The 144,179-nt window shown below is 44.1% G+C and overlaps 1 protein-coding gene across 1 annotated transcript; it reads left to right on the top strand.

Annotated features, from left to right (window-relative positions):
* The first annotated feature begins 30,901 nt into the window (after positions 1-30,901).
* On the top strand, positions 30,902-98,320 carry PLPBP (pyridoxal phosphate binding protein). Its single transcript, XM_069213454.1, has 8 exons — positions 30,902-31,036; positions 55,300-55,407; positions 60,972-61,007; positions 61,697-61,772; positions 65,455-65,589; positions 70,735-70,877; positions 85,327-85,425; positions 97,800-98,320. The coding sequence occupies exons 1-8, from the start codon at positions 30,947-30,949 to the stop codon at positions 97,935-97,937; spliced, it is 825 nt and encodes a 274-aa protein (XP_069069555.1). The 5' UTR covers positions 30,902-30,946; the 3' UTR covers positions 97,938-98,320.
* The last annotated feature ends 45,859 nt before the right edge of the window (positions 98,321-144,179 follow it).

Raw genomic sequence — 144,179 nt, 5'->3', positions numbered from 1 at the left:
CGTCGCTTCCAGAACGAGGTCATAGCAGCACTTGCAGTGTAGGTCCTCTCCTGTCGAAGGTCAGGTATCGAGTGATTGAATAGATAGAAAATGGCGGTGACGTCCGCGGCGGTGACGTCCGCGGCGGAGCGTATCATCAACGCCGGCGCACTTGTTCATTGGCTCCTGGGACCCATAGGGTCCAATGTTAACCAATGCTGCATTGCGCCGCGGTCTACCACCGCCTACCGCGACGGTGTGCAACGCCAGCGCAGTTACCTCACAATACCATTGTCCCAGTTTAGAGGTCAGGCAGCCGCCATTTCAGGGGCCCACATGGCTTCATTTACATCTGCGTCACACATAGCTAGGCCTACACTCAACACACATACAGGAATGGTTTTGTGTTTGGTGTCGTGTTCTGTGTATCTGTGGGTACATACCTGGAAATTTGATGACTATGTGGTCGCTGTTGTCCTTCCTAGGCACCGTCAGCTGGGACAATTGAGAAGATGGCGGAATCCTCCGGTGTACCGACCGCTGGTGGACCTGTTGACAATGGAGGAGCGACATTTAATCATCACCTACAGGTTTGACCGTGCCACTATCCAGGAACTATGTACCCAGTTGGAGCCTGACCGGATATCACCAATCCGCCATCCCACTGGAATCCCCCCTGACGTTCAGGTGCTGTCAGTGCTCCATTTCCTTGCAAGTGGGTCTTTTCAGACAACAGTGGCCATGGCATCCCAGCCTATGTTTTCCAACGTGTTGTCCAGAGTGTTGGGTGCCCTGTTGAAACGCGTGAGGAGCTACATCATTTTCCCTGAGGTGGAGGATTTGCCTACAGTAAAAGGTGACTTCTATGCTCTTGGACACATCCCCAACATCATAGGTGCTACTGATGGGACCCATGTAGCTCTGGTCCCCCCCCACAGGAGTGAACAGGTGTACAGGAACCGGAAGAGTTATCATTCGATGAATGTACAGATGGTATGATTGGCAGACCAGTACATCTCCCAGGTAAATGCTATGTTCCCTAGCTCAGTGCATGACGCATACATCCTGCGCAATAGCAGCGTCCCTTATATGATGGGTCAACTCCAGAGGCACCGTGTGTGGCTATTAGGGGGCTCTGGTTACCCCAACCTGTCCTGGCTACTGACCCCAGTGAGGAATCCCAGGACCAGGGCAGAGGAACGCTACAATGAGGCCCATAGGCGGACTAGGAGGGTGATCGAACGCACCTTCGGCCTCCTGAAGGCCAGATTCAGGTGCCTCCATATGACAGGTGGTTCCCTATTCTACTCACCGAAGAAGGTGTGCCAGATCATCATCGCCTGCTCGATGCTTCACAATCTTGCTTTGCGACGCCAGGTGCCTTTTCTGCAGGAGGATGGTCCAGATGACGGTGTTGTGGAAGCCGTGGAGCCTGTGGACAGTGATGAGGAGGAAGCTGAGGAAGAAGACAACGACAACAGGGAGTCAGTCATACAGCAATATTTCCAGTGACACACAGGTGAGAACATTTTCATTTTTACCATTACATTCACTGTCACACGTCTTCCTCTATCATGTGTGTAATTTCATAGCAAAATTTGGTAACTGAGTTGTACCTTTCCATTACGGTTTCACAGGTGTGGTTACCAACATGTGTCATCTGCTTGCATCCTTCAAGGACTTGTGATGTGTGACATAGGTATGTTGGCTTTACAACTAGAAACGCATTTTGACACTGTCATTGATAATACATTTTACCAAATCACAGACTGACTCCAGATTTTTTGGTGGTTCAAGGGTGTTTATTGAAGTGCTCAAAAATGGAGGAGGGTTGTACTATGGTGATGGGGGACGGTGGAGGAATGTCCATGGCAGAGTCCAGTCCATTGGTCACACAGGTACACTGGCCATATGGGCAAAGGAAGTGGAGCTGGGGCAGTTATAGTATGGACAGGGTAACAAAGTGGGACAGTGGGAGGACGATCAGGGTGGTCTCATTTCCTGGCGGGGGTCTTGCCATCTTGCTCTGTCCTGTTCCTGGATCTCAGGGACCGCCTGCGTGGTGGTTGTCCGTCTGCAGGGGGTGGGGTGCTGGTGTGGTGGTCCTGTGGCAGGGCGTCCTGTCCACTAGCGCCGGCGGAGGTGGTGGGCAGTTCATCGTCCATGCTAGTGTCATGGGCCCCTTGGAGTGCCACGGTGTCCCTCAAGGTCTGCTGTATGTCCTTCAGCACCCCTACGATGGTGCCCAGGGCTGAGCTGATGGTCCTGAGCTCCTCCCTGAACCCCAAATACTGTTCCTCCTGCATGCGCTGGGTGTCCTGAAACTTGGCCAGGACCGTCGCCATCGTCTCCTGGGAGTGGTGGTATGCTCCCATGATGGAGGATAGGGCCTCGTGGAGAGTGGGTTCCCTTGGCCTGTCCGCCCCCTGTCGCACAGCAGCCCTCCCAGTTCCCCTGTGTTCCTGTGCCTCCGTCCCCTGGACCGTGTGCCCACTACCACTGCCTCCAGGTCCCTGTTGTTGTTGGGGTGGTGGGTTATCCTGGGTTCCCTGTAGTGGTGGACACACCGCTGATTGACGTGTCCTAGGTAGGGAGGTATGGGCCCGCAGGGTGGGTGCTGTGCTGGTGTTACCAGAGGGTGGAAGGTCAGTGTTGGGCTGTGCCTGTGCAAGGGGAACCGACTGTCCTGAGGCCCACGATGGTCCGGGCTGGTCATCAGGATCCAGTAGGGCAGGGCTGCTATCGTCACTGTGGGCCTCTTCTGTGGGTGGAGTGGACTTGTCTGGACCCTACGGTGTGGTGACGGTCCTTCGTGATCCTGCAGGGGCATAAGTGCATGATTATTGCATGTGTGTGTGTCATGGTGTGCAATGGGTGGCTCACTGTGTACACCAGTGCAAGTATTCCTGTGGGGGGGGGCTTGTGTGATGATGGTTCGGTGGGGGTGTTCTGGGTATGTGCAGTGAGCATGCTTTGGTGAGAGGTGACCATGCTTAGTTGTGTCATTGAGGGCTTGGTGTTGGGATGTGTGGTTTGTGTTATTAGTACATTAGTGAGGAGTTGGAGTGATAGGGGACGGTGTGAGGGTGGGGATGTGTGATAGCATGCAGGTAGGGTGGGGGATATGATAGTTAAGATTTGACTTACCAGTGTCCATTCCTCCACCGACTCCTCCGAGGCCCTCTGGATGCATGATGGTCAAGACTTGCTCCTCCCATGTTGTTAGTTGTGGGGGAGGAGGTGGGGGTCCGCCGCCAGTCCGCTGAACCGCAATGTTGTGCCTGGAGACCGCTGAACGCACCTTCCCCCATAGGTCGTTCCACCTCTTCCTGATGTCCTCCCGATTTCTTGGATGCTGTCCCACAGCGTTGATCCTGTCCACGATTCTGCGCCGTAGCTCCATCTCCCTGGCTATGGATGTGTGCTGCACCTGTGAGCCAAATAGCTGTGGCTCTACCTGTAGGATTTCCTCCACCATGACCCTGAGCTCCTCCTCGGAAAACCGGGGGTGTCTTTGGCGTGACATGGGGTGGTGTAGGTGATGTGTGGGGTGATGTATGTGTTGATGAGTGTGGTGATGTGTAGTGGTGTGTGGTGTTTTGTGCGTGGATGTTGTGTGGGTGATGGTGTTGTGTGCCTCCGTGTGGTGGGGTTGTCTATTCTGTGCTCTCTCTCTGGCCTTCGTCTCTATTTTTTGGTCGTAGGGGTTTGTGGGTGATGTGGGTGTGCGTTTTATATTGTGTTGGGTGTGTGGGAGTGTTGTTTGTATGTGTATCAGGTGTGTGTACTTGGAATTGTCCAATGTGGCGGTGTTTTGGAGAAGTGTGTGTATTTTGAGCGCGGCGGTGTGTACCGACAATGGAATACCGCGGTTGAAAGACCGCCGCGTGGATTCGTGGGTCGTAATAGCATGGGCGTCTTTCTGTTGGCGTGGAGGTTTTGTTTTCGCCAGTTTAACACTGACCTTTGTTGTGGCGGACTTGTGTGGGTGTCTGAATTTCGGCAGATTCCGAGATGTGTGTTATAATAGCTGTGGCGGGATTCCGCGGTCGCGGCGGTGTATTGGCGGTCTTCTGCACGGTGGTAAGCGCCTTTTACCGCCAATGTTGTAATGACCCCCTTTGTTTGCTTTTTAAAGACTTAAGACACTTTGGGCCTCATTCTGACCCTGGCGGTCTATGACCGCCAGGGTGCAGGCCGGCTGAAGCACCGTCAACAGGCTGGCGGTGCTTCAGTTAGTATTCCGACCGCGGCTGGGGGAATCCTCCATGGGATTCCGACCCCCTTCCCGCCAGCCTGTTTATGGCGGTTTTCACTGCCAGAAACAGGATGGCGGGAACCGGTGTAGTGGGGCCACTGGCATGGGCAGTGCAGGGGCCCCCTAACAGGGCCCCATACAGATTTTCACTGTCTGCTTAGCAGACAGTGAAAATTGCGACGGGTGCAACTGCACCCGTCGCACCCCTGCAACTCCGCCGGCTCCATTCGGAGCCGGCTTCCTCGTTGCAGGGCCTTTCCCGCTGGGCCGGCGGGCGCTCTTTTGGCGGTCGCCCGCAGGCCAGCGGGAAAGCCAGAATGGCATCCGCGGTCTTCTGACCGCGGAGCGGCCATGTGGCGGTTCCCGTTTGGCTGGCGGCGCCCGCCGCCAGCCAAACTTGGAATGAGGCCCTTTATATCACTTTTCAGTGATATCTCTACAATTTCACATTGCATCTTTATTCGTTTTGACCTACAATTATCCTGATAAATATTATATATTTTTCTAAACACTGTGTGGTGTATTTTTGTGGTGCTATATTGTGTTATTGTATGAATTATTGCACAAATACTTTACACATTGCCTTCTAAGTTAAGCCTGACTGCTCGTGCCAAGCTACCAGAGGGTGGGCACAGGATAATTTTGGATTGTGTGTGACTTACCCTGACTAGAGTGAGGGTTCTTGCTTGGACAGAGGGTAACCTGACTGCCAACCAAAAACCCCATTTCTAACATTGGTGATCAACGGTGAGGATAGGACTTGTATTTGTGCAGTGACATACAGTAGCTAAGTATTTCACTACCTACCCACAGTTGAAGGTCAACTTGATTTTTATCTCTTTTTGCAAATTCGTTTTTCCTGACAATTTTCAAAAACTAAATCCTCACTCAACATGTCTCTGGCTGGGTCTCAAGTAGGAGATTTGGACTTAGCCCTGTTGGAGACATATACTGTCAAACAGCTAAGAGGGTTCTGCAGGGTGTTGAGAGTACCCACCCAAGGGGCCTCCAAAGAGGAGGACTTTCAAGTGGCGCTGAGGGCCTGGGCAGAAGCCCATTTAGAGGAGGATGAGGAGGAAGAGGAGCCAGAAAATGGCCTCTCAGAGGATTTATTGCCATCAGTGGGTAATGTTACCACTGCAATTATGCCCCCTTCCAGACCAGGGAGCAGTGTCTCGGAGCAAAGCCTGACCGCAGAGGAAAGGAGAGAAGAAAGGGAGTTCCAATTGCAAATGGCAAAACTGAAAATTGAGGCCCAACAGGAAGAAAAGAGGGCAGAGAGAGAAGCCAAATAAGCTGAGGCTGAAAGAGCAGCCAAACAGGTGGAAGCTGAAAGAGCTTTGGCTGAAAAGAAACTATTGTTGGCTCATGAACTGAGTTTCAAGGAGCTGGAGATAACGGTGGGACAGTCTGAATCCAGCAATAATGGTGGCAGCATACAGAGAGGACCTGCTAGAGAAAAGAAGGTTTGTATACCCAAAAATGTGGTGCCCAGTTTTGTGGTGGGAGATGACATAGATAAATGGTTAGCTGCTTATGAAGTTGCACTAAGGGCTCATGAGGTTCCTGAAGGGCAAAGGGGGGTAGCTATGTGGGGTTATGTGCTGCCATTGGGGAGGGACACACTTCTCACATTGGATCAACCTGATCAAAACACATACCCACTCCAGAAAGCCACTTTACTTGCCAAGTTTGGGCTGACCCCTGAGGGATACCGTCAGAGGTTCAGGGACAGCACCAAACAAACCACACAAACATGGGTAGATTTCTTTGACTTTTCCAGTAAGGCACCGAATGGATGGGTGCGGGGCAACAAAGTAGATAATTATAAAGGGTTATATGACTTGATTCTGAGAGAGCATATGCTCAATACTACTCATACGGAGTTGCGCCAGCACTTGGTAGATAGTAAGCTGACTGATCCCAGGAAGCTTGCTGAGGAGGCGGACCTCTGGGTTAGCACCAGAGTGTCCAAAAAAATACCTGGGGGGGACACCCACAAAGGTGGTCAGGGTTCCCAACAGAAGAAAGAGGGGGGAGATAAACTTACAGATAAGGAACTCTCCAAAGGCCCCCAAAAGACTTCCCAGGGAGGGGGTGGCAACCATTCCTTTTCCAGATTTGGGAAAAAGCCAGGGACTTATGATAAATCAGGGAGATCCAACCCCAAATGCTTAGAGTGCTACCAGTATGGTCACTATAAAGGCGACCCCCAGTGCTCCAAGAGGGCACCGTCCACTACTGGACAGACACCTGGGTTGACTAGTGTAGCGCTCAGGGGGGAGATGGACCCAGATAGCTTTGGGGAGCAGGTAGAGATTTCCCTAGTGTCCCTGGGAGAAAGAGAAATGGTGCCCAAAGCCCACATGCCCCACAATACTTCCAAGTACAGGCAGTGGGTCACCATTGATGGGCAAAAGGTGGAGGCTCTGCGTTACACAGGAGCTAGTATGACTACTATCAAGAGTCAGCTGGTGTCAACAGAGCAGATAGTCCCTAATACATTCCACCAGGTCATAGTCGCTGACAATCGTGAGAGTCACCTACCGGTGGCTCTGGTTCCCTTTGATTATGGGGGGGGGGGGGGGGTCTCTGGTACTCTGAAAGTAGCTGTGAGTCCTGCCATGCCTGTAGATTGTCTGTTAGGCAATGATCTTGAGCATACTGCTTGGAAAGAAGTAGAGCTCACATCTCAACTGGAGATGTTAGGGTTACCTGAGTGGGTCTGCATGACCACACGGTCCATGGCTGCCCGGGAAGGGAGTCAAGGGCGCCTGGAGCCTGAAAAATGGCCCAGACAGCTGCAAAGAGGAAGGGCAAGAGGCGCGGGAAACCCGCCTCAAATGTTCCCACGGTGGTGGACGAGGCCCCTGAGGAGGAGGAGGCCCCTGAGCCCACTGGGGAAGACATAGCTGACCTGGGTAACCTACCTGAACTTGCTGTCTGGCAAGTAGAGGGGGGGGCAACCAGAGCAGAATTCTGCAAGGCGCAGAAAGAATGCCCCGCCCTTGAGGGTCTGAGGCAACAAGCCACAGCCCAAGCAGCAGGTGACGCCTCTGGCACTCACCATATTTACTGGGAGAATGATCTCCTTTACAGTGAGCGTAAGGTTCCAGGTCCTGGGGCAGCCCGTTTGCTGGTGGTCCCCCAGTGTTACCGGAACTTCCTACTGGGTCTGGCTCACGACATCCCCCTGGCAGGACACCTGGGCCAAGACAAGACCTTTAACAGGCTTGACACCCGCTTCCATTGGCCCAGAATGAGGACAGCCTCAGATAACTTCTGCAGAGCTTGCCCCACCTGCCAGGCTAGTGGGAAGATAGGGAAACGGCTTAAAGCTCCCCTGCTCCCACTCCCAGTCGTTGGCACCCCCTTTGAAAGGGTGGGCATCGACATTGTTGGTCCCTTGGACCCCAAAACTGCCTTGGGCAACAGGTTTATCCTGGTTTTGGTGGACCATGCCACCCGCTACCCAGAGGCCATCCCTCTGAGAACAGTGACTGCACCGGAGGTAATCAGAGCCCTGTTGGGAATATTTACCCGTGTGAGATTCCCTAAAGAGGTTGTGTCTGACAGGGGCACAAACTTCATGTCCGCATACATGAAGTCCATGTGGGATGAGTGTGGGGTGACCTACCGGTTTACCACCTCTTACCATCCTCAATCCAATGGGCTTGTTGAGAGATTCAACAAGACCCTGAAAGGCATGATTGGTGGCCTGACTGAGGCCATGAGGCGTAAGCGGGACGTCCTCTTACCTTGCCTGTTGTTTGCTTACAGAGAGGTGCCCCAGAAAGGGGTGGGGTTCAGCCCCTTTGAGCTTCTCTATGGTCACCCTGTCAGGGGACCCCTAAGCATTGTGAAGGAGGGCTGGGAGAAAGCTCCCAAGTCACCTCCCCAGGATGTGGTCAGCTACATGCTGGCCCTCCGCAACCAAACCCAACGCTTCTGGAAGCAGGCCCAGAGTAACCTCGAGGCCACTCAAGAGGTGATGAAGGAGTGGTATGACCGGAAGACCACTCTGGTTGAGTTCTCACCTGGAGACAAAGTTTGGGTGATGGAGCCAGTAGAGCCCAGGGCTCTCCAGGACCGCTGGACTGGCCCCTTTGAGATCAAGGAGCGTAAAGGGTAGGCACTTACCTAGTGGACCTCAAGACCCCTAGGCACCCCCTAAGGGTCCTCCATCACAACCGGCTCAAACCTCACTTTGAGAGGTCTGAGGTCAGTATGCTCCTGGTCACAGATGAGGGCATGGAAGAGGAGAGTGAACCTCTCCCCGACCTCCTCTCTGCCAAAGAAGGGGATGGGTCAGTGGGGGGTGTCATTCTCTCTGACTCCCTGACTCTAACCCAGAGAGGAGACTGCTATGAGCTGTTAGAGCAGTTCTCCCCCCTGTTCTCCCTTACTCCTGGACTGACCCACCTCTGTGTTCATGACATTGACACAGGTGACAGTCCCTCTGTGAAGAACAAAATGTACAGGTTGTCGGATAAGGTGAAGGCCAGCATCAAGGAGGAGGTCTCCAAGATGTTGAATTTAGGGGTTATTGAGAAATCCAGTAGTCCCTGGGCCAGCCCGGTGGTATTGGTTCCTAAGGCTACTACCCCAGTTGCGAAGCCAGAACTCCGGTTCTGTGTGGACTACCGGGGTCTCAACTCAGTCACCCGGGCTGATGCTCACCCCATCCCCCGAGCTGATGAGCTCGTTGACAGACTCGGTGCTGCCAAGTTCCTGAGTACGTTTGATTTTACTTCAGGGTACTGGCAGATAAGCCTGACTGAGGGGGCTAAAGAAAGATCAGCATTTTCCACCCCTGATGGCCATTACCAATTCCGGGTGATGCCATTTGGACTGAAAAATGCCCCCGCTACCTTCCAACGGTTGGTTAACGGGGTCCTAGCTGGTAAAGATGCCTACTGTGCAGCTTACCTGGACGACATAGCTGTCTACAGTTCCAGCTGGGAGGAACACCTGCTCCACCTCAAGGAGGTGTTCAGGCTCTGCAACAGGCAGGCCTGACTATCAAGGCTAGTAAGTGCCAGATTGGGCAGGGTTCCGTGGTGTACTTGGGATACCTAGTAGGTGGTGGCAAGGTGCAGCCACACCAGGCTAAGATTGAAACTATCAAGGCCTGGCAACAGACTGAGGTGAGAGCCTTTTTGGGCCTCACTGAATACTACCGCAGATTTGTCAAGGGCTATGGTACCATTGTGTCGCCCTTGACAGAACTCACTTCCAAGAAACAACCTAGGTTGGTGAATTGGACAGAGGCTTGTCAGAAAGCCTTTGATTCTCTGAAGGAAGCCATGTGCACGGCCCCCGTGCTCAAGGCCCCTGACTACTCCCAGGAATTTATTGTGCAGACAGACGTTTCAGAGCATGGAATAGGGGCTGTTCTAGCACAGCTAAATGAGGAGGGCTCACACCAACCAGTAGTCTTTATTAGCAGAAGACTATTACCACGGGAACAAAGGTGGAGTGCTATTGAGAGAGAAGCATTTGCTGTGGTCTGGGCACTGAAGAAGCTAAGACCCTACCTGTTTGGGACTCACTTCCGGGTTCAGACAGACCACAGGCCCCTCAGATGGCTCATGCAGATGAGGGGTGAGAATCCAAAACTCTTGAGGTGGTCCATTTCCCTACAGGGGATGGACTTTACGGTGGAGCATCGCCCAAGGGTTGACCACGCCAATGCTGATGGTCTCTCCAGATACTTCCGCCTTAGCGATGAGAGCTCCCAGGAGGTCGGGTAGTTCTCCCCACTTTCAGCTGGGGGGACACATGTTAGACCTGACATGCCTTAGGGTGGTCACCCCTAACTTTTTGCCTGCCTCCCTCCACTTTTTGGACTCTGTTTTGCTGGCTTTTAGACTCTGCGCACTTTACCACTGCTAACCAGTGCAAAAGTGCATATGCTCTCTCCCTTTAAACATGGTAACCTTGGATCATACCTGATTGTACTATTTAATGTACTTATAAGTCCCTAGTAATGTGCACTATATGTGCCTAGGGCCTGTAGATTAAATGCTACTAGTGGGCCTGCAGCACTGGTTGTGCCACCCACTTAAGTAGCCCCTTTACCTTGTCTCAGGCCTGCCATTGCAAGGCCTGTGTGTGCAGTTTCACTGTCACTTCGACTTGGCATTTAAAAGTACTTGCCAAGCCTAATGTCAGAGTCACCAGATCCTCGGGGTCCGTGCACGTTCCCAACACTTCCACCACAAGACAGCTCCAATACTCTGATTAGATTTATCACAGAGTCTAAGAGAGTCCAAGTGGGGAAAAGGGGATTAGAACGGGAACAGCTGGGAAGGAGACCTGTAGGAAGCAAAAGGTTAAAACACAACATCAAAATTACATCTCATGAAATCAGTACCATGCTACAACTCTAAGCTTCGTCTTTTCCGAAAAACATGAACAACCCTAGAATAATCCTAAAACTGACTAGGCTTTAGATAACCGAATACCTGAGGAGGAAACAGGAAAAGTTAAATAGGACTTTCAGATTCATGTACTTTCTTTAGCATGAGAATCAGGAAACACTCTGAGCAATTTCTAAACAACCATATGAATCTCCTTTTAGGAATACATATCAGGAAATCACAGAATTACATCTAGAACTCTGGTATTGTGTTGTGTTCATCTCAGAAAATACATTGGGAAGTAAATTGCGCACACTGCAGACCATAAAGGTTTGTGCACCATGAAATCACACAACGTAGATTCAAGGAATAAATCACGCGACGTGTCAAATTGAAATGCTACCAAGAAAATGTCTTAGAATGGTAGCGCACAGTAACTTACATTATTTATACACGAGGAAAGAATTGCGCGTCTTGCCGATTCAAATGCCACCATACAAAAGCCAATAAATGGTAGCGCACAATGAATAACATGAAAAAACACTCAAGGAAAGAATCGCGCGTGTTGCCGATTCGAATGCCACCATGTAAATGCCAGAAAATGGTAGCGCACAATGAACAGCATGAATTACACACGAGAAGTGAATCGCGCGTTTCGCCGATTCGAATGCCACAATGTAAATGTCAAGAAAAGGTAGCGCGCATTGAACAACAAAGTTAAATGCTCATGTAACGAGTTGCACGTCTTGCCAACTCGTAAAACATCATGTAAATGTAAAGAAATATCAGCGCGCAATGAACAATAATGTAATAACAAAGTCAAATCTTTATGGAATAAATTGCGCGACCTCCCTATTTGCAAACCACCATACAAATGTCAAAAAATGGCAGCGCACAAGTAATCTGTTATTCATTTAAGAATTAAAATCAAGAATATGAAGATTCTCAATTACGGTGTTGGGAAATGTCCAAACACCGTCTTACCGCCTGGAAACAGTGATCACCAATGAGAGATGAGTGCAGAAGACTGGAAAATCCAAATAGGCCGCCGGGACAGGAGCTCAGGAAGAAGCTGCTGCTCTGCACCGGGACCTCTGAATAGTGAGCACTACAAGTTGGGCTGACTCTCTTTTATAGAGTCTTGGTCCAGCCTAGAACCACACCCAGGCATGTTGCAGGGAAAGTCTCCAGAAGGCCCTGGAAAGGGACCACACCCTAACACACTCTGAATGTCTGCAGCAACACATTGTAAATGTACAGTATTTATAAGCACCTTAAAAATGAATCTTTTGGATGGAATTCTGCAATGCAAAAGGTTAAACAATAACATATCATCACAATGCATAAATTACTTTATCTTGCGAGTGTTGGGTTTTTGCATTCTAGATGCCCGTAGAGCGGGCACTGTCCTGGTGTTGACACCTAAACATCCCCTTTCTCCACACATAAGTCACTTCTAATGTGTGCCCTAGGTAACCCCTAGAGCAGGGTGCTGTGTGGATGAAAGGCAGGACATGTACCTGTGTAGTTTACATGTCCTGGTAGTGTAAAACTCCTAAATTTGTTTTTGCACTACTGTGAGGCCTGCTCCCTTCATAGGCTAACATTGGGGCTGCCCTCCTACAGTATTGAAGTGGGAGCTGCTGATCTGAAAGGAGTAGGAAGGTCATATTTATTATGGCCAGAATGGTAATACCAAATCCTGCTGACTGGTGAAGTTGGATTTAATATTACTATTCTAGAAATGCCACTTTTAGAAAGTGAGCATGTCTTTGCACTTAAATCTTTCTGTGCCTTACAATCCACATCTGGCTGGGCTTGGTCGACAGCTCCTTCTGCATTCACTCAGACCCACCCCAAACACAGGGTACTCAGCCTCACTTGCATGCATCTGCATTTTGAATGGGTCTTCCTGGGCTGGGAGGGTGGAGGGCCTGCTCTCACACAAAGGACTGCCACACCCCCTACTGGGACCCTGGCAGACAGGATTGAACTGAAAGGGGACCTGGTGCACTTCTTAGCCACTCTTTGAAGTCTCCCCCACTTCAAAGGCACATTTGGGTATAAAACAGGGCCTCTGCCCTACCCCATCAGACACTTGCTGGAGAAGAAACCTGAACCAGAAACTACATCCTGCCAAGAAGAACTGCCTGGCTGCTCAAAGGACTCACTTGTCTGCTTTCTACAAAGGACTGCTGCCCTGCTGTTGGCCTGCTGCCTTGCTGAACTCTTGTCTGGCTGTAAAAGTGCTCCGCAAGGGCTTGAATAGAGCTTGCCTCCTGTTTCCTGAAGTCTCAGGACCAAAAAGACTTCTCTTTTTCATTTGGACTCTTCGTACGCCGAACATTTTGACGCACAGCTTGCTCCGCGGTGAGAAAATGGCTGCACACCGACGCTGATCGACGCAACGCCTTTGGGGCGACCGGAACTTCGACGCACGCCCTCGCAAGGACAACGCCGCCCGACTTCCAGAGGGGAAATCAACGCAACGCCTGCCATGAGAACAGAAATTCCACGCACAGCCTCCCAGAACGACGCGCAGCCGGGAAACAAGCCGAAGAATCCACGCACAGACCCCGGGACATCTGGTAATCCTGCAAACCACAGAAAGAGACTGTCCGCGCACCGGAAAACGACGCCCGACTTCCCCCGTGAAAAATAACGACGCAAGTCTGTGTGTGCAGAGGAGAAATCGACGCACACACCATTTTTCCAAGTATCTCTTCTTCTGCGGCCCTTTGCGGAGATTTTCCACTTTAAACCAGGTACTTTGTGCTTGAAAGAGACTTTGTTTGCTTTTTAAAGACTTAAGACACTTTATATCACTTTTCAGTGATATCTCTACAATTTCACATTGCATCTTTATTCGTTTTGACCTACAATTATCCTGATAAATATTATATATTTTTCTAAACACTGTGTGGTGTATTTTGGTGGTGCTATATTGTGTTATTGTATGAATTATTGCACAAATACTTTACACATTGCCTTCTAAGTTAAGCCTGACTGCTCGTGCCAAGCTACCAGAGGGTGGGCACAGGATAACTTTGGATTGTGTGTGACTTACCCTGACTAGAGTGAGGGTTCTTGCTTGGACAGAGGGTAACCTGACTGCCAACCAAAAACCCAATTTCTAACAGATGACATTTGTGGATTTTTCCTCTGAGACTGAAAATGTGTCTATTTTAATATCTAAAACAAGGAAATGGTAAAAGCAGACCTGAGACAGCAATAATGGTAAATGTTAGACCAGCAATAGGGTGGTCTTCCCCCAAACTTTTTGTCTTTTTGTACTCTTAATTTTTGCTGAAATTAGTTTTTGCTGGCCTTGGGACTCCACTGCCAACCAGTGCAAAAGTGTTTGCTCTCACTCCCCTAAACATGGTAAAATTAGGTTACACATGATTTGCATTTGTAATTTGCTTATCATTTCTTGCAGAGTGGCATACCATATACCCAGGGCCTGTAAATTAAAAAAAAAAAATGCTACTATTGGGCCTGCAGCACTTAATGTGTGACCCACTTAAGCAGTACCAGGCTTACCATTAAAGCCTGAATGCAGTTTTAAACTGCCAATTCAACTTGGCAATATAAACCCTATGCCAAGCCTTAAACTCCTCTTTTATTGCATAAGTCACCGTTAAAGTAGGCCTTAGATATCCTATAGCCAAACTAAACTAACTAAAAGGTTGGACATGTACTTTTATATTTTACATGCCCTGGTAGTGAAAAATTACTAAATCGTTTTCCACTACTGTCAGGGCTACCTCTTACATAAGATAACACTGGATTGTCTTGTTACATTAAAAAAGTGCTAATGTTTTATTGGGGACACATAAGTAATTAATGTTTGATATCTATGAAATTTTAATTAAAAATCCTCTTTAATGACAGAGTCAAATATTACATCACAGTTTTAATAATGCCACTTTTAGAAAGTTAGCAACTCAAAACGATGTTGGACAGAGTGCTGAAACTTTTAAACACTCAGCCCCAGTCACAGATCTATATTAAAATGCATTGTTCTTTTGCTCACCATGCCAACCCAGTTTGGACCCAGCCATTTGCAAATCAGACTTGACCCTGCTCCCCATGAGAACAGTCTAGCTCGAACTGCCAGAACAGGCCCTCCCTGGACCAGAAACAAGCATCCTGGGACCGGTTTCGGGGTATCACCACTCATCAGCCAGGCTAGCTTAAAACCAGGTGGAGCCTTGGCTAGCTGCCGGAGTCCTAGGAAAAATTTAAAATGGAAAGAAACTGAGAAGGAGAGGAAAAACTAGAGAAGCCATCTTGACATCCCTTGGTCTGGATTTCAATGTCTCTTGTTTTAAGTTACCTAGAATACAAATATCATTGCTTAAAGATGTGAACCCAAGCTTGGCAGACTTTATTGTCACCCATTCATCCACAAAGTGGCGTCAAAAGTGGGATCTTGAGAAATGGAAGGTATCATGCATTAGTAGGCGGAAGGACAACAGAAATTAGAATGGGCGTTGAGAGATTCATTCGACCTGCCCAACAAGAGATGAGGTTTGCAGTAGACTTTAAAATTCATACCCAGCAAAATCAATCAAGTGTAACAAACTTAAGATACTTCCATAGAGAAATTAACAGATGTCTTAGGACAGCAAAGGGGAAAATTGCTCTACCTTCTGTGGTTCTACAGAAATATACAGCAGCAAAGGATCCCAATCATTTTTTTAAATAATTTTGAGAGGATTCTGCAAGCAACCTACCAGGCTGCAAAACCATGTGGATTTTCTACTCTGTTAGCAGACATAAATAAGTGTACACTGGAGAGGTTGGGAGTGGATGGCGAAACCTATAGTCAGGTTTCACAAGAAAAAGAGAAGATAGTAGAGTCTCTTTAAGCCTTATTTTTATAGAGTCAAAGATGTGGCAGATAAATCTTTTTTTTTTCCTACAGAATTTGAACTTGAAAATAACACATTTGAATGTAAACAGTTTGCTCATGCTTGGATCCAACACAACAATTTTGATTTATTTATAACTGTTCAAAAGCACCTTCCTAAATGAATAAGCCTTTCAAATGATTCATTAGATGAATCAAATACAAAGTGAAGAATAATAAATTAAATTGCTGCGCTGGATATAAGCATAAGCAAATCCTTAACATTCAAATGTTTTTTGCGTAAAAGTAAATTAACTTTTGAGTTTAAGTCAAAACAATTGAGTTTCTTTTGAAGACAAAACATTTTTGAGGAAGGAAACGAAGACTCAGTTGGATTTTTTCTGCAAAAAATGTGCAGTGGGTCTGCATACAAGTTGGCATGCTGCAAGTTGGCCAGATTGTTCTAGTTGTGCCCTGTGGTAAACAACACACCACGTCTGCACACCAATACGTTTTTTTAAGTAAAAGAGAACTACCTGATCTTACTTTGGATTTCCTTTAGGATCATTCTAGCGGACTACAATTAAAGAACTTCTTTATTTTTTGGCCAAAACAGAAACTCCTGCCAAGGAGGAAATCCCAGAAGAAATATATTTCGAACAGTTTTTAAATGTGCTCTACCCTCATGTAGGTGGGTCATATAGCATGGTAACCTCACCTTGGCCACGACAGTTGGAATAGTATCAGTCTAAAATAGAGCACAGGACCTGCAGACCTATAGGGAGAATCCTGGAGTAAAAGGAAAAGTACTGGGAGTTGGAAAAGGTGGGGTAAAATCAATCACTCTTTAAAATAGCCAAACGTGGTACCTCAAGTAAGCTAGAGGGGAAATATATATTGTCTAACTATTTGATGCAATTCACGAATTAGAATGAGGTGTCCTCCGGTTGCTAATAAGTCTGTACCTTCAACCCTCAAGGATTTTGGGTGTTCAGTACAGTCTTTCACAGGCATTCAATTATTTTTCTACAGAGGTGGCTTATCACAGACAGACCACTCATTCATTCTGTTCAACTGATCTCCTTTGCTGTCTTTTTTTAATTCTCTTTCCTCATACTGGCAGCTACTGTATCTATCAGCCTCTTTCTAAATACCTCAAACCCTCTTGAGCATTCTTCCTTCAGATCTCTCCCTTTCTATTGCTGCCTCACAGCCTCTTCAGATGTTACCATTATAAAACTGAACAACACTACCTTTGATATCTAGTAAGATATTAGATAAAGCATTTACACAAGACAAGGGCCCGTGTTAAACCTCAATAGAACATGAGGTAATAAAGGCCCATGCCAAACACTAGACAACACAAATAAACCCCACATTACGGAATCAGGGCTCAGGAATTACAGAAGGCAAAAAATATATTTAGTCTCAATAAATCAGTCATAAAGCTTAGAAATTATTGCCATGTAGGCTCTCAACATTTACAGTAGATGCAGCAATGAGCAATTCTAAATAGTAGACTCAGTCAAACAAGTGCAGTAAGTCAACAAGAAATCAGGCTGCATCTCTCGAGGCAAGGAAGAGTCCTGCCTCACCCCCACACTGAGGGTCTTTTAAAGAAATGTTCATCATAGAAAACAATGGAAATTGTACAATCAGCATAAGGCGAACAAATGTAACAACACATAGTCCAATCAAAGCACAGTACTATAGAAACGTCATATAATACCACCATCCAAGCACTATTCCCCAAACTGTATTTTAACAAGTTCCTTCTGACCTAATGTCACTGGGTACGTTTAGCACAAATGTACTTACAAACTAATGTAAAGATTCATAGAGGAACTTTCTACAGTGCTCGAACAGGAAGATTTTTGGATAGTATCAAAAAATCATCCAGAGTTCTTCAAGAACATCAATCATCAAAAAACAAATAGCACATTTTGCTGCATGCGGTGTCAATGAGAAATATAAAAATACAATTAAAATGGTTCTTCAAAAAACAAAATGGAGTTGAGGCCTAGTTCCAGCCTACTGTAGTTAAACTAAGAAAATCATACTTCGACAGTGTGCATACTATTCTAACCCAGTGTATTCATTCATTAAGTAAACTAAACTGTCTCAAACCAACACAATAATGATACAATCATCACTACACTAACTAAGTATTCACAACACAGTCTCCATTGATCTTAGTCTCGCACTTTCAGGAACTTGAATTTTATTTCACTTATCTTTCTTTTTTTCACAGGTGTTGTTGATGCTTTATTTGCATTCCAAAATTGAAAATCCCTACACCAATTTGCACCCAAAAAATGTATACAAAAGAGTGACACTGAGAAAACAACAAAAACAATGATTAATTGGACCCGTGTTTGTCTCAATAGTCCACCACCAATAAGATTCAACCACTCACCAACCTTAGCAAATAACTTTCTAATCTCTTTAAACCTTTATCCAACACACTCCCACAGAGCATACTCTTCTAAATCCCTAACCTCATGCAAAACAATAGTAATATTAATAAAGTAGTGATTAATAATCTTACTATTAGCTGGGATGTAGTTACAGAATTGCTGAACTTTCAGCATCTGACAAAATGTACCCTCTTCCGCAAGAAGGTCATCCTACGCAAAGCGATTTTGAATCACCATAGCATGCCTAGCCATTAACTCTTCATTAATTATATTTAAAGCTCCAGCAGCTTAAGTACAAAGCCTGTTCACTAAAGTAGGCAATTTTGTAATTTCCACATTGTTCACAGTCACTCCAAAAGACAGAATTAAAGTGTCAAACACTTCCACCATGACTTGTTCAAAGCCACACTTTGTTCTTCTTAGAGCAGAAGCATCCCTTTTGCCCAATTCATGCACACGATGCTCATGAGGAAACACTAGCGCCAAATAGAAATTTCCCATCCAATTAAACGTGAGGTTAAAATACAACGTTTTACCACAAACTTAATAAATCACTCTAATGACATGTTCTTCACCATGCAAAAAAAACATTGTCAACCACATAGCTCTTGCTGCGCTCACTCCTACTAAACCAACTAAATTTATTGGTTCATCACTTTGTGTTACAACACTACTTTTTGCGTCAGTCCTTTTCTAATGTTAGAATGGCCCTTTGAGCGTCATCATCTCTATTCAGCCTCCAATTGTGACTGAAGCATTCTCATATCTTCACTATTTCTACTAAAATCCATACTCCTCTCATTATACTCTTTAATAAACTCAGACTTGACAATACTCAATTTACACACAATCTGATCTTTTGCTGTTTTAGAACCAGGATCAGTTTGTTTTCTCAATTACAAATGGCTAGATACAAATTTAAGATCTGAAGTGTTGAGAATGTCTCCCAGGGAAGTGTTAAAGTCTGCCAAATATACGGTGCCAGGAAACCTTGATTCAAAAATATATTTGCCAGAACATTTCAAGTAAGAGCATAAGAAAACAGATCTGATAATAAGTTGCAACCTTCCCAACAGAAATAGGAGGGAAAGTACAAATATAACAGTTATTGATTTTCATAATCGTAATATACTCTCATCAAGCAAATTGTAATAACTATTCTCACCGGAATCACTAATTGACTCATCCCTATATGTTCATTTTGTGTGGCCACCCAAATTTCATTACTGCCTTTTGCACGACCAGCATATTGTCACTTTTCTTTTCCTCATTAGAGTCTTCATCTTGGAGTTCTCTAAGCTCATTTAGTGTTTGCACACATTGTTTTTTGATTCATTTTTTCCATTTTTTTATTTCTATTTGACATTGTTCGTGGCACATTTATGAGCATAATATAACGCTACTTGATCTGTGTAATGATTTCCAAGGGTGACCATATTATTCCCACCTTTGTGTGCATTGCATTTCGCAACAGGAACAGCAACAATTCCATAAAATCCAGAATGTATGTACTGTTTCTGTACCCAGCGAAGTCAAGAATCCTCTCTGTAACCGCATCTGTCTGAAGTTGTGGACTTTGTCAAAACCATACTGGCTGGCCAAATTCTCAGACAGACAACATGCTCTTGGTCTGGTCAAAGCATTCAATGCTGCAGCTTTGCTGAAGTCACATTACACAAGTATGAGGCTTCAATGATGTCTGAGATGGTGCAGATTGCATATGCTGCTCTCAGCACACCTTGATGGTCTCTTAGACAAGAAGCATCCACAAATAGTATCAGGACAGTCATTTCAACTGGCACAATTAAAATATCTGATCTTGGTTTGGTGTACCACTTGGTCACATTATTACAATCATGGTCACAGTCTTCCTCCTCATTATCACCTCTGTTTTGAATAGGAAAAAGTGTTGCTGAATTCAGGGCATTACATCTTCTAATTGAAATGTTTTAGGTGCTAGATTCACTTGCTGTTTGGTTATATGTCAGCTAATTAAATGCTGAATTTGAGTATGTTTGAAAAGTTTCAACACTCCATCCATCATCCTTTTGTGTTGCTAAAGTTGCCCTAAGTGGGAAGGGTATGCTCAGACGTGGGTCCCTTGCTCACTGTGCCACTGGATTCAAGCTAGCCTGGCTGATGAAGGGTGATACCCTGACACTGATCCTAGGATGCTTGTTTCCGGTCCAAGGAGGACCTGGCTGGCAGTTCGGGCTGGACTGTTCCCATGGGGAACAGGGTCAAGACTGATTTGCATATGGCTGGGTCCAAACCGGGGTGGCATGGTGAGCAAAAGAACAATGGATTAAAACCCAGATCTGTGACTGGGGAGAGTGTTTGAAAAGTTTCAACACTCCGTCCATCATCCTTTTGTGTTGCTAAAGTAGCACTAAGTGGGAAGGGTATGCTCAGACGTGGGTCCCTTGCTCACTGTGACACTGGATTCAAGCTAGCCTGGCTGATGAAGGGTGATACCATGAAACTAGTCCTAGGATGCTTATTTCCGGTCCAAGGAGGACCTGGTCTGGCAGTTCAGGCTGGATAGTTCCCATGGGGAACTGGATCAAGACTGATCTGCATATGGCTGAGTCCAAAATGGGGTGGCATGGTGAGCAAAAGATCGATGGATTAAACCCAGATCTGTAACTAGGGGTGAGTGTTTGAAAAGCTTCAACACTCCGTTCATCATCCTTTTGTGTTGCTGAATTTGAGTATGAGTCAGCAAGATTGCACCTGAATGAGGGACTAACACAGCAAATGTATAACCCAACCTAATCCCCTCACTCTGTTGAACTGTGAGACAGATAGCTACAACCGATTTTAAACACCCAGGGCATGCTGCAGCTCCGTGATCTAATGTAGCTGAGAAATGGGAAACAGGTCTCTTCACATCGGCTTGATTTTGTGCAAGTAAAGATAGGCAGCCCTCTTCCTTCTCAGGACAATAATGAAAGGTTTTTTTTGGTTGTAATTTGGTATTTCTAGAGCGGGTGGCCTACAGAGTTTTTCTATGAGCTCGAGGAAGGCACTCATGCATTCATCGTCCCATTGCACGAGATCACTCATATCAACTTCAGACACTTCCTCTAGAAGTAGTGTTTCATCAGATTCAGAGAAGGATTACCTGGAGGAGAAACGAAATAGAGGAAGGAGGTGGGATCGACTGGGCTTTGACCCCACTCAGAGAGAGTATCTTCAAGAAGAAGTTGAAAATGGCTGAGTTCCTACGTAACATATGACTTGAGGTTTTCTTTAAGAAACAGGCCCAGGATGAACAATCTGAAAACAGGATTGCATCCAAAGTTGACTTTCAATCCCCCTACCTTTGAAATGACATCAGAGGTGTTAGCATTTGAGACAGCAGTTAAACATGAGATAGACTCCCTGTTTAACAAACCCGGAACCAACATCTGCTCAGCCATAAAAGATTATAAGTCTCATGCACAGAAACTCTTGAGGAAGCTTTCTGAAAATAATTACCCATCCTGCCCGATAAAAAGAGCTAACCAGAGACCCTAAAAAATAACCACTTTTGGGAAAGCTATCCAGGACAAACTCATTTGTGTGACTACATAAAACCCCTATCAAACATGCTGCAAAAAATTATCAGTAAGAACTGGGGCACACTACAATTTTCAGAAACCAATGTTTTCCTTTAAGAAAGCAAGCAACATAGAATACATTTTGGTACACACTCTCCCAAAACAGACAGTAGAGGTAATAACCAGCTTAAACTTTGGAAACTTCCTCTCCCAGAAGGGAATTCCCCCTCTGGGAACTGCAGTGTGTGCTCTTTTACCAAAGGGGTTATGGAAGCTGACTTTGGACTAAATACTCTGTAGAAATTAAGAAACTTAACTAACTACAATTTGAAAAATGTGGTCCACATTATTAAATGTCAATGCAACTTGATGTATGTAGGCATGACAACAAGGAGTACTCATGTAAGTATAACTGAACACCGTAGCACCATTAGGTTGAAACCTGATTCTACTAGACTCACCAGATATTACATTGAGACTTTACATGATGAGTAGGATATGGAATGGGTTGTGACTGAGAAACTAAGACCCTCTTTGAAAGACATGACCAAACCACTTCTAATGTTTGGAAAGAGATGGGTACATAGACTCCACACTGATACTCAAGGATTGAATGATGAAATTCCCTGGGCTTCACTTAACCCCCAGGGATTTTAGCAACGCACTAGGCCTGTGGGCTGTTCAAGCTCTTGAGACTATAGGGGGCTCAGATATGGAAAAACATGTACGCCCACTTCATATATGACGCAGAGGTAGGGATGTTTTTCAAAAGGACATTACTTACTATTATAGAGCGTGTGCTGTTAACCCCATGTATTGTTCTCTTTGGCTTGGGGAACTATATGGGTGGGGTACTATTTGTTTTCATTTAACATAATTAGCAATGCTTTATGTCACAAGACAGCTGCCACATGTTTGAGTAAAATACTACTGCTAAACTGCATAGAAATGAATCTCGACATGTGTACCATTAAAGATACAAAGACATGCCTAATTTTCCCGGGGTGACAACACCTCGTAATTTTGGTAGAGGTCTCGCGTCTGATTTTTTTTAGAAAAATACCACTGCTAAATTGAATAGAGAATATTCATAGTGCGGATATACTAATAAAATAATCATGACATGCTGTTGCTGACTTTTTGAGAGAAATACCACTGCAAAATTGGATAGAGAAAATTAAGGCACTGGGTTACCAACAGAATAATAACAACAACAACAATTGGCATAACTACATTTCCCAGAATTCCTATAAAGGTTGCATGTCTGATTTTTAAAAGAAATATCACTGAAACAATTAATCAGAAAAGTACCACAGTATGAGTGTACCAATTAAATATTCACAATGTGTCTTGTCTCTCAGGGGACTGAAAGCCCTGGAATTTCTTTAGAGATGCATGCCTGACGTTACATGGCTACAATGTGGGCGGCGACTCTCTGCTGCGCTGATGCAATCAAAGTGCCAGAGCTGACCTTCCAACATTAAAACATTACCTCCACCCTCCTAAGATTGTACCAGCGGCTAGATGTAGGGCTTTCTCTATGTCTGGAGGCATGATGGGCCTCTTGATGAAGTAAGTGGGGCCAGGAGTGGGGTCCATGGAGGCTCCGAGCTCCGTTACGGCATCCAAAAGATTTGTTTGACTCCCACTACCACCAATGTGGCGCAATTCCTTCAAATTTACAAGGGAAGTTCATCAGAGTACCTCCTTTTGGTAGTAGCGTTGGACGCTGCTTGGGGAAAGTATTATTCCTAGCACTAGCCCTATGCATTCCTTGATAGGAACAAGGGAGGGGGACCTTATTTTATTAACAACTAGTGACACTTGTAGTGTGCAGCACCCTGAGTATTAGCCTACAACATGGCCCCGTGAGGTACATTGTTTTATTTAACTTAATGTACATATTCTGTAGCTCGCCTGAAACAATGTTCTCAAATATGTATCTAGGATGATGAACCGATGGTGTCTACCACTGAACCCAGCTCACACCTTCATCGGACACACCAACTCAGTGCTGATTATAGAAAGGAGAGGCCCCGGGGAATATTATGACTACCTCCTTTTGTAATACAGTACATGGCACAGAAAGTAGGACCCCTCGCCTTAGGTTCCCTCATTATGACAAGGTGCTTGTTCTATTCTAAATAGAGTGTGACTACAGGGGACATCGTTTTTGCCAAGACTGGCTTGTTTGGTATCTCCTAAGTTAGGATAAGAAGGTTTGATGTTTTATTTTATTTGTGTTTGACCTGACAGCCTTAGTGTGGTCTTCCCCCAACTTTTTGCCTGCCTCCCTCCATTTTCTGATCTCGTTTTTGCTGGTTATAGTACTCTGCACACTTTAGCACTGCTGACCATTGCTAACATGCACTCTCCCTAAACAGGTAACATTAGCTCCTACTCATTTGGCATATTTAATTTACCTATAAGTCCCTAGGAAATTGCACTGTGTGTGCCCAGGGCTTGTAAATTAAATGCTACTAGTGGGCCTGCAGCACTGATTTTGCCACCCACATAATTAGCCCCTTAACCATGTATCAGCCTGCCGTTGCAAGGCCTGTGTGTGCAGGTTCACTAGCCCTTCGACTTGCCATTTTAAACTACTTGACAAGCCTTAAACACCACCTTTATTACGAATAATTCTCCCCTATAGTAGGCCCTCTGTAGCCCATAGGGCAGGCGCTTTGTAAGTAAAAGGCAAGACATGTGCTTGTAAGTTTTACATGTCTTGGTAGTGAAATACCCCCAAAGCTGTATTTCACTATTGTGAAGCCTGCTCCTCTCATAGGCCTGAATTAGATATTGCCTTATATACTTTTAAGTGGTAATCTCTGATTTGAAAGGAGAGGCATTGTCGTGTTTGGTATGGTTGGAATGGTACTGAGAAATCCTGCTTTCTGACGAAATTGGATTTAACATTACTATTTTAGAAATGCACTTTTAGAAAGTAGTCATTTCTCTGCACTTACTGCTCTCTGTGCTTTACAGCCTGTCTACAATCCATGTCTGGTCTGGCTGGTTGACAGCTCCCCTTGTGCATTCCACCCAGAAAGCGACAAGCACAGCTGCATCTGCATTAATCTGCATACACATGGGTCTTCCAGGGCAGGAATCTGTTAATATTATTTAATTTTCTAAGCATTCGCGGACCCCCAGAGGAGGTTTCGCGGACCCCCAGGGGTCCCCGGACCACAGGTTGGGAACCACTGGTCTAGCCATCTATGTACTTCCTCATGCAGACAGGCCCTGTCACTCACTGACCCATTCATGCACTCATGCATCCACTGTTTTAAGTGGAATGAAAAATTGGCAGGCCCTAAAACTAGAGTGGAGAGTCATTGGACAAAGCACAATCAAAATCAGTAAGGCAATAGTTACAGGTTGTATAGTAGCTTTATCCAGAGCCACGGGCAATAAATAATCGTGTCAAGGTAAGTTTAAAAGTGGCAACACAGCTATTCTGTAGAAATGAAATAATGCTTTAGGCCCTGAAACACAAAGGGTAAACAACAGTAGCCACCTTTTACCTAGTAATCGCTAAATTGGTGGAGTTGTGTTGCTGCACCAGCATGTGAAAGCAGGAAGAGAATATATGTTTTTTAATTTCAGTCAGGGAATACCAGAAATAGAAGGCCTCATAGAGCCCTTGCTCAGAGTCTATTTTGCTTTGCCAGGACCCACCCCAGAGGTTTTAGCCCACTTGAAGCACAGTACCGTCATTCATCAATGCATGGCCACAAACATTCCACTCACTCAAGAAATATTTACACTTACAAACATATTCTGACGCATAGCTGTCATTTACGGGTCACAAGGGGTCGTATCGGTGACCACCGGCTTTCCCCTTGAGATCTCTGACACTGACTTTGCTACCCCTGGCCACAAGGAAGGCAAAGGCAATGCTACGAACAGAAAAGAAGGTAACAGTGGTGTGATGTCCACTTCTTACTTTCTGCAGCTCCAGCTGTGATATGATGGATTCAGCTCTTAGATGAGTAAAAACAAAATAAGTCTACAGCAGTGAAAAGTGTACTCTGCTGAATAAAATGTAAAAAATTAAATAAAATATACATTTTAAGCAAGATGTTGCTCATTTTATTATTGCAAACATATAGTAAATTATGTGTTGAATAAAAATCTCACCTATATGCTATAGTAGTTATATTTTCTTACAAGTGATGTTAATCAAAATGTATTAACAATGCTAAGGATCAATTTATGTCAATAACATTGTTCATATTGGTCTACATAAAGAAATACAGGTGAAAAAAACAATAATTTGTTTAAATCTTTCTGTGCGTTTTCCTGTAATTTTTCAATACATGTTATGCTTAAGACATATATAAATATATATATAGGGACACTATTAATCATCAGTTTGAAGTATAAATAATTTGGCTTCTAAGTACCATTTTGTCTTTTAGTGGCACTATATTTTCTTCTTTCAATAAACACATAATTGCTTCTGCAATAAAAAAATAGTAATGTGTAATTTTTCTATTGCGTCAGTACCTTGCTTAAAATGTAAGTCGTATATAAAAATGGACATTTATCGGTGTTATTAACGTGAGTTATTTTATATGTTGCACGTGTGAGTGTCTTAATTTCACCAATGGCAGTTATTGCAATGTCATAGGTATTAAGGTAATGTGACCACTTATTTGACACCTATGTTCTCAAGTACTGACTTTGGGAATGATTATTACTGCTTTCTCCATCACCCATTTTGTCCCAAGTCCTGCCCTTTCCTTATCCAGTTTCCCTGGGAGTGTATGGTTTTTGCCCACTTGATTCAAAATAAAGCAGTTACTAGAAATTAAGGTTGTCGCCCCTCACCCATGGCAGTGAGCCCAAACATGCTCAGTAGCACATTATTTATCCACCCTTACACGGTAAGCAAGTCAACTATTTGGGCCGGCAACCACCGCAGTTGTGAGCAGGTCTGACCTCATTAGGTCTTTTATAGTTTAATAGATAAGGGGACGCGTTAGAGGTTCGATTGACTTTTGACTACGCTTGGAGGGATTTCACTAGAAACTTCACCCTGAAACACCAATCCTTCCAACATAATCAATAAACAAACATTTCATCTGGAGTCACTAATCTTCACTCACCATGGCCCATTTGGCCACGAATAACCACACCTTTAGTAAAAGTTAAAAGTTTATTTCCCTATATTAACAATGCTAACATCACGTAAATTAATCTCAAAACCAAATGATAAACATATATGAATAACACTGGCTGACCGAATCTTCTAAAGAACCTCAATTTAACTAATGCATTTATAACTAAGCATTCAAGATTCACAGTACAAATTAATAACAAAAATAACTGCACAATAGAAATGACATATATCTAGATTCAACAAGTGAACTACATCAATTCCTTGTTAATTGCAATGTCAGCATTTCCAGGGCTCCCTAACTAACCTTCTGATTAGAATAGCATGTTTGGACTTCATGGAAAAGACAATTTCAGTTAAAAGTTAATTTGGAAAAACATCTAAACTATGGCTCTATCAAAATAATGGTTGGTACCTAGAAACAAAGAGCAAATACAACAATGGGAAAAGCATTTTGTTATACCTCTCCTCAATGGATTTGCAAGCTGCGATTTCTCTTTGTCAGTTGGACATTTGTCTGGTCAGCTTCAGCAACGGAACAGAGCAAAGGGGATGGCTCAGACACAGGGGATTCTAAAATATCTAAACCATTTAAGAAGCAATCTCTACGGGATCAGCAATAAAGTCAAAGTTAGGAATTAAAGTCATCAGGAACTGTTCAGCTCCTCAAAACAGAACCACTACGGGGAAAGTTAAAATTGGAAAAAGCTCACTCTCCTCTTTGCAGTCAGGCTAAGTTAAAATGTCCCAAAGAATCTTCCCACATTGTCATTGGTCAAAATCTTGTACATTCAGAGTTAGTCCAATAAAATAAAAAAAACAAATCTAAGATTTTACTAAGTTGTCTTTCACATGTCGATGATTGACTCCTCTTGCCCAGTTCCCATCGCCAGACTCATCAGGTAACGATTTTGTTGCAATCTGCTCTCCAGTCAGTGCATCCATTTTTGGTTCCTGGGAACATCAGCATCAAACTTTACAAAATTGCATTTTTAAATACACGACATTCTAGCAGACAGTTCTCATGAGAAAACTAAAGACATCTGCAAACTGTTTGATCAGCACAGTGTAAACAATAAGGGCATTAGTTCTTAAATCATACATTCCCCCCTAATTTATTAGACAATGCAGCTTAATATGAGGCTGTGCAGACTAGGCCCAAATCTCGCTAACTTAAGGCCTATAGTTAATAAACCAAAATACATAATGTAAAATCTTTAATATGACATACTACTACAATTCTCTCTACGTGCAGTGCTTTAAATGGGCTGGTACTCACCGGTACTAAGTACCAGCACTTTTCAGTTTTCACCCACTGAGTACCGGAACTTCTCCTTCCCAAAAGAGAGTACCGGTACTTAGAGGAACAGTGAGAACGTGAGTGCGACATTCCACAGTTGGGTAGCGGTGTTGTTCAAAGCTGAGCTGCTGATGAACCATCAGCAGCTCATTTGCATTGTCAGGGCTCCCTGCGGTTCAGACAGCTTTCATCATAAGGTGATTCACAGTGCAGGGTCCATTGACCCTGTGCAGTTAATCCTATTGTACATGTGCGATGCAGGGCCCGTTTTTTCGCAGATCTAAATGGTCTGTGCCACAGTAGAGTTTGGAAGGCAAGAGACAGGGTGAAAAAAACATTCCAGTTCTGTGTGGGCACAGTTTTACAAGAGTAAATAATAAAGCTGCATTTAGTTTTCCTCAGTGTCCCATAAGAGAGGGAGAGAAATATGTGAGAGAAGAGAATGAGAGGAGAAAGAGATAAAAAGTTTGGAGAGTGAAGACAGGGAGAGCAAGAGACATTGATATACCTAAATTCCATATTGATGGAATTTGTCAACACCTAATAAGGCATGATTTAATTAAACAGTAACTCTCTGTGAAATATCAATTACGCTCCAGCACCATTCTTTTATTTTCAGATATTTCAAACATTATACATGTGATGCACTTGCGCTTAAAGTAAGCCTCGGTCATGCTTTAAATTCGTTCTGCTGCAGCATGGTGCATTTCATTCTGCATCCAGCCCTAGTGTTTTCTAAAAGGATTTTTTGCACTACAACCAGGGCCACTGGAATTATGCTGCAGGGGAGGACGAAATTATATGGCGGAAAAGACTAAATTATGCAGCAAGAAAAGGCAAATTAGGAGGCCTAATGCGGCACATTTTATGATAGTGTTACTACACAATTTTTTCATATAGTAACGCTGTATGGGAAAGGATTTCACTTTATTAGTACCAGTTTACTGCCCTGATACAGCAATAAAAAACTCAAAGATGATCAGCAAACCTTTGTGAAGGGCCTTCCACTGCACAGGAGCATTTGTCCCCATGTTTTTAGCAACTTTTGAACCGTTTAAATTGGAAACAATTATTTTGGGTATAATCTGCAGATTATGCAGTAGATAATGGTTTATGTAACACACAGAGCAATTCCATTACTATGCGGAAAATGCCTGAGCTGCAGAATTACATAACTCTAGTGTCCCTGAAAACAGGGTTTCAAACCAGTGCCCTGAAATGCATGCGCTGGGTGTTTGACCGCTGTGACAAGGCTAATGCTGTTTGCCACTGACTCTCTGGCAGATAGCTCTTTCTGGTATATGATGTGTATGAATGTCAGTCGAGTTTTGCATGTGCACATTTATACCATTCGAAATGAAATGGAAATAGAAAGAAGAGAAACAATTTGGAGATAAGGTGAAAGGGAGGAACAGGAATGAGGATAAGGGTTGGGGAAGGTGAGAAGGGAAGGTACTAAAGAAAGAGAAAGATAAGAAAAAGTGATAGAAGGAAGAATGAGGGGTGAAGACAAGCATTATTAAGTAGAAGACAGAAAGATTCAGACAGGGAGTTACATAAATATAATTAGAGAAAGGAGGATGGAAGGGAGTGATGGAAAGGATGAGAGAGCAGATAGAAAAGGGAGAATGAGGGAAAAGGAGATGGAAAACCTGCCACTGTTTATTTAAAAATGAATTCAAATGCATCACTTTAAGGGGAAGCATGAAACAATTATGTCTATTCATGTAAAATTTTCAAAAGAGGCTCTTGGGCCCTTTAAATACAAATAAAAGCACTCAGGAGGAAATGTGAATACAATTTCAACTCTGCCAGGAAGTCAATTGGCTTGCAACAACATAGGATAAATAAATAAATAAATACGTAAAGAAATAAAAAAATACATAAATCATCAATGCTTATTTTTTTAGTCACCACATGGAGTTCCACAACCTTTGTTTTTTGTTCTTTAAATACTTTACATCAATGTGCATCATTATTTTGTAACTTTTAAACCAACAACTACCACGTTAGGTAAATAAACATTATTATTGAATTGAAGAGAATTACAAAAGGTACTTTAAAGGAAGCACCAAAGCTGAATAAACATTAACAATCTAGATAAGGAGAGGCAAAATCTGTCAAGAAGAACGGGATCATGGCATGTTCTTGTCTAGGTTTCTTTCTCATACTGCAAACAGTATCCCACTATAGTGGATAAGTGAAAATTCAAAAGTTGTTCAGACGCCATAAGTGCAGAAACAATCTGCATGCATTTTAAATTTGAAAAACCTTGCTAAATGTATCCTTTTGCACGTGCAAAATAATAATACAGATAATAGAAATGTTTCTGTATCCTCATGCACAATTGTGCACTGAGAAAGTCCTAATTTTGTTAATAAGTCCTTTCCTCTGAGCCCCGCCCCTAGCTCCACCCCAAACTCTGTCCCCAAAACCTACCCTCAGTCTATTGCTTAATTTGGTGAGTACCTGCACTTATTTTTTCCCATTTAAAGCACTGTCTACACGTACACCTCAACTAACATTAATATGCATTTATTATAAGCATTTACGTATTTTATGGCAGTCACCCAAGTGGGCACGTTTTCCAAGTCGCACATTATTTTCTATGCTAGAATTTTCTTGTACAGATTCTTAACCCATAACGAATAAAAATTACTTAGATTACCGGTGCAGAAAATCACCATTCACAAGATTCACAACTTTCACATCTGATTCCAGCCTACAGTGGAACACCCGCAAACCGTACTACTCACTTTGTCCCCACGAGCTGTGAACACCGAACAAGCTATAAATGCTTACGGCCTCATAGCACTCAAAATAAAATGTATCCTTGCTTCGGACTTTATAACGCACAGCACCCCTAAACTGTTACCCCACGCCCTTTTAGAGGCAGATGACGGACAGCACACCGATCATGTAACTGTGCAACAGGTCCGCATGTGACAAGCTCCTTGACTCCGACCTTCCAAAGATGGCTTCCTTCGGTGTCCACCCCCTTCTTCCTTCCACTGTAATGATTGGTTAAGGCGTCAGGTCTGCGCCTGCTATTGGTGGAACAGGTGATTCGACCATCCTGCTGCCGGTGTGAAGGCGTCTGTTAGGGAGATGCTGAGAGCCGTCATGTCTGAAGAGGCAGCAGCGGCGCTTAGAGCCGTAAGGAGCAGGGTACAAGCGGCGGAGGCCAGAAGACCGCAGGTGAGACACCGAGGCGGCCGAGGGCCCAAGAAATGGGGAAATTTAGTTTTTAGGTAGTACGGGTTGGGAGTAGGAAGACAATAGCAGTAGTGGGGGCAGGGAGATCGGAGAGTTATAAGAAGCGGCCGCGGTGAGACCAAGGCGAGCGCGAGTAAAGTGTTAAATGACTTTAGATACTGGAGGTGAAAGAATGACCTAAGGTTGGGGCAGTTAAAAAAATCTATAAAGACAAGGAGACGTCAGCCAGTGTGTTTACTGATTTGGAATACCCCCTTACCACCTCACCTCCAGGAGATTTCAGTGTAGAAGGCGGGGTGATGGGTGCTCCCTAAATGCCAAGTGGGATCAGGCCTAGCTTGGCACCTTCAGCCAGTTCTGTCTTTTTAGATAATAGCACTTTGCATCCTGGGATTTTTGACAGCTGTGAAAGCAAATGCAACATACCATTCCGAGATAGTAAATGCGCAGTTATCCCATTTGAGGTGGGATCACGACAGCTATAGTATTTAGTAGAAAGTATAGAATTTGGAATGTGTATTTTTCAGCCAGTCTCTAGTAAATTAATCTGTCGTGAATTATAAGTGAGCGCTAGTATTTCAGCAGCTAATGCTGTTCATAGTAAACAAACAGGTTCTGATTGGTGAATACATAAACGATGAGGATGTGAAGTGTGGTGCATGACAATAGGACACTAATACAGAGAGAAACAGACACATTTATATATTCTACACTGAGCAGGAGCTCAGGGGGAAAGGAGGAAGAGTGAACTAGGGTGTTGATGGGGGGAAATGTTATCACAGGGAAAATATGGTTGGGCATGTTGCAAATTTCAGGGAACTGGAAAATCGTGGCTCACAAGGTGAGTTTTGAGTGTGGTCTTGAAATCAGCTAGGGAGAGTGAAACTCGAATATTGAACCAAGGACTGTTTTTAATCCATCCTGTGTATAAACCAGGACTGGATGAAACAACATCGAGCATTTTAATCTCTAAATTGCAATAATAGGCACTGCAGCAGAGGGACTTACACCACTCCAAAAGCGGAATAGCTCTTACAGAGCAGTGTATCAAAATGCATTAGCAAGGTTATCCGCAGCTGTCAAAACGCTTCCCTACTCCCCTGACCGTCGACTCTGGATCCTGCGTTAGTTTTCTCCATTTTGGGAGACGAGAGCCCAGGCGTAACTCTCCAAATGATAAGAGGTAAGAGAGAAGGAAAAGTACAAGTCTCATTGCAGGTATCTCGCACTGTATATCACAAGCTCAGTAGTACACTCAAAGTCCCCACCTATCTTCGAGGTTTAGAATAAAACATTTTCTAGCCTACACATCAAGAATTTTCAATTCTATTAAGGACAGAGGCAAGGATTATGCTTCTCTTTCTTTTACTGGAATTTTCAGCATCCAGTCAAAAGAAGTAAACATTATAAACTACAATACCCATGAACAAGCATAATCACATCAAATGCCCCAATCACCATGGAATTTCGTGACATAAATACAGATCATCCCAAACTCGTGTCCTCTTTTTTTGATGATAACAGTCTCGACATTACAAACTCTGCAATGTATTCAACAGACACCAACATCAAACCAAATCCCAACGGGGATACGTCCCAACAGGAAAGACTTCACATCTGCCGAACAGAACTGGTAGCTCTCACAGAGGCTGAATTAGTGATGCCCATCTGACTACCTTGACTTGAAATTGATCGTCGTTTCAAGGGACTCATACTCCAAAACCACTGGGCAGTGCCCACCCAGACATGCTTTTAACCGGCCTTCTGGTCGCTCCCTGAAAACAGAAAAACATGAACGTAGCTTCTTCAAATGGCAATATGTCAAATGTTGTCATGCACACTAGATCACAAAAAAAACGAGGGAGGGTGAATAGAGAAGTTCATAATGAAATACATGGATATCAGATTTATACATGCACCACCTTCCAATAACATATATTTGTGTGGGATAATCCTCTCCTCCGTGACCTTAATAGAATTGAAAATTCTTGATGCGTAAGCTAGAAAAGTTTTTATTCTGTGTCGGGACCGAAGGCTCAGATTATGCTTGTTCAAAGCTGTCATACCACTATCGATGGAACATCAATTATTGGTTTATGATAACATTTTCAGAAGGTAGACTCTGATGCCCAATCTGCCACACTCCTAATGTCTTCGAGCCTCGAACTTAAAGCATCCACCTTTTAATGTCATGGCTCCTCTGGCCGAGCGTGCTCCAAACGTGGAGGTATCTATACCTGCTGCCGCTAGTAACCATCTCGTCCACCTGGCTGAAGTGGCTGACGAAACAGGGCTAAAAGGTCTCTGCAAGGCAATCAACAATTGACCTTTCAAATGTTGTCTGTATTCATCTGTAACTGTTTCATATGCCTTTAGACATCGCACCACGCACAAATGTGGATTCACTGTGTAAACAGTGGATAGGTCACTGACCTGCAATTAGACTTAGTCCTCCAAGAAATCGAGAATGTCACACCGTCGGGAGAATAAACTCTACCTGCTAAGTCCAGTGTACATACATCTGCAACCCTCTTACATGAAATTAAACATAGCAACATCGTCAGTTGTGCTGAGATTTGCTTCCAGGATAGGTATTGGTTTGCTGGCCAATTCACTAGAAACCTCAAAACAAAATTGACATCCCGAAGAGAATTGTGTTTGGGTTTTGGAGTGATCAAAAGACGAATCCCTTTCATAACCTTGTAAATAAGGTGATGTTCCCCCATAGGTTTACCCTTTACAGGCACGTGACCCACAGAAATGGTGGATCTGAAGTTAACAGTCCTGTAGGCCAGTCCTGAGGTTGCAAGTTCTGATAAGAAATTCACAATCATACAAGGGGGGTTCCCCAATAGGATTCACACTCTGCACATCACCCCAACCACTCCATCTCCTTCAAGCTGAGCAATAATGTTTGTGTGTATCTGTCACCCAAGCTTGGCTGAGGAAATCTGCAGTTTATTGCAAAATGCCTGGGGTATTCCTTCTTTGCCTGAAACGTTCCAGGCCATCAATCGCTGATTGCCATAGAGAATCAGGGGGTGGTAGAATCCCTCTGGATTGAACCGAATGTTCAGAAAGGGAGGAAGAAGAACTGGGGGTGCACAAGCTAACAAGAGGACCATTGAGAACCAGGGCTGTGCCCTCTAAAAGGGAGTCAGAAGGATGAACTCTGCCTTCTGGCATCTGTCTAGGAACAGAACTTTGGGAATCATGAGGAACGTGGAAAGGCATAACCCAGAAACAGGGACCAGTCCTGTAGAAATGCATCAGTAGCTAAAGCTTGTGTTTCCAGGCACCGGCTGAAGAAATTCGGCAGCTGGTTGTTGAGACAGGATGCGAAAAAGTCAACTTGGCAGGGACCCCATAGGTTGTGAATCTGTTGAAATATTAAATGATCCAGCTTCCAATTGCTGGAATCGTTCAGATATCGGGAGTTCCAATCTGCTATGGTGTTTTTGGACCGGGCAAGTATTCCGCTGTAATGGACAGGTGGTGGGCTACGCACTAATGCTAGAAACCCTTGGCTATCTCTGCGAGCAGTCTGGACTTCTTTCCCCCCAATTTGCTGACATAACGGTCTGCCGAAATGTTCATCCGTAGCAGGATGCAACAGTCAGTCTTCTGGGGGACAGGCTCTTGATGGCAAAAGAGCCCGCCAACAGTTCTAGACAGTTGATGTGGAGACCCAGTTCTTCCTCCAACCACTGCCCTCCCATCATGATCGAACCTCATCTCGCACCCCAGTCCCATCTGCTGGCATCTGATTCTATCTTAATCTCTGGAGATGAGCCAGCGATGGCCCTGCCATTCCAGGCCTCCATGTGTTCTAGCCACCACATCATTTCTATCTTGACTTCCTGGGAGAGGGGAATTAGTTCTGAATATGTCATACCCTTCCTTAAGTGTTGAATCTTTAGTCTCTGAAGGGCTCGATAATTCAGAGGGCCTGGGAAAATGGATTGGATGGACGATGCCAGAAGGCTCAGAATCCTGGCTATCGACCTCAAGGATATAGTCTGGATAATGCAGACCTCAATTCTCTCTTGATAGTGCAAATCTTGGGGCTGGTAGGAGTAAGAGGGATAGTACTGAGTCTATTTGAAACCCAATAAAATGTATCCTCTGGGAAGGTTGAAGCTAGGATTTTTGGGCATTGAGAAACTCCTGTAATAGTTGGATGGCCCAAGAGAGATGGATCCTCAGAGTCTAGGGATCCTGTGCCATCAACAGGAGATCGTATAGATAAATGATCAGACGAACCCCGCGCGCTCTGAGGGACTCTACTACAGGTCACATCAGCTTGGAAAAACACCACAGGGCTGATGACAGCCCGAACGGGAAAGCCTTGAATTCCAGGCAGTGTCCTCACTATTGGAATTGTAGGAACCTCCTGTGAGGGGGGGGAAACTGGGCACTGCTAGATAAACGTTTTTGAGGTCCAAACAAACCATCCAGTTACCCTCCAGTAAAATATCTTTTAGCATGTGGATTCCCTCCATTTTGAAGTGTCTGTGCAGAATGCAAGTGTTGAAGCCCTTCAGGTTTAGGACAAGACAATGGACTCACCCTTCTTTTGTACCAGAAAATCGGGCTGACGAAACCTTGCTGATGAGGCTTGAATAAGCAAACCGCACCTTTGTAAACCAAAGCCTGAATTTCTGCGTCTATAAAAGACTCTTATATTTGGGAAATATACATCTGTCGAGGAGTGTTGCGCTTCCTGGGAGTACTGTAAAACTCCAGTTTGACACCGTGAACCGTCTCTAGCACCCAAGTGTCGCCGGTAATATATCTCCAATTGTTTAGAAATAATCCCACAATGCCCCCTAAAGTAACCACTCCATAGTGAATAATTCTTACCCGAGTATCCTGAGTCTTGGATAGCTCCTTGTTTTCCTCTGCGGGAGCCCAGTCTGAAGAGGGACCGGCCACCCCTGGCTCGTGTAGGGTAAAAAGTGGATTCCGAGGAGTCGCACTGCCAACCTCCTCTCCCTCTGGGGTAATATGTATGCAAAGGGCTTGAGAGAGAGCCTTGGCCGGGAACGCACCCTCTATAGCATCCGGCCCTGACAAAAGGGCCTTGCTTGAAAACTTTCTTTAGGGACCTTTGGGCCTTATCAAGGGTGGAAACAGTGGAGCAGAATCTTGTTAGTTCCTTCACGAAAGGACTAGCAAATAGAAGTCCCTCTGCAATCAGTCCCACCTCAGAAGATGCTAGATCATTAAGTTTGGTGTCAGTCTGCATCAATATCGAACGTCTGTGTTCAGTGGAAATGGCGCAATTTGTATTATTGAGTTGGCATATGACTCTTTGCGCCCAACCAATAAGAACATCAGTATCAATTGAGGTGTTAGAATTATTAGCTAGGTAGGCTAACTCGAGGATTTTGGCTAGTGGTCCAGACATGTCTAGGAGTTTGTCTAGGCAGTTGCCCTGTCAAGGTCTTTTTTTGGTGTCTTTAGCATATTTGTTTCATAAAGGTGACCATAGTGGTGGTGACTTCAGTAGTGTCTGCGAATTTGCCCTCCTAGTCTGGTCTGGGCATTCCACTTTGATACCTCAGGGGTGTGGAATTTATTAAAATATCTACTTGTCCAGGGGACAGGTTGCTTCTCAAATCTACTTGTCCTATAAAAAGATCTACTTGTCCCTTTGGTGCCATGTAGTGTGGCGACAAATTATGGCAGCAATTAATAGCCTCTCTGATTATGCCAGGGCTACTACCATAGTAGGGCTTGAATACTTGGAGTTTCAATCCCTACTGTAGCAATTTCCTTATTTTGCCACCTTTCTGCAGATCTGCATACTGGGGCTGGAGGAAGCAGTAAGCAATAGTTCCAGGGCTGGAATGCCTTTGAGTCTGCAAACCTACTAACTTGCATGTTTTAAAGATTTTTACCAGCTTCTCTCTAATATTTTCCCATAATAAGAAAGGTTGGACATATACTCCTGACAATGGCAGAATTAGAACTTCTTCCAGGGTTGGGAAGAAAGTGGCTGGAGGGAAAATGAACTTGCAAATGAGAAAATCTACACATCGTATTTACCCACGCTAAAATACAGTTCACAAATATTTTATAGGGGTACGACATATACCATGGGTGCACTTTTGTGACTTTCTTTAAGAATTTGGGGCCACAAGTAGGTAGGTTCAGATTTGTGACCTGCAAATTGCGAGTCGCAAATCCGAATGTAGGATGGTGTCCTTGACACCATCTGTGATTCGCCAGGGCTTCGCAAATGCCCACATCATGAATAGTCATGAGGTGGGTCGCAATTTGCGACCCCCTCACGAATGGTGGCCTGCTGGAGACAGCAGACGACCATGTCTGTGACTGCTTTTCAATAAAGCATTTTTTTTTGTTTTTTTTTGTAATGCAGCCCGTTTTCCTTAAAGGAAAACGAGATGCATAACAAAAACGAAAAATGAAACGTTTTAGTTTCATTTTTTCAGAGCAGGCAGTGGTCCACAGGACCACTGCTTGCTCTGAAAAAATGTTTAGTGACATTCACAATGGGAAAGGGGTCCCATGGGGATCCCTTCCCTTTTGCAAAAGTGTTAGCACTCATTTGAAATAGGTGCAAACTGCGATTGGTTTGCGCCCGCGTTCACAAAACAATCCTACATTGCACTGTGAGTTGCAATTAGGAAGGGAACACCCCTTACTAATTGCGAGTCGCAAACCCGTTTTGTGATTCGGTAACCAGGTTACTGAATCGCAAAACTGGGCTTGTGCATCGCAATGTGCTTTTTGCACGTCGCATTAACAAAGACATTTTGTTTTTATTAAACTTCTATTTCTCTCTCTTTCGGCTGGCTTTACTGTGAGTGATCGCATTCTTCTCTTCCACAAGGAGCATATTGCCACACAAAGTAGTTTTGTTCAGTGTCAGGAACTACAGTGGCAATCAGTGACGTAACGAAACTGGAGGGTGCCCCTTTGCAAAGAACATGGAGGAGCCCCCTCTCCAGACTCACTCAGGGCAGGTGCTGTGCTGATGGGGCCCCCTGGAGGGCGGCTGCGGGGCCTTTTTTGTGCCGCTGGTGGCAACGTGTGCTTTAAGAGTTCAAAAACTTTTTGGGGGGGTTTTGCCAATGTTTGTTACAATGTTGAGGGCCTGGTAGCTCCAACAATAAAGTGTTACAAAAGCCATGTCAAAACAAGACACGCATTGATGAAACTAAAATACTTATAAAAATAAGTCAGATCAGTTGGCTTTGTCAGTGTTTGTTTATTTTCATGCTTCCCATAATCGTGTTGAAAATGGTTACACTGATTTTCCATTAGAAATATTTTTGGGAAATACTAGCATGCATCAACACATTTTACTAAATGACACTTCATTTGCATATAATCAGAGAGCATTCTGGGAGCATTATACTTAGGCTTTTAGCCTAAACTTTTCAACTATGTGTGTACATGTTTTTTTTTGTACTGGAACAAACGTCAGTAGTGAAGTGTGACCTTAAAACATTTATTTACAGCACGCACCCTAATAATGAAGGCTTTCAAATAATGAACCATAAATACAAGTTCGAACAGCATTATCTTTTGGAAACACATTACCTCAACTGCAGAGAGTTCAACTCTCTGTAAACAGGCAGCCAAAGGGTTTGTGCTGCAGGGGGTTGGGCCTACTTGTCCCAAGGACAAAGTAAACATAAAAACTTGTTGCCCTTGACCCCAAACAAGATGTCCCGGGCGTCGGGCATAGGAATTCCACATCCCTGTACCTGCTCGGACCACCTTTCAAATATGTGACAGTACGTACTTCGCTACCTCCGGGGGAGGTGCCCAATTTGAAGACCTAGGATGAAATATCTCTGGGTTCAACAGTGAGAACCTTAGGGGCTCTGGGAACAGACTATTTGACCTTTTTTGCTGGGGCCTGGTTTTCTGTTATCTGGATCAGAGGATGAGGAGTCCCTCCCTTCAAAGGTATCCGATGAGGCCTGTAAGTCACGTTCCTCTGGAGGTTTGGAAGCGCTATAATCATGTTTGTTAGCTCTTTTGTGGCGTAGTGTTTCAAAGGCCTCTGAGTGACTCTCAGGGAGGGTTTTTGTGGCCGTGTTACTTTTGCCCAAGTGGGGAGGATCTTCCCCAACTGGGCGACCATGCATCCATCCTCGGTTGTGTGCGTAGTCTAGCAGTTGCCCTGTAAAGGGACCCTGACCAGGACGTCATTCACTGGCTGTGGAACTCTGCAATCCGGTGCTTCCACCAAATTTAATTCCAACTGATTGTTGGCTTCATATGGGTAGTATTCCCCTTCTGCCCCATAGGGGTCCCACTGAGCCATTCTCTTGTAGAAATATTAGTATAGCCTAAGGCCTAGGAAGAGAGATCAAGGGGGAGTGATTCCTCTGCCAGGCTAATTAAAAAAGGCCTCAAATAGGGTGTGGAGGGAGCTGCCTGGGTCACTCTAGGCAGGGCCTAATCAATTCAATTAAAACCCTGAGCTTCAAGCAACAAGGCATCACAAGGGGAGGCAAAAAAGTGAAGAGTCCGTATCTGAGGCAAGGGTGAGGCAGAGATGAGCATAGACCGAAAGAAACTTGTGTTTGCTGGCTTGCTTAGTAGCACAGCAATAAAAAGAGCACTGCGCTCATAGAACAATAGAAGAATGAACGCGTCTGCTCCCCGCTCCTGCTCCACTGAGGCAAGAAAGCACGTATGGCTGAAGTCATGTGAGCGCTGTGATAATCAGTGCGAGAGACGTGCTCGGCAAGAGGAGCGTGCTGAATTGCTTCGCTAACCCTCAAAGGTAACAGTATAAACACCCAGCTTCACACACACAAAGTAACGCAGAGTACTTATCAGACTGCGCAGCAGCAATGAAAGAGGACACAAGTTTGGGATGATCAGTATTTATAGGTCACAATACTCCATGGTGATTGGGGCATGTGATGGGATTATACTTGTTCATGGTTATTGCAGTTTATAATGTTTACTTATGTTGTTTGACTTATGAAAATTCCAGTAAAAGAAAGAGAAGTATAATCTGAGCCTCCGGTCCTGACCTAGAATTGAGTTTTCTTCATCCACGATATATCTGCAGTATGTTTGGGAGCAGCTTGGCAGTGCTATTGATGTAAGGCAATAGCGACATTTTCTGTCACTGTTGGATTAGGTGAAAATGGTGCAAAACTACACACTCTCACAAGAATTAAGGGGTAAAAGGCTGCTTTAATGGAACAGGTCTGGCAACTACAATCAACATTGGTATTAAGCTTTATAAAACTAAGACAGTCCTCACTAATATATTAACACCTCCTAGATCCCAATCCCATCCTCTAATAAAACTTACGCGCCAGCAATGCCCCTTCCCATCCCAACCTTGTACCCAAAAATCCAGTATTCCTCTGCCCTGGCTTTCAACGTATGTTGCTACCCTTGCCCCTCCATCCCTTTGGTCCTTCTCAAAATCCCTGACCCCTTAATGTTCTACTTCTGTAACCCCCGTCGCAAACAAGAAATGGCTTTAAAATCCGCCAGCAAGGAAAACCCACAGGTGTTTTCCTGCCCACCACACACCTTATGTGAACCAGGTAACTTGATGTACTTAAGTCTCCCATAGCCACTCATCTAAGAGATCAACAATCCTCAATCTAAGCTCTAGTAAGTAGAACACATTACCCAAGAAAGTCAAATGTACACCATCCTGCCTGTAAAAGGACAAATCAAAATGAACTATTTCGACATGCTGTAAAGCTGAAATATCCTGCCCTCTAAAAAATCCCCTCATTCCACTATTGACCTTCCTGCGCTGTTTCTCAATTCTGAAAAAATGACGTGCTCCTCTTGAATACGATTCGCACCAATTCTGTCCACAGGATGAGTTCCTAACCATCTTTCCCTCAGTCTAAGCAAGTCCAACTTCATGGCCTACAATAAGCCAATGCCTGATAATGACACTAGATCATTCTCCCCAAGGTGCAATACCAACAAATCAGGACAAAAACCCTTGCCAATTTTTAGAGAGCACACTGAACAACTCGCCCCATCTCACCCCGCTTTCACCCCCCCCACCATATTTTCCCTCTGGCCGCATTCAAAGCCAACTGCCAACCAAAATGCCAAAAATCAACATGCTTCACTGCCCAATGAATGAAGGAGTGCCCCATTATCCAGATTTGGAGAACTTGCACTGTCCGGACCCAAAACACAACCTGAAAAGTAAAAACAGAATTAACTCAAGAAACAAAAAACATCATAAAACAAGCAGCAACCTAGCAAAGTTTAGGAGAAGTCGGTCTAATGTAACGCTTAAATTATTGGGACTTTCAACGTCCTGTGTTCATAATGACTTTATCAGAATTTCCTGCCCTCTTTGCATCTGTGGCAGCCCCAGAATGAAATGAATGGGTTCCAAAGTCCTTGAGGGATATGCCCAACTTACCCAGCATTTTCCAGAGAACAGAAATTAGCTGAAAAGAGGTCAGATATGAACCGTACTCGTGAATACATATATCGAATCACGAGACAAAAAAGAAGCAATGAAACTCAACAAGTAAGGGACGAGATGGGGAAGCTGTTTCCCTCAAAAGTACATCCTGACCCCTAGCCAACTAGTCATTTTTTGAAGTGGCCAACCAAAGCTTAATACATCCTCCAACATTACTAACGTTGGAACGCAACAATCCACCCTTTCCATTTGAACCCAACAACTCAGACACCTTGAATGCACCATGGTATAGCCATGACATACATAATGAAATTAGTGCAACTTCCCAAGGGGAAAAACAAACTCTTTTTAGAACCAATACAATGTCCTGCAATAGATAAACTGTAATGGGGTGCCTTCTATCTACCCTTTCTCCCACCTCCCTATCCCAACCTGCAACAGTTTATCTACAAATCTCTCCCTCCATTGGGTCTGATCCCCAAAAATACTTACCATAGGCGATTCCTGAAATCTTATTTGATAGTGTAAATGCAGACAGCCCTGCATCAATTTCCTTCTGAATGAAATGTAGAGGATCTTCACACCTGTCTGATAAAACTAAAGGACCATCTACCCTCCTAACTTCACCTGACTGAATAAATTTGGGCCAGGCCTTAGCATAACTCTTTTGAGTAGATGTGGCAATAGACTGTTGGATCAACTATAAAATCTTCAGATTCCCAGCTCCCAAAGTGCCCGTGGCATAGCTTTCTTCTGTGCATCCGCTTCCGGCGCCATCCCAAAGAATCTCAGCCACTGTGAACAAGATAGTGCATCAGCAATATCATTAATTACACCCGGCACATATCTGGCTTTAAACAGTATGTTAGATCTCAAATAATTCAGCAAAAAGAGCCTCAAATACTTGAAACATTCTTATCACGCGCTTTCTGGAAACTCACCAGATTAACAACCGTCTGGTTGTCAACATTGAAAACAACACGCCTGTTGGCCAACTTGTAAATCCCATAATGTTAAAGCAACTCTTAGAGAGAAGAACTCCAAAAAGTAATATATTGTGCTGTCTTTCATGTCTCGGGTCAGGTCTCTGTGGCCCAGTGGCTGTCCCAAAAAACACCAAAGCCATGTGCGGCAGAGGCATCAGAAAAAAATTGCATCTGCCAAAACCAATCCACAGCATCCGTCCACATAGTGACTCCATTAAACTCCTTGAGAAAAGAAAAATACATTTTCAGGTCAACCTTAATACTAGCTCGGAGCTGTATACGATGGTGTGCCAAAACTGCTCCTTTCACTGCAAACCCAGTCTTCGACAATAAGCCAGATCCACTCTCACCACCTGACAAGCAAAATTCAAGTGGCCCAACAAGGATCTTACCTGCCTTAACTCCAGCTTTGGTTTGCACACTGCTGCCTCCAAAAGAGAAATCAATTTTTTGACCTTATCAAATAGCAATTGTATGTCTATCTTCATGGAATCCAACTCAATACCCCAAAAACTAAAACAAGTGATGGGGCATTCTGTTTTCTCCAGAGCTAACGGTACCCCCAAATTCTTCATGGCAGACTGGAAACTCTCCAAAGCTCTCTGACATTCTATGGAACTTCTACACCCCACCAGAAAGAAATCATGTAGGTAGTGAGTAACATGATGAAAACCACTCTGATATTTAAAAAAAACATTGTAAAAAGGAACTAAAATTTCAAAAAGTGAAAAGGACACAGAGCAACTTATAGGCAACATCCTACCCATGAAAATAGTATCATTAAGCTGTAAACCCAACAAGGAAAAATCTTCCAGATGAACCAGCAATAGTCGAAATGCAGATTGAATGTCTGAATTTGTCATCACCGCCCCATACTCTCCCAACCCGCACCAAGGCAATGGCTTTGTCCACTGATGCATAATGTACCATGGAATCCTCTTGTCGATTAAATCATTTATAGACTCACCCAAAGGCCATGTCAAATGGTGAATATGCCCAAATTTGCCCTCCTGCTTCTTAGGACCACTCCAGTAGTGAAATAGTCGAGTTGGTTAGAGGCCAAAATTCAAATCTCCCTACGTTCTACCTTGCTCCAGTTTCTCCTTAAGCTTGGCTCATACCACATCAGGTTTTTCTAAAGCAGACTTCAAATTCTTTGCCCATCTGCGCATCGTAGGACCTTGATAGCACAACAAAGACCTTCGACAAACCCCAATACAAAGACTTGGCTTCCTCCCAAGGATAAAACTGCAACCAGTAACTCAAAATTTCCAACTTAATAGAAGCAGGGCCCTTTTCTCACCACTTGCTACATCTGTCCCCTGCCCCTGTCCCCACCTCTACCTGAGTTGCCTTGCCAGCCCCAATGTACTCCCCCCAAAGCACTGAAGCAATTAGTGTTTTCACCCACAGTTGGAGCAATCGTGCATACGTTTACATTGGCGTTGGATACATGCTCCTCCATTAAAGGACCAGCATGACCCATTTTGGGGAAATTGCCCTCTTGCCAAGTTCCCTACCCTGAAAGTGTTTGTATTGTAAGGGCAAGCCGCTAGCAGTGTGTACGAATGGAATTTTTTTTTTCTGCACAAAGCCATTGCATCCACAACTCATTGCAAATTTTACCCCATTCTTTCTCTGGATTGATTGCCAACCTGGCCCTAAATTCCTCATCATACCGAAACCAGCCAAAACCCTGTAATCCATCTGGGCTCTATGGACCACATCCATGTATTTAAAAAGAGCAACACATCACTCCAGATGACACTCACGATAAACACTTGCAAATATGAAGAAACCTGAAGTCCAATTTTCTATAGTAGTAGGCACTTTATGCCCAAAAGCCAACTCCCACTCGTCTTCTTTAGAACCTTCTTCAGCTTGTACCTCTCTGTGTAATAACTTAAACACGTCCACAAATTCCTCTTTGCAAATCTTATCCTTCACTTGTTGAGTGAGATGTGCCCCCAACAGCATCGACACTCCCATGTATGGAAATTTGGCCCCAGATGCTTCGCTTTCTGTCTTATCTGCGTTGTCAGCTAGGGAGCCACCCGTGGCCTCTGAGTCTAACTTACCAGACGAAGAACTAGCTTGCTTGTCATCCAAATGTGTAACCTTTTCGTCAGTATCTATATCGCCTTCAAAAATTGCCTGAATACACTTGTCCTTACCTCCCAAAGCGCGTAATTACATCAATTAAGTTGTACCAGAACTATTCCCAACTGCGACAGACACTAGACCAATAATGGAAGTTTTCTCCCCCCCCCCCCTTTACTCTCGAAATGCCCTTTCTTTGACATCTAGGGATAGACGTGTTTCTTCTCCTCTCTTCCTCCCGTTCGATTGTGCTAGACCGTCTTTGGAACCGCCTTCTGTAACACACATAATACACCTCCTCTCATTAGAAAAAGACCCACTCCCAACTTCTGTGCCTTTTCCCATATTAATGTTGTCAACCTCATCCACTATTTCACCCTCTTCCACCTCCCCTTCCTCGTCTAAAATCTCCTCGTCCAACCCAACAATTTACAGCATGCCATCCATGCTCTGGCTGGTAGATGGTTGCTCGATGATGTCCGCTCCTCCAATCGCCTCTGCAGCAGCCCCAACATACTCCAGCGACATCAGGCAAGTTGCTTCAGAGCTTGCCCTCATTTCAGACCGATGTTAAGGGGGTGCACCAACCCTCACCGGCATTCTTACCTGCTCTGCGCTTATAACCTGTTGGTGTAACAAAGCCTTCGCCTCTAAGCTGCTCAGCCCAGAAAAGTTGCCACTCCCAACCTGCATGCCAGCTGTCCTGGGCTGAAAAAATCCCTCATAATCCTGACCTGCTTCTACCCTATGCACCTTATCCACAAAGGAAAAATTCATTAAATCCGGCTCACAAAAAACATTTTTGCCCACTCTAATGCCCACTCTAATACCCACCTGATGCCCACTGCTAAGCTGTAACATGGCATTATTTTCCACCTCCCCCCCTCTGTACTTTATGAGTCATGGGGCTAAACATTGTAAGTACCACTTGAATTAATTTGCCTTCCTTCCCCCCCATTGCAACCTTTTGCAACTGATAAAAACGCTCTTTGCTTATGGGCATGACTTGATGTGCTTTCTTTTCTTCATCTGAGTCGATAACAATTTTCAGATGTCCAACTTCCATGGCTCCATACGGCCTTTAATAACTGACATCATGCAGCACTCCACCGTGCTCAGGCGCTGCCTCGTTATTCAGTGCAGCTTGTCCTTCATCAGTGAAATTGCCGCCTGATGTATGCACATGTGCACACAATTCATTGGCCCTCAAATGGTGCACAGGTGTCACCTTACTCGGGCCTCTGCTGTGGCCACCCTCCTGCCCAGTGACGCCCCAATCTTGAGCCACCATGCTGCACTATTTTCCCAGCCCCAGACAAAGGAATCCACAGCAACGGACGGCTCAGTTGAGGAGCACGCCCGCTTCTGTGCTGAACTCCTTTGATGGCATTTTTTATGGTTAGTAGATGGCGACATGCATGTGATTACTGCTGCAACCACCCTTTTGGCCGACACCCTTTTATGTAGTTTTAGACTCACCAATGCCTGTTTAAGGACACCCTCTTGCAAGAGGTCTTCCATACACTCCTGCTGTAAAACCTTCAAAGCCTGGACAACCCTATTTGCCTGAACCATAACAACAAAAAATACCCACTCCAAACCACAAATGGAAACCAAACCAACTTTAATGACTTTGGCTTACCTAGATCTAAATTGACTGCTAATAACCATGCCCTGAATTCCTGGGTGTGGTAGCATCCAAAGAGGCCTCCCACACCCTGCCCACTACTTATAAACCCTCCTGTTAACTCCACCCCTTACAGACCACCCACCAGTGACATTAATCTGCATCGTGGATTGCATCACCAATGCCCAACCAGCCCCTGGGGAGGTCGGGCAAGCCCCAAGTCCCCATTCCCCCCCAAATAATGTCCGATATCCTGCAATGCTTTCAGGCTCTATGCTAGAAGCACGTGTTCCAGTTTCATGGTGTGTTTTCTTGCCACCTTCCTTTGCCTCTGTCCCCTCAGTCTGTACTAGAGCGCTCAGGAGTTGGCATAGCTGCCTCACGAAGGGTTCTTTTATCTTCCTTACCTTCCCATATCAGGCTAAGTACAGTGCCATGTTAGAGTAATTTGGAAACAAGGCGTATTCCATTTGTTGAGAGAATAGAATTGTTGTTCTGTCTTACCCTCTGGAAAGGTGCATGGCAACCTTTGGTTTTTTGTTCAGAAGTTGGAATTGTAACTGTGAGGTTTCACATCTTTTTGATGTCTTCTCTCTTTTTTTGTTTCTGGACATCCCCCACAATGTCTGTTGTTTAAACAGAATACAGTATCTTTTTCTAAATTGCCAGGACTCTCACTTTAGTCAACCAGCTGTGTGCTGGTCTACTCAGCTGCCAAAATTACACATATGTGGTAGAGATAGATTAAGATATCATACACTTCTAAAATTAAAACCTGTATGCTTAGAATCCAATTGTTTCAGCCAGTAAGGTGCCGATGTTCCCCTGTAAAAGAAATGTAACATATCATGTTTGAATTACAAGTGCTATTGTAACCAAATTTTCAGTCTACAAATCATCCAGACTGAAAAGATATTCATTAGGTTGCAGTTATATGTACACGTTTGCCATTCTTGAGATATGATTTAATATCTTTCTAGGCTAATGCACTCACCTAGTTTACTACACTGTTGTGTTTGGAAAAGGAGAGGGAGGGATTACTGTGTACATGTCAAGAAAAACAACTATGTGTGGGTGCTACCTCTAACACCTCACCCCCAAAGAGTAGCAAAAGCTAGTCTGTCTGATCTTCTGCTGTGCATGAGGCTTGGCCCTGGAACAGCTAGGGGAGAGTTTTGTTTTTCTTTTTTTGTTCAGGAGGCTGAATTAGGAGGGAAATGGAAGTATACATGATCTAGAGGAATGATTCAGATTGGTGAAGCATGTTCCCACCCTCATGAATATTTAATGCACCCCCCTTCATAATTTAATATACAGAGCACCAGTAAATAAATATTTTGTGTCCCAAGGCATCATCCTAAACCAGGACATTGATCACACTATTATCTAAGTATGACGGAAAAGTGTAGGGGTTGTGCTAGGACTGGTTTTGGAACCAAGAACAATATAAATGATTTACCCTTTAAAACACACGTTTGATCCACTGCCAATAGAGAACCTTCTTGGAGATTAAAAAGAAAGAATCCTTTACTGAAGAGATAGAAAAACAAATCCTGTATACCTGCAGGACTTGTGGGTACAGTTGTCTACTGCTTAGATTTACATTTCTGCCTAAAGAATTTATTTCCAGATCTGGTAGAGCCAGTTTCCTGACATGGGGTGTACACCTTTCCAGCAAAGTCCCTTCCTAAAAGTGAAAATTGCTTCAAATCAAGGGTGCTGTGGGTTTGGGGAGTTCCTACCTGCTGCACATAACCTGCCTGCTGATTCTTGTCCTGAGAAACCAGAGCAATCTGGGACTGGCAATAGCCTGAAATCAGAAGGGGCTCCTGTTCAAGGAGACTGAAACTGGCTGGCTTCAGCTGACTTAGTTCTGAACTTCATTTTTCAATTTTTAAAGATGCGCCTGACCCACTGGGCCAGTCACAGCTCCCCAGCTGCTTCACGGCCCCCCTGCCTGATTGCAACAGCTCTGCCCGCATTCCTGAGCCTGATTGCGACTGCTCCTCCTGCATTCCTGAGCCTCATTGCAACAGCTCTGCCTGCATTCCTGAGCCTGATTGCGTCTGCTGATACCCCTGCCAATGCTTCCTTCACACCACTGTTGCTTCCGCCTTCATGCTTCCCACCCCGGGTCCTCCGACATCCCAGAACATATAATGGAGAATGCAGCGGGATCTCGGTGAGAAGTGCCTGACCCTTGGGCCTGTCACAGTTCCCCAGATGCTCCAAGGCCTCCTGTCTGCCGCTGACCGCTCCACCAGCATTCCTGAACCTGATTGCGACAACAAAGCCTGCATTCCTGAGCCTGATTGCGTCTTCTGCCGATGCCTCCCAACCTGCCCCCTCCCTCTTTTCAGGACATATAATGGATGCCACAGCGCAGATTGGGCCAGTCACAGCTCCCCAGCTGCTCCACAGCCCTCCTGCCTGCCACTGACAGCTCTGTCCGCATTCCTGAGCAAGATTGTGACAGCTCCACCCGCAGTCCTGAGCCTAATTGTGTGAGCTCCAGCCACATTCCTGAGGCTGATTGCGTCTGCTGACGCCTCTGACAATACCTCCTTTGAGCCACTGCTGCTCACACCTTCCTGCCTCGGCCCCTCCCAGGACATCAAATGGAGGCTGCAGCGCGGTCTCAGTGAAAAGTGCCGGACCCACTGGGCCAGTCGCAGCTCCCTAGCAGCTCTGCAGCCCTCCTGGCTGCTGCTGACAGCTCCGCCTGCATTCCTGAACCTGATTGCAACAGCTCTGCCCACATTCCTGAGCCTGATTGCATCTGATGATGCCTCTGCCGACTCCTCCTTCGTGCCACTGCCGCTCTTGCCCTCTTGCCTCCCACCCTTGCCCCTCTCACCTCCCAGGACATATGTTGGAGGCCGCAGCAGACATGCGCAGTGGTCATGCCGCCAGCAAGCCAAAGGCAAGACCGTCTGTGCCTGGACCACGCCCAGTGTCAGGACCCCTGGTACTCCCCGAACCCCCCCCCCCCCAAGCTACACCACCAAGGAGCTCCAGGCCCTGAACGTCGGACACCCCATCAACAGCTGCTTCACGTTCTCCCCACGCTCAACCAGAGACTTTGCGGCTGCCTACACTGCCATTTCTCCACAATGCAGGCACACACTAACGCCTACACTGCACCCACACAGAAGACTATGAGCAACCAAGCACCACTCCAGTGAACCCTGTTAAAAGCCAGTTCCTTATGCAAACATGCTACAGAAATCTGGGGCACCATCGCCACCCACAACCTGACATCACCTTCATTACTGAAACATAACACCCTCCTCAAACCCCGACATTGCCACAGCCACCCCGACGGCTACATGATACTGTCAGAGTCACCAGATCCTCGGGGTCTGTCCACGTTCCCAACACGTCCACCACTGAACAGCTCCAAGACTCTGATAGATAAATCACAGAGGCTAAGAGAGTTCAAGAGGGGAAGAGGGATTAGGAAGGGAAACAGCTGGGAAGGAGACCTGTAGTAAGAAAAAGGTTAGAACACACAATATGAAAATTATATCTCCGGAAATCAATACTAGACTGATTCTAAGCATAGTCATTCTGAAAACATGAACAATCTAAGAATTAAGTTTAAAATGACTAAGTTTCAAGATGGCCAGATACCTGTAAGGGAATCCAGATGGATTAAATGAAAACTTTCTTATTCAAGTACTTTCCTTTACATGAGAATCAGAAAAACATTCTGACTAAATTTTAAACCAGTCATATAAATCCTTTTTTGAGAATGCATACTAGAACCATATAATATTGCATCTAGAAACTCTGATCTTCTGTGTACTCTTAAAATGTTTCAACACGAATTGCGCATATTGTAGATTTTTTTTTTATATATATATATTAAACACCATAAAAGGAATGTGCACCATGAATAACACAATATGGATTCAGGAAAACAAATCACATAAGTTGTCAACTCGAATATTACATGATAAATATCTTAGAATAGTGGCATACAATAAACAACATGAATTAAACTCGAGGAGAGAATCGTAGGTCTTGCCGATTCGAGTGTCAACATGTAAAATGCCAAGAAATGATAGTACGCAATGAATATCAAAGTCAAATCATCATTAAACGAATCGTGCGTCTTGCCGATTCGTAAACCACGATGTAAATTCCAAGAAATAACAGCTCACAATGAACAAGATAAAAGTACAATGAAACGAATCGCGCATCTTTTGCCGATTCTTAAGCCACCATGTAAAATGCCAAGAAATGATTGTATGCAATGAACATCAAAGTCAAATCATCATTAAACGAATCGTGCGTCTTGCCGATTCGTAAACCACGATGTAAATTCCAAGAAATAACAGCTCACAATGAACAAGATCAAAGTACAATGAAACGAATCGCGCATCTTTTGCCGATTCTTAAGCCACCATGTAAAATGCCAAGAAATGATTGTATGCAATGAACATCAAAGTCAAATCATCATTAAACGAATCGCGCGTCTTGCTGATTCTTAAGCCACCATGCAAATGTCAAGAAATGGTAGCGTGCAATGAATAACAAGATTAAATTATAATGAAACGAATCACGCGTCTTGCCGATTCGCAAGTCACCCTGCAAATGTCACAAACACTCAAGCGCATATTTCACACGTGCAAAGTACTCTGTCAAATCATAAAAGAATTAGGCCCAAGAACATGAGAGTTCTCGATAACGGCGTCGGGAGGCCAGCCCAACCACCATCTTACCGCCCAGAACAAGGATCTCCAAATGAAGAATGAAAGTCAGATGTCTGGAAGATCAAATAGGCCACCAGGACAGGAGCTCAGGAAGTAGCTGCTGCTCTGCACCGGGACCTCTGAATAGTGAGCACCTGGAGCAGGTCTGGCTCCTTTTTATAGAGTCTTGGCCCAGCCCACAACCACACCCAGGCATGTTGCAGGGAAAGTCTCTAGAAGCCCCTGGAAAGGGACCACACCCTAACACACTCTGAAAGCCTGCAGCAATACATTGCAAATGAACAGCATTTGTAAGCACATTAAAAATAAGTCTTCAGGATTGAACTCTGCAATGCAAAAGGTTAAACAACAACATATCAGCACAATGCATAAATTACGTTGTTTTGAGAGTGCTGGGTTTTTGCATTCTAGTCGCCAATAGAGCACCCACTGCCCTGGTGTTGACAGATACATTGAGACCGCATTAGCAAACATGGCAGGAGCATCGGCATAATCGTCAAGGAAATATCCATGAAAAATCACCTGTGGCGTACCCCAAATATCTTCCCGCCGCCTTACCCTGTTCAACATCTACATGATTCTCCTCGCAAACATTGTCAAATCGTACGGACTCAGTATAGTCTCCTACACCAATGACACTCAGCTAATCCGGTCACTCACTGAAGACCCTCCCAACGCCAAAGCCCCCTTCCGCAATGCCATGACCAACATAGCAACATGGATGAAAAACAGCTGCCTAAATCTAAACACCGACAAAACAGAAGACCTGATTTTCAAGAAGAACACCTCAGTATGGGACTACAGCTGGTGACCAGCAGAACTAGGACCAATGCCCACTCCATCTGATCACACAACAAACATCTGTATCATCCTCTACTGCCAACTATCCATGAATCCACAAGTAAACTAATTTGCCGCCTCCTACTTCTACATCCTCCGTATGCTCTGCCCAATCTTCAAATGGATTCCTACTGACACCAGAAAGACAGTCGTGCACGCCCTGGTCACCATCTGCCTCGACTATGGCAATGCTCTCCACGCCGGATGTGTTCTCCCAGCTACTTAAGACTCCAGACTCTACAGAACAGCACAGCTAAACTCCTACTCAACCTCCCCAAGCGCTCAAGCATCACCCCACACCTCAGGAACCTCGACCTGCTCCATATCCAGAACTGAGCTTCCACATCCAAGCAAGACAACTATGCTCCGCCATGCTTAACCTTGCACACCCCACTCACATCCATTGCAGCCGTAGCGGAGGCCGATCCGTCTCCTACACAGCAGCTAAGCACTGGAACAGCCTGCCTCTACCTCCGAACAGCTCCCTCCCCGATGGACTTCAGAAGCAAACTCAAGATGTGGCTTTTCGATGGAGACACTGCATCCTCAGCACCCAGATACCCTTACGGGTGATAATCAATCACAGCATTTGTAAAGTGAAGCATTGATTTAAATTTGCAGATCGCCAAGATGGATCCTTATGGGGCCTGCTTTTGAGTCAACTCTTGCCAGTGAACTAGCATCAACCAACCCCTCACTGCAAAAGGAACCTTAACTCAATTGGAGATTACTGCACAGTTACTCATTGAATCCTAAGTACCATAATCTGTGTCTTTGGACAGTCCTGGACGTTTCGTAATAATATGATTAGCATTTCTGAGTTGATTCAAACTGTTCCATCACCCACTGAAAGAGCACAGATTTGTTTATTTGTTCATTTAATTTTATTTTTTTATTTTAGCAAAATTGCCGCAAACATGTTGTCACATTTTTTCCCAATTTTCCAATCTTAATTATGTTATCTGTAGTTCACGCACCACTTCCATTTGCTCTTGCTCTGAGGACCCTTTGCTGCTTAGGCAAACTATCAAAGTTGAGCAATGGTATTCCTTACAGATACCAAGTTAACATTTTGGGGAGGATTGATAGGAATATGTGGGAGTACAGTCACATTTAACATCGATCTATAGGCTGCGTTCTTCTCTTGTCTAACATTCTGATTTTCTATCTAAATATTCCAAAGGACATGAAATCGCTGCTTAACATTCTCAAATTGGTGTCTCTGTTTGAGGGATGTCTTTTACGTCCTTTTTCAATGCAATGGCCAGTATTTACCAGTACATAGTGTTGGATGAAAGGTCAAAACATCTTACGGTATTTATCATAATTTATGGTCACTTGTTCTGCTCTACTTCAGAGGATAACAAAGTGATTGGAATGCAAAGAATGCAGCACTCTTAGTCTCAGTAATGAATTTATTAAAGTACACCCCAAGTTTCGTGCACAGCAAGAATAACATGAGCTTTTATTTCAAATGCAACAACATGTGTAATTCTTAAAATAATCACAGCAGTAGAATAATGATTACTGAAACAGGGAGAATGCAAAACTTCAACTATGAATATTATATATATATTTATATTGACTACCTATTCATTCATGCACACCGCAAAGCTAAAAATAAGAATTAAAAATGCATCACCATGGGACTTAACACCGACATCATATCTTTGTCTGCCAACTTCAGGTCGTGGAACCCTGGCAACCGAGGCAGAGGGAGACCACTACCCACAATGGGATTATTTTCTGAGCAAAGCGTCCACCTCAGAATGAGTTCCTTCTAGTCCCAGTTGTAAAGCTTCCTCCCCTTATATTCTTTAAACAAACTGGAGAGGAGAATTCTAGAAACCTCCCCTCCCATTGAGTAAGTTATTGTTCAGACGCTGGCCGGCTTTATTGAAATTCTAGGAGCACCAAGTGATAAGGCACCATTACGAATTGCTGCTTAACCTAAGGTTGTGAATGGGAAAGCCATAATTAGGGGTGCTTACCAATAATTTGAGGTTAATAATGACTTGAGTAGAGGTGCAAGATATTTATCCTCAAAGATAGGTTTTATATCATAAGCAGAGTCTATTAAATTTCTCATGCAGAGCAAGATGTTAAAAGTGACCTGACCAAATGTGAGAATACTGTAAGGGTGGCTGTTGCGGCTTTAGCCTTCCTTTCCCCAGGAAGGTAAACTCTGGGGTTAAACAACCTCTACTGTATGCTTAGAGAAATATAACACACACTGGGAGCTGCCAAAGGATGCAATCCAAACAAATTAATAAAAACATTTTTCCATGGGATGCAAGGACGATCTAAGTGAGGCCAATGTCTGTTATCTCTAGTGTTCTCTACAGTTGTGGCAGTGATCCTTATGATGATACGGTACCTTTAAGTAAGGTACCCTATGGCGGAAGTTCTGAAGTTGGGGGCAGCCATTAGTGCAGTATAGAAGTAGAAGCTCTTTAGTTAAAGTTGAAGAGAGCACTGCTCAGGGGAAGAAGGGAAGGAAAGAATTTAGTGTATGCTGATTGGTTCAGCATGGAGCTGCTGAAGGAATAATTTCCACACTCCGACTTCAGAATACAAAGACCAAGTAAGCAGCCTCCAAGCATTAAGGAGAAATGTATAAACCAGTTGTGCTGTTGGTGATTAGCTTCTGTTCATCATCTGGTCACAGAGATCGAAATGGTAAGCAAAAAGCTTCTACACAGATTTAAATATTTAAAAAAACAACTAATGAGCATGAATTTAGATTTGCAATTGTTTGTAACTGGGGGCTGTCATTCCAACAACAATGGAAGTGTTGGAACTTTCTGAGGTTTCCCATCAACTAGGCCTATTAATAGAAGTCCTGATGAAGTACCACAATTCATATACTAGATCACTTATGTCTTGTGGCCCGTGTTTTCACTCTATCAGTCAGCATAAGGTTTCTATTGCGCTTTAGTGAAAATCATATTACTATACTAACTTGCCTTTTTCAACAATAAACTGCCCACTAAGAGTGTTTGATTCTAAAGTTGAACTCAATTTGAACCAATCCATTGTTGCTTGATTTCTATAACAGGTAGATGATGCATGGCTGAGCTTACCTGTTGAAAGATGTCTTGGAATTCCAGCTCAGTGATGTAAGGGGTCTCCGCTATTTTCAAAATACGTTGAGGTGTTGGAGGCTACACAGTTTATTTATTTTTGTCTAAACTGGACTTGAAAGCAATATGGTCCAATTTCTAGCACCTGAGCAGCCTCTCATCTGCACATGACTCCTCACAAATGACCAAAAGTGAAATTAATATAGAAAAGGTTACAGCGTAGCATTTGGGCTTTCTGGAGTATCGGGACACAACTGTGTGTAAATTAAGGAATCACATTTAAAACTGACGTTACCATGCTTAAAATTCTCCACAAGGCAGAAGTTTCTGTTTGTCCTACTTAAAGAGAAGGGAGAGATTGAAAATTAGATGGTTTCAAGGATTATGTCGACAATATGCTTATCAGTGTGCTAGCTTAAGGGAAGCTGATCTTCGAAATGTAGTTTAATATCTGCTTATTGCTGTCTTCTCTTTTGGCAGCATTTACCTGCTATAAAACCCCGGCTTGTAGCAGTCAGTAAAACCAAACCTGTTGACATGGTGATTGATGTCTACAATCATGGACAACGGAACTTTGGTGAAAACTATGTAAGTGCTTCTAAATTCAAATCCACTTTTACTATTGTTGTTGTAAACACCCTTAACTTGCTAGTTAAGTTTTAATCCTAATATATGACTCTGATTAATTTTCCACCTTTTGAAAACTACTTAAGTGAATATACCTCCTGTCCACCATGAATGCTCTTAAATGTCTTATTGAAATTATTGGTCTGCCATTCTTTCACAAGACAGTTGAAATAAATCTCTACCTCTGAATGGGCAATGCACCTTTGTGCAGATGAAGGCTTTGTAAAATATATTAGTATTGCAAGGCTAAACTACCTTGTCAGTATTGTGATTGTGCATATGGTCAGTCTTTTAGGAATTAACAATTAATGTTTTGACGTGTGTATGTAATAGCTCACCATTTCTAAGTTCTCTAAAACTTTAGGCAGTTGGTCACCACTTGCATTCTGAACTACATTCTCGTAATTTTCTGGTTACCCTTTTACAAATCTTGGCATGACTCTTTTTATCTGTCCATTGGTGATATATTGTGTAAATATTTATCTAATCAGTTTAATTAGGATTGCATTGTCATTGTTAGTATTAAGAGAAACATTAATTCAGATACACACAAGGGATGCCCCCATATCAAAGCTTAAATTAATTTTGTCTTTAATTAAATTTATGCACTGTAGGAGGCTGGCCTGGCTTATAGTGGGAACCCTGTGGTACTTACACCCTGTGCCAGGTCCAGTTATCCCTTATTAGTAGAATAGAGGTGTTTCTAGCAGCCTAGGCGGATAGAAGGTAGCTATGGCAAAGCAGCTTAGGCTGAACTAGGAGACATGCAAAGCTCCTACTATACCGCAAACAAGCCTTGCTAGCTGCAAGGTTTGCTGTAGAGGTTTTTGGGTGCTGCTGGGGACCAGGAAGGACCAGAATGTCGCCCCTTGGAGGAGGAGACAGAAGGGGCGTTTAGCAACTCAGATAGCCCCCACGGAAGCAGGCAGCACCCGCAGAAGTACCCGATCAGGCACTTGGAAGATTTGTGAACCGGAGCTGGCTCAGAGTCACAAAGGAGGGTCCCGCGACGCCAGAGGCCAACTCAGAGGGTTGAGTACTGCAGGATGGAGTGCTGGGGACCCAGGCTAGGCTGTGCACGAAGGAAATCCTGGAAGAGTGCACAGGAGCCGGAGCAGCTGCAAATCACGCAGTACACAGGTTTGCAGTCTAGCTTGGAGAGGCAAGGACTTACCTCCACCAAACTTGGACTGAACGATCACTGGACTGTAGGAGGGTCACTTGGATCGAGTTCCTGTGTTCCAGGGACCACGCTCGTCAGGATGAGAGGGGACCCAGAGGACCGGTGATGCAGTCTTTTGGTGCCTGCGTTAGCAGGGGAAGATTCCGTCGACCCACGGGAGATTTCTTCTTGGCTTCCAGTGCAGGGGGAAGGCAGGTGACCCTCAGAGCATGCACCACCAGGAAACAGTCGAGAAAGCCGGCAGGATGAGGCGCTACAATGTTGCTGGTAGTCGTCTTGCTACTTAGTTGCGGTTTTGCAGGCGTCCTGGAGCAGTCAGCGGTTGATCCTTGGTAGAAGTCGAAGAGGGAGATGCAGAGGAACTCTGGTGAGCTCCTGCATTCGTTATCTGAAGAATTCCCCAGAGGAGAGACCCTAAATAGCCAGAAAAGGAGGTTTGGCTACCAAGAAAGGGGGATAGGCTACCAAGAAAGGTAAGAGCCTATCAGAGGGGGTCTCTGATGTCACCTGCTGGCACTGGCCACTCAGAGCTGTCCAGTGTGCCCCAACACCTCTGTTTCCAAGATGGCAGAGGTCTGGGACACACTGGAGGAGCTCTGGGTACCTCCCCTGGGAGGTTCTGGTCAGGGGAGTGGTCACTCCCCTTTCCTTTGTCCAGTTTCGCGCCAGAGCAGGGCTGGGGGATCCCTGAACCGGTGTAGACTGGCTTATGCAGAGATGGGCACCATCTGTGCCCATCAAAGCATTTCCAGTGGCTGAGGGAGGCTACTCCTCCCCAGCCCTTCACACCTATTTCCAAAGGGAGAGGGTGTAACTCCCTCTCTCAGAGGAAATCCTTTGCTCTGCCTTCGTGGGCCAGGGCTGCCTGGACCCCAGGAGGGCAGAATCCTGTCTGAGGGGTTGGCAGCAGCAGCAGCTGCAGTGGAAAGGCAGTTTGGCAGTACCCGGGTTCTGTGCTAGGGACCCGGGGGATCATGGAACTGTCCCCCCGATACCAGAATGGTATTGGGGTGACAATTTCATGATCTTAGACATGTTACATGGCCATGTTCGGAGTTACCATTGTGACACTATATATAGTAGAGACCTATGTATAGTGCACACGTGTAATGGTGTCCCCGCACTCACAAAGTCCGGGGAATTTGTCCTGAACGATGTGGGGCACCTTGGCTAGTGCCAGGGTGCCCACACACTAAGTAACTTGGCACCCAACCTTCACCAGGTGAAGGTTAGACATATAGGTGACTTATAGTTATTTATGTGCAGTGAAAAATGGCTATGAAATAACGTGGACGTTATTTCACTCAGGCTGCAGTGGCAGACCTGTGTAAGAATTGTCCGAGCTCCCTATGGATGGCAAAAGAAAAGCTGCAGCCCATAGGGATCCCCTGGAACCCAAATACGCTGGGTACCTTAGTACCATATACAAGGGAATTATATGGGTGTACCAGTGTGCCAATGAGAATTGGTATATTTAGTCACTAGCCTACAGTGACAAATTTAGAAAGCAGAGAGAGCATAAACACAGAGGTTCTGGTTAGCAGAGCCTCAGTGATACAGTTAGGCACCGCACAGGGAACACATACAGGAAACATACTATGAGCACTGGGGTCCTGCCTGGCAGGATCCCAGTGACACAAGGGCTAAAACAACATACATATAGTGAAATATGGGGGTAACATGCCAGGCAAGATGGTACTTTCCTACATGCACACATTCCAATCCCACTCTCCAAGTATGGATCCCATTATTTATTAAAAACTAAGGAAGCAATAAGGCAAATGCACATTAGTTTAACATGCAAACCCCACGTTGTCTCTCTCTTGCCAAAAGTTTCCACTCAAAGTCCACCCTTTTCTCGTAAACGAGGTGTCCATCTGTCTTTTTAAACATTCTTTTCAGGACAGTGGTTGACAGGCAGCGCTTTTTTAGCGAGAGACCAATCTTTATTTATTTTTTCTTTTAAGATTTACAAGTTTTATCTGCTAAGAGCTCTACTTGGAACTCTCCAGAGAAATCAATTGTGGTGGCCTCAAGAATTTCCCTGTGGCTAATGGAATCCAGTGATGCTACAGGGATCACATACACATTTCAGGCTGTCAGTTTCCCTGGGCCCCTCCTATGTATGCCTGACTTTCTGATCATTCTCAATAATTTATCTGTGGAACTTCAAGCGTGCCTTCGTGTTTCTCAACACTAAGGTAATGCTAATTATGTGGTCGGAGAACAGCGAAGGAGGTGCAAAGTATGTTGTTGAAAAACACATCTACTCTGAAGACATTGATTCTTAATCTTTTGACTTCTGTGGACCTCCAATTATTCACAAATGGAAGATGGGGAACCCAGCATAAGCAACTTCTGCGATTTCAACCCTCAAAACAATATACAACAAAGCACTAAACAAAAAACAAATTATGAAATATTTGAGTTCATTCACATACAAAAGGAAACTCCAAAAGAAAATTAGAATTTTAATGGGAATGTTTGGGCTTTTCTAAATTTGTTTTTGTTTCTAAAAGCCGAAGCAATGTACAAGACCCTAGCACATAACAGTGCAATTTTTGCTCTTAATGCATAGTCTCATTTTGTTGGAGCATGCCAGGGACTCAGGCGAGACCTCCAATCATCCGTACTGGATCCTGTTTGTTTATGTTGTGCTGCTCTCACAAATCAGTCTAAAAGTATCAACTTAATTTTTAGCCTCCTATTTTAAATTTTCTTATATTAGCATAACATTTTGCTTGTTTTGTGTATATTTATTTTATTCATTTCCTATTATTATTTAGTTTTTTTTTAAAGTCAAGAATACCCTGGCTAGGCATCGGTGACCCCAGTTTCAGAACTGTTCCCATGGAATAAAGTAGATAATGAGAGAATATTATTGTGAAATTAACGTTATCTGGCGCCGCATAGTTGTATGTTTGAAATCTTACGAGTACATTTGTTCCGCAAGATAATCTCCAGGATTATTGTAGAACATCTAATATACTTCCAACAAATTTTACCCCACCTTGACTCAACTGCTGGTTGTTTCTCCTGTCGTGGAAAGGCCAGCTCTTCCATGTGACAAGATAGACAAAATAATTCTATTTTTGTATCCTTTAAGGGTTGAAATCAAGGCAGCTACTGAAGCTTTATAGGAAATAGCTGCAGGAGAAGACACTAGACCAAATACTGGCTACAGGATTAATAACATATTTTATTTAAATTTATGTGCAGATTTATTTAGGCCCTGGGGGGGAACTCACATCAACATCCACATGAATAGGTATTGCAGCCCCCTGTTTGTGTAAATAGTTCACAAGTCTGACTAGGATGGGCTCTTCTAGTTGAGGTAAAGTGGAGAACGTAAGCCTTGGTGCCATAACATGTCAATCAATTACTTTCACTTTTCTGTTTCAAGCATGTGGCCATCCTGGCCAACTAGCGTTCAAAGGACCTGTTATTTCATATTTGGTACCTCCAGATATATGTGGATAATTTTGTGTCGTGGATTTATAGTTTAGCATTTGACCTTTGGATCACTATATCCCCAGTTCCCCTAGAGCATCCGTGTCTAGGGTCCTTACCCATGTCCCTTGGCCACAACCACATTTGCTTTATTATTTGTATTGGGCTGGATAAAAAAGTGCTCAAGACCTTTTATTTGTCTGACCCTGTCTGCAGGAAGTTATGGCAAGTGACAGAAGCCCCATTGGTACCAACGTTCGGGAAATTCCCCAGATTTCTGATTGTCCAATCTACTTCACCTACTTACAGCTACGAAAATCTGTTCTTAATAGTTGTTACGAACAGGGTCCTTGTCTCTTCAACCCCAGTCGGCCTGGGTCAGCGAGAGGTGCACCGGTCATCCAGCTTTAGATATCCTTTCTCGCCCTCCGTCCACCTTCCTGCATCCACAGCAAAGATCTGAGGGAAGAATGGTTCTGTGCTGACTCAAGCATCACATATTATTGACCCCCCATCCCGATTCTCAGTACAGTAGAAAAGTAGGCCTCTCTCAGGCTGATCCTAATAAGCAGACTTTCTTGGCAGAGTATACTGCAGCCCTGGACTCAAAGGAAAACCACAACAGGAAAATCAGTTCTACCACTTCCAAAACATGGTCCCTTCTTGTAGCGTATTCCTCAGCCATCTTTGTCTTCCTAACTGCCACCTTTCAAAACAAATGTTGTGCACACCAATGTCCATGGCAGCTGTTGCTTTTCCTTGTCTGTTTGTAAACACTTAGAGAGGTATCTTCTTCACTTTTCTTTTAGAAAAGATACATCTTTAAATATTTTCATATATTTCATAACAGTAACAGTAGTTTTTAATTCATTTTCTTTGTCATTCTTTTCAGGTGCAGGAACTGTTAGAGAAAGCATCAAACTCGAAGGTAGGTGAAATAGTTTTTTTTCTTCTTATTAATATATGTGTGCAATGAATATTCTAGTTTCTGCAGAACCTGCTATTTTGCATCAAACCCAATTGTGGTTTAATTCTGAACTACCATCTGGGCTGAAAGCCAACAGTACCTGTCGTACGTGGCACAGTTTTCTTCTGTTGGTCATGTAAAATGCTCAGGAACCATTCTGTGGCATGAGGGTTGCCTGTTTCAGGAAGGGTGACTTAGTCCTTCATAATCAGTGGAAGGACTGAAAGCTCTTAGAGCCAAGATGTTGTAGACCTTGTTCCGGGCAGATTTTGGTGATGAAACTGTTCTGAAGGTCTTTAGAACATAATATTTTCCAGTTCATAAAATGCTTCAGGTATATAGCTATAAACAATGCATTGGCTTCAAGGCCCGTGACAATGTTTGGGTGCGAGTGGTTTCATTATTATTATTAGCTGCAGATACAGATTTTGGAAGAGAAGTACTCTTTGGTCAGATTCTATGGTGGGGCTGTTGGACACAAACATTGAAGGCAAGTCATGGAGTGATTGGTTAATTTGTGCATGAAAATGCAGTTGTGCAGCTGGGTGAAGCAGAGATATGTTAAAGGAATCAGCTAGTCGATATGTGCTAGCGGGATCAACCTTCAGCTCATTTTACCAGACTTTAAGAAAATTGATCTCTTATTTCAGATTCTGTCCTCGTGCCCAGAGATCCAATGGCATTTTATAGGTCACCTACAGAAAAACAACATCAACAAATTGCTTGGTAATTTAGCTACTTTACATTTCTTCTTTTTTGTGTTTAACGTTGTAGCTGTGTGTGGTGTTTTGTTAACTGTGGCTAATAGTACCACATTTTCAATCCTCCCAATACTTTCCACGTTGTTTACTTAGCACTGATTGCTTTCTGAAGAGATCCTACCCATATTATGTGGTTTCTGCAGAGAAGTGTGACCCCCATCATGGAATGTTTTAAGGTTCAGCATTTACTAGTTTGGTAACAGATTAGTGTAAAACGCAAGCAGGGGAGTGTATTTTAAGCGCAAACATAAAGGCATGAATTACAAAGTTGTTGCTGTGAGTAGGTGTGACTTTACTCCTGTTATACTCTTGACCTACTCTTAAGTTATGGGAGTAAGCCAGGGGTAGTCCTGGCCTCTCTTTCAGTTCTGGAATTCAGAAGTGGGGACTTTTTCAAGAAGACAATAACAAGCAGGGGTTACAGGGCTCAAGTTGTGAAAACTGGAGCATTTAACTACTGGTGTCTTAGGGTGTAACCTCAATATTGAGCTCAGATTGACCACCAAGTACATCTCTTTGGCACTAGACCCAAACGTTAGCAGTCCCATTGGGGAGGTGGTAACAAAAACACATCTGATAATAATTTTTCAGCCAGTACTTTAGTTTTTAAAGGAAAGGTATTTTTGGATAAAACACAATAATTACTGTCCATCATCATTAGACGGTTTTGCAAGTGAAAAGAAGTATAACTCGTAACTAAGTAAACTGAAAGGCAATCTAAATTGTGTCCTATGACCTGGCCTTGTGTGATAATAATTGTCTCAAGGCCCTCCTAGGGGAATCTCAGGAGAGTTGTCCTTGGGGAGCTCCAGTGGCCTGCATCATCCTTCTGCCTAAGGGTTATCAATTCCAGTCCCCAAAAATTTGATATTGCCTCCTCACTCTTTTCAGGTCATAATGACAGAGTACCTTCCTGTCTTTGGTGCAGTTCATTCAGCTGCACCTGAAGTCTATTGCCAGTCTGTGGGTTTGCCACTCTAGGAGGTGTGCACTTGGTATGGCCTACCGAGTGCGACTCATTTGCTCTTGTCCATGGCCCAGCCATAATAGTTGTAGTCCAGGCTAGATGTGACTGTGTATGCTTAATCACATCAATGTAGGCAGTGCAAGTACTAGCACTGGAGAAGCTGTGCAGTGGTCACACTGCTTGGGAATTGGATGAGGCCTGCTCTATGGGTTGTCCTGAGACCCAGGTATCACGCCCACCGAAACAAAGCTAGGAGCCAACTCAAACTACAGTACTCAGTTATGTCATGGCTGATGCCCTGGTCCGTGAATAGGGTTCACCCTCTTCCATGGCACAGCTCGGTCCGGTGCACTCACTGACTATAGTCGGAAGTTGATGAGCACCCATGAGTCTATATTTTAGCTTCTAGAAGCTGATTCGACCACTAAGGATATTGTTGAACTTCAGGAAGGCCCCTCTGCTCTAGGTATTTCACATGACCTCCCAGGTTGCAGTTGCACTCAGGTCACCTGGACCTCACACATCATAGTGAGTGTGGAGCTCCTCACTGCAATACAGTGGCAGTCACAGCTCTCCACCACTCAGCAGTCTGCCATCTCTCTTCTTCAGCGCAGACTCTTGGCAGCTGCTCATTATATGCTTTTTAACTTCCCCATCTTCTATGTCTGTACCTGGCAAGAGCTGTTGTCAGTGGATTCCCTAACTCTGGAGCACAGAAGAGATCTTCTGTCTGAATGCAAACTCTGTTACCGATAGAGAAATCTTGACAAAATGAAGGAAGTGTCTGTCCAGTCCTTATAGCAAAGTTGCAGACAGTAGTTGTGTTTGCCAACAGTCACTTCTGAGACCTGTTTTGGGCAGTTCGGGCCCTTTTGCTTATTCCACGCAGACTGATTGTTTCAGGGTCTTTGTTTCAAGGTGCTAGCAAGAAATTGGAGTCCAGTTAGGAGCCCCTTGTGAGGAAAAACCCATAACAAGGAAGCCTGTCCCACTTAACCATTGTTAACCTGTGGGAGGTAGCCCTTCCCACAAACAATGGGCCAAGAAAGGGCAGGGGGAACTCCCAAACCTTCAAAAGGACCCACTGTTTCTTCTCCTCCACATGGAAAAAGTCTGCTCACTCAAAAGATCCCTGTAATGTCCTGGAGGAGTCCTGCAATTCACATAGGCTGTCTGGGTTTTCTCCCATCCTCCATAGTGGGTACCACTGGGATGTGAAAAATACAAAATGGAATCCAGTATGGGAGTGGCCATATGCATCACATACTCCACACACACATCCTCTGCACACTCAGATAGGCGTATATAAGCTACAGCCATGTCATAAATGGATGGTCCAAGGATGTGGTTGCAGGAGACTGACGGATCAACTCTCCCTGCTTGGTAAGGAGGTCTCACGTGGTGTTAGGCTCCATATCGGAGGGATGCTTTAGGTCTCTCTACTTGCCCACAGACATGGTCGTTGTGTTTGCTGACGTGGGGCCAGAAATGTACAGCTTGACCTATTGAATTCTGGGCAGAGGTGCACACTTGTGAGAGCCCTGCAGAAGATCTTTCTCTGTCCTTAAAAGGAGTGAGCCAGGTGTACAAGATTTGTCCATTGTAAAAACAGGGCCCATATGTGCAGAGAACCATTAAGTAGCATTGAATCATAAGGACCTCTTCAGAGGGCATATGTAGTGACATATTCTAATGAGAGGGGTGCAATTTCAGAAAGACCTTGGAGCAGTGACATGGTCTACCTAGCACATGCTAACATTCCACTGTTTTGTCTATAACTGTGAAGATTGAGACTGTTATCTGTCTGTTACATATTTGTGATTGAAACTAATCCCTTTGTTTGTAACTCTACCCCGGATATATTCTGAAGGTCATCAATTTTTATCAATGCCCCACATTCAGCTCTGTGTTTTAATCTTTGTGAGACTTAACCAGCTCTTGGTGCACAAGGTTTTATTGTGGAAATCAACTGCAATACCACACTAATCCTGGTTTGTTGTAGTTCACCATAAAATAGATTAGTGAACTTTTTAGTTTGTGGCTTAAAGGACGACAATGAAGGCCATGCATGACAGTGAAGGTGATCACAAGTATTGTGTAAGACTCTTTGGAATGGAAGCAGCTCGGTGATTGTGTTTGTGCAGTCTTATCTTCTGACTGCATTTGAAAGTTTCAACACTTATTATTAGATATTAGACTATGAAACTGCTGTTTTTCAGTCCCTGTTCCCACAGAGACTGTTGTTGTACCCTTCCTTGACCAAATCATTTTGTGTGTTTTGATTGTTGTCTTCCTCCAGTTTTTTTTATTTATTTTTTTATAATTTGAATATAAGCAGCTACTCAGGAGCCACATCATGATCTCTTATGCAAGTATGCTCTGAGTGAAGACACACATCATGCAGCATAAGCAAAATACTCCATCTTTTTCTTACAGCTTTTATCAGAATTGAAACCTGCAAATTTGAACTTCTCTTTGTATATTATATACTTTCAGGTCTGCACTGTGTTCTTTGATGTCTGTGTTAGTTATGGAAATGAAGATCTGTTAATATGTCTAATTAGAGCTTCGTGTGTGCTCATGCACCCAAAGTGGAAAATAAATGTGTGGCAATGAAAGGGCTGATAGTAAGGTTTTCCTGCTTTAAAGGTACTTTAACTGTTGCTGTTGTTTTTTCTAGGTGTCCCAAACCTCTTTATGTTGGAAACAGTTGATTCAATTAAACTGGCTGACAAAGTGAACAGCTCCTGGAAGAAGAAAGGTTCATCTGAAAGGCTGAAGGTGATGGTGCAGGTGAACACAAGTGGAGAAGACAGTGAGTATCCCTGACTGAGATGTGTTTGTAATCACTAAATAGCTCTACTTGTTGCTTCTGCTCCATAGACATGTCTAGTATCACAGCTCCAGCAGCCTATGCAGCTCTGTTGTTGCCCTCCTGAAATCACTGCTTCAAAAACCCAGAGGCCCCTGCAGACTTAGTGCTGCCATCCTGATACCATTGGGTCAGAATTCCAGAGGCCATTCTACCCTTAATCCTGTCCTCTGCTTCACAGCCTCAGAGGCCCATCCACCCTTAGAGGTGCCCTACTGATACCACTGCTATCTGGTATGGACCACACAGCTGTCATAGAGGCCTTTCTACATTACATCACTATTCCAAGGCAAGGATCTTGACACATCTTTATGCATCTGCAGGCTTGACTAGCTCTACCTTCCTATACGATTCACCACCCTGTCTTGAATAGCTATTTAGCTTCTTATAGGCCATCCACCTCTGGGAGGCAGTTTTGGGGATTCCATGGAGACATGTTAGCCACCCCACTTCCCTTGAGATTATTGTCCAACAAGGATGAGTTGCCTGTATCATTGCCCAGAAATGTCTGTTACAATAGTTGAACCAGTGGGCAAGGTCAACGATCATTTGCTTAACTCAGGGATGTGCTGCTCCTGCCCTGCATTTTTTTCACCTTTTGGGATGTTTGCTGCAGCCCAGCCCTGGTTTGGTTCCTTCTGATGCTGTTAAAGGATTGCTCTTGTATTTTCACTTCTTCGATATTTGCTATTCCTATCAAGTCCTGGGATATCCAACAGCACAAGCCATTTTTTTCTTCCTTCCAATGAATGTTATAGTTCACTTCAGCTGCAAACTCTGAGGCTTCAGTAACAGTTTACAAACCTTTTGCAGCATTGGTTGAACATTTAATGATAACCATATTTTCTTTCAAGCCTAACCTGTGCTCAGTTCCAGTACCTCCGCTTGCGATAAAACTGTTGTCTTTCAACGTACAAGTGTTTTAGTTACACTCATACAAGCTGGATATCCTTAATCTGCATTGTGGTTGAGAAACCTAAACTCCATTACTGCCCCTTTTAGGCAAAGGAAATAAGGGTTAAACCCCTATGTAAATGCTTGTATATCAGAACCCACTTACAGATGCTGTGCATATAATAATAAACCAAAGAAAGGCTATCATAAAGGGGTGAAATGTTACAGAATTAAAGTTAAACAAAGGTAGAATTTCAACAATATGGAAATCTCTAAAAATCCCAATTTTAATTTAATCCAGATTCACACCTTTTCGATTTGAAAATCACCTACATGTAAATGGATTCATAACTTTGATTCCCAAAAATAACATTTGTAATGGTCAAATTCTAAAGTTATTTCTTTTTTTTTCTTGGGCTGCTGGCCTAAATTAACAAATAGGATCTGTGGTCAGAAGAAGGGCCGGGCAGCAAATAAATATACTGCCCTTGCATTGCCATCACTTCCCTTCATGTATAACAAGGTACTGGGCACTGGCCTTCTGCTATGTTATGCATTGGCTCCCATGAACCACAAGTTCATGATGATGTGAGGCAGTACATGATCCTGCTTACGTTTACATATCCACCAATTTTCTAGGGCTGGGAATGTAAGTCTGTATTCTAATGCTCGTTATTTTATGAGCCTTAGAGTGCAGGATCTGCATGCAGATGGGATATTTCTACCCCCTTCCTTCAGTGTCCCCTCCTCTCTCTTTGCTCTCTTTGTGAATAAGGGGTGTGCTAGAACCTGCACCTTCTACAAATCTTGGCTCTTCCTTGAGTGTAAAATTGGCATCAGGGGCTGATGTGTTAATAAAAAAAAAATCACATTCTGTTTCTCACGTACACCGATTATTTTTGTGAATTAGCCAAATCAGTTTGTATACAAGGAGATTATGTTATAACTCGGGGTCAGAATGAAGGGAGGTTGAGTCAGCTAAGCATTTGGGATCACAGGAGTTTTGGAAGAATGCAGCCATATTCCTCAGCTACCAGGCTATTTCATCCCTGTTCGTAATGTTTAAGTAAAGCACACTATTATTGCTAACATTTCAAAGTATGTAGGTGCTAATTACAAGTTACGCCTCAGTGATGCAGCTTTTATTGATCTGAGGCAGGAAAAGTGTTGATTTATCTCTGTTGACATTTCAATCTGATCTGGAGGATGCACGGTTTGTTGACTTAAATGCCCCCTGCTTTGCATTATGGTTGTTTTGATGTTTGTATATATTGGTATATGTAGACCACAAACCTAGCTCAACACCACAGAGCTCTGAATTGCTGGCATGACCCCCATGAAAATACATTTATTGGAGGAAGTTTAAAGGTAAGATGTCGGTAGAGGGGTAGATCTTCTTGAAGAGTTTGGTTTTCAGCTTTTTCCTCAATTATAGGAGAATTAGTGATGATCTGACATTGATAAGGATGTTCTTTCAGATTGTGAGTGCATTAACCGAGAAGGATTGTCTGCTGTTGTTTGTCTTCTTGCAGTGTGATATGCAGGCTTCTCGTCGTTCCCCAAACGTGGCTAGTTAGTTTGCCAGGTAAGCTGAGGTCTTGTTGATGGCTTTCTAAGTGAATCCATCTTCTCCTCAAGATAATCTGGACTGTAATAGCAGGCCAGTCTAGGGCTTTTAGCATGCATCTGATGTGCTTGAATGTCTTAGAGCCTTTCAGCCATGCCATTACTTATAGGATACATTTCAAGGGAGCTCTGGTGGTATCAGGAAAACCGTCAAGCAGGGCAGTGCCTCCATCCCGATAGGAGAGGACAGGAGCTTATACTATTGCTCTGAAGTTATCTTCTTGACAGAATAGCTTCACTGTCTTCAAGAGGGAGGGTTGGAACCAAGTTGTATGTGTTGAGAATGAATCCCAGAGATTTTGCATGATCTGTCTGCTGGGGTGGTGTTGAATCCTAGTAGGTTTCAGTCGGAGAGCCAGTGTTGAACCGGTGGTTGTTTGGGATTATTGACAAACAGAAGGACTTTAATCTTTGTGGGGGTTTAGCTTCAGTAAGTTAGTTGACCTCCAAGATAAGATGACTTTGAGACAGAATTTGAGTGTCTGTACAGAATATGGTAGGTACAGTTGGGTATCATCTGCGATAATGGATCCAAGAGGTTCCATATAGAGGTTAAATTTGATATATGAAATTAGGGAGACCTGGGGTATTTTACAGGAGACAGGAGTGTTTGTGATCTTGTAGAAGCTATTTGCAACAAGCTGGTGCCTACTGGTTAGGTAGGATGTAAACCATTTCAAGATTTTCAGGATGTTGATCAGAGCCGGATGGTTGACTGTGTTGAAGGCTGCAGAGAAGTGAAGCAGGAAGCACTGGTTGCTCTGCCAATGAGAAGGAGAGTATCTTTGCTGCAGTGTGGTCTGAAGCGTGATTGGTAGCTGTTGCTGAGATGCTCTTGTAGCAGGGTGGCAACTGCTTTCTCAATGATTTTCCCTGTGAAGGGGAGGTGTGTAGTAGAGCAAAAGTTGGTAATGTTGGCACAATTAAAGGATTATTTTTAGAAGGGGAGGGATCAGACCTGTCTTAAGGGCATCAGGACATTTTCATTGGCTTAAGAAGGTGTGCACAATGTGAAGAAGGGTTATAGGAGGTTCCATCGTGGAGCTATTTGATTATTGAAGAAGGAAAGGTATTGTCTTCATAGGAGGTTACCTTGAGGTAGTTGATGATATTAGAGAGATCAGTGGGCAAGACTTTATTGAAGGAAGTCCATTTGGTGGCCAGATGATGGGGGATGGCTGGAGGCAAAAGTGCTGTGGAAGTAATAATTTTGTTGGGTCTGATTTTATCAATATGCTCAGTGAAGAAAAGGTTAATGATGTTGTATTTATTGACTGAGGCAGGGACTTGTTTCTGGAAGATGATTGGTGCAGTGTTTGACAGCCTTGAAGAGGGCTTCATTTTTGTTTGTTGGCATTCTGGCGGTGACCTTTGCAGAAAGAGACTTTAGCTCTGATGATCAGGGATCGGTGAGTAGAGTACTTTGGGAATCCTGTGGTCACCCTGGAGTTTTAATGGCGTTTTAATGTACTCCAAGATTGGGTTTTCAGTGGAGCCACCAATTGACATGAGTTCTCCTATTGGAGTTGTATGTGTTGAGGAGAGTATTGACATCTGGGGTGGACTGGAAGTGTTTAACTTGTTTAGTAGTTTATCCCCTTTTTTCTGCCCCCTTTCACCACAACTCAAGTCCCCCCCCCCCCCTTCACCCCCACCATGGATGGGTGTGGAGGACAAATGGGATATTTTACCTCTTTTCCTCCTCTATAGTACATGAGATGGTGCAGTGGGTGGTGAAGTGATTGGTCCAGTCCTGGGCTTAGATCTTTGGCAGAGGATATTCAGGGACCATAATAGAATGAGTTTGATTGGGCAATGCTGAGTTGTTTTATTTTGAGTGTGTTCGAAACAGTATAGAAGTCTTATTTCATGTTTTACCTGTTGGAGTTGCAATACACTTGTTCTGTACTTCTGCCATATGTCAAACTGGAGAGACTGTAAATTTAATCCAGAAATATTATGCACTTGTATAATTCAGACTTTGACTGAAGCATTATTCCAAGTTGTTAAGAATCAATGTGAATTCGCTCTTGGGCATACTCCCTTTAAGATCTTGATTAGATCCTGCGATTACGGCATCACAGATAGATTTTAGCCAGACCACATATCGTGTGATGTTTAATTTCTGAAAAGCAGCTGGACATTATTTAGAGCTGTCCAGGACAGACAGTGGAGAAGTGTGGCACAATGGTTAGAGCGGCAGACGCTGTTGCAGAGATCTGGTCCAGGACCAGTGTTCAATTCCCATCTCGGCGGGTCTAGGGCTCAATTCCCTTGGACCAGATCATTCTCGCCTCAGTGCCAAATCTAATTAATGGGTCCCACTCTGTAACTCTGGGCAATAGCTTGCTTAATCTCCACAAAGGCCCTCTCAGTGCTTGGATGCTTTACTTAACCCTGGGGCTATCCAGGACTGGGTACCTCACAGGGAAAAGCCAGGAGGGGTTCCACAGCGGTATGCGTACATCGCCTTGAGACCCTAACGGGTGAGTAGTGCGCTATACAAGTGCAAAGTTTACATTTTACAGTACCATTAATGTATTTCCTTCCTTTCCTTTCATTCTTCAGGTAAACATGGCCTGCCGCCAGCAGATACAGTGGCAACAGTCGATCATATCATCAAGCAGTGCCCATCCTTGGAGATGGTCGGGTTAATGACAATCGGGAGCTACGACCATGACCTGGAACAGGGGCCAAACCCAGACTTTCAGGTAAGATACACCCCAGAAGTATCAAATTGTTCTGTTGCATTTTATAGAGCTTTCTATTACTGGTGTTTCCCAGAAAGCTATGCAGGGCATTTGGGTAAGAGGTTACCCAGCTTGTTTATCATGGTTGGATATCCTTTGTTTACTACATAACCTATCTAGGTGTGCTTTTTAAGAGATTCTTAGAAGATACAGCTGAAATTGCAGTGGTCTGAAAAGTCGATCCTTGTACATTGGTCTGACATGGAAGGTCTTGAGGCCACCAGTAGAGTGCTTGATAATGACTCTCTGTGGACATCTGTACGTTTTCATTTGTGGATGCGCTATAGGCTTCTTTGCTCTCCAGCCCCACCCCCTCCCCAATGAAGGGAAAAACATGTTTTCCCATTGGATCCTTAACATAGCTTACAAAGAATGGGAATGATAACATGAAACATTCATAAACCGGAGCTCACTCATTTTCTGTATCATGATGGCAATGTAATGCCCTCCTGCAGACACCCACATCAAACCACTGTATCTCATTCCTTGTACTTCGATAAGCTAAATCCATTCATGGCCTACACATCTCTACCACTTTCATAGTCTTTTATGCTTTTCTCTACAGTTAAATGCATCCCTCAGTCTATAATTACATCGTGTAGAGTGCTGCTTAACTAATTATGTTTTTGTGTATGCCTGGGTAATTACATACACTTGTGATCAGTGAAGTCCATGTTACAGTTATTTGTGTTTGCAAAGCATGTTTTGAATTTTGTAGAGTTCCCAGTGCTTGGTGTTAACTGTGCTCAAGCAAAGCTTTTTTAAATAGCAACCCTTTAATGTCCATTACTTAGCATAATTTTTAGAAAACTATGTATTGACGGATCCGAAATATCTGATTCCTCTTTTCCAAAGGCCAGCAGATAACGGTCACAGCGAAACCATATGAACTGGCTGCCCTTGTAGTAATATAATACATCTCTGAATACTAATAGTATTTATGAAGAAAATAGCAAGCTATTGTAACAACCATTGGCAAAGCTAATGGGTCTTACCTTTTGAATATAGGCACGGATCTATTGGCTTTGCCAATCCTTGTTAGTTTCAACATACAGTATTGCCATAACCATTCCAGGATAGCAGACACTTGGGCAGGTATCTTAGAATGTGTTTTTCATTTTTAATTAAACAAAATTCCAGGATGGCAGCTGTGTGTGGCCATGTATTTGCATGCCCCAGTGTCCATCTGAGGATGTTTTTTGTAAAGTTATAAAACAAATAATGCTAAGTTGGCTACTGTGCATGACCATACATGGGTGAACATCTTGGGATAGTTTTTGCCATACTCTACGCCAAACCCAACAATAGGTCTAGGCTAATTCCACAAAATCACAATCGCCGAGTTGGTTCACAGCTTTGAAAAGGTGATGCTACAGTAATGTTGAACAATAATGGCATAGACTGAGGAGAGAAATTACATTCCTACTTGAAATTTGGGACTGGTTGGACCACCACACATAACAAGACACAATCTTCTGTTTTTTTTTTTTTTTTTTTTAACACACATTTAATTAGGTTTTCTGAGCCTAAAACCAGGTTCTACACTAAAATTTGTATAGCCAAAACAGTAAGACCATTGTCCGGAACTTACATAGTAGCCATTATTTTCCATCAAGTATTAGATAACAGTTTGCATAGTTGAGGTACATTACCTATTTCAGCAATATTCCTTATCAAAACCCGTAACTTTCCCTTCCCCATTGAACTGTAATAAACTCGTCACCAAAAGGAGCATAGTGCAATAGGTACAGTACTGTTCTGCGACTTAAGGGGAAGACTGCAGTGTGATACATTTGCGGATATAGACAACTTTAGGGTCATGGGGCCAAGGCTGGGCTTCAGTGCCACTCAGCAATAGCACAGGGGGCGCTCAACTCTCAGTGCCAGAGTCTAAGTCACATGCCTTAAAGGCTTCCAAAAGCGAATCCCTTGCCATAGAGATTGGGCGCCTGTGGAGGCCCCGGTTTTCCTTCCTACGCAGACCCATGCGTTCAGTTAGACCCCAGCACTTCACCTCCTCCCGCCATGTTGATAACTAGGAGCCTTCGGGGATTTCCAGTTTCTTGTCAGCAATTACTTTGCCAGCAACAGGGCCATGTTGGCAAATCTAAGCACCACCTTAGGACCTCTGGGTCTGAGGTGGAACCCCAAGAGGCATTGTTCTGGGCCATGCCATTGTGGGATTTCTGTGACTTCGGACAGTACAACAGCTACGTTTCTCCAGTACTGGTTGAGTTTGGGACAGGCCCATAGCATGTGCATTAAATCAGCATTCTGTTTTTTTTACAGCGGGGATATAACAGTGCAGTAGTGGCAAACGTATTGAGCATATGCAATGTCATGTATGCTCTGTGCAATATATGTAACTATATACGTTTAAAGTGTGTGTTCTGTGAGACTTCTCAGGGGTATTGTAGCAGTCCAGTCCAGTTGCGATCTGAAAACTGAAGGTTTAAATGTTATCATCTAGCTTTTAGAGGTTTCAGGGATGTCCCCGTATGTGTCAGAATCACCCTATAGAGCCAGTGAACTAAGTGTCTACAATTCCCCATTACAACTTACGTACATAGCAAACTATGCTTACATGCAATAGGAAGAGGGAGGAGGGAAGATCATGAGCACTCACAAAGTCTGCATGGGTCATGAGGTTCCATTCAAGAAACAAGCCCCCCTGTGTTAATTCCTCGTCCCCGCCCCAAGGAGCAAGTCGTTGCTTTACCATTCCGGACGCCCTTGGCCGTCCTCTTAAGGGGGCACTAGGGTGATAGGGGAGCATAGGGGCAGTGTATTTTAGAGACATTTTCCAATAACTTATGTGTACTTGCAATAGCATGGGCAGATTAAGGGGGCGATCCTTCCTGGGTATATCAGACCGTGCAGTTGTCCTGCAGCCAGCTGCGACAACTTATAGTCAATTTCCGAGAGGTTGTGTCCAGCCAGCCAAGAAGATAGCGACTGCAGCCCTCCCACCAGGCAATATGCTTTAAAATCAGGAGCACCCAATTCTCCACCATCCGACGGTGGTTGCAGCCTAAGGAGGCTAATTCTTCGACACCCTGGCCCCCAGATCAGCTCCACCAGCATGCTGTTTAACACTCGGACTACTACAGCTGGAACTATCACTGGGAGGTTTGTAAAGAAATACAGGAGCCATGGTAGCATAACCATCTTGACTCTGGACAGACATCCTGCCATTGACAGTGGGAAGGTGGCCCAGAAAGCTATTTGCACTTTAAGAGAATCGAGCAAACGCATTAGGTTCCCCCCTAGCAAATCGCTGGTTCTCATTATATCTGTACCCCCAAGTATTTGAACATATTTGGTGCGACAGGGAGAGTTGCTTGGCCGAACCACAACATGGATTGATCTATTTTCTTTGGGGGGGGGGGGGGGGGAAAGGTGCAGGATTTATCCACATCACTATGTAGACCAGACAGGCTACTAAGAGCACCCAGGATCTGCGTGATCTCATCTAGCCCCATGTGAAGGTTCCTGATATACAGTATGGTATCATCTGCGTATAGGGATACTGCATGGGTCCTGCAGCCCTTAGATATGCCCCACGTTGGTGAGCTCAGATGGAGACGAAGTGCTAAGGGTTTGATCGCTGGAACAAACAACAGGGGAGAAAGTGGGCAACTCTGCCTGGTTCCCCGGTATATGTTATAGGAGTGTGAAATAAGGGCTCCAGTTTTGGCCCTCGCCATAGGTTTCGTGTAAAGAAGGCGTATCCATTGTATGTAAGTCTGGGGACCATATTGAGTCAACGCTACTAGCATGAAGTCTTACCCAAGGGCATCAAAGGCTTGACATCTATCTAGGGAGATGCAGCCCGCATGCAAATAGGTTTTATATGCGGCCTCCATCATGCTGAAAGCCAAAGTACATTCACTGATGTTAGACGTGGCATCCTTGGTGTGGTCTCCCCCTAACTTTTTGCCTCTACTTACTAGCTTGTTGCTGTGCGCTGGACTCTGTTTTTGCTGTTTTTGTTACTCTGGGCACTTTACCACTGCTGACCATTGCTGAAGTGCAAGTGGTCCCTATGTGAAACTGTATGTGTATTTGGCTCTTCCATAATTGGCATATTTGATTTACTAGTAAGTCCCTAGTAAAGTGCACTAGAGGTGCCTAGGGCCTGTAAATCAAATGCTACTAGTGGGCCTGCAGCACTAATTGTGCCTCCCACATAAGTAGCCCTGTGAACATGGCTCAGACCTGCCACTGAAGTGTCTGTGTGTGCAGTTTTTAAACTGCCAATTCGGCCTGGCAAGTGTAGCCACTTGCCAGGCCCAAGCCTTCCCTTTTTATACATATAAGGGACCCCTAAGGGAGGCCTTAGGTAGCCCCAGGGGCAGGGTGCAGTCTATGTTAAATGTTGGACATGTACTGATGTGTTTGACTGTGTGAAATATTGCTATATCCGTGTTTCACTGTTGCAGGGCCTATCTCTCTCATATGTTAACATGGGGGCTGCCTATAAATATCTTTTAAAGTGCAGTTTCCCTTTGAGAGCAGATGGAGATATGGAGTTTGGGGTCTCTGAACTCACAATTTATAAATACATCTTGTGGTAAAGTTGGTTTTTAGGTTGTTAGTTTGAAAATGCCCTTTATATAAAGTAGGCATTTTCTTCTTTAACCATTCTGTGACTGCCAGTTTGTGGATTCCCTGTCTGTCTCTGACTGAAAGTTGGGCTGTTTGTTAATCTCCTCTAGACAGGACACAAAGGGAGCTAGGGTGTAGCCTGCATATCCTGATGAGTGGTCACTTACACCTGAATGGGCTGTGCCTGCCCTCACACAATGCAGTCTCCAACTCCCTGGTGTGTGTCTGGGGCCAGGCCTGGGCAAGGCAGGATCCTGTAAACAACAGAGACTTTTCTTTGAATTCAGGCAACTTCAAGGACAGAGAGGGGTATAAGTAGTGTACCCAAAACCCCAGACTTAAGATTTCTTCAAGTTTTGCTTCGGGAACCAAGAGGAACCTCTGTCAAGGAGAAGAGCTGAGGAGAAATGCTGCCTCTTCCTGTGTCTGTGCTTTGTTGGGCTGTCCTGCAGTTGCTGCTTCTGCCTGTGGAAGGGGACATAGACTGGACTTTGTGGTATATTGCTTCCTGAGAAGAATCTTCAAGGTCTTAGACTGAGTTTCTCCCCTGTTCTGAAGTCTCAGGGCCATCAAAAACTTCTGCCAGCACCTGGATTCTCTGCGGAGACTCCTGCCCTGCCAAGTGGTGTCTAATCCTGTCCCTGGGCCCTTGAAAGGAGAAACTGGTGGACAAAACCAAGTTTGGATGACTCTGGAGCGATGCCACTACAGAATCCTTTGACACCGCTTGCCACCAAAGCCGTGGTCCTCGCTGGAGTGTGATGATCCACAGGCCTGATGCTGCAGCATCACATTGTCACCGTCTGGTACTGACTCTGCCGGAAGTGCGTGGATCCAGCGCTTCGCACAGATGCCGCCTCACCTCCACCACTCAGCCGCAAGGATGCCTCTTAGTGACACCTACGCTCCTTTGCTCTGCAGCACTGGAACCAACGCCGCCTAGGATCCAGCGATGCCATGATCCCTGACTCCATGCCCAGTCTTGTTTCCTCATTTGCACAAGGTACTGTACCTGGGGGTCAGTGTGACTCCGTGACCGGCGCCATTTGCCTAGGATTGTTGGGAACGACTCCGTTACGACGCCGTGATATCACCAAATTGAAGCATATGTGTTTCTAAGCTCTATATTAAAGTTTAATCTTTAAAAATTCATAACGTGACTTGTGTATGTTGGATTTTTGTTATTTTGGTCTTGTTTTGTTTAGATAAGTATTAGCTATTTTTGTAAACCTTTGTGGTGTCCATTTTGTAGTGTTTCACTGCATTACTGTGTGTGTTGGTACAAATACTTTACATATTGTCTCTGGGTTAAGCCTTTCTGCTTGTACCAAGGAGGCGAGCATGGGTTAACCGGGTGTGTTTCTCCTTTGCCCAGACTAGAGTGAGGCTCCTTCCTTGGACAGGGGGTAACCTGACTGCCAACCAGAGACCCCTTTGTTAAAAAAAAACGAGGTACTGCATCAAGAGACAAAGCCACATTGTTCAGCATGCAGAAGGCGTGAAAGCAGGGGATGCAATCTACAGGCAAGGACATTTCTTTGGATTTTATATTCAGTATTAGAATGGATAGGGGTCTGTATGAAGAGAGCTCCGCTGGGGGCTTGCCAGGTTTTAGTAATGAAGTAACTATTGCTTCTCTGGAGGTCTGGAGTAGCACGCCAGTCTCGAAGAATGCACCATAAAGTTTCTCCAACTTAGGGGCCATTCTTGGCATAGATTCGGAATAAAACTCAGTAGGTAGCCCGTCTAATCCAGGAGTCTTATTTTTAGCTAGGTTTTTTATTGCACACCGGTTCTCATTAGTTGTGATAGGAGCTTCCAGAGGCAATCTGTCTGCTGTTGTTATCCTGGGCTGTGAGACGTGGTCCAATTATTATTTTTTAATTCTTCAGGGTCAGGAGGATCCAGGGCAGTATACAATGCAGTATAATAGTCTTGAAAGGCTCTGTTTATTTCGTTTTGTGATTTGCGCACTCCTGTGATGGGCTTATGATGGATAGGATTGGGGAAGGGGTGGGAGGTGGACGGATAATGTACGCAAGGGGCGCCCTGGATTTGTCTGCCTCTGAATGCGTAGTCTGCTTGTAGGCGTGATAATCTATGATTCAGAGTTATTCTAAAAGTTCTGCATTAGTGATGTGGACCTCCTGTAATGCAGACAATGCCTCGATGGACTCAGATGCTGTGGCCTCCAGGATACCCAGCCTGCCCTCCAATTGAGGAAGCTCCCGATTGATCTCTCGTCTCCCCCCCCCCCAACCGACTCGATTGAGGCACCTCTGATGACTACTTTGAAAGCTTCCCACTCTATCAAAGGGGATCAAGCTGTACCTTCATTATTGTTATTAAAGTAGGACTCAATCGTTGCGTTCTTTAAAAACAGTATCCTCCACTTGAGGCGGTTGTAGCCGCCAGGCTGGGATCGGGGTCGGAATAAGTCCCCATGTAAGTGTCCGCTCTAATGGAGTGTGATCAGAGAGTGTTTTCCCCAAATATGTGGTGTCATGTATATAGGATAGGAGATGTGTGTTGCATATTCACCTATCTAGCTGGGAGTGCAGGGCAAAGGAAGAGGAATAGAAGGAGTATTCTCTGTGCCTGATGTGCTTTCCACTGCTAACATCCCACAGGTCCCACCCATTCATTCAGCTGGCGCACTGTCAGGGCTCCCGTCAAGTGGTGGGGTGGGGGGAATGGGAACGGTCTAAAGTCGTATCAATGTCTGCATCAAAGTAATTGCCCAGCAACCTAGGAGAAGCTTCCCAATCCATCAGTGCCGAAGAGAGTTGTGCCCAATACATTTTCTGCTCTGTATTTGGTGCGTAAATACATCCTAACACAATAGGTTAATTGACCCCTCAGCAATACATATCGGCCCTAATTATCTATATTAGACTCCAGCAGCTCAAAGGGACCGGTGGTGCAAACCCATATTGCTGCGCCACATGCAGATGCAGAATATGATGTGTACAAAAGTTGCCCTCACCATTTCTTGTGCATTTTTTGTGCTTCGTGTGGGGCGAGGTGTGTTTCTTGAATAAATACTTTGTGTGCCTCATGTCTGTTTGTTTGGGTGAGTACCCTATACCTTTTGTAAACTGAGCCCAGACCCCTCACATTCCAAGTCACAATAACATAATCACTCAATGAACGCGGCATTGAAAATCGAGATCATCCAAGCCCCCCCAAGTCCCGACATCGGCCCTAGGGCCGATCGTCCATGCACTTCTTGTCCCATCGGTGAGTGTCACAGACTATGTTGTGTCTTTCCCTTAACATATAAAGCAACCAACAGACCTAATACAGGCTCCATCTATAACCACTATATGGACCAAACTTTAATATTAACTAAGACGTAATAACTTAGCATCCTAACAGTGCCTCTGCCTAATGGGAGGTTAGTCTTGGTCAGTGCAGTAATACCAATACGTAAACTTCTAGAAATGCTCTGATATTGTTCCCAGTGCCCCCAGACCCGGTACCTCTACAGTGTGTGCATAAGTAGAACATTGCAATAAAACTCCCACCACATCAATGTTAAGGCAGATCACACATCAGACGCCTGGCAAGTTCAACCCACTTTCCCAGTCCCTTTCATGTACTAATTGATGTACATCAAGAAAAAGGGGGTCAGAGATACACTTGGTCTTCTTCTGCTAGCTGCTCATGTGATATCTGTTGAGTAATGGCTGGGAACAGAGCCACACTATCACCGGAGTCTGAGTCCGAACCTCGGTCATGTGAGGAGCTAGAACTGCTGGGTTTCTGGGAAAGCCTCATGGAATTCGCTGAGCGGTTTGCTTCTTGTTGGCCCTCCACGGCCTGCTGAGTAGTAGGGGCAGTCCTAATCTGAATCACATGAGTTTGTCGTATTCTGTGCTTACTGGGGATTATGTGTGATCTGGATGAAGTGGATTTTTGTGAAGCAACTCCAGCAGTCTCTGGAAGCTCTCCATCCAGCCACTGACAATTATCTTCTCGTTTATCAAAAGCAAGGACTTCTGGTCATGGAGGATTTTCACTCTGGTGGGGAAGAGTAAGATGTAATTCAGACCGCAAGCGCGGAGTTGTTTTTTGATATCTTGATAACTATAGCACCTACGCTGTACTGCCAGGGTGTAGTCTGGAAATAAAGATACCAAGAGTTTGCCAACTGGAGGGGTGCTCTTTCCTGGGCCACGCGTAACCGTGTGTCCCAATCTCTATAATTCAGGATCCTGGCCACCAAGGGGTGCGTGGGAGCCCGTGGCAGTGGTCTCCTCGAAGGTACCCTGTGGGCTCTCTATACGACAGACGTGAAAGTTTTGATGGCAGCGATAATGATGTTAGTCAGTCCTCAATAAACTGTGTGAGGTTCGGGCCTTCTGTACCCTCTGGCCCTCCTATAATATGGATATTGTTCCTGCGGGACCGTCCTTCAGTGTCGTCCACCCGATCCTGAAGGTATTCGACTTGATGCTTCAGACACGCAATCTGCTCGATGTGGTCAGACTGCACCTGGGCGACAGCCGCGTTTGTCATCCTTTTAGTAAAGTAATGTCCGCTGTGACTGCTCCCAGCCGTTGTTCAAGTGAGAGCCTGGAATCACGTATTTCCTGTAGTATAAGCTCTGATTTATCCATTTGTGGATTAAGGTTTGTCGGAAAGATACAGTCCTCTGGGATAGGGGTCAACAAGCCCTCTGAGGGGGTAAAACGGACATTCGCCATGGATGTTTGGCCACTTGCGGATGATTTTGTCCTCTCCATGTTGTTGGTCTGGTCGTGCGGATGAGGAAGGCAAAATAAAGCAGTGATCACCAGTGCAGGGTACCAAGGATTGACCTGCCAGCACTATGCCAGCAGCACCCATCCCAGCCCAGACACAGTGGAAGTATTGCTGTTTACTCTGCTTCAGTCCGGGACGCCCCACCAGGTTATTGCAGGTCACCTGACCCGCCCCACACATTTTGCGGGCCTCAGCCAGTGGCCCCTACCATGCACCAGCCCGGTACCTCTCCGCCTGCATTGCATACATAACAGTCCTCGTGTGAGGGACCCTCTGCTGATGTCTGCGACAAGGGTTGTGGCCAGTCTATTGAAAAAAAGGGAGGGGGGGGGGGAACCAGGTGTACCATCAACCCCTAGTCCAATCACACCAGTAGCAATGGAATCCAGAGTTAGGAATGGGGAGAAGGGACGGTCAGCCCTTCACTCACCCGCCGTCCGTGGATTAGTTTAGTGAGGGGTGCTCATTGTCTCGGGTAGTGCTTGGCTGATGTCTTGCTCAACCAGGGACCCTCAGCAGCGGGCCCAAGGCTTCCAACCGTGAGCAATGCTGTAAAGGTGTGTGGGTCACCCGAGCCCCCCAGAGGCCACGTCAGCCGGGGACACACTCATCCAAAGCCCCCACCCAAGGCCTATGGTCCGCTTTGGCCTCCGCTCTCTGGGTCACTAAGCCGCTCCACTGTGGTCTTTCTCCTACTGGACACAGAGGGAGGAGGCCCCTCTGCCACATAGTTGTGGCTGCTGCCCTGCACCCCTGCAGGTAGCGGCCTTCTTCTCCGCGGGCCAGTACTAGGCGAGCTTCGGCCCACCACCCATCAAGATGCACTCCAATCCCCAGCAGGGAGAACAGTAGATAGTTGGACATAGTGGGCTCCTGCTTCTGTCCTCCGCTCGCTCCCGTCCGTGTCCCAGTGACCTCTCTCTGCCACTCCGGGGCTGCAGGTCATAGGGATGCCGTACGGGCCAGGCAGCACCTCTCGTTCGTTGTGTTCCAGAGGCCTGGAATATCAGCTCTCTGAGACCGCCCTGGTGCCAGACAGTGCAGGGACGTGCCCCACGCTTTGCAGGACCGGATTCCTTGAGGTTGAGGGAGGGGAATGGGGGGTTTGCACATAAATTATAGGCACTGGTCCGGAGCGCTCTCGCTTAAGCGTCCACCATCTTTGGCACTTAACCACGCCCCACAAGACAATGTCTGCAGTTATGTTAGCTACAGGGACTTCATTCATGTTAAAGTGGTGTAAAGGTTCTGAACGTTGATGAGCCTGTTGCATAAATATCTGTGTGGTCTGAATGAGGGAGGATTAAATCGCAATAGGCCAACTCAGTCTTTTGTTTCGCTGCTGTTAATATTGTAACGGATGATGACTTCATGTCTCGGGAATACACTGGCCTTGACCTGGGTCTTGCTTTTGCTAACAATTAGAATTAGATCTCACAGCGAGCATTAGTTTGTAAGTAAATCCCAAGAGAATGAGATGTTGCACCCTCCATGAAATTAAGTAATTTAGAAGCCCTATCTTTAAGCTATTGCAGGTCATGTGTGTAGGCTGGGTAACCTGCTTCATTGCTGTGGGCATGCCTGCATTATAACTATGTTTACATCACTATAGCTGTTAAATAGCCCCACATCATATGTAACACCATCATCTGGTCCTAGCTTTATAGCATTTGTTTATTTTGTTATGGTACTAGTAGGCTCAGATTCTGTCATTGAGAGCATGAGCTCACATCATTACATGCAGACTTTTGCCAAAAAAGCCAGGTCAGAGTGAAATTGTTACATGTGTCGTAGAGCACTAATTAGCTTTGTCACCGATCGTAGAGAAGAGGGTATGAGAACATGTGATTGAATCAGTTGGCAGATAAGTTCTCCACTGAGTTAGGTGTTGGGGGCCTATAGTACTCACAGATTGGACATTGTTTGTTGAGGTGATATTTGGCTGCCATGCAGTAGTGCAGTAGGATCTGGAGTGCCTAAAACATATGAAGATGAAGTGTGCACTGGAAAGCACACATTTTACAAAGAGATCAGAATTATTTGAGCTGATGGAGTGAGCTCTGACCTTATGAAAGTAGTTTTCTGAATACAAACCACATCAGTTGTGGAAGGATAAAAATCAACCAGTAAAAGCACTGTCGTACGTCAATGCTCCTTAGGAGAACAAACACAAGAGTAGGGAGGAAAGCTATTGAATAAGGAGCAGGGACTAGAGAAGAATAATAAAGCCATACAATCACGAACAAAGGGCTGCCCCAAAGCCAGCTCTGTATATTGGAAGTTGTCAGTAAGGCATGACTTAAAAATGAGCACCACATGAAATAATTTTAACCTTCTACAAATGTCAAGCAGTGTTTTTAAGTAACCTAGCATTGCTACAAAAAGCAGACACAGTGGCCTTCGTTATGACTTTGGTGTTTTTTTTTAAAGACTACCAAAGCTACAGGCGCAAGAAGACCGCCCCCCATCTTACGAGTAATGCTGTATTTCCACCACATTTTGGGTGGAAATCCAGCTGTAGTCATGCTGGTGAGCAGAGGTGCTTTGGGGGAGTTCCACCACCGGCCCCTCCCCGGCAGAAGGACTCCGCCCACTGTATTTGTATTATGAGCAGGTGGAGGCGCCCGTTCCCTGCTGGGCGAACTCCTTGCCGGACAAGGTATGTCGGGCATCCGACAGGGGAGGGGTGCGGGAGGGTGGGGGGTGTTGTGTGTGCGTGGGTGTCGTCTGCATGTGTGAATGTAAGTGTGTATGTGTGTGGGTTTGCATGTATGAATGTTGAAATGAATGGCGAGTATGAGTGTTGAAGTGAATGCGTGTGGGTGGGCACAGGATAATTTGGATTGTGTGTGACTTACCCTAAGTAGGATTGTGGTCCCTACTTGGACAAGGGTCTATATCTCAACCAACTAGAGACCCCATTTCTAACAGGTAGTGACCTACTTCATGAAGTAGGGAGCCTAAAGGGATTCTCAAGATGTGAACTAAGAGGCATCGAACATTTGGTAGATACATGGAGAGATCAGGCCCTGACACAATTTGAGACCCTTAGGCAGGAATACAAACTGGCTGCAGCAGAGCATTATAGATAACTCCGATTAGGTCACCCTATCCGGGTGTTGAAGTGAATATATGTATGGATGCATGTGAGTGAATGTGTGTCTGTCAGTGTTGGTGGGTGGGATATTGTGCTTGCTGGGGCTGGGGGGGGGGGAGATGAGAGAGTTGTCTACCGGTGACAGGGAAGAAATACCCTGTCACTGGTAGCCTTTCCGCCAGGGTTTTCGTGGTTGTGTTACTGCCGCAGAAACCCTGGTGGAAAGGCGGCTCATAATACCGCCAGCGGTCTTCTGTGGACTGCGGGGTAGGACATGCTCGTCTCTGGCCCAGCAGGTCCAACCGCCCTGGCGGTATGAGTAGGGATGTAGCGGGTCGGCCTCTGCCATCCTGCACCACTCATAATGTTGCGATCTTCACCACCAGCCTGTTGGCAGTGAAATCGCCACCATGGCCCTAGCGGTCAGAAGACCACCAGGGTCATAATGAGGGCCTGTGTGTTTTATTAGGCACAACTAGCAGAGCTGCATGAGGAAAGGATGAGCTAAATATTATCTAGAATTAAACTTAACCGCAGCCTAGACTGGCTTACAATGGCAACAGAATAGCAAACAGTTGATTAAAAATATGTGGTGATTTGCCAATGGTTGTCAAGTGCACTGAAGTTGCTGACAGGTAATGTGTGAGCTCAGTAGGTCTCCTATAAGAATATTTAAAAAATCTAGGGAAAGCATAATAATATTACCAAACTGAATAATCCTAGGCATGTGAAGAGCATACTGGAAAGGAACCCTTGAGCATGTACCTAGTGCGAGTCCAGTGTAAACATAGAAATTCCTGAAGCAAAGTAATGTCTTGGCTTTATAGATCACAGCTGCAAGAAACAGTCACTTCACCTGGGGTTTCAGCCCTCAAACATGGTGACTGGAACACAGTTTGTAATTCCTACTACGTGTGAAGTTTACAATCCCCTCACTTCGTCTTCGAGCATATTACAGTTGAAAGCAGGCTTTTCAGTGTGAATTCATAATCATTGTTCTTAAACAGTTCAGCAATAATAATACGAGATGAGTCACTTTCTTGAACAGGATGTTTGCTATGTATAGCTGTAAGTAAATACACAATCTCAAATGCAAAACTATATCTTGTTTCTGTGATAGATTCCCTTAAAGCGCAGTATGAAGCAGACACATTCCATGTGGAAAAAAAAAACTTCCTTTTTTCTTAGGCTTCTGGAAACTAATGCCGCCACCTATTTTTCATGACGTTTCACTATGAAATTCACATGCTTATGTGCTGTATAGGATGCTGCATGATGGCACCTGTGATGAAAGACAGACATAGATATCCCAAAAGGTCTCTTTCACTCATCCACAGATTTGCCGTCTGATAAATCCAGACATCCATTCTGACTGCTGTCCATGTTGGTCTTTTAAGGACAAAAAATGAATTAACATCAACAATGGCTGAAAAGTAATTTGGTTATTGCAGTTGTATCTCTTTCGCATTGTTGAAATATTGCATGGTTGTGTTATGTATAATCCCAAGTTTATCCATGATCTGTATCTTGCAGCTGGCATATGCTACTTGTGAATGCTCCTGGTCTCAGTATTCGTCTGTTGATAGTTTAAGAGGCATCAATCACAAGGAGGAGCAATTTAGTTTTTTCTCATTGAGTCAGTATACCATGGCATTGGATAATGTTTCTGTGTTCTCTGTATCATCACTGGTTTGCTGCAAGACCTGTTCTTTGGTTGAGATTGTCATTGCTGTCAAGGATATGCTTTCATATGCGAACGGGGTGAGGCAAGGCCTTATTTTTGTCAAAGTGCATTTGGCCATTCTCCTCAGATATGGAAAACATTTGCTTACTCTAACCAGAAGAGATTGATTGTAGTGTAATATGTGTGCTGCTAGAATGGCTGTCGAAATAATCTTAAAATCTTTTAACTTCTGTACTTTGTCTTTCACCCCTTAGATGCTCTTTTCTTTGCGAGAGGAAGTGTGCAAAAAGTTAAATCTACCTCAAGAGAATGTGGAGCTAAGCATGGGCATGTCTGGCGATTTTGAGCATGCAGTAAGTACACAGCTTCTTTTTCTTTTCCTTCTCTCCATGTTTGGTTTTCTCTAGCTCCTCAAGGAACCAACTGCACTTTCCCAAGTAGTTTATGTTTTAGCACATTGAGCAAGAGGCTGTAGCCTGTTCTGTGGTATGCAGCGTCCATCTCTAAGCAGTAGGAGCAGTCTGCAAGCCTTACAATGAACACTGAAACTTTACACTATTGTTTTCTACAAATGAACAGCTTTGATGCCCTGTGTGTGCTTGTTTGTGCTTGGTATAATACTTTGACCACATTTCCTCAAGTTCTTATGACATGGTGAGGTCTGGAATCTACCACTTTATCAGAATTAGTAAATTGTCCATCCCTGTCACCAGTATCATATATTCCTCTGTTGGTTTGCTCATGTTCTCTTGACCTTGAAAGTCCAGACTCTATCCATCTAATGGTTTCTAATACATTATATCTGTGTTGAGTTAAGTTAGTTTGTTTAGTAGAAAAATGGGGATATGGGAAATGTGATCCAATGATACTCTTTTGGGGTGGCCAAAGTGTAGTCGTATGCACTGTAAACTGGCACGCACAGGTTCAACATGGGTAAGAGTATGGTTTCTACTAGATTGAAAAGTCTGTAAGACACATTGCATATAGGAAAACTATTCATCAATGTATAATTGCAGGTATAATGAAAATTACAATCTCGCAGGTGTGGGCTTTGGCTATACTCCACCATTTTGGATCACCAATTTAGCTCTTGACATTCATTCCACAATCACATGATGGCCTGAAAATGGGTAGGCATTCAGTAGGCAGTAGTTAGAAAAAAGAACAGAGAAAAGTACCTTCTCATGGAAAAGATTTTCAACAAATCCCAGGAGCATGAAAACACTGACATACCTTCCGGAATAACATGGTGCCTAATACAACAATTGGCTTTGGTTGAAGCTTCAAAAATGATTTACTCTCCGGTTGTGTTATTTGTGCTTGGAAAACGTCTATATATAGTCTACAACAGGTGCTCAAGGAAATGGCCAGTTACAAGTGTCTCTGGCCTCGAAACGTGAACAGACTGTATTACTACCCCCATATTATCCAAGTTACACATGGTAAACTTCATAAGCCTAAAAAAGTTCACTGAGATTTTAAGAGACAGAAGTAACTGTCAGGTGTCCCTCTCTCTTCTACTGAGTTATGCTTTAAGTGGGGGTATTAGCAATAAAGCAAACCTGTCAAAGAATCTCTCATCTGCAGGTGGTATATACAAACCTTCACCCCGTACCTTGAATTCAGTAAACACAAACAATAGGTACTACTTCAAATTATATGATTATTTATTATACCCTGTTTATCAAAATGTCACATGTATTAGGATGATTGTAAGTATTAAAAACAGCTGCGTAACATTTGTACAAACGAGGCAATGTTTAAGTAAGTCCCAATCATATTTCATTACACATCACTATCCTATCAGTCTAACAGCACAGTTGTGCAAAATCTGCTGACAATGCCAATTCATGTCTCTGTACTCCATATTGTACCTTCAGGCCTGAAGATGGAACTCCATATTTCAACTTCCTCTCCTTGTTGTTCTATGGTAATTGAAGGGGCCCGCACTAGCTCAGCACCTGTGTTATTGCACGGGATATTTGAACATTGCTTCTTGTTCCAACTATAGAATAGGAGATAAAGTACTCAAGGTCCTCTTTCCCTTGCAGCCATATTTCAGCTTCTATGCTTATGAATAGTGTATACACCAGTGAATGGATATGTTCTACTCTGTTTTGTCATGCCAAATTCAGAAAAAAAATGGTGATCCAAGCATACATTGATAAACCTGCTTTCTAGACCGTATGCTTGTACCACGCACTGCTTCCATTTTAAATGCACAAACAATAACCATAAAAGCATCAAACAGGCCTGTATTTTATATAGCATTATGAGTAGATATGAAAGTCTTACAACATATGTCATACAAAGGAGCTCATTTAGAGCGTGGTTGTTCAGGCAACCAAGCTGCTTCGGTGGCAGATTTCAGGCAATTATCTGTCATAACTAATGATATAGGTCTTATCAGAGTGACAACACCAACCCCCCCTAAAATGGTCACTAATTTCATTGTGGCAAAGGACTGAGATCTAGAGCTAGCACAGGGCAGCTTTGACTTGGAAATGAAGTCTAGTGAATCTTAGGATTCTAACTGGACTCAATCATAATAGGATGTCAGAGAGGTGGTGGGACAGCAAACTATTTGCTTTGCCAAGCTTCAACAGCTTGTACACTGCCCTGTTTAAAATAGAAAACCAGCCAACTAGATGGCAACATGATTAGGTGGCGGTAAGTCTAGAAATACTTTTTAAGGTTTGAGTAGTTCAGTTTAAGACTTTTCCTGAGTGGATTAAAGGTATGTGTAGGGAAGCCCAGCAATAGCCAACTACAGAAGCCCAGTCTGCTTAGCATTAGACAGTTGATGAGTATTTTAGCTCAAATTAATGGGTTTTGTGGGCAGATCTTGTGTATGCTCATTAATTATCGTCATGCAGCAGTGACCATCATATATATATATATATATATATATATATCTATATCTATGAACAATCCAATTTTGTGTGCAGCTAAAAAGAACTGCAAGGTTTCTTGCAGTTGAGGCAAAAGTGAAGGCGCAACGTTAAAAGTGGATTGGAGTAGTTAAAGAGATAATTGATAAGGATGGAAAATAATGCTCTTCGGTTTTCGCAGAGTTAAGCAAGAAGGACTCTAAAGCTATCTATTTGTGGTTCTTAGTAAAGCAGTTACATACCTGTGCCTGTACAAGGCTAAGATCTGAGTTTCATCGGCAGTGTGATTGTATGAGAACTCAGTTGAGGAGATAAAAAAGAGGTAGTGAAGAGCGAGAGAGAAGGAGATGGCTAAGGGCACAGCCCTAAGGGACACCGACTGGAAAGTTGGGTAGTGTGGATAACTTAGAGTCCAAGTGACTCAGAAACAGCAGTAAGAGAAATGGGGGAGATCCATTTGTGTGCAAGGCCTGTAATGAATAGTCACTTGAGAGTGGATAGTAAAGTAGAATACTCTACATTGTCAAAAACAGCAAATATGTCATTAAGAATAAGAGCAGATGGCAGGTGATTGTGATGGACAGAGGGATTGTGGCTGCCTGCATGTGTGAGTGCAGTTTCTTTTGACTGTAGCGTTCCGATACCGAACTGGAGTGGATTGGGTAAGTTGTTTGTGGATAATATGAATTGACTGAACACTAGTTGGATATTAGATCAACATTAGAAATACATGTGCTTATATGTGACTTTGGTAGGCCTGTGCAACTAAAACAATAATGATCCTGTTATGTATGTCGGTCATTGGGATCCACTAGTGTTATTACCAGATTCTAAATCTGGCCATTTAGTGGAATGGCCTAGCAACAGTGGAAACAAGTTTTTCCTACTGCTACTATTTCATGAATAAAATCCATGCCGCTATCACAGGTCTCTCGGAGAGTCTGTCAGTGCAGTGGTGACCACCTGCAGAGAGCACAGCTTTGTGGTGGAAAGACAAAAAGACTGATGGGGGTTGGTGGCAGAACAGATATTTTTGATATTTGTGGGCAATTGAGTGGTGGATTGGATAGAGGGTGCTGTGGGTGGGTGGCAGAAGACAAGTTTTTTGTTTAAATTTGGTGGTAGAGGAGGTGGTATATGGAGAGAGCGAGAGGCAAGGGACAATGTAGGCTTTTATTATGGGGAGAATAATGCTAAGGTTGATGTGTTAGGGTGGCAGAATGCATGCCAGGCATTGTTTGTGGGCCCAAGGGGATGATGGCCAGAGGGTGGTAGGGCTGAGGTCAAGGACACCAGGATGTTACAGTGGGCTTTGTGCCGAGGTAGGTTAGGGCTTATTTGTATAATTCCCCCACAAGTCCTCTACCCTTGCATAGCTATTGAAAGTGCACCTAATAATTTGGATGGGCTATTTATAAAATACAAATTTAGATGAGCAGCTGTGAAAAACTGGGATTTTTTCATCTCACCAAGGGTTTCTGAGTGATGTTATAAATGAGAGCGAAGCATGAGTTGTCTAAGTGATGTCACTGAGTTTCCCTTAGGGAAAAACGTTGCAGTTATTCCCTGTTACCCATCTATAATTCTATGTTTTCTATAGCTCTGACTGAGCTCCACTAGCATGAACACTAGATTACAAATCTGGGTATTCGCTGTTGTGATGCAGCAACTGTGGCAAGCAAAAGTCGTTTGCCACTCTAACTACATCTTATAGCGATTCCCAAATGACCTGAGAGGGTTGTCGGAGAGTCTGCAGTGCCGCGCTGGCTCTCCCCTCTGAGAAAGAGGGAAGTAATGGAGATCAGGTACTAGTTTTGTTATATTTGGATTAGGGAGGGGTGAGGAGGATAGATTGAGGTGTGGCCCCGGAATTTCGAGGTGGTAATCTCAGTGACACCAACTAGTGTGAACAAAATATTGAAGGGCACATTATCGAAAGGTAGATGTAGATTATCTTTACCTAATTTCACATATATGTACTTTGATAATATATAAATCTTCAAGCTGCACAGATGTGGAGTTAAGAACAGTAAATAGCTTATCTTACCTTATGCACTTACCTTTCGATATTTTGTTCCTTAATATTCTGTTCATGATATTGGTTTATCTCAATATTCGTACCCGAGATAATCTTAGTCTTGATATTCTGTAGTAAAATCGTAGATTGAATAAAGAGTGGTGCAGGTGGGCTGAAGGACACCATGTTGTTTAACAAAAATGGGTCAGGAGGGAGTCTTAAATGCAGAAGATGGTGATGTTTGGTGGCAAGACTCTTAGCACATTTATTTTCTTTTAATATTAGTGCGGGACATTTTCATGGGGGCTGTGTGGGAGGATGGTATGAAGGTGGGTATCCATTTTTTTAGGGTGGGTGTCACAAGACCATCTTGTCTCCAAAAAGCCCCAAATACATTTTATTATTGGCCAGGTTGAGGAAGAGACTAAAAAGCAAGAATTTAAAATATAAAGAGAAGTGGCAAGATCAAGTTAGGTTTGCTGTGTGCAGCCCCTGGTGGATTCTGATTGACAAGTGGCTTTCATTGAATTTAGGTGTGGTATATGGTTCATATCAACTGGGCTATACAAATCTAGTCTCAATTTTTTTTGTTGCTTAAATACAAATTTACGGCTGTTGATAGAGTACTGAATTTGACACTGTCATAATTTAGGAAATTATGTTTCAAACATGGAGTGCTGAGTTTCGGCACCCGGAGACCTTTTGGGGTAGCTGTGCCCTATATAAGATAATGTGAATAAAATAGTCTCAATGATAGTGCAATTGTTGCTTGTACTTTAATGGTTTTGACCGTAAATTACTGTAGGGAGCTATAAATAAAGGTGATACAGCACAGTGCTCATGTGTGCAAAAGTGTGACCAAATGTATATTTTCTTTATTTCCCATGTGTTCAGTCTTTTAACAGTAATTGTTACAATGTATAAATAGCTGATAGGTTCTCAAATAATGGTTCCAACAACACATTGGAGCCAGTAGCTCAAAGTGAGTAATTTGTTGATGTTTCAACCACAAGGGATAGTTATGTTGACAGGGTCAACATCAGAACAGACCAAAGTACATTTAATCAATAGCAACCCTGAAAAGAAAGCAATAAAATGGTTTGTTTAACTGGCATAGATAATCCCTTCAAAAAGAGACCAGTAAGTAATCCCTCATCTTGTGCGAAAGCAATCCAAAAAAAAAGTCTGTGGTCAAACAGGCATTTGTCCATTACCACTTCTAATGCAAAGGTCTGGGATCAAGCAGATAGATTGCTACAAATCCCACATGTACAAAGGTAAAAAATTCAGCCGTTCCCAAGTGAGCCCCAAGCCGCAGGGTCAATAACATTGATCGGATAACTCACTGTCTTGTTACGAAAGTTTTGAGGTCCGAATAGTCTGCTGTAAAGCCATTGGCTATTTTGATATAGCCACATCAATGAGCCATGCTGCTTGAGTGTTCTCATCAATGCACTTGATCTGATGCATAGGGAAGGCAGGGATCTTGGTAAAAGTGAGATAGTGTGTGCATATTGGGTGCTACCCATATGTATTTAATTATCACAGCAGCTCCCAGTATGAGTTTGACAGGAGACAAAACTTTAATTATAGGGGGTTCCTTTGTATGTGCATCTGCATTGCCCTCCAGTGATCATTGTCTGATGCTGCAGGATAGAAATATTACTGGAGTTGGATAGGCTGTTCCTTCATACCTGGAATCAAACTCTTGTCATTCTTAAATACTGTGTTTGATGCAGGTATTGTCCAGTAAGTGCCCAGGTCCCAATTGAGCACACATTATGTTTTTTATCTTCTGCAGGTTGGGTCATATGGTTCGTTGTGACTACCTGGGCTGTCACCTTTTCACCTTTATTTGCTGCTTTCTGTGTGACTACCAATAGATTGCCCTGGAAAGTCATTGAAACTATACCAGGCTTTGTTATTCCAGGCTCAGTGGAATTTAAGATAAATGCTCCTCTGTGAGCAGAGGTTTGGAAGTTTTGCTTATATTGTAGCATAGCAAGTGTTTAATTTGTGCTGGTGTTTTCCGGCGGGGCCCAACAGTGCCTATTTTTGGGGATCCAGCACTTCTTTTTCCTCTTCAGGCTTTCAACGAGATCAGAAGAGAGAAAAACACACAAGGAGAAAAGAAGTAGGTTGAGAATGACAGAAAAACATTGACATAGGGAGAACACAGGAACCAAAAGGAACCTGAATGAGTGAGATGAAGAGCAAGGGAGTGCCCGGTGGATTAAGATGCTTGGGGGGGGAATAAAGGCTATGCAGCCTTGGGATTCTGCACTCCGACCTGCAATTTTGCAGTCTTTGGGCTTCTAAAAAAAACATTGGGCACTGGTAGTTATTCTTTTACAAATTAAGCACTGCGCATAAGCTACAGATGGTAGCTCTATTTTCATTAGTAGCCTTGGAGTATGGCAGATATCTGTGAGCCGCCAAAAATTGGCAGCTTCTTCTTAAGTTTTTCAGATCATAAGTTTAATTCAGGCTTCCGTTAGAATGAATGCAACTTTGATTTGTCTTCCAGAGGAACAACACATGTATCATTTCCCTATGAAATTGCATAGATTTTTTAAAGTAAATACCTATTTTTGCATGTTCACCTCAACAATGTTTGGACTTATTCTGCTGGTTTTTCAACTCTGAGTGCACTGAGGCCTGCTAACCAGACTTTAGTGCCTGTGTTCTAACCCCTTACAAAGTATATGTCAAAATAGATATACCTATTTGGCAAGTGCTGACTTACCTATGAGTCCCTAGTATATGGTACCCAGGGCATGTAAGGCAGTATCTCCACCCAGGGCTGCAGCACTGTTTGTCGTGCCCTGAGTGTGACAAAGGACTAAATAGCTCCCAGCCTGCTACTGCAGACTGTAAGAGCAGTGGTTACGTTACTAGTTCGACTTTGCCATTTAAACTAATGGCAAAGCCACCACTTCCCTTAACCCTATATATGTCTCCCCTAAGGAAAGCCTATGGAGCCTTATGGCAGAGAGTAGTATATTAAGTAAGGCATATATTTGTCATATGTCTTAACAGCAACACTTTAAAATTGTCATTTTGCTGGGGAGAAGGTAGAAGCCCTATTGGCTGACCCAGGAATACTGGCTGGCACCCCTGCCTGGCTAACTCCTGAATTGGACTACCTAACTGGGTACTGTAAGGTATCAAAGTTATCATGTCATTGAACCCGATCTGATGACCAGGTCTAATTTAATGTCACAATTAAAGTTTTGCAACTTTTAGAAGTGCTCCAGCTAGTCCAGTGGCCTCACAAAGGCCCTGGCACACAAGACTGCTTTCTGCTTGTCTGGTGAGACGAGTAAATGACTTCCAGTTTTAGGAGTGAAGCCAGTTCCTGCCTCCCAGGAAGGCCACCCAGTGTTAGCCTAAAAGGCGAGCTTAAAATGGGAAGCTGTCTCTGAAGGGCAAGTAATGGTAACACTACCAAGCAGGCTGCCTTTTGTTCATGTAGACAAGTCGGAGACCAGGACAGAGAGGGAAATCTAGTGCCCAAACTGAGTTTTGCCGTGGGTGTTTAGCCCTCAGGTAGTCACACCTCTAGGGTCGGCTACCAAGCTCCTGACGACTGAAGTGACATTTTAAGAGTGGCTAGAATAGCGCACTCTGGGATTGCCAGATGCTACACATTGCAGGAAACACATCACCAGAAGGGAGGGGACCTAGTAACCCATTGGCTAGTGACGACGTGGTCCCCCTCAGGGCACTTTCCTGGGATAAATATGGCACCCTGCCCCTCAGATCACTTTAGATTTTGAGAAAGGACCGAAGGACAGCCTTGCTGCCCTTGAAGCTGCACGAAGAGAGACAGCACCGTCGGAAGGACTGCACTTGCTGCACTGTGGGCTAGTGAAGTTTGGACTGTGCCTGTGGCTCCTGGCTTGGGGAAAATGTGGTTCCTAGCCCAAGATCAAAGCAGTGACTCCTGTGATTTACATTTTATAAAAAGATTTAAAAGTTTATTGTTTTAGTTAATTAAAACCATAACAATTATACAAAATGAAACTGTACTTTAAATAAATTGCTGTTAACTTAAAATACTTAAAAAGGCCTATGATAGGGCACACATTTCCTACAGTACTTATGGTGAGACGTTGACATGTTAGACCAGTTACTCGCCAGTTCTGCTTAATGCCAGTTGGTAACCTATGCCAACACCTGATTTATCAATAAGCTACAGCTAAGATTAGGTGTTTGTGCTTTCAGCAGTGGTGGAACAAAATTGAGTGATGAAGTTGAGGGATTAAAATTAAGAGAGTCAGAAAGCTTTAGGCAACGCTATGGCTAGAAATTCGACAAATTTACAGTTTAGCAGTGAATCGCTTGGGTTGAAGCACACTATTAATGCTTCCATGCAAGTCCGGATGCCTCTGTTGTTAAAGCTTCTCTTCAGGGGTTGCAGCCTAAGATTGCTCAGCCGGGGGTAAATGCAGACAATGTGAATGAGAACTTCCTCGTGGAGTGCCTGGATGACTTTGAACCTGGATGCTTCCAAACTGTTGTATGTGCCAAGGTTGGTATGTTGGCCAGACATAAAGCCATTAAGCTGTGCTTTATTTTTAGCCGAAAATGGAGTTGAAAGATAGGTAGCAGGATCCAGTGAGGTATAATGCCTTAGAACCGTCCAAGCGGGGATCGGGCACTGGGCTTAACTTTGTCCTCAGTCAAAGAGACTAATTTAGTAGCCCTATTAGTTCCCTTTTTTAAAGCGTTGTATGGCATGCTAGCCTCTCAGTTCTTTCAAACACAATTGGTTGATACAAATATTTGTTGTGAGCTGATTGCCCTCTGGGCAGCATTTCAAAATGGTAGGCACTGTCAAGAACGTCTTGGGCATGACTGATCTTGTGCCAGGTCTTTATAGCTGAAGCTTTCCTGGCCAAGTCTTGCCTCTTTAGGCCAAATTCTAGGCAAAGTTGAGCTGGATATGTATTTCAAGGTAGGTTGAAAACTCGTCTGAATGTGTTAATCTGGATTTTATCTATTGTCAAGGTGTCCAGGCCTCGCATTGCCATACTGGCATAGGTGAGTGTAGGCAGTAATTTTAAAGCCATAACTGATAAGAGCGGAAGGTAGGAGGGCCCGTCTAATTTCCTAGCTAAGGTGATAAAAGCATGTGTTAGTGCTGAACCCTTCCTCTCGGTATTTTGTCTCTGCTGCATGAAGGTTCCTCACATGTCAAAATATATGTCTGGGTATTTTTAGTGTGGTACACCATTAACACCATTTAACACCATTCTTGAAGCGCATCTCTATCGGTTTTCCACCGCCATTATTTTGTATTTAGTTAATCTCCGAATGATTGGATCTTGCATAGTTTTCAAGTGTGTTCAGTGATCCCTGTAGGCTTACCTTTGATTGGCTTAAAAGTATGGTGATGTTGCATATGACAAGTGGGTGAGGCGAAAAAGACCCAAGCCAGGGGGATGAGAATTTTCTTCATCCATGATGGGTGTAAGGTCTGCTATAAAAAGATTGAATAACTGTGGGGCTAGCACACAACCCTGTTTTAAACATGAATATCTTGAAATCTTCCTGGACAATCTCGTGCCATCTCCAATTTTTATTTGTACCCATGTGTCTGTGTAAAGTAAAATTATTGCTTTCAATAGTAGGTTAGGTAAACCCCAGTGTTTCAACTTACTCCAAAGCAATTCTCTATTGACTCGATCAAAAGCGGCTCTAAAGTCAATGAAGCCTAGGTGTAAATTCTTCTTCTGTCGTTTGCATTGATCAACCAGAAAGGCACTAGCTAAGATGTTTGTTGTGGTGCCCACTCCTTTCCTGAAGCCGGTTTGGTTTGGGGGGGATAATATTGTTTTTGTTTGACCATTCTGTTAGGTCCGCTAGAAGCAAGGACGCATAGTATTTTGTCTCGGAGTCAAGCAAGGCAACAAGCCTATAATTGGCAGGGTTTGCCCTATCACCACCCTTCTATATTGGATTTATGATAGGGCCCCTCAAACCTTTAAGAATGGTACCACTGAGGTGGATTTCCCAAAATAGTGATGCTAGACCCCCTAACCAAACTTCTGCGTCCACTTTGTAAATTGCCTGTGGTACACCGTTGGGCCCCGGGGCACCATCACGTCATCCTTTACATATGGTTTTGTGAATTAAGGACAGAGAGTTTCTAAAGTTGTTTCCTGCTGAGGCTAGAGAGCTTCCGGCTAAGTTCAGATGTTGTTGATTTTTTTGAAACATAAATGCCAGTGCTGTGATGTTTTATACAGAAGGTTTTGGTGAGATAGTTCGCCCATGCAGACTCTGAGATGTTGGAATTATTTATACTTATGCCTCTAGAGTTGAGATTATTAATGGTTTCCCAGAATTGCCTGCGATTATTCTGCCTGGCGCTACATATTATTTTTGTCCAAAAGAGGTCTCTTGCGGTGTTCTTTTCTTCCCACAGCTGCTTTCTGTGTGCTTTATTTGAGCTTTTCAGTTGCTCCCAGAGGAAAGAGTTTGTTGGTTGATCTTTCAAGCGCCTGGCGAGTTTCCTTTGCTCTTTTATGACCTCAACACATTTTTCTGAGGGTTGAATGGATACAAGAGGCCTTGGATATGAACCAGTGAGCTGTTGTATGCCCGGGTTTCGAAAGTGCTGTAGTAAGTACTTTCCAAAATACTCCAAAGCATCTACTAAATGATCCTTTATTCGCAAGCTGTCTTCATTATCTCTTAAGCCAATGATGCCATATCTGCTATAGTTTCTGTTGACCACCGCAATCGTTTTAAGTTTGTGGTTTTGGTAATACCCATTTTTTCTGTCCGTATGTGAGTTGGTGGTGCAATTTCTATTAACAGGAGCTGTGACTCCAATGATCAGTTGGCTGATCCCCTGGAACTAGCTCCAGGGACAAAAGAGCTGAAAAATCCCAAACCGGCAAGTTGGTAGCCACCTCAGCAGTTTTGCCGCACCCTGCCGTTGGGAGTCCAAAGTGACTGATCCTTGACGGGCAAAAGTTTCACCCACGCCTGCTGAACCCAGGAGTGCTGTGGGAGTGCGGATTCGTCACACAACAGGGACACTAGCCCCCACTAAAGGATTGTGCCCCTGCCACGTGCAAGGCGACCAGTAGCCCAGCATCGGCTGGCCAGGTACTGCATCAAAAAGGACTTTGTGTGACCTCAGACAGCTCCTCGGGGTTGAGCTAAAGGTGTTACAAACAAGCCTGACTCGACCCAAGACAGTTTTTGCGAGTGTAGTCCATGATATGGCCGCATAGACATAATACACCCAAATTCTCAGTCTTCATTAATGCAGAATAATTAAGTCTTAGTTAATTAAATTTGTTAATTAATTTTGTTTCAAAAGTTGGTATTTTCAATCGTGCAGGCGTGTTCATCTAACTTCTTCCACTTTGCAGTTTTCCTTTACATTGTTGTCCTTTTTAGTCCCTTTTTAGTTACCTAGCTATGGATTATGTAGCTGCCAATTGTAAGACCCCAGAGGACAAATGACTGCGATCACATTGACAATGTCTTTTAGTGTTGAATTTTTCGGGACATCCCAAATTCAGTAGGATTACAGGCGAACCATTCTGAATTTTAAGATAATATATATATATATATATATATATATATATATATATATATATATATATATATATATACACTGGGAGGCAAAAGGTAAATCGAAAATTCAGTTTAACTCCAGGTTTCTAACGTTTTCTCTTTTTGTTTCCTCAGTTATTGTTTGTGTGTCTTTTCGTGATAGCTTTATCTCTATTTCTGTGACTGCTCACATGTATTAGACCATTTTAATTTAATCTGAACTGCTTCTCTCCATTTGCAGATTGAGGTTGGATCCACAAATGTTCGAATTGGAAGCATAATTTTTGGCGAACGAAATTATCCAAATAGTCCCAAAAATGACCGCCATGTGGAGCAGACACAAGACAAAATGGCCGGGCTGGCTGTGGAGGAGCGCTGAAGGGGGTGTCAAGAATATAGTGCAGGCAGTGTGGATCAGTAACTAGTTCTAACTCAAAAAAGCCAGCACTATGAGCCTAGACTTAACCCTCTTATTGCAGAACTTTACTAGCTGCGGCCCTGATATTCTGTGGGCTTTGAAAGTGCTACAGGTCTACTTGCTATTGCCAGCATATGTTCCTCGAAGGCTTTTAGAATCCTTCACATATCATTAACTTTGAGCAAGTAGGGAACCTAGGAATCTTTCTGATGTCTCTATGGTTCGAAAAACTTTCAGCGATCTTTACTCTTTTCTGTGATGACAATTTTACATTTTGAACATTATGACTGTGGAAAAAAAATCAAGGTTTCTAATCAATAAAGTGTTGACGTGTCTGCTACCAAGACATTGTACCACTATTTATGAAACAGTGTGCGCATGTTCTGATTTGGAGTATTTAATGCCTTTACTTGCTTGATGTTGACTCTGGCCTAGACACTTTGTATCTTCACTATGAAGACAGTCACAAACTCTGAAAGTCAATATAATGCGTTTCGTTCTTTTTGGAGTTCCTGTCTATGGATGGCCTGGTTAAATTAGACTGATGCATATCTTGCCTGTGAAAACCTTTTCATGGAATGGGTGCACAATGATGTCTGTACCAAACAAAGGAGAGGAGAGATTCAGAGCAAGAAGAGTCAGCTGTTATTTTCTTTTACCATTTAAGTGGAAATGTGAACAGTGATTGAGCCTTGAGGGGGGACCCACCTTCTACAACAGATAAATCATGGTGCTGCCTATTTTCCATGGATACCCGAACGGCCTCGGCCCAGATGTCACTATCGTATTCCTCTGTTTTGTCATCAAAACGGGATTGACTGACATGATTGTTCATGCATTCCATATTTTGTAAATTTAAACCTTAAACTCCTTCATATCAAATTCCTTCATTTCACATCTGGTGCATACAGATCTCTCAAAGAATCTCCAGTCTTCTGATATGAATAATTAACTTTGTTTTTAATGTAATATTTTGTCCTTAGACGTGACAAACTGATATCTCCAGGACGTTGTTTATTCCCCCCACACTCACAAATCTCCTGCCCCTTACGTTATTCATTTAACTATTATTGTTTAGTATATCTTTACATTGTTCAAAGGAAACAATGCGCTTTAAATATGATATAGAATTGTAAACAAGTATGCATAGCCAGAGGTCAGGCAAGCGAACTGAGTTGTCAGTGAAGATGCTCGGACAAAGGCTAACTCTTTTTAGCTCTGATACACGCAGATCTCTTTTAGATCCATTCTAATTTTTCTGAGTGAAGCAGAAAAACTCTTGCCTCTGAAATGTGAGTGTGAATTGCTGGCTTCCTTGACAGTGGATTTTCCAGCTAGAAAGCAAATTTTTGCTGGAAAGGTAGGTCTCCATACAGTTGTGTATTTTTTTTAATATACTTGTTGGTTACAATGAAGTACATTTAAAACCATTTAACACACCCTACATAGGATGTAGACTGGTGGCAGAAGGCTGTGTAAGGTAACGAGGACCAGTATAATTCAATTATATTTTGCACACCTTGACAGGAAGCCAATTCTTATGTTTGAAATCAGTTCTTTGTCAGATCAGTGAGTCACTCTGTGTCAAACAAAACAGGAGAAAGAATCAAACCCTTATTCATCTCACAAGCTACTGCGATGGGGCATACTTGTAGGACTGGATATTTATCAATCATGAACTCTGCCAAGGAAGAGTATACCTTTAGCACATAACTTTCAAGCCACAGATATGTGGACAGGATGAAAAGGAGTGCCTGTAGTGATCCGTATTGAAGGCCACGGAAGATATCGTCCAGGCTAAATTGGGAGACGCCTATGGGTTAGAAATACGTGGCCTCTTAGCAGAAAGTTAACCCTGAAATAAATGTAGTGCAGTTTTTGAGAAGAGCCCTTCAGCTCACATATCAAACCCACACACCATCTGCATGAAGATGATTGTGTGCATTTTATGCAGGAGAAACCAGCTCAAGATACACCATTTAAAGGTTATGATAACTTTTCAGGTACCACTCAGCAGAAATGGTGCCTTTACCTAGAGCCAGAAGAGTTGATTTTCAGAGTATAACACCCTTCATTTCAGAACACAGGATTCAAGACTATGATGAAAATGTCACTGAATAAAATCCAAACTCAAAGAAAAGAATCCCTTATCACAGCTCTTGACAAAACAAAACTTATCATTGAACCAATATTTCTAGAAGACGGTCCACACGAGTAATATATGGTCTGCCTAAACGTGTATTTAAATCGGACTCAGTCAAAAGTATCATGTCAGAGAAAAGTATGTTTATTTAGACCTTGGTCTCTTAAACCTATTGACATTACATACACAAATACCATTATAAATGGCATTAAAATTTAACCAGATTTATCTAAAAGGACGAAGTAGTAAAAGAGGTAGTAATCCATTTACAGTCAGATGAATCTGACATTTAAACACTAAGAGCCTGATTTACACTCCCTATCACCACTGAAGTGTCACTTTTAGTGATGCACCAGTGACGCTATGCACTGCACCACATTTGCAAGGTGGCGTTAAGCCACTTTTTGTGACTTAATGCCACCTTGTAAATACGTCCTCTTCACACGCAACACTTTGCGTGGAAGGGTCGTGCAATGTGTGTTGCTGTGGGAATGCCATAGCAACACCCATTGCATTTTGACCTTGCTCCAGATTTACGAGTTTTCCTAAACCTGAGGTAGCGCCAAAATCTAACGCCACCCCAGGGGTGTGTTAGCATGGCGCAACGAGGAGAAATGCTTTCATTTCTCCTCGTTTTTTGCTCTTTCTATGGGTGCTGCGTACTGCAGCACCCTTAGAAATAGCACAAGGCCATTGAAGATTGTTTTTGTGCATGAAGGTGTCCCTAAGGGCCGGCTTTAGTGCTGGTGGTGCCCTGTGCGCCCCCTACCCCATGATTTTCTCCTCTGATTTTCTCACTACCACAGCAAATGTGCCCCTCATCTCTCCATTGCCCCTTTTCCACATATATTCATTTGTTTTAAATCACTTGTAAAGGCTGGCTTTACTAATCCACTCAGCTATCCACAGAAAATATAGGTTCGATGGCATCTGTCGCTGTAGATACGCATGTTCTGCAATAGCTCGCCATCTGGTGTTGGGCCGGAGTGTTACAAGTTGTTTTTCTTCGAAGAAGTCTTTCGAGTCACGGGACCGAGTGACTCCTCCTTTTGTCTCCATTGCGCATGGGCGTCGACTCCATCTTCGATTGTTTTTTTTCCGCCATCGGGTTCGGACGTGTTCCTGTCGCTCCGAGTTTCGGAACGGAAAATTAGCTAATTTCGGAAGATTTTCGTCGGTATTGTTGCGTTCGGGATCGGCGTACTTAGATTCCACACCGCATCGAAGATCGAAGAGCTCCGGTGCCCTTCGGGGTAGTTTTTCGATCCTCCGTCGGGGCCTGGTCGGCCCGACCGCGTGCTGAAGAACGCCGATGGAACGGACCCCGTTCCGTTTCTGCCCCAAATGCCACAATAAATACCCCTACACAGACCAACACTTGGTCTGCAACCTGTGCCTGTCACCTGAGCACAGCGAAGACACCTGCGAGGCCTGTCGTGCGTTCCGGTCCCGAAAAACACTCCGAGACCGTCGAGCCAGAAGACTTCAAATGGCGTCCGCACCGACAGCCCAACGGGAGTTCGAGGAACAGGAAGAAGAAGGTACCTTCTCGATCCAAGACTCAGACTCCGAAGGATTCGACGATACACAAACCGTGAGTAAGACGTCGAAAACCACACAAAGAAACATTTACAAGGCCCAGGGGACGCCACTGCCACCAGGCCATGGCTCGACCCATAAATTCGGTGACCGACCGTCGGCACCGAAAAAGGCCCAAACAGTGCCGAGATCGTCCGACTCCGGTCGAGACACCGGCACGCAGCCTTCTCGGGACCGAGAAAGTGCTGGAGACAAGCCTCGACACCGAGATGCCGGTGTGGACACGGCTCGACGCCGAGACAGCGGCACCGAAACAGATCGACGCCGAGAGGTTTCGGCCCCGAAAAGGAAAAAAGTCACCTCGGAGCCGAAAAAACACGCAGACAAAGTTTCGATGCCAAAACAAACTGCAAGCGACCCAGCTTCAGGCTCTTATACAGAAGAGCACTCGCTAACCTCCCAAATGCAAAAGCATAGGTTTGAGGAAGAGCTACAAGCAACTGATGTGGACCATACGCAAAAGCGTATCTTCATTCAGCAGGGGACAGGAAAAATAAGCACCCTTCCCCCCATTAGGAGAAAGAGAAGGTTGGAGTTCCAGACGGAACAAGCACCACAACCAAAAGTGGTGAAAAGAGTTACACCACCACCCTCTCCTCCGCCCGTGATTAACGTTTCACCAGCACAAACTCCATCACACTCCCCAGCTCACACCACCATGAGCCAGGGTGACCAAGATCAGGACGCATGGGACCTATACGACGCCCCAGTGTCAGATAACAGCCCGGAGGCATACCCTACAAAGCCATCTCCACCAGAAGACAGCACCGCGTACTCTCAGGTGGTGGCTAGAGCAGCACAATTTCACAACGTAAGCCTCCACTCAGAACAGGTCGAGGATGATTTCTTGTTCAACACACTCTCCTCCACCCACAGCTCCTACCAAAGCCTGCCTATGCTCCCTGGTATGCTCCGGCACGCAAAAGACATATTTAAGGAGCCGGTCAAAAGTAGGGCAATCACACCAAGGGTGGAAAAAAAGTATAAGCCGCCTCGTACGGACCCGGTTTTCATCACTACACAGCTGCCACCAGACTCTGTTGTTGTAGGAGCAGCTAGGAAAAGGGCCAACTCTCACACATCTGGAGATGCACCACCCCCAGATAAAGAAAGCCGCAAGTTCGATGCAGCTGGTAAGAGAGTCGCAGCACAAGCTGCAAACCAGTGGCGCATCGCGAACTCCCAGGCACTACTTGCGCGCTATGACAGAGCCCACTGGGACGAGATGCAACATCTCATTGAACATCTGCCCAAGGACTTCCAAAATAGGGCAAAACAAGTGGTTGAGGAGGGACAGACCATCTCCAACAACCAGATACGTTCCTCCATGGACGCTGCAGATACAGCTGCACGGACAATTAATACATCTGTAACTATCAGAAGGCATGCATGGCTCCGAACGTCTGGATTTAAACCAGAGATTCAACAAGCAGTTCTCAATATGCCTTTTAATGAAAAAGAACTGTTCGGTCCAGAAGTGGACACAGCGATTGAGAAACTCAAAAAAGATACGGACACTGCCAAAGCCATGGGCGCACTCTACTCCCCGCAGAGCAGAGGGAATTACAGCACATTCCGTAAAACGCCCTTTCGAGGGGGGTTTCGGGGTCAAAGCACACAAGCCAGCACCTCACAAGCAACACCGTCCACTTACCAGGGACAGTATAGAGGAGGTTTTCGGGGACAATATAGAGGAGGGCAATTCCCTAGAAATAGAGGAAGATTTCAAAGCCCCAAAACCCCTACTACTAAACAATGACTCACATGTCACTCACCCCCTCCACACAACACCAGTGGGGGGAAGAATAGGTCATTATTACAAAGCATGGGAGGAAATCACTACAGACACTTGGGTTCTAGCAATTATCCAACATGGTTATTGCATAGAATTTCTACAATTCCCTCCAAACATACCACCAAAAGCACAATATTTAACAACACACCATTCCAATCTCCTGGAGATAGAAGTGCAGGCACTATTGCAAAAGAATGCAATCGAATTAGTGCCAAACACACAAATAAACACAGGAGTTTACTCACTGTACTTTCTGATACCAAAGAAGGACAAAACGCTGAGACCAATCCTAGACCTCAGAGTAGTGAACACTTTCATCAAATCAGACCACTTCCACATGGTCACACTACAAGAAGTATTGCCATTGCTAAAACTGCACGACTACATGGCAACTTTAGACCTCAAGGATGCTTATTTCCATATACCAATACACCCATCGCACAGGAAATACCTAAGGTTTGTATTCAAAGGAATACATTACCAATTCAAGGTACTGCCTTTCGGATTAACAACCGCACCAAGAGTCTTTACCAAATGTCTAGCAGTAGTCGCAGCACACATAAGAAGGCAGCAAATACATGTGTTCCCATATCTAGACGACTGGCTAATCAAGGCCCATTCGTTAATAGAGTGCTCAAATCACACAAATCATATCATACAAACCCTCTTCAAACTAGGGTTCACCGTCAATTTCACAAAATCCAAAATTCAGCCACGCAAGGTACAACAATACCTGGGAGCCATAATAGACACATCAAAAGGAGTAGCCACTCCAAGTCCACAAAGAATTCAAAATTTCAACACCATCATACAACGCATGTATCCAACACAAAAGATACAGGCAAAGATGGTATTACAACTCCTAGGCATGATGTCATCATGCATAGCCATTGTCCCAAACGCAAGACTGCACATGAGGCCCTTACAACAATGCCTAGCATCACAGTGGTCTCAAGCACAGGGTCACCTTCTAGATCTGGTGTTAATAGACCGCCAAACTTACCTCTCGCTTCTGTGGTGGAACAACATAAATTTAAACAAGGGGCGGCCTTTCCAAGACCCAGTGCCACAATACGTAATAACAACAGATGCTTCCATGACAGGGTGGGGAGCACACCTCGATCAACACAGCATACAAGGACAATGGAACGTACATCAAACAAAACTGCATATCAATCACCTAGAACTTCTAGCAGTTTTTCAAGCACTAAAAGCTTTCCAACCAATAATAGTTCACAAATACATTCTCGTCAAAACAGACAACATGACAACAATGTATTATCTAAACAAGCAGGGAGGGACGCACTCCACGCAGTTAAGCCTGCTAGCACAAAAAATTTGGCATTGGGCAATTCACAACCAAATTCGCCTAATTGCACAGTTTATACCAGGGATACAAAATCAACTCGCAGACAATCTCTCTCGAGATCACCAACAGGTCCACGAATGGGAAATTCACCCCCAAATTCTGAACACTTATTTCAAACTCTGGGGAACACCTCAGATAGACTTGTTTGCGACAAGGGAGAACGCAAAATGCCAAAACTTCGCATCCAGATACCCACACAAACAATCCCAAGGCAATGCCCTATGGATGAACTGGTCAGGGATATTTGCTTACGCTTTTCCTCCTCTCCCTCTCCTTCCTTACCTGGTAAACAAACTCAGTCAAAGCAAACTCAAACTCATATTGATAGCACCAACTTGGGCAAGGCAACCCTGGTACACAACGCTGCTAGACCTATCAGTGGTACCCTGCATCAAATTGCCCAACAGGCCAGATCTGTTGACACAGCACAACCAAAAGATCAGACACCCAGATCCAGCATCGCTGAATCTAGCAATCTGGCTCCTGAAATCCTAGAATTCGGGCACTTACAACTTACCCAAGAATGTATGGAAGTCATAAAACAAGCAAGAAGGCCATCCACCAGGCACTGCTATGCAAGTAAATGGAAGAGGTTTGTTTGCTACTGCCATATTAATCAAATACAACCATTACACACAACTCCAGAACATGTAGTGGGTTACTTGCTTCACTTACAAAAATCTAACCTAGCTTTCTCTTCCATTAAGATTCACCTTGCAGCAATATCTGCATACCTGCAAACTACCTATTCAACTTCCCTATATAAAATACCAGTCATTAAAGCATTCATGGAGGGCCTTAGGAGAATTATACCACCAAGAACACTACCTGTTCCTTCATGGAACCTAAATGTTGTCCTAACTAGACTTATGGGTCCACCTTTTGAACCCATGCACTCCTGCGACATACAGTTCCTAACCTGGAAGGTGGCATTTCTCATCGCCATTACTTCCCTGAGAAGAGTAAGCGAGATTCAGGCGTTTACTATACAGGAACCTTTTATACAACTACACAAAAATAAAGTCGTCCTAAGGACCAATCCTAAATTTTTGCCCAAGGTTATTTCACCGTTCCATCTAAATCAAACAGTGGAACTTCCAGTGTTCTTTCCACAGCCTGATACCGTAGCTGAAAGGGCACTACATACATTAGATGTCAAAAGAGCATTGATGTATTACATTGACAGAACAAAGAACATCAGAAAGACTAAACAACTCTTTATTGCATTTCAAAAACCTCATGCAGGAAACCCAATTTCAAAACAAGGTATAGCCAGATGGATAGTTAAATGCATCCAAATCTGCTACCTTAAAGCTAAACGACAGCTGCCCATTACACCAAGGGCACACTCAACCAGAAAGAAAGGTGCTACCATGGCCTTTCTAGGAAACATCCCAATGCAAGAAATATGTAAGGCAGCCACATGGTCTACGCCTCACACATTCACCAAGCACTACTGTGTAGACGTGTTATCCGCACAACAAGCCACAGTAGGTCAAGCTGTATTAAGGACATTATTTCAGACTACTTCCACTCCTACAGGCTGATCCACCGCTTTTGGGGAAATAACTGCTTACTAGTCTATGCAGAACATGCGTATCTACAGCGACAGATGCCATCGAACTGAAAATGTCACTTACCCAGTGTACATCTGTTCGTGGCATCAGTCGCAGTAGATTCGCATGTGCCCACCCGCCTCCCCGGGAGCCTGTAGCAGTTTGGAAGTTACCTTCAATTATTTATATATGTATCATCTCAACCTTAAATAGGTGTATACTTAGTCACTCCATTGCATGGGCACTATTACTACAATTCAACTCCTACCTCACCCTCTGCGGGGAAAAACAATCGAAGATGGAGTCGACGCCCATGCGCAATGGAGACAAAAGGAGGAGTCACTCGGTCCCGTGACTCGAAAGACTTCTTCGAAGAAAAACAACTTGTAACACTCCGGCCCAACACCAGATGGCGAGCTATTGCAGAACATGCGAATCTACTGCGACTGATGCCACGAACAGATGTACACTGGGTAAGTGACATTTTCATTCTGTTCTTTACAGGAGGCACATTAACCCTGTACGCTACTTCATGGTGAGTCAAAGCTGCTGCTAGACAAAACTCCCATCTCTCGCCCTAGCAGGAACATTAATCACAAGAGGTATCTTGACATTTTAATTAGTTCCTGAAGGCTAAACGCACAAGGAACTTTTAAGCAGGTGCTGTTATATTGCAAGTTTCGTAAGTCATTGCTGAACACAGTGCCCCTCTGAGGTCAGCGCCTCCCCGAATCCAGGTCGGCACCCAATGCGGCTGCACCACTCGCAGAGCCCTAAAGCCAGCCCTGGTGTCCCTTCCTGCACAAAAATAATCTCCTCCGCAGGGCAGCCATCCTTCCACCATGACACAAAAGTGGATGCGTTGGCGCTCGCAGCAAATTTAGCGATGCGCAGATGGCAACACAGGGGGGTGCCATATTCTATTAAATATGGCGCATCCCTATGTTTTGAAAATGATGGAGCACGTCACTGCCAAATTTGACACATCGTTGCGCTCCGTCATTTTTCCATAAATCTGGGCCTAAACATCAATCAATTAATACACTTTTTACCTCTTCCGAGTGTTACAATATCCCAGGTGCACGCCACATCTAAAAACCTCACTAATAATCAAATGTAACTGCTTGAGTCGGATTTCAAATACATATTTTTTAAATATTGGTCCTAAAAAACTTTGCATGCAGATAAAACCCATAAGCAGTCTAATAAAATATGTGCAACCTTACATTTAAAATTCAGCTCACAGTTATATTTATTCTTACTATCTTAGGGAATCTTTTTGCCCGCCAAGTTTACAAATACAGGGTTCCGACTGACTCTAAATTTTAAAGGAGCAAGCCTTATAGATTTATTAGGCAGAACATCCATGTAAGTAAACGCTTCAGCCACGATTGCCACAAAAATCGAGTGGACGATTTACTATTCAAATACTGCATATCACGATCTCTTTTTGTATTCATTGCCCACAGCTCATCCTTCGATATCCTCCCAGGTATACTATTTTTCAGTGTTTTGTAGAAGACTTCTTCTATATTTCCCATAGCATTGCTCTATCAGTCTGAGCCCATTTTAATTCAGTGTACATCATCTCTTTTTGACAGCACATTGAACTTTTTCAGTCCGACTATGCTCCAGTCAATTCCAAAATGTAATCATCTCTCCATAGGCTAAGTAGCTCTAGACATTTAATTTGGTTTCCATCCTTATAGCTAGAAGCATCACAGAGGGCGGTAAGGAAAGTAGTTTAGATTTTTTACATTTGCCTTCTTCAAAATCTTACTCAAGGTTACAACTTAGACTCAGTAGTGCTACCCCATATTGAAATTGAGGGCATATAATTGAAGAGTAGGCCACTAGGGGTGGTCCTAAAGAGTGTCCTCCATATTCTTTATTAAACCTACTAAGTCTACTATCTGGCCTGAGTGCCTTTACCTCTTGGGAGTCAGTGTCCTTTCCATTGCAACTTGTTTTCAAACCTCATTCCTAGTTATTTCTGTTTTATCCAAGTACCATTTAAATTTAGTTTCATTTTCCAAACTAAAGCATTTTGGTTTTATCCATATTTATAATAAAGTCTTTGTACAATATTTAACAAATACTTCTGACTTCCCCTGAAGGTCAATATCTGTCTTATCCATAATAAAAAGGTCGTCAGCATAAAAGAATCACGGGAAGTGGAAATCGTTCATTTTAGGACTAAAACTGCTGACAACTCACAAAACTGCTAGAAAGATAGAAAATAGGAGTGGAGCTAACACCCAACCTTGCTGCAATCCATTTTCGATTGCCAATTCCTACTTCCATTTGCAGTATATTATGGAGCCCACTGGGGATCTCATAGTTTGCTAACACTTTCCACAGTACTTACTGGTCAACTGAATCAAAGGCTAAATGCAAGTCCACAAAGCAACAAAATAAATTGCTTCTTAATTCTATGAACTTTTGTGCTAGAGACCTTAAACTGAAACAGTAGTCAACTGTAGAATGCCCTTCTTGAAACCGCCCTGTTCAATGAGGATTATACTTTTAGTATCTGTCACTCTTTTAGTAACCTCAAAGTAATTTTCAGAAATACCTTTCTACCGACATCTAGAAGACTTATCTGTCCATAATTCTGGCAAATCATTAATACACCTTTTTTAAAGAACTGGTTTTATAACAGAATAAAGCCCTGTTTTTAGTATTCTTTTAAATACAAAATAAAGCACCCTGAACCACCAGTCCACATTCGTTTTATTTATAACTGCTAGTGAGTCATCAGGTCCGGCTGCTCATGTTAAACTCAGTCCTTTATTGTTTTCTTTACGACCATCCAGGAAACCTTTGCCCTTATCTCATGTTCTATTATAAAATTACATTGACTTAGGGAATCATTACACCCTTTTTGTGTAGGTCTCCTCCAGGTAGATAACCCATGCTTCTTCACCCACCAGGCACCTCACCTTCCCTGCATCCTTGCCCATCCCATGTTGGAGGGTCCAGAATTTTTGTTATCTTTGGAGTAAATTGCTTCAAGCTTGGATTTCCAGCATTCAGCATAAAAATCCTGCTTCTTTTTAATTAGTAATCTTTTATAGTCAAAGTTTTGTCGGCCTTTGTACTCCTCTCCCATTCCCTAATTTTACTTTGTAAAGGCCTATTCTTTTCATCAAACCACACAGGCTTATTCCAATTCTCAAGTTGTTTCTATCATCTCCACATATACTAGGTTTCAGCTCTATCTTTAAGCACGCAACCACCTCTTATTGTTTCATCTTTCCGTTTAATAAATTCTACCAGTCTATCCTCTTCCTGGGTAGCACTTTGTTGTTGAAAATTCCTCAACAAATGTAGATGCTTTTTCTGCAATCTGTGTCGTAAGATGCTTTGGGAACTCTATTTGTAATGGGAGAGTAACATTTTTTTTTCTATAGAAGTCCCCTATTTTTAATTCTGAATGTAGGGGCGATGATCAATGCCTTCTAATTGCAAGGCTTCAAAATGCACTATGTGATTTAAAAAAAAAAAAAAAAAACATGCATGTACAAAAGCATAACCAATTGGGGAGCATTGCATACTACTTATGAAAGTTTTCCTAGCTGGCGTATCAGAAGGTACCTTGCCATTTACACTAACTAAGCCAAGAAGTATAGCGACATAACATCTTTGCTGGACATTTAGTTGCTTTGTTAGCCAACCAGGCTAATACAATTTGCAGACAACATTTCATTATACAAAATGTCAACCTTAAATGTGTTCAGCCTAAGATTAAATCCTCCAAACAAAACAGTACCGTGGCTAAACAGATAAAAATGTAGTAAGATATTCCACAAAAGTTTCTATTTCTGAGGCAAAACCCATTGCATTTGAGGCATTTAACTATGCTTTTAAGACAATTCTAAATTCTGAGTTCATTACAGTACTGTAAAATTGAACTCGGCAAGCAGAAATTTATTGATTTGTTGTACTAATCATCACAAACATTTTTAGCTACCCCTGTGTAATATCTGAGACACAATACCCACTGACGGGTGACCCGTAGATGTTTTTACTGCTCTTTGAGAGACTTGTAAAAAACTTCTATTGTGGCGGTGCTTCACACAGCCAATTCACCTAGAAACATAAGATTTCAAAAGTATGGGGTATAAAGTTGAGCACTTAGTTCAATAGGTCCCTAATTCAATATCTAACCCAGGAGATCATTGTAAAATCTGTGCTTAGAAGTGCCTCCCTAATGTATGTCGCACAATATATCCTTGCAGTCCTCTAGATCCTCAAGAGATACTTTAGCACTATTATGGGTTCCAATTACAAATATTCTTTTGTTTATATTCTAAATAGGCTTTTCTCAGGGAATTATGACTTTCATAATGCCTGCCTTGTAGCTGTCCACCAGCCATTGTCTCTGCTTTGTCCCCGTTCTCGGGGCAGCAGCTTTACATAGTTTTACCCAGGCCCGCATTACATCATAAAAAGTTATCTCTGTATTCTATGCTCAAAATTTGTTTCATGTTCAAATTGTATGCCTTGTTTTAAGATTCCCTCTACCAACCTTTTGTTAAGGTTCTTTTACCAGTACTGAGCACAAAGAAATCTTAGTTACCTAATTCCCTGCTTTACTCTTCCAAAAAGACCACCTCGTTTATAATATTGGTAGAGTTCTAAAAAGCTAGGGCATTTGGAGAAGGCATAGAGCAACTGGCACCTAGTTAGTGGATTTAACTTTCATAACTCAACTACAGCGGCTCTAAAAACACCCATAAATTCTTTCCATCTGGGTATCCTATACTCCCCTTTGATAGAACTCGTCTTGCATCGCATGCAATCTAGGTTCCCTGCAATCTATTTTACTTTCTAAGGGCATCAGTGAGGTACCTTCCCTTAAGGGATTATTTGAATTTTGCTATTCCCTGTTAGCATTATCCTGCAGAGTGTCACTAATTGTGAGTTCTTGCTTTTTTAACTAGTTTACTCCTTTATACTGTTTTTATCGTCTTCGCCCATTTACTGATACATGGGAAGTAACTTTAGTATGCCGAGTATGTCCTTCACCTTTTAACTATCATAGGCACTTGGAATTGTAAACTGTGGGGAGAGTATTCATATTCACTCCCTCTCGTGGCTCCCTCCAAGTTTCTTTGAGTGGTTTGCACATTCTGTGTTTCAGATGGTCTTACCAAAGTTGACATTCATGTAATATTTTGTTTCAATTCTAAGGATGTTGTCGGTAGATGCATATTTTGGGTTTCTAAAACATCATTATTTAGCACTTTAACTTCGAAAATGCCTTGCAATGTTTTTGCATTAATAGTATTAACGTCCAGCATCGAAGAACATGGGGAGGAGGACATGTCAATATTTAAGATGGAATGAGAGTCATGTAATGCAGCGTCTTCTTTCTCCGAGCTAACTGTCTGAGGACCAGTGTTCACCACTGTAATATTTGAGCTAGATTCCTTTCCAAAGGTTTTAGACTCTCCGCCATCGCCCAGATTTTATCTGGCTGTGAAGTTCTTTCAGACGGAGTTGTCAGTAGATGAGATGAAGACAATCTGGATTCCAAAAGAGGCTTGATAATTTCTGTTTTATTGGATGATTCTGTTGAGTTACTTAAAATGTGCTCCTGTACCAGACTAGAAACAGACTGGTTAAGCCTGGTTTCCTCTGGTTCTCCCCGGATAGATCCTAGGTTCTAAGGGGTTTGCTTTAAATCTCAGAAAGGCTAGCCCTTGAAATGTTTGCCCATAAAACCCCTTATCAACTTAACCAGTGGTGACAGATGCCTCAGCCTTATCTAGCATAACCTTGTTTGGGCCATTGCGTGCCTTTGCCTGATAATACTATCCAAACTAATACTTTCTTCAAGTATACTGCCCTGTGACTCATTTTCCTGGCATCTGCGACTCTGCAGGTTTTATGTCGTTATTTTCAGCAAACATGACTAATTTGATAGCATTTTCGAATTCTGACTAACCTCAGTATTGGACTTATGCACCCCTGTTTAGTCATGTTATTAAGGTGGGGAAAGAGAACAGTGGTGGACCTTAGAACTGTTTAATAGGATCATTTTGATCTTAGAGCAAAACAGTTCTTTCTGTAGATGTGCTGTGCGGCCACCACCACCACCCATAGTTTAAACAGTTTTAGTCTTTTATTTCGGTTACATGTCCAAGAGTAGTAGTTTTTTTCTTATCCAAGCCAGGAGGTTAAACTGCACTTCATCACGGATCTAATCAGATGAAAAATATACCTCAAAGCGGGACTTGCCACTAGGTGTACTCCAATTACTGATGCCAGCTATCACCACTCACTGGGCCCAGTATCCTCATATTGCCTGCACTTGTGATCCTCTTAAAGTTGGGAAACCTGACTGGGCTGCAGGCTGCACCCCTGCCCTCGGCACATCCTTCCTCCCCAGCTCCCTAGGGGAAGTGGATACGGTGACGGCTCTATGAAACTCCACTTCTCCACTACCAAAATAAATAGCCAAACACTCCCAACTAGGAGGAAGAAGGACAAAGCAGTACTCATTTTTCTAAGACTACTATCAAACAAGCACGTCCAGAGAGTCCTGAGTGGTAGGTGGACCCTATATAAGTCCGTACAGGTCAGTAACGGGACTGACGGGGGTCGGTTGCCGTGAGCCAAAAACCACGAACCAGAGCATCAGCTCCCAGTGATACGATTATTCTGTGATCCTGCTATTCAGTGTACAGCCTTGGCGTCCAAGATCAAAGAGGTGTGGAGAAGGCAGTGGGTGTGGTGTGCGCAAAAGTACAGAACATTGCGAGCTAGCACAGCCTATGTAGAGTCTACATCCAGACAGTAGACTATTTTTTGTGGCACAAGTGGATGTAGTTGACAATATAGAAATGCAATTGAAAAGGAAGCAAAATGGCTGCCTTGGGTGCTCCTGATGTTCCAGCGATTTTGCTAATCTATTTTGAGTTAAATTAATGCAATAGAAGTGCATCCTGGCCACATGGGACAGGCATGCATCTGCGATTATAGATCAGGTATGCTATTCCTCATTGTAGTCTGCTGTCAGTAAATACAAAATAGATTGCCACTTTCATGAAAAGAACTAACCCTGAATGTCGAACAGAAATCTCTCGGTAAACAAAACAGCACACAGGCAATCGAAAGTGTCAAGAAGATCTGTTGCTCCTAAATGAGATTATTTGTAGGGAGGCAGTCTACATCCACTTCTGAGATGTGTTCCCTAGAGGCTGAGCTACTGGGTTCAGAATGGTTACCCTACCTGACTTATAGATAGGGCAAGGCGTCTGAGGAATCCACCAAAGCATAAAAAACAATCCACGTGGAAGGAATCACAGGAAACAGGAAAAGAGTCAATTACGGATCTCAGTAAAGGTAAATAAAATATCAAGTCATTCAGAGACACATTGAACTGCCTAGCACTGGATGAAATGGAAGAAATCAAGCAGCAGAAAGAAATCATTGTAGTGGATTTGTCTAAAAACGTCAACTTTGCTCTATGTCCTGAATATCTTAAGTAGCCCTAAAGGTTTAAGTAGAAACCTGGCTCAATGTCAGGAACTTTAACGTAGAACCCTACCCTACACACAGCGCCAAGTCACTTGGGTGCACCAATATCTTTTCTTTCCATAGTTTCCCTTTCCTTCACCACAGCAATACATTTCAAATTGTATATGGATGTCTTTATTATGACACAATGAGTAATGTCACTGTTTTAACTACTTTAGTACATAGATAAACTGCTCAATTAAAGTAAAGCCACTAATAAATCTAAGGGAACAAACTGGCATCCTCAAACCCTACCTGCCCAATTCCTTAATCAGCAGAGGGCTTTGTATCTTTTGGAGCTACATTTGTGCCAGTGCTCACAGGAGGTTTCCACTGCCATTCATTTTTGGGGAACTGGGCTTTGTTTTTCATCACCAGAGATTGACCCTGCACGAGAGAGAGAGAGAGAGAGAGAGAGAGAGAGAGAGAGAGAGAGAGAGAGAGAGAGAGAGAGAACAAAACAGAAAAGATAAAACGGGGAAAGCAAAGATAGGAAAACAGAGACAAAGAGAGAAAATGGGGCTGAAAAGAGTGTGCAATAGTGAGACAGTAATTGGAAGCATAGAGTAGGGGAAAGAAACCAACATGAAGGGTAATCACGACTAGGCAGCGTGGGGCTTCTCAACCACAGCAAGCAGCACCTGGCTCCTAAGGAAACAAAAGTGTGGATCCTGGGCTTCATTTGTATTATTTTTTACTGATTAGACATGCTGATTAATATTAAAGTAGATTCAAGACGGCACAAATAATATGTGTATCATAAACTCTGAAACAATTAAAGTTGTGAAGTTAAAGTCTTTATTCAAACAGTCAGCAGTCGAGGAGAGACATGCCTGACATCCTTCACATCTGCTGCTCTCTGTCCAGCCCCTCGACCGTCATTCTAAAATAGGATGCTACTGATAACACTGCAAAGTGACTTAAGGCACAAGATGGGTGTACAGGAAAAACTATCCAACACTATGCAACCACCTTTTAGAAAATCTACACAGAGGTAAGGGAAAATAAGGGGATGAATAAAATAAATGTAGCCAATGAGGGTGAGAGGAAGTGCCCAAATTGAAAGAAAAGAAGAACGAGACATGACAGAAGAGAAAAAAGTAATAAAAGTATTCTGAACAGATTTTAAAAGAAAACACAGCTTAAGAATGACATAGCAATTACATTGTAACCATTTAATCTTGAAATCTCATAGGTAGCTTGGTTGTCCTCAGATTTATTGACTTTGTTTGAATTTATCATTTCTGAGCCCACATGAGTCATACCAACATCATCACTTTCTTGTACTGCGAAAGAAGCTTAATTTGACAGAGTACACTCCCTATCAATTTATTGTACTCCCAGGGGAGCATTATTCGACTGAAAACACTTAGAACCAGTCACCCCATTGCAAGAATGACCTGGAAGTGGACTCTTCATAATATTCTCATATGCAACAGGCATCGAAGATTTCATCATCATCTCCAAGCAAAAATCAAATGTCTTTTTTTTTTTTATATTGCATACAGTCTTCCTCTCATTTTACTTACCACATCTACAAATTGAAATTCTACTCATGTGCTGCACTCTCCCATCATAAAATTTTCACATGAACAGAAAATGACTCAAAATGTTTATTTCAGACTCCCTAGTGAATGAAAACTTTTTGAAGGCCTCAAAGTGACCAAATGAACCATTTTCTTCATAGACTTCTACTCTTAGTCAAGATCTTGGGTGTTGGCCTATTGTGAGCATAAAAATTACTTAAAAGATTGTTATTTTAGCACCAAAAGTGATGATCCACATTCAAAGTCATAATTATTGGGTAGATGCAACATTTGAAAACAAACCATTTTTGGCCATCATTAGTCGTTTCTGAAGGTCTGCATCAGTGATTGTCATTAAAAAAAGACAGTTTCACAGGACCAGAAAATGACTCCAAATGTTGTTTATTTCACTACCTGTAGTGAATAAGCACATTTCAAGGCCTCAAAATGACCAAATAGGCAATTCCCATAGACGTGAACTGCATTTCTCATAACCTTTACAAGATTCTTGGGCTCACTGACCCTACTCCAAACATTAGACACTTTTCTTTCAAGCTTTAGTCGTATCCACTGTCCAAAGAACACTTGTGCATCTCTAGCACCATGTTAGGTATCATAATACGTTTCATATTTAAACTTTGAAACCTCAATAGCCTTCTTAATAGTTTTATTCCAATGTGTTATTTTACTCCTTCCCATCCAACCTGGATAATTCTTGGATGGTGGAATACATCCTTTATTTCTTTTTAAATGGACTTTCACCTGTAGACTTTAATTCAGTTACTGTATATGTCCATAACATATTCTCCAATTCATAAGTACAGTTTTTCCAGCACTTCATGAAAGTTGGATGGTACCCTTAATTAACCATTCACTCCCTTGACTGCACTATTTCTCCTGGGATGATATACCTAGGTGATTTTGTACTTTATCCCAGAAAACTCAAAAAACTCAGCAATTTCGTAGGACTTGAACTTCACTCCATTAGCCAAAATGAACGCAGAGAAACCTCATGTGAAAATCTCACTCAAAAACGTATTTAAATACTTGGTATCAACCTTGTCAAGCACCTTCATTTCAATCCACTTAAAAAATAAATCAGTGAGAACAATGATGTATTTGTGTGGTCTGTCCTCCCATAACAACTGTATGATCAGATCCATTGGTACATTCACCATGGCAGTGCTGGACACCCTATGGGATCTAAGAGTAGTCTCAGAGATCTTTTAGACTCATCAGACTTTTCGCACTATACACAATTTCTTACCAACCTCTGTGCTTCCAAATTAATCCAAGGCCACCCGTATAGCTCCTAAATTCTTTTTTTCTGAACAATTCCCAAATGGTTTTCATGACATGGAACAGAGCTATGTGTAATTTCGGAAGGAGGTATAACTCTGCTTCCTCTCAATAAATGTGCTCATCCACACTCAGCTCATTTCTACTCCCCCCCCCAAAAAAGCTTTCAAACATGAGTCAGATCTGCAAATTTTGTCTCAACTAAGATTCAAGTAATACCTCGTATTCTTCAACTTCTCACCTGATTTGTACGCTAACTACCACTCTTCTTCAGTAATAGTGTGTTTATCATCTTGAAAGTCAGAAACACATGCAATACATACATCAGTATCTACTTTCACCATAGGTATAGCATTCCTGATGCGAAAATCCGCTTTTACATTCTTTTTTCCTGACACATATTGAACGTCGTACAAAGAATCATGGAAGTCGAATGGACAGCCTAGCAATCTAGGCAGATACCACAGCCGACACATCAGTTCTAAGTAATTTGGCCAACGGTTTATGGTCGCGCCTCAACCTGAACTTTCTTCCCCAAATATATTTATGGAAATACTCTAATGCCCAAATAGGAGAAAGTGTCTCCCTTTCGATTACTGAATATTTCTCCTGAAGTGGAGAAAGAGCGTATGATTCATAAACAATGACCGCCTCTTTTTCCTTCCTCAGTGAGTTGAGAGAATATGGGACACAAACCTTTTCCACTTGCATTAGTAGTGACAAACATATCAGCTCTTTGATCATATATTTGAACATTTGCCACTTTACTAATAGCATCTTAAATCTTTTCAAATGAGGTTTGATAATGAACAGACCTTCAAACTTAAATGTGTTCTTAAGCAGAGATTTCAAATAAAAATACTTTTCAGAGAAATTTTGAACAAAAACTGAATACAACTCGGTCATACAAAAGAAAGACTTAAGGTCCTCCTTTGATTGAGGAGTGGGTGCTTCCTGAGGGCTGTGACCAATTTTGCGTTAGGACTAATCCTGTCCTTTCTGACCATGTCCTAATTAGGAAGCCTTTTGCTCCAGAAACATGCATTTGCTAATCTCAGCTATGAGGCCCATAGTTAAAAAATCTCCATCTTTCGAGTAAATTTTTGACACCATGCCCTTTTTTGCACCTCCCAATTACATTGTTTTCATTATCAAAGCAAACCATCCTGGATATCCCCCCAACAATTTCCCCATTAATCGCTGAAAGACAGCTGCAGCCAAGGCAAGGCCAAAATGCATACAGCAAATCTATTAACACTCAAAAAGTGTGATGATTACAGTCCTTGCTCTACTGTCAGAGTGTAGAGGAATCTGGTGATATGCTAAGGATATATTGGGTGTTGAGAACAACCTAACATTCTAGTAAAAAACGAAACTTTGCAAATTCTAGGTAACAAAAATTGATAAAAAATGTTACAATTAGGGCTTCTCAAGTCAACACATAATCTGACCTTTCTGTTGGCTCAATGTAATACATACATTATGACTGCTAATCTTCCAACCCAAAAACAGATGGGACCACCCCAGCAACATACAGCTTACATAAAGCTTTCCTGTCTCTGAATTAAAATACAAACGTTTAGAACACCTAATATAGTAATGTAATTCCCTGTCTAGCTTTCCAGGAATAACATCAGCTGGTAGTAAATGGACACCATTTTTTCCCACAAATTGGTTTTCCCAGACTTTCTTAGCTCATATTGTGTACAGAGATCTAGAGTCTGCTGCTGCCCTCATCAAAAGTCATCCAGCAAAAGCGTTTGCTGTATTTGATCCCTTTAATATTCAAAACAACTTATCTGCCAAGAGATTTTTTCCTTCATACCATTGTCACTGGATAAAGAGATGATATCATTCTCAGTGATGCATTTGACAGTTTGCTTCCTTGTTTTGTTTTGATACCCTAGCAAAGTGACCAAACATTTCAAATTCTTGGCAGACATTTTTGAAAATTGGTAGAATTTTCTGTACCTTAGCATCTATAGCAAGCTACATTAGGCTTTTTTCGCCTGCTGTTGTCTTTTCTATTTATCCTTTTTTGTGTCACATTTAATATTGGATATCTTAACAAGGTCCTTAAAACCTTTGCCTTCCTGCTGTAATGTGTCTTTAGCGCATCTTTCCAAAAGTTCATTTTTCGGCACTAATGCAACCATAGTCGTCAAAAGAACCTGCTCAAGAATCAGTCATGTAAAAAAACTCATATTTTTAGTTTATTGGACGGTGCTTTAAAGCAGATGAGTGGAGTAAGATGCTTTTAATCCTCAACAATCGATTTTTTTTGTACTGTTTGTAGTGTCATTCTGCAATGGAGAGAAATGTTCATCCACGTCCTTGATGGCATGGGCAAAGATTTCCTTGTCACCAAATCCCCTCCCAATATTTGGGACTTGATTATATATTTTTAGATCTTCTGGAACCAGAATAAGTCAAAGTAATCGTTTTTTTGCTTTTAGGTGACAACGTCACACCTCCATCCTCAGTAGTATTAGTAGTAATAATTCAATCTGTGAAGTCTTTATTTTCCCGAACAGCCAGTAGTCGAGACAAGATACTCCACTGCTGTCTCTGCCACTCCTTTTACCTCCAATCTAAAATAGAGTGCTCCTGTTAACATCATGAAATGACATAAGGTACATTATTATAAAATATACAGAGAAACTCCCAACACTATGGTATGATATTGAAAACCGTGAAGCAAAAGTCTTTCAAGAAACTACTTTGAAAAGTGATGTTTTTTTCATCAGACTGGGGTTTCTATCTTCAGTGTTGTCAGGGGAGGTATCTTAAGTGGGAGTGAAATCCGCTCCACTTTTGAAGTTGATCACATGCCTCCTAGCAGACAAATATGACATCACTGAAGCACTCACGTTGATTAACATCCACCTAAACTTCAACATATCCTTTCAGGCAGGCAAACCCATAATACTCCTTCCAGCCTAAATGTCCAATTAATCCATGGATTCACACACTCTAGAACTAGAGAGTGTCACAGGGTGCACAGCACACACTCTCTTCCTAAATCCAGACTTAAATGTCATCAGATTTTGGTAGTGTTCAAAAGAAATGATAGGCATCAATTCTTCGCTTATGCTAGACAATCATGTTTTAATATGGAAACACCATATTTAATTCCATCTTAATTTCTTCATAATTTTCCTCTTTTTGAGAAGGGCAAAATGTACAAATAATTCATCATATCTACAGAAAAAATAAACTCAGCTCAGCCACATGCTGAATATTAGGCAACAGTAGTGTCAATACAACAATTAGGCATGGAAAATGTGGCAAATGGCAATGCCTCATGGGAGAAAATAAAGTTATGATGAGTAGAAATATGGGAGGAAGCCGTTTGTTGAATAAGATGAGCTGGATCATGGTCATCCGTAAAGGAAGGTAAGTATAATGGAAGATATTATTTTGATAGAGAGACCCCTGTGGAGCAGCATATTATAGAAAGAAGGCACTCAAGAGGAAGTGGTAACTTGATATACAGAAGTGGATGCAACATTATGATTTAAACAATGATTCTAGGCAGAAAAACAAAACATGAGTGAATAATTACAAACTGAATGGCAGTATGAAAGAATTAAGTCCTAGATGTATGAAGAAGGCATTTCTATTCTGCTCATTTTGGTTAGGTGATCAAACATTCAGATTAGCAAACACCTACCAGTGGCTTTTCTTCAAGTTGATAGCGTGTTTGTAAATTCTGGTGTATGGTAGGTAGCAGAACGGTTCATTTGTACCATCTTTGAGTTGTAATTGAGCAAACATTCCATAGCATCAGAAACCTTTTTCATGAACCTTCCACTAGGTAAGATACTGTATAAGTAGGGTGGCGCATTGGAGAGTAACAAGTTGTAGACCAGCAAGACAAAGATGTGTAACAAACTATCAATGAGAAGGATTACGTAATAATAGGTAAGTCAGTTACTGACCCTGAACAACTATAGTTAGGGTTTGTCCTGAGAATGAAAGATAAAAGACATAAAATATTATTAAAATTAAGTTATGAGGGTATAGCTGTTTTTAGCTAAAGGAAATGGCAGTCAAGGGTTACTGCCTTCCAACTGTGATAACTGGAGTCATATCCCCCTGGGGTCCTGGGCACTGGAATACTATTGGACCTAAACCTGAATTAACAAATACCTCTCTTAACTCTCATGACAGCAAGGTAGAGCAATCGAAGGCTTAATCAAGATGGTTGTGAGTATTAACCACGCAAAGCAATGAAATCACAGTAACATCTCCCAGTAGGCCTACCACCTCACTCAATGCTTTACTTTGTAAAGGGAAAACTACTTTGATGCATATTTGACAAATTAGTACATAACGATAAATTAATATACAATAAGGAAACCAAAGCTCTCTAACTTCTGTCTCATTCACTAAGTACTATAATTTCCTTTAGACCCGGACTCTATTTCCATTGTTAAGTAGGTAAGTACCATCCATTTATAGAGTGCAACATACACATTACAGGTATCTTGGCGTTATCTCAATCTTGCCAGAACCACTTCCACACAAAAATACTCTTTACCTTACTGTCTCATCATCTATCCTGACATGGCCTGCCTATGGCCTTCCAACATTTTTTTTTTTAAAAGCCACAATTTTAGGTGTTTTCTAAAGCCGTTTACTTGCTCTAAGGCTGGCTGGAAGCTTGTTCCACAGTTGTGCAGCCCATATCTGGAAAGATTTTCCCCCGGACTGTACTTTTGGTGCTCACAGTAAATTACCAGATGAGGACCGCAGAGTCCTCTGTGGCTTATAAGGTCTGAATTTCTGTTGTAACCACACAGGTCCTTTCTTATGAAAGGCTTTGTAGACCACACACATTGAAATTATTCTCTTTTTTAATGGCAGCCAGTTTGCCATTTATTTCTTTGATTGCAGATCTTTAATAGACTTGGATATAGATCATCCGCCCAGGCTTTCCATATGTTGAATGATACTGGGTCTTTTGGGGAGAAAGAAGATATTGTCAGGGCTAAGGATTTACATTCCTTATAATTATTTAACTCTGTTTTTCTAATTTTGAACCCACCACTACTGTTCGTATCATCCTAATAAGTCCCTCATCATAAGGTAGATCCTCCACCGGTCTGACACTGTTTATATCCTCTATAATTACCCCAATTTTCTTATTAAAGAGCTCTAACAAGTTGTCACAGAGTTCCTACAATGGTTTTATCTTTCGTTTCACACAATCTGGGTTAGCTAGATCTCTTATTATGCCAAATATCTTTCTAGGCCTATTCCCTGCTTCTTCAATTGATTTAGTGTAATAGCTCTGTTTAGCTCTCCTGATTTCTTTTTTATAATTGTTTAGTGCCTCTTTTAGTAGCAGCTTATAGATATCTAAGTATGCTTTTCACCACTGTCTCTCAAGTTTTTACATTTAGTTTTTGTCCCTTTTAGGGCTTCTTAATGCCAAGGTGCTGAATCTTTACATCGCCGAGTCACCTTTTTTATGGGTATTATTTTATCCAGGGTTCTCATTATTGAGTCCTGTAAATAGTCATAATTCTCATCCACTGTGGCCTCTTCCTGATAACACATAGTGATTTAAAATGCCCTTACTTCAATTGCTTTAACTTCTTTAATTTAGCATAGAAATAAAGTTATCATATTGTCACTATGGTCAATAGACTAACTCCTACCTAGGATATAATAGAGCACAGCATGTTAAGCTCTAATTCTTCCCTTCAGGTTCCCCTGGGAAAGCATCATCCACCGTACTTGAGCAAATGCCTGCGGTCTGCGTTAGCATCTGTAGCGAAGCATTTGGCAATCAGCATACAGTCATGGTTCTCTGGCTGGAATCTCCCTCTAACGTGTAAGGGACAAGGAAGTGTTTTTATAACAACACAGCTGATGTTCTGAGAAAATGTCCCTACGTAAGGATGTGTGTTTTCTCTGAATGTTGGAGACTAAACTTCTACCACGTTCACTGGCAACGTACCGTGCGGTAGCCTTGGAAGAAGCACAGAGTGAGCAAGAATATCTTGTTTAAGAACAGAGTGCTGGCCTAGGCAAAAACAGTTAGATATACAGAAAATAAAACAAGACCGTAAAAGTGGCTATTGTAACAATAAGAAAAAATAAAGCTGAATAAAATATATCTAGGTTAAGGTGCACAGCGGCTTGGATTAGTGTGTTAAAATAACGTGCATGGAGCTATAGCTAAAATGGCTACACAACACCCTCCCCTTGTCGGTTGAAGGTGGTTCAAAGCCTAAGACCATATAAAATTGCCACTAAAAGCTCAACCTAAAATATATATGTAAAAATTTATGTAAATTATGACAAGTCGAAAGGACACGTTAGCATATAAAAGGGCAATTTAAAACGCGAACATGTGGCATAAAAAGACCGAATTTCAAAGGGTAAAGTTATTTTTTAAAAGTTCCAATCGATTCCGGGACCATAGAGGACAGGAACTCTTCCACTTCAGCAGATGTTAGAGTTGGAAAGGCATCGCCAAGAAGGATCAAGGAGTAGTCGTGTTCCATAGCCTCAGCCAAAGCGGCATTCCGTGGTGTGCCCAATGATGAGTCAAGAGCCACATCCTCCAGGAAGGCAACTCATAAGTAGCTTCCCGTAGCAAACGCAACCTCAACGCGCATGTCCGGAAATGAGCCCTCAGTGAGCACATCAACAGATCAGCGTCCAATGAAAGCAAGCGCTGCGTAGAAATACAGACTTCCAGTGCGTGTTCGAAAGAGCACCAGAGGCATCGAAACACGGGCTGCACACAGTGTAAAACCGGTCTGAATGACCGAGACCAGCCACACTGCAATTGCTCCAGGAGTGTTGCTCCAAAATACTGCATCATGCATTCACGACACAGCTGCACTGATGGGAGATTCTTCATTCCTCCTTGTTGCGGTGGGACAGCCATTGCGCATAAAAATAGCACCGGCAGAATGCCAGCTAATAAAGCCAAAGTTATTGGAAATCCCCCGAAAATACTAGAAAAAAATAGTGGATGGCTGATGGTATTAAATCGAATATGGAGGAGAAGGTGTGAATGAAACCAGAACCAACAGCTTTAAAGAAATGTGTGATTCCAGTTGTACTGGACGCATTAAAAATCCGTCCCATGAGTTCACCAAAGTGTCTCGGAAAGTTTGTACTTAAAAGGGACTGTATTTCTGCTGACGACCTTGCCACCTGAAGTGCGTAGGTCTCGCGTGCAGATGTAAGGGCCACATGCTTTTGAAACAATAAAGCCTTGAGTCTGCTCAACTTGTCAAAATTCACATTTGAAGTAGCAATATGAGGCCAAATGTCATCTACCTCTTTTATCTTAGTGGGGAGAAAAAGTACGTTCCCGCAGCACGTAACAACCTTAGAGACCGAAACAACATAAACTATTCTGGCTCGCATCCCACAACAGACTTCACCGTTGAGGAGGACGTAGCTGCCGTTTGAAAGCACCTGGAACGTAGGTCTAATCAAGGGGACTGGAACTCCCTTCAGATAATGTAGGATGTTGGCTCGGTATATACTATTTCAAAGTTAGAAATAGTTTACACAGAGTTCAAGGGTTCCCCTTAGAGGTAAGATAGTGGCAAAAAGAGATAATTCTAATGCTCTATTTTTGTGGTAGTGTGGTCGAGCAGTAGGCTTATCGGAGGGTAGTGTTAAGCATTTGTTGTACACACACAGGCAATAAATGAGGAACACACACTCAAAGACTTACTCCAGGCCAATAGGTTTTTATATAGAAAAATATATTTTCTTAGTTTATTTTAAGAACCACAGGTTCAAGATTTACAAGTAATACTTTAAATGAAAGGTATTTCACTCAGATATTCTGCGAACTTTGAATAATCACAATAGCATGTACAGTTTTGGCAAAAATTGCAATAAGCTATTTTAAAAGTGGACACAGTGCAAAAATCAACAGTTCTTGGGGGAGGTAAGTAATTGTTAAGTTCACAGGTAAGTAAAACACTTACAGGGTTCAAAGTTGGGTCCAAGGTAGCCCACCGTTGGGGGTTCAAGGCAACCTCAAAGTTACCATACCAGCAGCTCAGGGCCGGTCAGGTGCAGACGTCAAAGTGGTGCCCAAAACTCATAGGCTTCAATGTAAACAGGGGTGCCTCGGTTCCAGTCTGCCAGCAGGAAAGTACGCGCGTCCTCGGAGGGCAGACCAGGGTGGTTTTGTAGGGCACCGGGGGGGGACACACAAGCAAGCACAGAAAGTACACCCTCAGCGGCAGGGGCGGCCAGGTGCAAAGTGCAAACAGGTGTCGGGTTTCAGATAGGAATCAATGGGGAGACCCGGGGGTCTCTTCAACGATGCAGGCAGGTACGGGGGGCTCCTCAGGGTAGCCACCACCTGGGCTAGGCAGAGCGTCGCCTGGGGGCCGCTCCTGCACTGGAGTTCGGTTCCTTCAGGTCCTGGGGCTGTGGGTGCAGTGCTGGTTCCAGGCGTCGGGTTCCTTGTTACGGGCAGTCGCGGTCAGGTGGAGCCTCTGGATTTCCTCTGCAGGCGTCGCTGTGGGGGCCCAGGGGGGTCAACTCTGGCTACTCACAGGCTTGCTGTCGCCGGGGAGTCCTCCCTGTGGTGTTAATTTTCCGCAGGTCGAGCCGGGGGCGTCGGGTGCAGAGTAGAAAGTGTCATGCCTCCGGCGGAAAACGTGGGGTCTTTAAAGTTGCTTCTTTGTTGCAGAAATGTACAGTTTGTTGAACAGGGCCGCTGTTCTTGGGAGTTTCTTGGTCCTTTAGGTGCAGGGCAGTCCTCAGAGGTCGCTGGTTCCTGTTGGATGCGTCGCTGTTGCAGTTTTCATTGAAGTAGGGAGACAGGCTGGTGGGGCTGGGGCCAAATCAGTTGTTGTCTCCGTCTTCACTGCAGGGCTTCAGGTCAGCAGTCCTTCTTCTTCTTTAGGTTGCAGGAATCTAGTTTCCTAAGTTCTGGGGTGCCCCTAAATACTGAATTTAGGGGTGTGTTTAGGTCTGGGAGGGCAGTAGCCAATGGCTACTGTCCTTGGGGGTGGCTACACCCTCCTTGTGCCTCCTCCCTGTGGGGAGGGGGGCACATCCCTAATCCTATTGGGGGAATCCTCCAAAATCAAGATGGAGGATTTCTAAAGGCAGGGGTCACCTCAGCTCAGGACACCTTAGGGGCTGTCCTGACTGGTGGGTGACTCCTCCTTGTTTTTCTCATTATCTCCCCTGGACTTGCCGCCAAAAGTGGGGGCTGTGTCCAGGGGGCGGGCATCTCCCTAGCTGGAGTGCCCTGGGGCATTGTAACACGAAGCCTGAGCCATTGAGGCTCACTGCACAAAGGCCCTCACCACATGGGGTCAGAAACTCATTTCTCAGCAGCAGGCTGGCACAGACCAGTCAGTCCTGCACTGAACAATTGGGTAAAATACAGGGGGCTTCTCTAAGATGACCTCTGTGTGCATTTTTTTATAAATCCAACACTGGCATCAGTGTGGGTTTATTATTCTGAGAGGTTTGATACCAAACTTCCCAGTATTCAGTGTAGCCATTATGGAGCTGTGGAGTTCGTTTTTGGCAAACTCCCAGACCATATACTTAATATGGCCACAACTGTACTTACAATGTCTAAGAATACACTTAGACACTAAGGGTCATATTGCTCATGCAGCTATGCCCTCACCTGTGGTATAGTGCACCCTGCCTTAGGGCTGTAAGGCCTGCTTGAGGGGTGACTTACCTATGCCACAGGCAGTATTTTGTGTGAATGGCATCCTGAGGGGGATGCCATGTCGACTTTGCCTTTTTCTCCCCACCAACACACACAATCTGCAATGGCAGTGTGCATGTGTTAGGTGAGGGGTCCCTTAGGGTGGCACAACATATGATGCAGCCCTTAGGGACCTTCCCTGGTCACAGGGCCCTTGGTACCACTGGTACCTTTTACAGGGGACTTATCTGTGTGCCAGTGGTGTGCAAATTGTGGAAACAATGGTACATTTTAGGTGAAAGAACACTGGTGCTGGGGCCTGGTTAGCAGGGTCCCAGCACACTTCTCAGTCAAGTCAGCATCAGTATCAGGCAAAAAGTGGGAGGTAACTGCAACAGGGAGCCATTTCTTTACAGATAACAAGCCAAGTTCGCTGCAGACGCGTTACACGCCCCATGCAAGGACAGCTGTTTACAAACCATTGAATGGCTGATTGAAGTCTTGCATTCCCTACCGCTAAGAAAGACTTCTTTTATGCCACTGAGACATTTGTACGAGAAGGGAAGCTACCACACCTCATGGATGTAACTATCTCCCAGCCTTTCATATCTGCCTACCAGAATGTGTTTTAAACAGGAGGTGAATTGAAGTGTAGAAATAGGCAGATTGATGACCTTGTGTATTAGCCACTCAGCAGATGGTATTTCAGCCACAGTAAAAGGCAACTTTTCTAATTTCTTGATGTTTAGCATGACATAAGTCGCTTCTTTCTTAGCCATTAGTTGTTGTTGTCACGTTAGATTAAAGGAAGAAAATATTTCACTTGCGCTGACATGCTGCCTGGGAACGCGACCCGCTTTCAATGTTTGAAGTGTCCAACCCAACTGCATAATGGACCTTAGCTGACTCTATCCATGGTGTAAAGAAGACATATCTGTATGTTTAATGTCTATAGCAGAAGAGACGATGTTATTAAAGGTGTATATTCGGTCGGACAGGGTATTAATCCCATTATCCACACAGCTAATGCTTTTTTTTTTATTTTCCTGGTCTATTTGCCTTAACTGGGCAGCTGCTTCTTGTTGGGAAAGCTTCCAAATTTCATTTTATACTTCATATAAGAAACGCTTTCTGCAGTGTCTTCTGAGGCCCAACAGAAAATCTTGTAAATCAGTATTATTAGTCAGGAGACTGAGGTGTTCTCTAACCACATCTAGTGAGGAAGTTCTTAACCATTGCTGGCATAGTTTCCCTACGCTGTATGTTGTAACTTTACCCGCATGTTCGGATGATATATAGCGAGGGTCAGGACTATTAGTTCTAAAACCTCCCGAGGAGTTAATAAAACATTGGTGACACCCATTGGTATCTACTGGCCACAATAACCACCCGCCAGGACGTGTACATTAAATGTACCATTCTGGACCCATTCGTCAAGCTGATCTTCAGTTGCATTTGTATATTTTTGCCATTTATAAAACTTTGCATGGGCAGGTGTACTGGGCATGTTTAATTCCTTAATCTTTACTAAGCCTAAACAACTTGTTTGTTGCACTGTTTCATTTAAGAATATCATTTGTACAGGTATCAGGCATGCTCTGAATAAAGCTTCCTTCCCCCTTATTTGCCAATGTCTAGTTCCCCATACACTTTTCAGGTCAATCGACTTCAGCCAATATTCATAGCCTTCTATAGTCAACCGGGAAACAAAGGATTATGAATATATAAATTTCGTATTCGTTAATAATATGTGTATATCTTTAGTATGTGGCATTTTAAAATAATACGGCTCAGCATTTTTTATATCATACCCAGAAAAAAAGTAAATTGTTCAGAATATTTTCTGGAACTCCCTTGTGGTGGAGTCGGACAATGTTCCCATTGTGTATAAATAAAAATAGTTTTCAGGCTGCTCGCTCTGTGTATGAAATGGTGCCCATAATAATTATAGCAAAACATATCACCATCATTTTCTTTAGATTGATAAACATCTTCATTTTCAAATACAGTGTAATGCTGCAATTCAGTCATCATAGAATCAACTGTTTTCACATCCCAATCATCAGAAACAATGCCTGGTATTATTATATCATTCATTGATAGTTTGAACACATATGGTATTTGAATAACTTCTGTGGGACCGTTTATATCAAATATTACTTTATCCCAAACAATCCCATCAGGAATTGGTATTGCGGAAATGTTCACAAAAGATAAGTCTCTTTGGACCTTGTGTGATGAGAAATGTGGTTTTAGGACCTCATCCACCAGTTCAACTGTTGATTTTTCAGGAAGAAAATGACCAGGTATTAATAAAAAGAAAGTGATAACAAAATCAATCCAAAGTAGGAAAGCTAGTACAGTCAAGGAAAGCCATAGATAGTTCCATGGAAAAATTAATTATGTTATTTTAAGCCAGTTCATTAGCTTACGTGTTTTTGACAGTTCAGGTGTCGAAGAGGCGAATGAGTCTGAGACGTCATTATTGATGTCTGCAAAATATTCAGAAGCAGTTTGTGCAAAAGCTGGAGTTGTATTCATTGGTGGAGTTGGTGTTCCTCGTGGTGGCACAGAATAAATAGCACCATCCGTTTGTGTTGAAGTTGTGTCGAATTGATCAATCATTTCTGTATTGTTTGATGTTAGTGGAACCAATGCAAGATTATTTTCCACCCTCCCTAAGCTCGGAGAGGTGTCAGTGTTGCTGCTTACAACTTGTAGAAGGACTTCTTGACCAGTAGTGAGAGGGATTTGGGAGCTACTGGTTGTTCCTCTTGGTCTGCTGTGCAGGATCGGCCACATGGTGTAGTTTGACATTGTCGATGGAGACAAAACGATTTTCTTTGGCACCAGCCAACGGTGGTAGAATTACAGTTCTGATACTGTGTATCCCCAAGACTGAGACTGGTGCTCGATAAGAAGGACCAAATTCCCTTTTCACAGCAACCTTTTCACGTACTAGATCCCCGATTCTAGGAATCCAGCCGGTAGGCATTACAGGTACATCCTTGATTCCTGTGGAGGCAGCACTGATAGAAGAATTATCATCACGGAACTGTTGCAATTCCTGTAAGACAGTGACACATTCATTCTGGCAGGCAGGTCGCTCCTCTACACCGCTGCTCCACTCAAGTGCCATTCCAAATGTTGTAATTTGCCTGCGTTTCGGCTCTGCCGCACACCCTCGCCACTGCGTCCCGCCCCCTCCCTCCACCTCGATTCTCCGTTCCCTTCCCGCATCAGAGTCCTGCTGCCCCGCCCCCCCTACTCTCCCATTTGACGATCCCTCTCTCCTCCCAGCTGCCACTCCCTCCCACCTCTCCTCTTATGGCAGCCGCAGCGCGGTGAAAGAAGTGACCTCTGACCCTGCTTCTGGCAGGTAGGTCGCTCCTCTACACCGCTGCTCCACTCAGGTGCCATTCCAAATTTTGTAATTTGCCCCGTTTTTTGGCTCTGCTGCACACCCTCGCCGCTGCGTCCCTGTGGCCCCCCCTCCACCTCGATTCTCCGTTCCCTTCCCGCCTCAGAGCCCTACTGCCCCGCCCCCCCTGCTCTCCCATTTGACGATCCCTCCGTCCTTCCAGCTGCCACTCCGTCCCACCTCCTCTCTTATGGCAGCTGCAGCGCGGTCAAAGAATCGACCTTTGACCCTGCTTCTGGCAGGCAGGTCGCTACTCTACAACACTGCTCCACTCAGGTGCCATTCCAAATTTTGTAATTTGCCATGTTTTTTGGCTCTGCCGCACACCCTCGCCGCTGCGTCCCCACCCCCCCTCCCTCCACCTCGATTCTCCGTTCCTTTCCCGCCTTAGAGCCCTACTGCCCCGCCCCCCCTCCGCTCTCCCATTTGACGATCCCTCCGTCCTTCCAGCTGCCACTCCGTCCCACCTCCTCTCTTATGGCAGCTGCAGCGCGGTGAAAGAATCGACCTTTGACCCTGCTTCTGGCAGGCAGGTTGCTCCTCTATTCCGCTGCTCCACTCAGGTGCCATTCCAAATTTTGTAATTTGCCCTGTTTTTTGGCTCTGCGGCACACCCTCGCCGCTGCGTCCCCACCCCCCTCCACCTCGATTCTCCATTCCCTTCCTGCCTCAGAGCCCTACTGCCCCGCCCCCCCTGCTCTCCCATTTGACGATCCCTCCCTCCTCCCAGCTTCCACTCCCTCCCACCTCCCCTCTTATGGCAGCGCGGTGAAAGAAGCAACTTTTGACCATGCTTCTGGCAGGCAGATCGCTCCTCTATACCGCTGCTCCACTCAGGTGCCATTCCAAATTTTGTAATTTGCCCCGTTTTTTGGCTCTGCTGCACACCCTCGCCGCTGCGTCCCTGTGGCCCCCCCCTCCACCTCGATTCTCCGTTCCCTTCCCGCCTCAGAGCCCTACTGCCCCACCCCCCTGCTCTCCCATTTGACGATCCCTCCGTCCTTCCAGCTGCCACTCCGTCCCACCTCCTCTCTTATGGCAGCTGCAGCGGGGTCAAAGAATCGACCTTTGACCCTGCTTCTGGCAGGCAGGTCGCTACTCTACAACACTGCTCCACTCAGGTGCCATTCCAAATTTTGTAATTTGCCCTGTTTTTTGGCTCTGCCGCACACCCTCGCCGCTGCGTCCCCACCCCCCCTCCCTCCACCTCGATTCTCCGTTCCTTTCCCGCCTTAGAGCCCTACTGCCCCGCCCCCCCTCCGCTCTCCCATTTGACGATCCCTCCGTCCTTCCAGCTGCCACTCCGTCCCACCTCCTCTCTTATGGCAGCTGCAGCGCGGTGAAAGAATCGACCTTTGACCCTGCTTCTGGCAGGCAGGTTGCTCCTCTATACCGCTGCTCCACTCAGGTGCCATTCCAAATTTTGTAATTTGCCCTGTTTTTTGGCTCTGCCGCACACCCTCGCCGCTGCGTCCCCACCCCCCCCTCCCTCCACCTTGATTCTCCGTTCCTTTCCCGCCTTAGAGCCCTACTGCCCCGCCCCCCCTCCGCTCTCCCATTTGATGATCCCTCCGTCCTTCCAGCTGCCACTCCGTCCCACCTCCTCTCTTATGGCAGCTGCAGCGCGGTGAAAGAATCGACCTTTGACCCTGCTTCTGGCAGGCAGGTTGCTCCTCTATACCGCTGCTCCACTCAGGTGCCATTCCAAATTTTGTAATTTTCCCCGTTTTTCGGCTCTGCCGCACACCCTAGGATGCTGTGTCCACGCGGCACCCCCACCCCCCTCCCTCCACCTCGATTCTCCGTTCCCTTCCCACCTCAGAGCCCTGCTGCCCGCCCCTCCTGCTCTCCCATTTGACGATCCCTCCCTCCTCCCAGCTGCCACTCCCTCCAACCTCCCCTCTTATGGCAGATGCAGCGCGAATGCGCTGCTGGCGCGCTGTAGGCGCGCCAAAGGCAAGCCCGTATGCGCCCATCCGTGCCAAGACCGCGCCCAGCGCCAGGCCCCCTGGCTGACACGCCCGTACCACCAATCACCACTACACTGCCGATGACCTCCATGCCCTTAATCCAGGACGCTCCTCTATCTGCTTCCAGTCCACTCCGATGCGCACCAAAGGACCCTTCTCCTACAAAGCCTGCAATTTCACCTGCAACCTAACCTCCGAGCTCCAACTCAAAGCCTCAGACAGCTGCCTAAGATGCATCTTGCTCAACACCCACTCCGTCCACAAGCACGCAATCGAACTCTGGGACCTACTGACCACATCCTCGCCCGACGTCGCATTCCTCACCGAAACTTGGATGAATTCGTCCTCGGAACCAGACATAGCCATAGCCATGCCAGAAAACTACAAGATCACCAGAAGAGACCGCAGCAACAAACCAGGAGGAAGAATCGCCATGGTCCACAAAAAGACCATAAGAGTCTCCGCCAGCTACCACGACACCATCAAATCCTCTGAGCACCTCCATTTCAAAATCCACTTAAACGCCAACACTACCCTCAGAGGAACACTGGTCTATAGACCCCCAGGCCCCAGACTGCAGTTCTGCGATGACATCGCCCTCGCCATCAGCTCCCAAGCCCATCCTCCTCGGCGACCTAAACTTCCACCTAGAAAACAACAATGATATCAACACCACCAACCTAATCGACAACCTCGCCAAGCGCGGCCTCAAGAAACTCGTCACGTCGCCCACCCACACCACAGGACACACACTCGACCCCATCTCAGCCAGCAACCACATCTCCTTCAGCCACACCACCGAACTCCTATGGACCGACCATCGCTGCATCCATTTCTTCTTTCAGAAACCGGTCACTCACCACCTCACCACTAAACCCCCCCGCCGCTACTGGAACAGAATCTCAACAGAACAGTTGATCTCCACCCTCACCCATGCACCTCCTCCCAGGGCCCGGCACCCCAGCACAGCCGCCACCTACCTGCATAAATGGATAGAAGACTGCGCCAACACCCTCACACCACTCAAACAACCCTCAGACTCCCACCACAGACCCAAGGCCAGCTGGTTCACCCCCGACCTGCAGGCCTCCAAACGGGAATGTCGAAGAATGGCACCTTGCACCCACCAAATCCAACCACACCGCCCTCAAGACTGCCATCCGCAAACATCACCAGCTGATCCGCACTACCAAAAGAACCCACTACAAAAGCTGAATAGACACCAACGCCCACAACAACAAAGAGCTCTTCGGCATCATCAAAGAACTCTCCAACCCCAGGACCTGCTCCCACGAACCCTCGCCATCACAGGAACACTGCAACTCCCTTGCCACTCACTTCCGTCGAAAGATTGAAGACATCCACAACAGCTTCGAACCCCAGACATATCAGTAAACCACAGACACCCACGAACCCAACGTATCAAACAACACCAACCCTCTATGCTCCTGGACCCACGTCAACAATGAAGACACCATCAACACCATGGCCTCCATCCACTCCGGCTCCCCCTCGGACCCCTGCCCGCACCAGATTTTCAATAAAGCCAGCAACATCATCGCACCCGACCTCTGCACAATCATCAACAGCTCCTTTGAGACAGCCACCCTCCTGGAGAGATGGAAACACGCCGACGTCATCGTCCTGTTGAAGAAACCCAAAGCAGATCCACATAACCCCAATAACTACCGGTCTATCTCCATCCTCCCCTTCCCAGCAAAGGTCATTGAAAAAATCGTGAACAGAAAACTTTCCCACCACCTGGAAGACAGCAAAGTGCTCAATACCTCCCAATCCGGGTTTCTCAAGAACCAAAGCACCGAGACCGCACTCATTGCTGCCACAGATGACATCAGGACCATGCTTGACAAAGGCGAAACCGCAGCGCTCATTCTCCTGGACCTTTCCGCATCTTTCGATACTGTCTGTCACCACACCCTTCGAACACGCCTCCACAACACCGGGATCCACTGCAAGGCCCTCAAATGGATCTCCTCTTTCCTCTCTGGCAGAACCCAGAGAGTCCGCCTTCTGCCCTACCTTGCCGAATCCTCCAAAACCACCTGTAGCGTCCCTCAGGTATCCTCCCTCAGCCCAACACTTTTCAACGTTTACATGGCTCCCCTCGCCAACATCGGACGATCCCAGCACATCAACATAGTATCCTACGCAGATGACACCCAGCTGATCATATCCCTCACGAAAGACCCCACAACAGCAAGAAACAACCTCCACAAGGGACTTCACGCCATCGCCAACTGGATGGAATCAAGCCGCCTCAAGCTAAACACAAACAAAACAGAGGTCCTCATCCTTAGCAGCAACCTCTCTGCCTGGAACGACTCCTGGTGGCCTACCTCCTTCGGAGCCGCCCCCACCCCTACTACCCAAGTACGGAACCTGGGCATCATCCTTAACTCAGCACTCAGCATGACTCAGCAGGTCAACGCAGTCTCCTCTTCCTGCTACAACACCCTCGGCATGCTCCGCAAGATCTTCAAGTGGATTCCCGTTGAAACCAGAAAACAGTCACCCACGCACTAGTCAGCAGCCGACTGGACTTCGGCAGGAACCATGGCCAAACTACAAAAGAAAATGCAACGTATCCAAAACGCCACCGCCCGACTCATCCTTGACGTCCCACGCCGCAACCACATCTCTGCCCACCTCAGAGCGCTACACTGGCTACCCGTATCGAAGAGGATTACCTTCAAACTACTCACCCACGCACACAAAGCCCTCCACAACACAGGTCCGGCCTACCTCAACGACAGACTCACCTTCCACACCCCCGCCCGCCAGCTCCGCTCCACCAGCCCCGCCCTCGCCTCCGTCCCCCGCATTCACCGCACCACCACCGGAGGAAGATCCTTCTCTTACCTCACCACCAAGACCTGGAACTCCCTACCGCTCCAACTACGCCAGACCCAAGACCTGGCCTTCAGAAAACGCCTTATGACAAGGCTATTCGCCCAATAGCTCCCACGCCTTGAGACCCTGACGGATCGGTATACATGACTCTATGATAGTGTTCGATAGGCAGTGTGTTTGCTGGAACTGGGTATTCTGGTTCATACAGCAAAACTTCTTGAGTTTGTAATTGTGGGTCAAAAATGTAGTCTACATCAGTGGCTGTCAAATTGTATCTAGCGTGGATGTAATGCTTTTGCGTTTGGAACGCTGGCTTTTATAACAGCCTCCAGGGCTGGGATTGGAGAAATGACAATAATGCGTTTGCCTTGGGCTAGAGGTCTTTCTTTAATGATAGCCATCTATACAGCAGTGAGTATTTTCTCAGTGGGAGCAAAGCGTTGGTCTGCTGCTGAGTACAAGTGTGATTTGTATGCAATCAGGACTGTCTCACCTTCATTAAATGTCACATAGGTGAAACCGATGGCACCATCAATTACTCTGATGACCAAATGTGTTTTGTTGTCCCTTGTGTATAGATGTTGTGCTGCAAGCATGTCTGTCTGTAGTTCTCTAAGGATGCGTGTATGTTCAATTGTCCAAAATTTACTTGAAAAATCAGGATGTATCAAATCATATAAAGGTTTTATGTGTGAAGCATAATCTGGAATGTAAGTTCTGCCAAAATTTAGGAAACCCAATAGACATTGGAGTTTTTTGATTGTATTTGGAGATTGTAGTTGTGCACATTTTTCTAAGAATTGTGGCTCTTGGCTCTTTCCTTCACTCGATAGTTCATATCCCAGGAACAGGACACTGAGGAAGGCAATTTTTGTTTGTTTTTTTTAAAGTTGAATTTGTAGCCAAATTCAGCAAATCTGACAACAATGCGGGCTACCCGTCTTAAATGCTGTAGCAATTCATAATCCGTAAAATAAATATAATCTACATAGGACAATGCTTCAGGGTCAATCTCGTGCAAAATTGCAGTTTCACCAGCTTCGAACAATCCTGGATTGTTCTTATCCCCCTGAGGTAAACAACATAGTTTTTTCTGGGATCCTAGTGCACTGAAACTTGTTAAGTCTCTACTCTCAGGCGCTATATTCTGGCAGAAGAAACCATTGGAAATGTCCAGTGTTGTTTTGTATTTTTTACACACTATATTGTTCATTAGTGCTGTGCTATGTGAATTTTGTATAGCATATGTGCGTGTATGACTGTTTAAGTGTCTGTAGTCTAAGACTATTCTGTATGAATGGTCTGGTTTAGCTACTGGGAATAATGGATTATTCATTGGGGAGACACAGGGTTCAATTACACCCTGGTACTCTAATTGTGTGAGTATTTCCCTCACAGGTGATTTTGCATCATGTTTTATTGGATACTGAGGTTGTGATTGTGGTTGATTTTTAATAGGAATTACATGGTAGGGGGATTCTTTATCCCATCCTACGTGATTGCGATATAACGCAGGTGCCTGTGCCAAAGCAAAATCAATGGCATAGGATTCAGCGAGTTCCTCTGGAACAAGTGTCGAGAAAGAACGTTTAATAATGTCTTCTCCATATGGGCAGGTACAGACAAATTCAGGTGGCCAATCTTGTTCGGCCAACAAAACATCATATATGTTTACTACACGATCCCAAAAGATTTCATCTATTATATGCTCAATGTCTCCTTCTAACTGTAGCGTAACTTTATACACCCTATCTGTCGCGCCGCGTGGTGCGGCGCGAGCCGAATGTTCGGCACAAGCTGGGCGTTCGGCTGGGGCCGCACAGCGCGTTTCTAAAACGCGGCGCGCCCCCAGCCTTTCATGCACTTTTCGAGGCCCCAGGCATTGCATGGGGCCTCGCTCTATCGTTTTCCACCGCCTTGCTGGGGTCTCCTGACCCCCCTTACCTGTTCTTCTTTCTTCCTTCTTGTCCTCTTTCTTTTCTTCTTTCTGGGGTCTTTTTGTTGTACTTTTTTTATGTCTTCTTCCCTTCCCAGGTTACCTTTCTCTTCCCAGCATTCATTGTTCCCTATTCTCTATGGTTTCTATTCTGTTTTGTTCTATGTACCTCTCCCTGTCTAATATGGTGTCCTTTTACTTCCTGTGGGTCACTTCCTGTCTTTTGGTATATAAGGGCTGTGTTTTCTTCATTTCCTTGCGCTGCAACACTTTCTGCTCAGTTAGTGTCTTTGCTCCTGATTTCCTCCCCTTTTGGTTCTGGATTTCAGCATTCTGTGTTTCCTGACTTTTGCTCCTTTTGGATTCCTGTTTGTTTGTTCTTGTTTTTTCCAGGAATCTTCCTGTTTGGAGGTTTTTCCCCTTTTCCTAAGGGTTTTTTTCCCTCTGGCGCTATTTTCTGAAGGGCACGGTCTGTTCTTGGCGTCTCCATTGCCTACAGCACCGTGGCTACCAGAAAGAGTCGCCCCTTTTTGGGCCAAAGTCGAACATTGAAGATCCACGCCACCAGATCTGCAAATTCCAGGCGCAAGCAGCACGTGAGTCGTGACAGATTGCAGCGCCCAACCATTCCGACGTCCTCAAACACCATGGATGACTCAGTGGCGGCTGCTGCAGATCCGGAACAATCTCTTTTGACCACGATTCAGCAACAAGCTCAGGAATTGCAACAACTACGCAATGAAAATGCTGCGTTACGACAGGCTTTGGCTCTCCGCACCAGTGATGTTCCAACTATCTCCGCTTCCACCCCTTGTTTCTCTGGTGAACCAACCAAGCTTTGCGAGTTCCTGGATGCATTAACAGTGTACTTCGCCTTCCGACCTACCCAATTCTCCCACGACAGGACCAAGGTGGGTTATCTTATCAGTGCCTTATCCGGTCCAGCCTTGGCCTGGGCAACCCCGATGGTGTCCTCCAACGATCCGGTATTGTCGGACTATTCCACCTTTGTGAGTCGCTTCAAACAGATGTTTAGCCGTCCTGGATTGGAAGCCTCTGCTGAAGAAGCCCTATGTGACATCCAACAAGGCTCGCAAGACGTCCTGCAATATATAACCCGTTTTCGTCAGCTGGCGGCAGAGACCACTTGGGTGGAACGTACTCTGGTAACTTTATTTCGTAGAGGACTCAAAGAAGAAATAAAGGATGAACTAGTACATTCTACCAGAGCAGAAGAGCTTCGTGGCCTGATGGATCAAGCACTGTCCATCGAATATCGTCTTCAGGAACGGAGATCGGAAAAGAAAAGGAGTAGAGGGTTTTCCCAGCCAAGTAGCTCACGAGCTTGCCTACAGCGTTCCGAGGAACCTCGCACTCCTGCTAGAGACATCGAAGGGGAACCCATGCAGGTGGATACTACCCGAGGTCCGCTCTCTGCTAGTGAACGAGAAGACAGACGCAAGAGAGGGTTGTGCCTGTACTGTGGTTCTGCTGGTCACATGCTTCGTACCTGTCCTGTACGTCCGCCCAGGCCTTCGGGAAACGCCACCTCCCGTCCTCTGTAAGAAGGGAGGGGACGGGATCTACAGCTATACCTTCCATCAGCTCCTTTAATGACAATACAACCGCCTTGTTCATTTTTCCTGTCCTGTTACAACTTCCTGACGGTCGTCAAGAAAAGACTATGGCATTACTAGATTGTGGTGCTAGTGCTATATACATGGACAAGACGTGGGCTGCTGCTCACCAAGTTCCTACACAAGCAAAAGAAGTACCCGAACAGGTACACACCGTGGATGGATCCTTGATATCCTCGGGTCCTGTAGACACCACTACCCTGATGTTAAGTCTACAGGTGGGAAACCATCAAGAACACATTTTCTTCGATCTTATCACGTCCCCCAACCATACCATCATTCTTGGAATTCCGTGGTTCATCAGACATAACCCGTATATAAATTGGGTAACCCGGACAGTTTCTTTGTCTTCGCAATTTTGTCATGAGAACTGTTTTACTTCCGACAAGTATTGGTCTCCGAAAAGATCCTTAGATACTGAAGGTGCCACTGGTATGTCCATTAATACGGTCCAAGGGGTCCCAGACCACTATTTGGAGTTTCAGGATGTTTTCCAAAAACCGTCGAAACCTGTGCTACCTCCACATCGAGAATATGATTGTGCTATTCCATTGGAACCCGGCACAATTGTTCCTTTTGGGAGGATGTACTCTCTCACGGAACCCGAAAGAGAAGTTCTAAAAGAGTATCTGGACGAAAATATACAGAGTGGTCTTATTGTTCCATCGTCGTCTCCGGCTGGGGCTCCTCTCTTTTTTGTGCCCAAGAAGACAAAGGATCTTCGTCCTTGCCTGGATTTTCGAGGTCTGAATAAAATAACAATTAAAGATCGTTATCCTTTGCCTCTCATCAGGGACATACTAGAAGCTATCAGAGGGGCTCAACGTTTTACTAAATTAGATTTACGAGGAGCTTACCACCTTTTACGCATAAAAGAAGGCGACGAATGGAAGACAGCTTTCAGGACTCCATTTGGCCATTTTGAATATAGGGTTATGCCGTTTGGTCTCACTAACGCCCCCGCAATCTTCCAGAGATTTATGGACTCAGTGTTTTCAGACCTTCTGAATCAGACAGTCGTGATCTACCTAGATGATATTCTTATTTATTCTAGAAATCCTGAACTCCATTCTTCCCATGTGAAACAAGTTCTTCAAAGACTTCGTGCTCATCAACTATTTTGCAAACCAGAAAAATGTGAGTTCGACATGACGGAAGTCAAATATCTGGGCTATCATTTAAGTCCCACTGGCATAGCTATGGATCAAGAAAAGGTACAAGCTATCCTAGAGTGGCCTTCTCCTTCTTCCATAAAAGAAACACAATGTTTCCTAGGGTTAGCAAACTTCTATCGACAATTCATTCTAGACTTTGCCAGACTGACTAGCCACATAACTCACACCTTAAAAAAGGAAAATTTAAAGAAAGGGTTTGTCTGGACTGAGGCGGCTGAAGCAGCCTTTCAAGAATTAAAGAGAGTCTTCACCCAAGCCCCCATCTTGAGACATCCAGATACCACCAAACAATTTATAGTCGTTACTGATGCTTCTGAGAGAGCCATCGGAGCTGTCTTACTCCAACGACAAGAGGATGATGGTCTTGAACATCCTGTTTTCTACTTGTCTCATATCCTTTCCACAGCTGAACAACACTATTCTGTACTGGAAAGGGAATTATTGGCTCTGAAAACAGCCTGCCTTGAGTGGAGACAGTTTCTGATGGGTTTCAAGGAACCATTTGAGGTGAGGACAGACCACCGTAACTTACAATGTTTACGAAATTTTGTATGCCAGAATAGTCGTCAGGCCCGCTGGGCCTTTTTCTTCAGTCAGTACGATTTTTTTATCACATATATTCCTGGATCTCAAAACATTCTGGCTGATGCTCTGTCTCGCCGATATCCAGAGTGTACTCCTTCCTCATCTCAGTATCTTCTGGAACCCCGTAAGATCATTGGAGTGGCTCAGTCTTTCCTGGAAGAAGTACAACTGGAATACGCCAACCTATCGGACCACGACATTGAAGAACTAAGACCATTAATACATAAGAAACAAGGATATTTTTATTATCAAAACCTGATATTCCTCCCCACTAACAAGGTGCAAGAAAAGGCATTACAAATGTGCCATGATTCACCTGTAGCTGGTCATAGAGGCATCAAGGCCACACAAGAACTTCTTTCACGATTTTTCTGGTGGCCTACCTGGAAGCTGGATGTGGAAAGATACGTTCAGGCCTGTCCCATATGTGCCCAAATCAAGATACCCCACACCAGACCGGCAGGATTACTACAGCCTTTGCCTGTTCCACCGGCCCCATGGCATACCATCTCTACTGATTTTATGTGTTCACTCCCACCATCAGCAGGAAACCGGGTCATCATGGTCACGGTGGATTCTTTCACGAAGATGGCTCATTTCACTGCCCAGAAAAGGCTACCCACTTCTCAAGAACTAAGTCAAATATTCATTGATCATATCTTCCGTCTCCATGGACTTCCACATACCATAATATCTGATAGAGGACCTCAGTACATTTCCCGATTTTGGAGGCATTTTTGTAAAACACTAAATATTAATAGAGCCCTGTCTTCAGGATTCCATCCTCAGACCAACGGCCAGACCGAGCGTCTGAACCAAGGACTAGAGCAATATCTTCGATGCTTTTGCAATTCTACCCAAAGTAACTGGAACACTTACCTCTCTATAGCAGAATTTTCCTACAATAACTCAGTCCATAGTGCCTCCAAGGTCACTCCCTTTTTCTGTTCATATGGTTTTCATCCTACCTCTTTTCCTACTTCTCCACAATCCAACTCTCCTCTACCCGCTATTACCTATTTCTCCAAACGCCTTCTCCAAATCCATAGACTAATTCGATCTAATTTGTTACATACCAAGAGATATATGAAGAAGGCTGCTGACAAGAGACGTGCTACCAATCCAGACTATCATCCGCAAGATAAAGTCTGGCTCTCCTCCAAATTCTTACCCTCACATCTTTCTCAAAATAAGTTCACACCTCGTTACTATGGGCCTTTCCGTATTCTTCAGTTGGTCAATCCTGTCACTGTCCGTCTTCACTTACCTCATACATGGAAGATTCATCCGGTCTTTCATGTTTCTCAGCTTAAACCTTATGTGCCTGACCCTTACTCACGTCAGTTTCCTTGTCCACCTCCTGTACTCGTGGATGATGTTCCTGAATATGAAGTACAGGAAATTTGTGACTCTCGTCTTTTTCACAAACGCCTTCAGTATCTGATTCATTGGAAGGGTTATCCTCTCAGTGAATGCTCTTGGGAAGATGCATCTTCTGTTCACGCTCCTCGCCTGATTCAACGCTTTCACCGTTTATTTCCTCTCAAACCTGGCCCTTCGGGAGGGGGACCTACTGTCGCGCCGCGTGGTGCGGCGCGAGCCGAATGTTCGGCACAAGCCGGGCGTTCGGCTGGGGCCGCACAGCGCGTTTCTAAAACGCGGCGCGCCCCCAGCCTTTCATGCACTTTTCGAGGCCCCAGGCATTGCATGGGGCCTCGCTCTATCGTTTTCCACCGCCTTGCTGGGGTCTCCTGACCCCCCTTACCTGTTCTTCTTTCTTCCTTCTTGTCCTCTTTCTTTTCTTCTTTCTGGGGTCTTTTTGTTGTACTTTTTTTATGTCTTCTTCCCTTCCCAGGTTACCTTTCTCTTCCCAGCATTCATTGTTCCCTATTCTCTATGGTTTCTATTCTGTTTTGTTCTATGTACCTCTCCCTGTCTAATATGGTGTCCTTTTACTTCCTGTGGGTCACTTCCTGTCTTTTGGTATATAAGGGCTGTGTTTTCTTCATTTCCTTGCGCTGCAACACTTTCTGCTCAGTTAGTGTCTTCGCTCCTGATTTCCTCCCCTTTTGGTTCTGGATTTCAGCATTCTGTGTTTCCTGACTTTTGCTCCTTTTGGATTCCTGTTTGTTTGTTCTTGTTTTTTCCAGGAATCTTCCTGTTTGGAGGTTTTTCCCCTTTTCCTAAGGGTTTTTTTCCCTCTGGCGCTATTTTCAGAAGGGCACGGTCTGTTCTTGGCGTCTCCATTGCCTACAGCACCGTGGCTACCAGAAAGAGTCGCCCCTTTTTGGGCCAAAGTCGAACATTGAAGATCCACGCCACCAGATCTGCAAATTCCAGGCGCAAGCAGCACGCGAGTCGTGACACTATCAGGCATGGAGACACACATGTCCGCAGTTTCTACTTGCATAAAGTCATCAGTTGCTTTCACCTCCAGAAGCTCTAAAAGACTCCAGTGAACTATTGTGACCTCTGCTGCGCTGTCTAGCAGTGCTAGTGCCCACTTCCTGTTCTTCAAGAGGACCCTCTTCCTGAGTGGCATGTCGGACTGTGACTGCTGCCACTTTTTTCTTTTTGAATTGGGGTTTTTTGTTGGGCAGGTTTCTCTTTCTTTTTAACAGAAACCTCCGATGAGCGTTGTGATTCCTGTCTCGGTTTCATGTACTCTGATCTCCCCTCTGATTGCCCACCCCTCTCATTTCATTTTTCCGATGAGTCCTGAAAGGAATGAGATTGGCGTGTATCAGTATATTGATATCTAACAGGCGTTTTTATATTATCTCTATTTCTGAGATTATATCTATTCTGTGGGGTCTCCATACGTGGAGATTCTCCCCTCTCTTTTTTAGGAGTTTGTTGTTTTTTATCCCAGCGTTTCTTATTACCCTCATTAGCTTGCTTGGAAAAATCTTTGTTAGATTTCCCCTGAAATTGTGGTTTAGTTGGTCTGGCCTCTAAAATATCTCGACCAATGCTAGAATAGGTCTCTGCGATAATCTTAGGCAGCTCGCGTTCCTGATCCTGTTGAGGAACGTCACGGAGCCGCATGCGCACTGCTAGTGCGACTGCTTCCCCTTTAAGATTACTTAAAATAATTAAGGATACTGTGGCAAATTTGCCCATTAGTTGCATCCCCAAGTCAAGAGACCCGGGGCAGCCTCGTATTCATCTTGAATTTGTTTCAACACTTCCGGCAAATTGGCAAGTGCCGGTGTACCGTGTGCGGTTGTATCGAGCGCGGCAAATACTGTGCCCCAAGTATTACAGTTATCTACTGTAGGGACCATCCCAAATGGCAAGCACATTGTTAGAATTCTATTTTTATCCTAAGGTCCTGTATGGGGAAATACTACTTCCAGCGCATTTATTTTTTGTGCTAACCAAAACGGAGATTCCTCTTGTTTGGCGGGTACTTTACCCATGATCGAATATACAGTCGCAGGGTTTATACCTGGCGTGAATGCATGTGGTTGTACTGGAGCAGCACGTGCTGGGTTTGTATTTAATGTTTGCATCACAAACTGTACTAATCGTCTATATGTCACTGTTAATTCAGTATATAAGCGACGAACCTCAGCGACTGCTAAATTCGCTACTGCAGGATGTGGTGTATAGGTGGCCAATAAAGGCCAGGTAGCACCATCATTACTTAGAGGACCTAACCTTACTGGTAATATTGTGTGGGGTAGGGCGCCATCAAGAGAATTATTATGTTCTTGATAAGATAATGGTATTTCTAAATATGCATATGCCCTATATTGTCCAGGTACGTTTCCAAGTATATAATGATGAAATGTGTTTGTGTTCCCATCAACTGCTGGAAATGTGACCCAAGAATAGAATAGTTCTGTTCTATAAGCTGGATGGGATTCCTCCACAAATGTGACTGGACCCCCCTGGGCCGTTAGGCCATTTGCTAGTAAGTGTGCAGTCAGAGGGTGTCTCATATTAACTGCTATTGCTATCTGCTGTGGATTCGCCATACTAGATAGACAATATGTTCAGAGAAGGCACACCAAATAGGGTTTTTCCTTTTAAAGTTCAAGCTTGAACAACCTCTAGCCTCAGATAGGATAGCCTACGTAGCTGGAGTGGAAATCCACAGTACCACGGACGTCTCCGTA

Source organism: Pleurodeles waltl, chromosome 11, assembly GCF_031143425.1.
Source record: "Pleurodeles waltl isolate 20211129_DDA chromosome 11, aPleWal1.hap1.20221129, whole genome shotgun sequence".
Taxonomy (NCBI): Eukaryota; Metazoa; Chordata; class Amphibia; order Caudata; family Salamandridae; genus Pleurodeles; species Pleurodeles waltl.
The sequence above is the reverse complement of the archived record's forward strand: the minus strand, read 5'-3'. Positions and strand labels throughout refer to the sequence as shown.

Bases quoted from the DNA above. Each gene is read 5' to 3' on its own strand.
- PLPBP (XM_069213454.1), top strand. From the start codon at position 30,947: ATGCTGAGAGCCGTCATGTCTGAAGAGGCAGCAGCGGCGCTTAGAGCC. The intron at 61,773-65,454 runs GTAATTTAGCTA...TGTTTTTTCTAG, and splicing joins CAACATCAACAAATTGCTTG to GTGTCCCAAACCTCTTTATG. The intron at 65,590-70,734 runs GTGAGTATCCCT...TTCATTCTTCAG, and splicing joins GAACACAAGTGGAGAAGACA to GTAAACATGGCCTGCCGCCA.